This window comes from Rhea americana, unplaced genomic scaffold, assembly GCF_003343005.1.
Source record: "Rhea americana isolate MKP2758 unplaced genomic scaffold, rheAme1 scaffold_17, whole genome shotgun sequence".
NCBI lineage: Eukaryota > Metazoa > Chordata > Aves > Rheiformes > Rheidae > Rhea > Rhea americana.
The window spans coordinates 811,060-935,248 of NW_028185816.1; the positions used below are offsets into that span (position 1 = coordinate 811,060).

A 124,189-nucleotide genomic window follows, 5' to 3' on the forward strand; every position below is an offset into this window, starting at 1 on the left:
CCTGATTGTTAAGGTACTTACTTTTTGCTTTACTATATGATGTTGGCTTTTTGTATTTYTTCTAGGATGGCTTTACAAGTAGTCTAGTTTTTTGTTTGTTGTGTCTTTTCAGCCTTTAATAAGCTGCCAGGACCTTTTAGTGGTAATACAATCGTGAAATGTTTTGGGATGCAATGCAATGTGATTAAAAAATAAAAAACTACTTCCAATAGAGTTCATGTAATGGAATTGTATTTTAGTTTTTACAAAATCAAATTTGTCTTGATACTGTCTTTCAGGAAAATAAGTGATCTCTGCTGGAATATGAATGGGCTGGAAGACCTAGATACCTGTTTGCCTCTACCAGAGTTAACCTGGTCTCTATTGCTCAGGCTTGAGAGAACAGCAGATACATTKCTATGCTATATGAATATGTAGAATGGCAGTTCCTGTTCCATATGCTTTTACAATTTTTTTTTCTTTTCACATAATATACAAGATTGAAGAAAAATAAAGGGAAGGAATTTGGGGCTAAGAAGTCGGCATTAATGTGCGTTCACTCAGCTAATCTATATTCATAGCACGAGGCTTTGCAAATCTAATTTTTTTTGTGCATAATGTGCAAGGGTTTGAAGGCAAGTAAATACACCATACGGTATATTGCATTACTGTTGTTCACTGTGTAAGAAAGGCATTTGGCACATGCCACAAAGAATTATGGATGTGATTTATTTGAAGGGATGTTTGGGAAGTGTTCTTAGTGTAAAAGAAGTTATGTGAAAAAATTACTAGGGAAAACGTCTAAAAATAGGTGTATATAACTAAAACTTCTAGTACACAATGATTAGAACCTGATTCTCTTGTACACAAAGTCCACCTCACACCACTTACATAACACCAATACGTAATATTTCATTATGTACAAAAAAAAAACCAAAAAAACACTTGTTCTGACCTTTAGTTAACAAGCATCTGTGACCAAAAGTTTTCCTGCTTTGAAATGGTAGGCCTGCTCTGTATGTATGCATATGTGTGCATGCTGGGAGTCCAAACACATTGCCAGTGATACACATTCTAGATAGCATTTGCAGGTTTTGATATTAAGACATTTTTGTAACTTTTGTTGGAAAGGGGAGATCTTCATCACAGAAATACAGATTATGTGTTCATTGTTAAAGCGAGTCCGGAAATAGTACAGAAAAGCAAGTAATAGTTACTTGAAATTTGAATTCTGGCTATATAGCTTGACAAATGATATTAAAAACATGGCTGATCTTGGATATTAAGGCTTTATCTGTGTGAATTCACTTGTTTTATAATTCCTTATTTTGTCGTCATCTCCTTTTCCTGCCAAGACAGCAAAGCTACTTAGTGCATCATACATTTCCCGATTGCTTGTGCTGTTGTGACCTCTCCAATGAAGCCAGAGGAGCAATAGCAGAGCAGCATTGTGTCTTGTCTTAGGTGGACTCTCTCTGAAAGTATGTATGGCGTGTATTTCCTGGCCGTCTCTCCTCCCAGCGTGGGTCTGCATGAGAGGATCGGATCGTTGGGGTATTCAGAAGGTTCACATGTGGTCTTCCCAATTTTCTTCTTTTTTCCTCTAGCCTTTTTTCCCTCTGTACCTTGTGAGAACAAGTAGCACAAGGGCAATTATTTTTTCAGATTCAGGAATCAATTTCCTATCATGTATTGGATGCACAGCAAATCTTTTATTTCTTCAGATGAAGTGAATAGACTTGGTTCCTTGCACACTTTCAACAGAGTGAATATAGTAATAACACTAGAGGAACCATGGTCGTCATGTCTGTATGAACTAAGTTGTAAGAAAAAAGACTTGGGCTTGGTATTTTGAAGAAAAAATKAATTTTATGTAGACTAAAATCTTGCCTTTGACTCGAAGGAAAATAATAAGCAAAAGTTGAAGGCTAGTACTCTTCAGAGAAAGAATAATAAGAATAGTTAAAATGAAAAATGAAAAATACCTCTAAATGTTTTCCAGGCTCTGTACTTACTTACTTACACGTTACTTGCCTTTCTCTTGCTAAAGGACTGAGTTCTGTTCATGCGGGAAGGTTAATGCTTCTTATAGAAAGTGCCACTATTAATTGCCCAGCTGTGCAATTATTTGTCATAGTGCTAAGTACTTTAAAAGCTTGCTTTAAAATTAGTTTAAAACAGCCTTTAAAATTATAAAAATACTGTGGGCTTCAGGATGAATTCTGAGAAATGAGAATGTTTCTTGTTTCTATTGTTTCTGTGCTTACACTCCTTAGTTTTCAAAAAGGCCCTGTGGCTTTTTGCCACATGAATGTATGGTAGCATCACTGAGGAAAGCTGCTGCCAGCTGTACCTTATTATAAGAAAATACAAGGTATTCTCCCACCTCTGTGGGAGAATCTAGTACCCATAATCATGGAAAATGGGTTRTTCAGGCCTGGAGTTTCTAGGCTCAGTTTTGATATTCTGAGGATAGCGGCCACCTGTGATGCTGACTTAGGGAGTTCATTTACTTCAACAAATGTTGATATACACATCAAGATATAACATACCCCTCTGACCCTCTCTATTTTCGGCAGCCTGCATAATAAAGAATTGAATTGTATTTTGGTATTGATTTCCTTGCTTTTGAAGTCAGGTGAGAAAAAAACAGTAGTAACAAAAGAAGGATTAAAAAAGAATGGTGTTAGTAAATCTTCTGGCCTTCCATAATCATTAACACAAGAGATTGAATATACATTTTTCTTTCAATTCCTTTTAGAAGTGACAATGCAATCATTCAAAAAATTAATACATCAAATATTTTATTTCCTTCTTGTATCACTSTCTACAACTTGGCACACTGTGAAGTTATTTCTGGCATTCTTTCCCCATAGGTTCGATTTTTTTTTTTTTTATCCTTATTATAAAGATGTCTGTGTGCTATGGGCATGCTTTTATTTTAGATAAACTAATCTGAACCTAGTGGCATGGACTTGGACTTCAGAGACTTTTATTTTTTTCTTAATTGACTTTTATGTGTCACCAGCTCTGTGCTCCTGTTCTGCACTCTGTAGATGGAATAATGATACTTAGCCTCATGTTTTGTGGGGGAAACAATCTAAAGTCCACAGATACCAAATACTACGTTAGTACTGCTTGTCAATATGTAAAATTTTTGCCCATTGGATGGAGAAGAAAATAGGAAAGAATTTCCCCCCACCACAGGAGCTGAAGTTGAGCATTCCTGCCCCCTTTCCCTAGCTGCTTTCCCTGTTAGTTGATTGATTGTCAGGATCTGGCAACACGGACTGTGGACTGTAGTGCATCTCACAACCTGCAGAGAGCACAGCAAATGCAAAGCCGGGCAATGAGCGCCGCCTCTCCCCGGGTCCCCAGGCACTGTAAAGCACTCCTTACTGTTAATCTTGTTGCAGGCGTAGTGGTTTTTCGTTGGGATTTGCAGTTTTGAGGGAGGATGTTTGTGCATGAAAACAAGTTTTATCTGAATGTGCTTGTGGCATGAATGAAAGATACCCTCTTCACTTGTGACTTTGTTTTTACAGGACAGACTGTGGTAAACTGGGACCGGACCAGAACTCCTGCATCAGTTGTTTTCTGCTGCTTGGACGTGAAGGCAATGGAAATTGAGGGTAGGGGACTGCAGGGAGGAAAAAGGACTGTAGCCATGACTGTGTCTACATTGCAGAACTGGATTTTGTGGCTTTTTCTGTCCCCGGTTTTTTGCCCAGTTGGGCTGGCTGCTTGCAGTGCTCGGCTGTGAAAGCAGCAGCAGTCGCGGCCGCCCTGCCCCGGCGCCCAGGGGCGGGCCGGGCTGGGCGCGGCGGGAGCGCTGCTCGCCCGGGGCCGCTGCGGGCAGCCGCCATGGAGGTGCTGGGGGTGAGGGCCGGCGGCGCGGGGGACCGGTGGCGAGGCCCCTGTCGGGCTGCTCCTGACCGCCGCGCCTGCTCTTCTTTTGCAGGATGCCCCTGTGGCCATCGCCGTGGCCGTGATAGCGGCGTCCGCCGTGCTGCTCCTGGCCAGACGCGCAGGGCGGAGGAGGAAGGGCCGCGTCACTTTGCGGGACCCGCACGCGAAACGCGCTGGCGCTGCTGGACAAAGAGATGCCGAGCGCCCCGTGCTGCCCCGGGATCGTGGGGGCCAGCCGTCGGCCCGACACACAGGGCGGTTGGTTGGACCGTTGGCCCGGGGTGGGGGCGGACCGTTGCCCTGGGGCGGGGGGCGGTTGGTCGGACCGTTGGCTCCAGGGGGAGGGGGAGGCGCGCGCGGACCGTTGCCGGGGGGCGGTTGGTCGGACCGTTGGCGCCGGGGGAAGGGGGAGACGCGTGGGGGGCGGTTGGGCGGACGGTTGGCGCAGGGAGGGTCTGCTGGCCGCGGTGAGTCGCAGGCTCCTCTGGACTTGGGGGACAGAGAAACCTGCCTTGCCCTCAGAGGGCAGCGGTGGCTGCCCACAGCCGGGGTGAGATGTTACTCCAGGGTAGAGTGGGATTCCTGAAAAAATTTACGCTTGCACTGTAGGYTGCGAGAACTGGGCCTCTTCAGCGTGGGGAAGAGAAGACTGAGGGGGGATCTTATCAATGTGTACAAGTACCTGAAGGGAGGGTGCCAAGGGGACGGGGACAAACTCTTTTCAGTTGTCCGGTGTGACACGACAAGAGGTAGTGGGCAGAAACTGAAGCACAGGAAGTTCTGCCTGAGCGTGAGGGGGAATTTCTTCACTGTGAGAGTGACGGAGCCCTGGCACAGGTTGCCCAGGAAGGTTGTGGAATCTCCTTCTCTGGAGATGAGTTCAAGGCCTGCCTGGATGCAACCCTGTCTAATGTGTTCTAGGTGATGCTGCTTGAGCAGGGGGTTGGACTAGATGATCTTCAGAGGTCCCTTCCAACCTTACTGATTCTGTGATTCTATGATAGTTCTGTAGTTACTTCAAAGAAAGGTTGGGCTGATTTCTCTGTGCATTTAAACTCTAATTTGGAGCCATGTTTCTCCCTTGATTGCTGTCGATGGGAAATGAGCCTAGCAGCCTGTGCTTCTGCGTGTTGTGTCTTGCCTTGGCTGAAAAGTGTGAAATGTGCTTAATGGCCTTGGGTAACAGAGGATTTACATACTTTGGTTACATAAAGATGCTATAGGGATTGCAGAATCAGGCAAGAGTCACTCTTAAGAGGAAAAGACTTGGACTCTAAAACTTATCTTTAAACTTTATTTTGAAAGTCATTTCTGTGTCCTTTCATTGCATACTAACAAAGAAGAGGTTCACCAAAGTATGTCCTGTTGATTTTGAGGGTGACCTCATTCTGTATGTCCTTGTTTTTTTCATTAGGAAATTAGTCACAATACTAAGAAATTCCGGTTTAGGCTACCTTCACTAGATAATGTATTAGGATTGCCTGTAGGTAAATACTGAAACATGTCTCTATTTTTATTTATGATTTTAGGATTTATTMCTTTTCATAGTTCTAGGTCTTCTAACTATCTCTAAAGAAGATGRGAATTTAGGGCTCAGCAAAGCGAGGAGTTAAAAACTGTATCTGAAAGCTGCTGTGTCAGAGAGAAATGTTAGATTTTACATGGGTCATACTTCTTATCTTCCGTGTGCATTTTATTATTGTGTTCAGTTGCCTGGTATAGCTTTAGAATGAGAATAGTGAAACTGAACTGGGGCCTGAGTTACCCACTAGTCAGGACATAAACAAGATGGTGTCTGTCCAGGTTCTTAGTGCTTGTTATTTGCGTTCTGGTTTTGGTCTCTGGTGCCCTCAGTTGGGTTTGTACCTTAGCTGTAGTAATGATAACAGCTAGAAGGTGCTTACAGTAGTATGGCAGTAATATAATAGAGGCCTGAGAAGGTTGCCTAAAGTGTAYTTTTGAGATTGTGCTTGCTGCTCCTATGGTGCTGGCAGTGCTCAGAGTAGCTTGTTGGAAGCTGGTCACGGACATGTTACTGTCAGCTGTACTCATGCTTTTAACTAAAACAGTTGCACTGTTTTAGCAACTCTGCTGACTTGGAAGCTTGTAAATATGCTGTACACAGGCAATGGGGAAAGTGTGATTACTCTATGTAAAAGATACTGCAATATTTGGAGCATTTTCTGTTCATGTATTTACATGTGTTTATATATATGCCTCCAACTTTGGCTTGCTTTCTGTAGCATAAAGTTCATTTCAGTCTAGGATTGGCACAGTTTCTTTACTGTGCCCTGCAAAACTGGTGGCACTAAACCTTGGACCTTAAACTAGCAGTAATTGTCTCTCTTTTTGATCTGCAAAGGTGGCAGATAATACTGGCTTGTTCGTCTGTACTGTGCTTGACAGCTTTGCTTGCTGCATCCAGGTTTGCRCCCTGTGAGCACATCCTTCTTGCATGCTGCCTGTCAAGGGCAGCAGTCTCTTAAGGCTTCCTTCTGGCTTATGTGGAAAAGTGTAATTGGACTGTCTGTGCAACTAGACAAATGGTAAATGAATATGAGAAGTGCTTCACAGTGTGTGTTTGCACTTGTCCCAAGTTTATTCTTAACAACGCAGGAATAAGGTCCTGAAACTTTACACAGGCCAGATGGCTCTCTGGGGATTTTAGCTTTCTGCTTTTTACTAGGATCATTGTGCTAAAAAATAAAGTATTTTCTGATGGTATTGTTCCTGCTTTTTGTTCCTATGTACAACCCTATAGATTAATGCTGTTTGGTTGGGGAGATTACTTTTAGCAAGGTGTTTTAGGACCCTTACTCATCTGAAATAAACAGGTACCTTTAGAGACTGTGTGCTGGAGCATTAGGCTGGTGAATTTGGCACTTTGGGGACACAGTGAGCAGGGGTACAAGTTCAGTGCAGCTGTGGAAGCAGCAGCTGTTAGTTAGGTCATGTTCTTGCAGTTAGGGAGATAGGAGYTGTAGTGGAAGAGTGTGGGTCAAAGGCTTTGTTCATGACATTTTGATGCAAAATCTTTGGGAAAGTTTGCTTTGAGAGGCTGCTGCTATTAGACCACTATACTTACTTTTAATATATATAAACTTAAGCATCCTTACTTTCACTATGTTAATGTACACATGAACAGCAGAATTCAAAGTGTAGACAGTGCTTGTGAATGAGCAACAAACTTTCTGTATCACTATTTTATCATAAATTTCCTACTTTCTAGTATCTTATCCTTGAATCTGTAACRTACTGGTTCTCCTCTGTTTTCCCATGTTCCAGAAATCAAACTGTTCCTGAAGAAAATAGGAGCTGTACTGATGTTTACCAGGCTCAGTAGCAGCACTAACCAAATCCTACTTTTTTATTAGTTAAATATCAAATCTATTTATAGAATAGAAAATCCCACAAAGTATGTGCTATAAAAATGTTACATGGTTGAGTTTCAAGAAAACTTTTACTACAAAAACCCAAATGTTTACACCAGAGGAAGTATAATATGAGGAAGTTAACAAGTAAAATATTGTCCCCTCTGCTAACTGGCTGTTTAAACTGGAAAAAAGATATAGGAGTTACAGTTATTAAATAGATTACTTTTTCAGCAGTACATTATCTGGTGTTAATACATAATACAAAGTAATGTAATGCAAAACAGCATCACAATATAAGTTGAGGATAGCAAAACTTACCATGCCAGACAAAAAATTTTTTGATCATCTATAACAGCCATTGATAACAACTAATAACTCTTAGGGACAAAAATAAGGGAGATTGTAGTTTATTGTGACTGGAGAAAAGAAGAGCTCTTTGGCTCTTACCTGGAGGAGGAGCGTGCACACATGCATGTTTGGTGCATTCTATGATGATAATGTGCTGTGAAAATCATGGATTGTTAAACTATTTACAGAAACTTATTTTCTGTCTAGATTCAGAGGCTAGGTAAAAATAACAGAGAAAAGATGTTTGATACGGCTTTTTTATTGTAAAGATTTTTTCCATCATTGCTTATGTTTAAGGTGTTAAAATACCCGTTTTTCTCTCTTATCCTCTAGGTCTAAAAAAARTTTGAAAATCAGGGATGAAAAATAGATAATCAGATTTTAATTCTTTTTTCTTAGGCCAGCTTGTTTACCTTTCTGCAAAAATCAATGGTAATCTGGTGATCCGAGCCTATACCCCAGTGATGAGACAAAAGGTTGTGTTGATTTAATTATAAAGGTAATTTTTTGTTCCCTTTATATAGATAAATTGCTAACTGGATATGATGACTGCCCAAAGGTACAAAATTCTTTCTGCCTAGAAAGGGAAGTATTATATTTCAGTGAAATGTAGAGCCTTTTTTGGTTGATCTTCTTTCGCGTATAATGGCTTCATGGCAAACCAGTATGTTGCATGTTATCCTTGAAAAGTAAGTTGTGTCTTTTAAATCTCCTGCATGTCACTAAGAGGTAGCTGAGGTAGGGAAAGAGGGAAAGGAATTATTCCTTTGGCAATAATGAAGGAACTTTCCTAGTATTTTTCTGGCAACAAAATAGATAGTGATCACTCTCCCTTAATCATAGAATCAGTAAGGTTGGAAGGGACCTCTGGAGATCATCCAGTCCAACCTCTCTGCTCAGCAGGGTCACCTAGAGCATGTTAGACAGGGTTACATTCAGGCGGGCCTTGAAGATCTCCAGAGAAGGAGACTCCACATCCTCTCTGGGCAACCTGTGCCACTCGCCATGAAGAAATTCCCCCTCAGGTTCAGGCRGAACTTCCTGTGCTTCAGTTTGTACCCATTTTGCCTCTTGTCGTGTCGCATGGGACAACTGAAAATAGTTTCTCCCTGTCCCCTTGACACCCTCCCTTCAGGTACTTRWACACGTTGATGAGATCCCYCCTCAGTCTTCTCTTCCCCAGGCTGAAGAGGCCYAGCTCTCRCAGCYGTTCCTCSTAGGGCAGGTGCTCCAGTCCTCTGATCATCTCTGTAGCCCTATGCTGGACTCTCTCCAGTAGCTCCGTGTCTCTCTTGTACCGGGGAGCCCAGAACTGGACACAGTACTCCAGATGAGGCCTTACCAAGGCTGAGTAGAGGGGCAGAAKCACCTCCCTTGACCTGCTGGCAACACTGTTCCTAATGCACCCCAGGATACCATTGACCTTCCTGGCCACAAGGGCACATTGCTGGCTCAGGGTCAATCTGTCATCCACCAGCACTCCCAGGTCCTTCTCTGCAGAGCTGCTCTCCAGAAGGTCAGCCCCCAGCTCGTACTAGTGCCCAGGGTTATTTCTCCCTAGGTGTGTATTCTCTGCTCCTCGTGTTGGAGGTATTGTGAATTGCTGTTAACTACTTAATATTTCTAATATGCTTTGAAATGTGAAAAAGGTATCACATGGCTGGAGCCTCTGGGAAATTCATGAAAAGAAAAAGATGCAGCAGTGCCATTTTCAGAATAAGAGATTACAGAAATGGGGTAACACAAGGTTATTACTCAAAAACAGTGAAATGAAGACACAGTATGTAATCTGCCTCCCACCTACTCCTATTAGCCAGGCTATTAGCAGAGGGCATAGAAACACAKGCATGAGAAAGCTTTTTACTTATTTAGGCTCCCTTCCGTTGCAAGGGACACACAGATGACAGTAAAGAATGATCTCAATCCCAAATTTCATACCTGCAATGTATTATTTATTCTTCAGTTTGTAATATTGCCTGCAGGAAAGGTAATGGATGACATAATAGAAATTATTTTTACAGGTCTACTACAAAAATGTGAACCCAAATTTCCAGAAGGTGGGAAGGTRTCCCAGTACTTAGATAACATGAAGATTGGGGATGTTATTGACTTCAGAGGGCCAAATGGACTCCTTGTCTATAAAGGGGCAGGTACTGTGACATAATGTGGAAAATGGGAGAGCAAAGGGGAGAAACTTGTACTGGTTATTTTCAGAGATATTTTTTAAGCTTTGACAACTTTGTAGAAAAGAGAAAATCCACATCTCCTGATCTTGACCAGCTGGTTATGATGGGAAAGAGGACTTGTGTACTAAGAATACAGGTACTCTTAGTTCTTTTACTCCTGTGAAAATAATTCACAGGAAGTATAATTGGATCTGAATAATCTGCTGTTGCATATCACTGAGAAGACTGCATTGGAAATAACTCATATATTATATATATATATATACACACACACACACACATATATATATACATATATATATATACACACACACACACACACACAYATATATATATATATATATACACACATATGCACCTTCCAGATGCACCTTAAGCTAGGGAGACTGTGGCCTAAAATGCTCTCTGGGAATCACAGCCTTGCTACTGAATAACCTGCTGACTGATTATTAGATCAGGTTTGAGTTGGTTGGGAGGACATAGTAAGTTTGGAAAAGTAATTATCTTTAAAGATATATGTAAAAGACCAAAAGATTTTGCATTGATCTTAAGAAGGATTTTGCATTCAAAGTTCCTACTTTGGGGGTTAAGTACTCAGTACTCTTTTGAATTAAGAACTTTTACGATGAATAATACACTGAATCCATTATATTTCAGAGGAAACCCATGATACATGTTTTACAGGTGTTTGGTTTTGCTCTGCTTTGTTGCTATAAAGTAGCTAGGAAAGCTTGTTATTAGTTAGAGGTCTCTTACAGATGATTGGATGTGTCAAATGCTTTTCATGTAGGATACTTTTCAGGGGGCTGCTACTTGGTTTGTCTGATTTTCTAAGAATCTTGAAGCAGTGGCACACCTAAGTGTAGAGCAGAAATCAGCAAGGTCTTCTCAATACAGAATACTAGAAGGTAGTCTCCCAGCTGACTGCCAGTGTCAACAGGGTCTCATTAACTGGAAATGAATTACAGTAATAAAGAGTTCAATGAATGCTGCAGTATATCTGATTCTAATCTTTTTAGGTGTTCTTGCCTGATGCTGATTTAGTACAAATCTGTTGAACATGGACACACATAAATGGCTAGATACGTGGTGCTAGTGTTCACATTTACTGAGTGGCTTTCTAGACAGTGATGCGCAAATCCTTGAGTCCCTGTTACACAGCGTAATTTRTAACAGTAATTGTTCAAAGCTAGGATTGGATATACAGAGACATAAAGTAGTTTCTACCCTTTGCACTTAATGTTGTACTGAGCACGTTTGGTATTTCCAGAAGATCTGTCCTAATTAGTTAATTGGTAGGCAGTAGTGTTTTAATCGTGTGGAAGCTTTCCAATTTTTCCAATTTTTAGGGGGGAAGTTACTTTACTTACAGGTTTTAAATATTTCTTCTAGGTACGTTTTTTTTTAATCAAGCCTGATAAGAAGTCTGAAGCACAAAAGACGTTTGTAAAACRTCTTGGGATGATAGCTGGAGGAACAGGTAAAACTATTCTCATCAAATGGAGGGTGGCTTTAGGGAATGAAATGGTCTTCATAAATGCTTGTGAGGAGCATCAAACACTCTGTAATTTGGTAGCAGATGGTAGCAGATCACTTTCCTGGTCACAGTCTAAGCTGTTCTCTAACACTACTTGTACTGCTGAATGGATTTGATGCTTGAGTCAAAGTCATGTTGCTTAGCAGCTGATTGCCCAGTGGATTTCCTCTCTCTTTAATCCTGAGAGATTCAGAATCCAGCTTGTATTTCTTTTCACAAGTGTTTGATATTGGGGCATTCTGATGGTTTGAACTCTGCTAGGAGGTAGCACAGGGTTTTCAGTCTTGATTTACTCTGTGATCTCTGGAAGTCACTTCACCCACCTCTCCAAGCTTTGGTCTCAATGAGAAAAAATATTTTATGAGTATGTTTTGAGGTTACTGTATGTGATAAAGAATGCTGAAGAGGGAAGCCCTAAGTACAAGCATTGATTTTTGTTGTTGTTTTTGAAACTGTTTGTAATAACAAAACCTCCAAACCTCTATATCTGGCATGGACTAGATGTTCAGAAGTATGTAATCTTGTAAAGAATAAGCTCCCAGTGAAGGAAGGAAACAGTAAGACTTGAAACTGTAGCCTTACATGAGCCAAAGGAAATGCTTATTTTTAAACTCCTTTATTTTGGATAGGAATAACTCCTATGTTGCAGTTGATCCATCAGATCACAAAGGATCCTAAGGACTCCACCTTCTTTTTGCTAATCAGGTGAATATACTGAATCTTTTGTTTGTCCTTCTTTAGTGCCCCCCTTTTTTTGCTGTCCCCCCCTTTTTTGCTGCCCTTTGTGCTTTTGAAACTGATATGACATTGAACCCTGGAAGAAATACTACTCAGCATGCAGTGTACTCTTCAAGAGTTCTTCTGGACCTATGTTCAGTCATCCATTTGTGACAAAATATGACCTGAGATGGTGTATTTAAAATGACTGGTACAGGGGGGGAGAGGCAAGAACTCGTTATTATGTAAGTAAGTTCTTATTATATTGTCTTGGGTTAAAATGACTGAAGAAGGAGAAACTGAATCAGAAAATTATCCACAAAGCCCTCTATAAATACTGCATAGTGCTGTCGTAGTTTCCACAATCACCTTTCATTTATTTTTTCATATTGTTCCTTATAGTTTCATTTATACTCGCTAATTCCTGTATTGGAAGAGACAGTGTGAACAGATCCTTATCCATCAATTCATCTTACTCCTTTCATATGGAGTAATGCTCATAATCTGAATTTACAAACAAGTTTTATASTGTATTGTGTAAGGGGGGAAAAAACCACTTTGTTTGGATGAGCTATTGTTGGCATTTTTCTTGCCAAATGCTAGCTGAGCTCRTATTACAGAGCATCTTGAGATAGTTTGGAACTAAATAGTTGTCTTTTTTTGCAGACAGAAAAAGACATATTACTGAGAGGCAAGCTAGAAGACATCACGAAGATGCATCCTGATCAGTTCACACTGTAATATACACTGGACAGACCTCCACAGGGTAGGCTACTGGTACACACTGAGGATGCCTCTGCTCCTCACTGTATGAAAGCCACAGTTTGACTTTTGTTCAAGTGGTTATTACTATAATATCTTCTAGTCTTACACTATCTTTAAAAACAACAGGCTCCTCACCACCACCACCAAAAGACCCTCAGAAACAAACTCCAACACCACATCTGGCTACCTAAACCAGGTAGGCCGGGTAGATCTAATGATTAACCTTCTTTGGATGAGACCTATGTTACTCAGTGGATTTTTGGATGCATTTTGTAAGTGTCAAGTTTTTTGGACTTTGCAACAAAAGTTACAGTTTTGCTTTGGACTCCCCTTTCCAGAGCTGAATCAGGTTATGTTAACATTTTGTTTAATTAAATTGCTTAATACTTGAAAAACATCACATGTACATCTTTGTGTTTTGCCACAGCCTAGGTTAGATTCTGAAGCGATACAGTTGTCATGCTTATAGGTTAAAAGCACTATGGGCTGGTGTTGCACTGTATTGGAAGTGGAAGGAGAAGCAGAAATCTACTGAATCACTTTTGGAATGTGGACATTCAAAGTCACATGTTGTAAGTAAGTGAGCTGAGTTTTTATATAACTGTTTGACATAAGAACAGCCAGAGTCAAACCAAAGATCTGTACCTTTGTCAGTAATGGCCGCATGTAAATGCATGAGGAAGAGCAATCAACAGGATCTGATCCTCTTGAAGTCCTCGGCTGTTCTCAGTTCTGAGCCAAATATATATCTACATATATGGACAGTGGACAATGTCAGTGAACTTCTTTTCTATGGATTTACTGTATCTTCCTCAGAGCCAACATGAACTTTAGGCAGTCTGTTAGGGATTTACTTCTGTGTGAAGAATGACTTATTGTTTGCTTTTGCCTCCTCTTGTGTTGGAAGAGCATGTGAACAGATCCCTCCCAGCCCTCTGTATGCCACTCATTTTACATATGTCTATCATATCGCATCCTACAGTCTCTTCTGTACTGAAAAATGATGGCATTCCCCACATAGTAGTGATTCCATACCTTTACTCAACCTTGCTGTTAGTCTRTGAACCTTTTCCAGCTCTGCTATGTCCTTTCTTGAGATGATAAGATCAGAATTGCATGCAGTAGTGAAGACATGGGCAAAGTGTGTTTTTACTTTGACATGTTTATGTTCTCTTGTCCTATCATAATACTACTTAACGTTTGATTTGTATTTTGCCTGCTGCTGTTTTCATAACCCCCAACAAACTGCTCCTGATAAATTGGCCTAGAATGCACAGTTTTATATAAGAAGATAGGATTATTTTTCCTACCTACTTGGCTTGCTTAAAATGGCAGATAGAAGGTATTACAGCTTGAAGTAATTTTATATACATATATATTTTTCATCAGTTCTTTGAACTGAAAACTTCTATCAAAATATGTCAGCTCACCACTGGATCTCTTTTCCAGGTTTTTACAAATGCGTTGAATGGCAGAGGCTTCAATATCTGTCCCTCTACACCTTCCCCTGGATGACCTCTTTCCACTGTGAAAGCTAATTTGTTCTTCATGTTTATTCCTCCCTGCAGACTAATTTCTGTTAAGTCTGATTCTTTTTTCACAGAAGGAGCATCGTGTGTTCTGAAAGCCTGCATATAGACCGTTATCAACCAGATCATTGTTACCTCATTCTTGTTATTTTCAAATGGGACCACCAGGTTTGAGCTTGGTGAGCAATATAATTTTTATCTTTGTTTATATTGATGCGGTGTAACTAACTGTACTGATTCTTCAGCTATTTGTGAATACAATACACAAACTTAAGAATAAGATTCTGACTGTACAAAGAAAGATTCAGATTAATAGTGTAATTTCTTTGTTTCAGACTGGAAGTACAGTTCAGGCTTCATCACTGCAGACATGATTAGAACCCACCTCCCTTCCCCTGGCAAGGAGACACTCATTCTGATGTGTGGGCCACCACCTATGATTCACTTCACATGTCAGCCCAACCTGGACAAACTAGGCTATCCCAACAGCAGCGCATTTGCTTGTTAACAAACACTGATGTCAAGTGCTACCCTTTTCRTAAGTAAGTACTGCATATTTTCAACTTGAACAATGGGTATGTAACAGTGCATTTTTTTCCCATTTCAATTTCTGTTTTAGCTGCATAATTACTTTCAACTGTTTTAGTACTAAGAAATTCAGAAATAATCTTAAATTCTGTGCGAGAATTTAGACTAACTTTGTAAGTTAGTATGAAATGTTACRTCTCTAATTAACTCTGACCTACCTATCCAATTATACTTAAAAGTTCTCACAAAGATGAAACCATTGGTTGTTAATTGGGTATGGAATTTTGGACAGTGGGGTTGTCCCTGGCCTAGGATTACAGGACTGTGCTCTACAGATAATTCTTTACTGCATCCCTGCGAAAGTGAGATCAAAGAGGAATCTTTTTTAAAAATGTTATTTTGTAGTCTTTTACCTGGGACTAGGCAAGAAGTTTTAGTATATCACTGAGAAGTGCCTGAACAGAATTTATGTAATGGGCAAATTGCTTTAGTAGTATAATGGAAATGTTCTTTAGTGTGAAATTTATTTAGGAGGACTATATAATTTCATGCTGTCTTTAACAGCATGTTAGAACAACAGACTGTTGTCTTAGCTAAACAGTCATTGCTGACTACCTGTGGAAGGTCTGGGCTGCATTTACAGACATAAATATACAGTGATGTTGCATCATTTGAATGTTTTTCTTTCTTTACAAAGGTAGTGGTTGCTCTTTTGGCAGTTTCAGAAATTTCCTTTGCTTTAGAGAACACAGTGCTTCTTCCTTCCTATTGTCAGTTATGGCAAGTAAGTCAAACTCGTTTTTCATCTCAGTGTTTTCACCATATAGCATTTGATTTTTTTTTCACCTTCAGTACCTGCAGTACAGCACATCCATACTCAGGGATTATTTTATACTACATTTGCTTTAAGGTCTGAAAAAAATCCCTGTGACAGGAAGCTTATTTCTTCAGATGCTAAGGCACACATTTACTAAATATTTTTATTCATCTGAAGCAAAGCCAACAGACTTTACTAGCTAAAGTTTGGCATATAGTTTGGTACTTCATCAATTACATTTGTAGTAAAAATACAAAGAATACAAAGAAAAGGGATTCACTTCTGTTTAGGTTCAGATCCATTCTGTCCCCAATAAGATACCGGTCATTCATACTTGTGTTAGCATCATTACACAGTCAGCCAAGAGAGGGAGGAACATCCAGAATTTATTCTTAACAGTTAAAAAATTAAACTTTTTTATCTTACAATATGCTAATTAAGATTTCTTACTATATATAAGGAGGAGCAAATCAAAAATTGTGTAGATTGAATATTCACAGCCAAGTTAATACAATGATACAGTGAGTTACAAATACTAGATCAAAACTGCTGGAGTATCCCAGTGATATGAAGGCTGTCCCAGTCAGAGCAGCTTATTCTATTTATTATACTTCAAATAAGTAAGTCAGTCTGCTGATAAATTAACCTGATTGATAGATTATTTTAAATGCCTACAGTATGTGATCTAGTAACTAGTGTTGATTGCATTAATGAACTAGAAATGTAAATTGACTGGTATGTTTAATACCATTTAGTAGATGTTTTTAGTCAGCTGATGCATGTAGACTGATTTCTGATTCCTTTGGATTTTCAATTATTACTTCATCTTAGTGACTGAAAAATAAGCGTTAATTCTAACTCTTTGGACAACAAAAATGACAAAAAAGATCATGTGTTTAACTTTTAAAATCTGATTTTATAGTGCAAGATCTGTCGTGAAAGGTTTATACAGTGAGGGATAGGTATCTTTAAGAAGACCTGTTGATAGCTCTCAAAGAGCCCTTGCTGCATACTCTGAACAGTACCTGAGATTTCCCATTTATTGGAAAGGGTTGTGGTTAGTAGTCTACATGTCCTCAGGCTATTTTAATATGTAAATTGACTACCTGCAGCCAGAAAGGAAAGTGTAATGCAAAGCAGCTATATACATACTTGCTCTTTGCTTTACCGTCAGATTTCTTTTCTGGCTTTTCGCTACTTACTAAGATACGTTGTTGGTACCTTATTAATACACTTGACAGGCGCATGTCAAACAAGGCCATGAGTGATTGATGCCATAAAGGAATTACTTTCACCCTTGAAAATTATTAAGTTGCAGGCTATATTTTCTTCTGTTACAAAACTGCAGTGCGGCCTACCTCAGTAGAAAAGCAGCAGATCTATTTTGCAGGTGTTTTTAAAAGAAATCACCTTTTGTTTCCCTAAGGTAGTAGCCTGATGTTCCCTAGTCACATTTTACACATCACAGCACAACAGTATTTGTCTCCTATTGCTAAATAAAGCATGTACTCTATGAAAACCTACCTGTAGCTGGAGTGAAAAAGAGAACTGAAAGTTTAACTAATATTGCTTACAAAAACATCCCCAATTCTCATGCAAAAGTTGCAGAATGTTTCTACTGCTATCTCCAGTCTTGAAGGCTGTTTATAGTCATGTTTAATTAGTAATAACTACAGAAAAACAGCAGGTTAATTATCATCCCTGTCTTTCTGTGAACTAGTGCCATGTTTCCTACTAGCCAGATGGTAGGCTCASAGTACTTTCTCAACTGCTCAGAAGGCTCATACGAGCATCCTGATACTGGTACGTGTGCCTTAGTACAAGCCATCTTAGACAAAATGTTAAAGAACAGGAAGAACCTATTCAGTTGTTCTGGTTAAAGAAGGAACTGTTATCAGTTAAATAACTGATCATACTACACATTCTGTTGCGCTTACTCCACAGGAGAGCAGTTACCACCATTCCGATGTTTTTAAATGCAGACTATGTTAGCTGAGTGTTGCAGTTGCTCCTTGATCACAAACATGTTGGTACACATTTAAAAATCGCACAATTAAAAAAATTCAAAGAGGAGATAGTTCTGAGGTCCATCAGTTTTCCAGGTAGTCCTAAAGTTAACATTACATTTCCTGTTGCATTTGTTCAGTACCTTTTACCTTTTGAGTTKGGTAATAATCCATGAACACGATTGCCATCCTCTTCCTGATAAAATCAAGGGCTTGATGAATATTCTGTATGCTATACTCAGACAACAAGAGGGCAGGGCATGTGCCAGTAATGATAGGGATGCAAAATTAAAATCCTTCTACAGGAAAGAGTCTCCGTCCAGACTGCAGTAACAGTTTGGTAAACCATTACAGCTGCACTCCCTAGCACCTGTCTGAATTTCTAAAGGTAGCTGTGATGATAGCCTGCAGGATACAATAGAGTATTAATGATTCCTGCATTGAAAGTTTATTATAAAAATACCAAATTATAAAAGACCTTTCATGTAACAGTACATAAACATACCATGTAAAAGACGATGGAATAAAAAGGTAGAATGTTTTGCCAGTCTTGGCTTTCCAGACTCTGCATAGGAAACAATTTTGCACCACTTTTCTTTCCTAACACCTATTTCATATTACATAGTAGGGAAAACTGTGTGGAGGAGAGTTACCTGTAAAGAGTTGCTACATTAGCCATATTAGATGTCTCATTGGCAGAAAAGAGCTAAACTTTTCTGCAMCACAGCATCAAGCTTCTCCGGGCCACTCTTCTGGACAGGCATGAGGTATTAGTGGTGTTGGTCATGTTGAAATATCATCTCCAGTCTTCAAAGGTAGGTGTTAAAAATCTGTTGTCATTCAGCATTTCATCTTGGCTTAACATATTCTGAGAAAACACAAAAGGATGTGAACCAGTAAGAATAGTCAGCTAAGAGGCCTATGGTTTGCTAAAGAAATCCAACTGTAATGAGAGCTGATTCACAACAGAGGGGGTTAGAGCCACATAAAATTAAAAGGAATCTCTTGAATGCAGCCTAAAATCACGAAACTATTAACTTCAGCAAATCTCAGTGTGTGTGACATGTGACTCAACTATGTTATATAATTGTTCATTATACCTTTCAGTGAATTATTATTATTATTCTTTTAAATCAGCTGCTATTGAGTTAGGAATCAATGTAGTGATTTCTTTTTCATGGTATTTTAACTCATACAAATCATCATCAAGTCTATACCTCTTTGCAAGACTCTGCTTTGACTGAGGCATGGATCAGTTGTTACTTACAGAAATGTTTGAAAAATTATGTACCAGTAATAGCCATGTTTGCATTTAATTATAAGCATTTAAGGTGGATAAATATCTGTTGCTGGGTCTAAGAAACAAGCAGAGTTCACAAAGACTTAAAATAAGGCTACATTAATCATACTTTTCTGCAATTTAGAAGTGAAAACTTTTTTGGACTGTGACAGTGCAGCTATAATGAGGTATGCAACAAGAGTGCTGACCCATTTACTCTTTCTTAAGCACCACCAATAACAATCAAATCTCACTGAAACATTCTAGCAGAATGCATTTGTGACATTAAAACAAGAGTGGATTGGTACATACCGTAAGATTGTTTATGCCTTGAGAAAGAGCCCCTATTTGCATTACTGTTCCTTCTGAATGTTCCATCTGTAAAAGTATTCAGCAACTAGATCAAATCAGACATGTGCAATTTTATTCACTCTACATGCGTGTTCAAGGAGGTATCTCTGACTTTGAAATGCACAGAAATCAGAGATTTTTCAAGTACTACAATTTCATTTGTAAAGTTACACATTAACAAAAATACCTTCATGCTGTGAAGTAGGTGAAAATGCATTTATGATGGGCAGAGTGAATCCTGATTTGGACAGACCTATTTTGTGAAACTAGAGATGTAATTCACACAAGAAAATAAATAGCTTAACTGATATTATCATTGAAGAGTAATATTTTCCAGAAGATGAAAAACTTACTTACTTCAGATACTTTTGATAGTCTTCCCCTACATAGACAGACAATTTTAAATCCTTCGTGACACAGTCCTACCAATCCTTACATTAAAGAAAGAGCATCAGTTCTAGGGCATCRTGGTTTCACTACATCATCACATGCTTAGAAATCTTGCCTAATTGAAAGACTATTGTCATAATGAAAAATACAATATTTYTCTAAAACTTGTGCAACTGCATGTAACAAGCAATAGGCTCAAAGTTAACACACTCACATACGCTGCTAAGCTGTGTAACTGGACATCCATACTAAAGTATAGTATGTCTGTTCAAAACCATCAGGATTTGGTACTCTACTTAAAAACAGCACTTTATTTTACTAACATGATGTACATTGAAAAAGACAGTGGTTAGATAATGAAAATGCAATGTTAGATGCAGTATACCATGCAAATGAAAAGATGACCTTCACAGTTAGTCTTTTCAATTTTGTGACCATTCTTCATTAGATTTAAAATGTCATATCTCACTTACGGTCGCCGGAGATATGAGAGTTTACCCAAGCTGCCTCCAATTCTTGTGTGTTAACAAAGTTCACACAAGCCTCTAGGGGTTCCATTTTTCAGGGTTTACATCCCTTTACACAAAATTCTGCAGCAAACTTGAATGAAGCTTCATAGGTTTTAGTCTTCATTATTTATCTGTATGATGTCTAGACACGCTTTCACTACTGGATAACAAAACTGAATTATTCAGTTATTGGTTTATTCATATTTTTCATTACTGATGCATTGTTTTTATATATACTGTTTAAGCATAATTTCCCACTGTACTTAATGAAAGAATTCAGTTGGACACATTAATATCTGTTGAAAATATACAGTCCAGATCTACTTTAATATATAACTTGATACTTCTGTACAAATCAGTCTGAATAAATTTATTACATTAAAACCACCCATAAAGATATATATATATATATATATATATATATATATATATATATATATATATATAAAAAAGTTGTCATACTCATAGATTAGGAAAACAGGAAGCACAAAAGTCTTGTGTTTACTGCAGCCTCCACTTTAAGTATCAAAATACATTGATCTTCATAGTGTAAAGGTGTTATAGACCTGAAAAAGGGCTTGAAGATAGATGAGTTTATGCTTATGTTGATTTAAAAAAAATTACCCTGACCTCCTCAGTATAGAACTCTTTTCAAGTGTCCATACCCAGTACTTTCTCAATGAGTTCATGCGGATGTAGCAGATATGCTAGGTGCTAGCGCTAGGTTATTTGCAAGCTTTGGAATGCATGGAGAGGATGAGATGAGAATGGCATCAGTCTGTTTGTCCCACCTGATCCAGTTTATCCAGTTCCCTATCAGTGAATGGACTAAGTCCTTTGTATCCACCATAGTTCTTTTGAGTACCATTGGTAGCACCTGAATTTGTATCCATAGGACAAATGTAATCTGTTGATTCATCAAATTTCTTTTTTCTTAAGTTTCCAAAATGTGAAAATCCAAGTTTCTTTGGCTAAAATGGAAGACAACAAGTTTAAAACAGGARGAGTTAGGCTGTTCTTTACACATTCAATTTCATCTCCTTTTTGATTTACTGCTATACTTTAACTAAAGTAAGTAGATTCTGTACTAAACATTTAATTGTTTTCAAATTGGAAGTTGCAGTTAATTTTAAATTCATTTATATGAAGTTTCTGTCTAAGAAAAGACAGAAGAGATTGTATGCTTATTTCAAAAGCAGATTTAAACAGATACAAATTGAATGTTTTGATATTTAGAACTAAGGGAAGTTTAAAATCTCTCTCAGAACTGATCTTTCCCCTCCCATGTTTGTCCCTTATTTTCTTTATGAGAGAGGGAAAAGTAGAGAAAAAAAAATCCATTTTAGAAAGCAGAATATACCCGAACTTTGGCAGTGGTGGTTAGAGGTGTGTATGCTGTTGACTCCACTATTTCTCTCTTTTCTTGTTGTGCCTCTGGTCCAATTAATACATTAAAATTGGTGGTTAGATGGCGTCGTAGTAGGGTCTTTTGAGGTGGAATGTTCAGCAGCATTGCCAGCGTGTCTCCATTGAACCGAGGTTCAAGAATCTATTAAAAAAGGTCAAAAGATTTATTTTTTATATGCTTAAATAGTCACAATGGTAAACCATTACAGTGCTTATGAGAGAAATTTCTCTTATAACTCCCTAGTGATAGCAAGGATTGGAAAGAGAAATGCATGAAAATAAACACCACCTTTCCAACTATTTGAACAAAATTGTTTTCAGAATTTTCTGCTCTACTTTTACTGTTGTATTACTCTGAGAATATAAACTTAATCTCAGAACAATTTTTTCTATTTAATTTTTGCAAAAAATCCAAGGCACTAGAATCACAGTATTTCAGAACTCTGACTTAACATGCAGTATGTGTAGTTTAGTATTGAATCCAAACAAATTCTCATTCCTGATTGCTGGCGAGACTGCTGCAGATTGAAGACTATTATTTACTGTGGCAGGCTGTTGGCTCAGAATTCTGTTCAAACCATTTAAACAAACTCTTATTGATAAAGTATCACTAAGTAATTTTCCCATTGTACAACTTTTTAAAAGCATATTCCTGTTATTATTAAACACTTGTACACTGCTCAGCTTTGACTATAAAAAAAAAACGTTCCATCAGTTTCTTTTTTATATGCATGGATCAGATCCAGAGACTCTTAAGTCCTGATCATGCTGTCAGATTGCAAATGTCTGTATTTGTTTCTTCCTGCTTGACACACACAAGATAAATTTTGTAGTACAGTCTGTCAGGTTTAAATACACATGCAGTAAAACGTTTAAAAGAATTCTCACAATGAGGCCACCATGCACTCCGCTTCCTCGAAGATTTGGTGCATATTCTGCCAGATCTACTGATCTGAGCCATTCCATCACTCTGTGATTCGACCACTGAACTACTTCAGAAGGTGAAACGTTATTCTGTTAAGGTAACCAGAAAAAATGATGACAGTATAGCCTGCTCTGTCAGTGCACATTCTCATTATCTGTCCTCAGTTCAGATATAAATGCACTGTTATTTTTCTTCCCTAATTAGCAATATTTCTCCAATTCTCAAGTATTGATTTTGTTCAAAGCCACTCTCAAACATCCTCTGATGAGACAGTAGGCATATTCTAGTATGGATGAAACCCGTCATTCTGCATCAAATAGTAGAACATGGTCACTATAGATGCAGGTGGAGAAAAAGCATTTTGAAATCAGCATCATTATCAAGTTATTTAATAGGAAGACTAAGAATAAGCTATGCTGACCAAGTAAGACAAAAATCTTTCATTCTGACAATTTAATTAGACAAGCCAAAGAAAAAGCATTCCAAATTATTCTCTTAATATTTGAACAAACTAGAAATTATTTGTTCAACTTCAAGAAGAGGGGAATGCATGAGGTTCAAACAATAAGAGGCTCAAGCACTTACTTATAACTGGAATAGATTTGTTATCAGTGAGTGTGCTGTATATGTCAGAGATGGAAAGTGATGTACCTATTGCTTTTGAGGCTATATATAATAATACTCTAATCACTGGGATATTATATATGCTATTAATTTTCTGTCCCCTTTGGCTGGAATGGAATAATTGGTGCTTGTTTAAATTAAATTACTTAAATATTCTTTTACCTCATCAGCTGGTCTCCTGCGTAGACAGTGGGGGTTAAAACTGTTGACATGCAGCACATGAATGGCACATTTAATACTCAGATGATGCAACTGACTGGTTACTTTCAGAAAGAGAAGGTCATTCTGTAAAAGAAGAGGCACAGAATTTACACTAAAGCCAGTATTCTTGCCCCAAGAAATAAGATTTTTAGCTTGCTATGTAGTTTTATATAAACCACACTAACTACAGTTTGAGCTGTTTTTTTTAAAAAAAAAATCACACCATAGTAAGTCTTGGATAAAACCTGAAGCAGACTTAGAGCTTTCTCAGTAAGAATAAAAAAAAAAAAAAAAAAAAAAAAAAAAAAAAAGGAGAGGAGGAGAAGAGAGGAGTGTCATAGGTACAAAACAGTCCAGATATTTTGTAACTATCTGGCTAAGAACCTGATGCAGGTAGGCCCACTGCAGCTGCAATGTGTATCTAAAACAGTACAGTGAGGATCATGCTTCATAGCAAAGGCTCCTCAAGTAGTATAGAAAAGGCTGTACTTTTGATACCAGCTAAACAATTCATTGTTTTCATAGCAGAGGAGCAGAATTAAATATTTAATTATCCAAACCTGGGCAGAGAAACTGTGTAATAATGCACAATAGCTGTACGTATGGTTTGCTGCCAATTTGGTCAGAGCTTTACAGGTTAATGATTTTGCTCCTCATCTTTGGCTTCCTGTATTATCTTGCTAACTGATTGAGAAGAACAAAATTCTCCAGAAGCTGAATGTAAACAAGGTCATTTTATCTTTAATTTTAGTGCATTGTATGATAGTGGAAGAAAGTATTTTGKTTTTTTGTTTGTTTTTCAGAAGCCAGCTATGATACTGTCTTATTAGTTATTTTTTCTTTGTAATAGTAATCATGCATTAAACAACATGAATGAACTACTAATGCCACCATTTTTGGATTGCAAAAAATTCCTTAACCGCTCACATTCAAAGGAAAATTCTCCAATTCATGCACATTGTAAAGTTCAGAGTCTGGCTAAACTGAGGTAAAAGCATTTTAGCCTACCACAGTTAAGTACTGCAACATTCTCCCATCAACTCTGGACTCGTGGAACTGGTCTTTGTACTGAGGTAAACCAATATCATCAAGCCATCCTGTGGATAGAAGAACAGGGTGAAAAACAACCCAGACCAGTGAGAATGTAGCCCTTCACATGTGGACAGGCATCCTCTGAGGCATTCAGGAAGCTCACTCCACCTCTTCTTTCTAAAGGACAGACTCTTAGTGGAAGCCTAAAAGCAATTCCCACCAAACCAGCTTTGCCCRTAATAGCCCCAGGGTATTTTAAAGTGTGTATGACTGGATGCGTGGATTCTACAGCATAATTTAGCTCCTGTTATTCCTCCACACCCCTGTTTACACTCATTCTCCTTCAAGTTGGGCTGCATAAGCTCTGTGTTCAAGGGGTTACCAGTCCTCTTTTTAAGAGCATTAAATTTCAACAATGGTAAAATTTTCCACAGAGTGAGGACTTGCATTATATTTTATTTCAAGTAACCCCACAGTTAGTTACACTGTGCAACTTCCAGGGGAACTACTAAGGGCAACTCTACCATTCAGTTTTCAGGAAAGTATTCAAGAAACATGCGTACCACAGAAGGCATCAAAATATTAATGCTATGTGCTAAAGTATTCTACCCAATACTGTGTTTCAGTTGATATTCTATAGTGTATGTAGGTAAAAAAGGTAAACCCTGTATTCACCTACTCTGAGAACTACTTGTCTGATCTGAAAATACTTAAAAGTAGAAAAACCCTTCCTAAACAATTCCAAAATTCTTCAAACACTTACGTGTCACCCAGATATGATCCAGTTGTGCGGACTTCTCATCTTGTTTTGCGTTTATTGATTTAATTGCCAAAACTAATTTCTTCCTGTGCAGTGGATGCTTTATTCCCATTTCCTATAACAGTAACAAATAGTTAGCCTTGCCTATAGCTCTTTTCACCTTATCAGACATCTACAAAAACTGATGCTACAGATTTCAAAAAAGGTAGAATTGCTATTTGTTTGAAGGGGTTTGGTTGTACAGAATCAACATCTATGGTTACTTGCGAGAAACAATTGCCAATTATTACCTTTTCCATGTCCTGAGGTGTTGCGGTTAGCAGTGTATGGCCTGAACTCACCCACTGCCGTGCAAAAATGACATACTGACCAAGACCAAAGTCCTCAAGCCAGTTACAAACTCTTTCAGTGCTCCACTGAGCAAAYGGGGCATTGTAGTCACTGAAAAGCACAAAAAGTGTTTGAAACTCAGAAGGAGAAAATTGTGGTTATTCTCAGAAACATAATCATGTCCAGGGACAGTACTACATTGTGCCTTGCAGTGTGCTTTTGCTCTGTGCAGTAATAAAGGTCCACAACCATTCTCCACAACCACAGTATACGCTGTGGTAATAATGCCCTGTTAGTTTGACTATTCAGATTTTCTTCTCATGAACAGATATTCCCACAGGAGAGAACAATGAGATAAATTTTTTTGCTACAAGTGTTCTTAACAAGGTGAAATTGTGACATGCTAACAAACAGCTAGTAATACTGCCTGCAGTTGAAGGAGTGGAGATAGGGGATCTATTTAGAAAATGTTTCTGCCAGAGAAATTCTTTCCAGTTATAGTGAAATTCCATGTGCAATGAACTAGGTGGGACAAAATGTATTTCACAACAGGAGGGTATTGCTGTTCAGCATATTTAACAATACTATGTAATACACAGTGCAAGGAAAAGAATGAATCATTACCTTTTCTGTCCTTTTGTTTCCTTTGATCTGGACAAGCGAGGTCCAGCTGTTGCACGGAGACCTCCTCTTCGAAACTCTGCCAAACCCAGATCGTCTGCAGGAAAGTTACCTGACTGAGTTCTTCTAATTCTTTAAAGACAAGAGTGCCAAAACATAAATATTAGCTTTCAACAGGGAACACTTTTTGTTTCATAGGGAAATTATAATAACAACTAAAAGCTTTAGTAATCTTCCTGTAAGCCCCACCCAACTAACTCAAGTAGTAGCCCAAGAAGTTGCAGGAAAACACTGTCTAGACCTAACTCTAGGGAAAAGATGAGCTCTGTAAAGCAGCTGTGACCCTTCAACCCAAGTAATCCACATTGAAGGGCACGATTGCGTGGTGTCCTGAAGGAGATAAACTGAACACAGTAAAAAAAAACAAACAAAAAAAAACCAAAAAAACAAACTCAGTCCACATACTTCTTGTTTCTTCTTTTTCCCTCACTTTTTAAATCAATGACTTCTATAATGAACCACTTGCTATGATTTATTTTTTCATAACTAACAAAACTGTTGGCATTAGATTAAGTAAGTAAAGAATTTCAATTTTTCCAACAGCATGCCTCTGCTGGCACTACTGTTCATTTCTCTACTTTTCCTGAATTTTCTTGCTTCAGACTGCAGAGAACTGGATTCATTTATTCAAAGCATTAAAATGCTTTGATGAGGAACTAAGTATATACACACACACACATATATCTTACTTTCCCCAGATTTTCTTGATTCCTTTTGGATTCTTCCTGTTTTCTGGAGACAACGGAGACTGGGGACCTGAATCCGTGCCCGAAGAAAGAGGTGAAAGGTCGTCCGAGACTACTGTACTATCCACAGTCTCTGTTTCTCCTGGGTTAAAAGCAGTAATATAGTCATGCTTTATACTAATTGACAAAGTACAAAGTCATTAAGTTATCTGGGAAGCTAATATTTTAATACAAAACGTAGCAAAAAAGTAAAGATGGTAGCTTTTAAAGTGTCCTTGTATAAAAACATAACAGCCTGCCCAGAGGGTGAAAAAATAATAGCTGTACAGCTGATATAAAGAAGACAATAAAATGTTGGGTAAAATAGTATTGTTTTTTTCCAAACATTTATATTTAAATGCATTATTTTAACTAATTGAAGGTACCTTTGTACCTAAAGAGAAAAGAGCAAAATCTGCTGTGACACAATTGCATTCCCATCAGCTTTTATTGAGCGGAACTATGCTTTGTCTCCAAAAAGAACCAAGTGCCATGTCAATACCACCACTTTGCACACATTCTTATTAAAAATTTAGTTCTACTGTCATCAGGTATCAGCGAGCACGTGGTCCAGCCAAGTCGCCCACACGTCAGGCCTGGGAGAAATGGCCTGTGCGAAAGTCTGTCACAGAGGCCTGGAATCAGCATCACTTCAGCCAGGTTTATACTAGCTCTGTGTTCACTCTGCTTCCTCCTATCAGGAGGACTTCGGGCCTGGCCACGTATTCATTATAAAAGGTTCTCTCATTTCCTCTGCTTCTAGCTGCTACTGTTACAACAGTGGATAAGTAAATTTGCATAAAAACATTTACTTTAAAATCTTTACATTGCAGGTGATCCATTGATAGCATTTAATATTTTACAGTAATTTATAGTGACAATTTATTTCCATTGGAGGTTTAAAATAACCCCGTTCTTACCACTAGCAGAAATGCTGTTGTAGCTACTGTAGTCTAAGGACATTGACAAAAATAGTTGTGTAAGAAAAGGTTTAAAATAATAATAATCTTTTATTGGAACAACTACAGTACTTGGAAAAAATAAACAAGCTTTAGGTTATGTAAGTCTTTAGACTGGAGTAGCTCTTGCTTTGCTTACTCTTAATACTGAAACTACACCATCAAAATGACTGGGAATTTATTGTTGACCAGTGAAAACAGAGCGAGACCAAAAAAAAAAAAAAAAAAAAAAAAACCCTACTGTAATGCTATATAGCAAATCAGGTAATTCATTTAGGGTACTGCACATAAGAAATTCAACCTAGATGGCCCACTCACAATTAGTATTTTATAGGAAATGGAAAGGGAGGAAAAAGGAAAAAGTAAGTAGCAGAATTTACGCTGAAGTAGCATCTTGTTTGGATACAATACCTAGCACTGGTGCACTGACACTCCTGATGCGATCTTCAGTCATCCCAAGAAGCATTAAGCCAGATGAAGCAAAGAAGATAAAACACCAGCAAAATAAAGTTACAGAAGAGGAAAGAAGTGAGCTAAGCATTAAAAGCAGAAACAAAAAGAAAAGAAGCAGTTATGGTTTACATGAAAGTGAATGCGCAGGTGTGCATGAGACCTTAAATATATAGAGATGGTCATTTATCTCAGATTTTTTTCAACTATTCCTAGACAATTTTAACATACTAARCATGTACTACCTATCTCCATAAAACCACAGAACATCTTGATTCAATGTCTAAAACTACATCAAATTTCATCGAATGAAAGTGTAACAAGTGTACTCCACACAAACAAACCAACTTCCCACATTAAAAAAATCTGTTAGTTCAGTTTACTTAAGAATTAACTGCTTGCTTGTAGAAAAAGAACACTTGCCTTTACAAGACCAACCATCCTTGAATAATCTTGCAGTTAAAGCCATAATAGCATGGCTTATGCATTACCTACACTTGTATTTTGCGAAGTAAAGTGTGGCCCATTAATGAAACTCCAATGTTGTGATCACAGAAGAACTTTTCAAAAATACCTAAACAAGACATAGCCTACTGAAATCTTGAACATACAGCACCTAGCAGCTGTTACAAATCAGGACCATAGGACCTAAAGCAAGAATTAAATGAGAAACATGTCAAAATCATAAGGGATCCTTGTGACTAAACTTCCATCCTCACTAGTCCTTGGCAAATCCTGGTTCTGTGCCTGACTGTAGTGTTACCTGTCAATAAATCTGGCTGAAGGCAGCACTGAAAAGAAATTAATACAGGCTTCCACACATATATATACAGATGTGGAATATATTTCCAATTTCTAAGTCCACTCAGGTTTTCTGGATCTAGCAAGTTAATTTTTCACCCATGGTCCCCACAACCTACAATACACAGTGCCAGCACTCAGATTTTTACCTGAAACACTTACATTAGTGCTGGCTATATTGTAAAACTGTCAAAGAATAAAATGTGGTGGGATAGAATGAGATGCTTTTTTCCCCCCTTCTGCTTTTTTGTTAACATATAAGCTAGTATCTTGGGGAAGGCACTTTTTAAAAAGACATTTTGTCATGAAGTTGGCCATCTTGATGTAGTTGGCTGTGTATTTTTGTTTGCTTTTATTTTTAAGAAAGAGGTCAGATAGTTCAGGTGATCGACTGATTGAAAGTACTGCTTATTATTCATAGTGCTATTATGTTTTCATCTCCCAAAGTTTCAATTTTTAGCTATAGATTTGTTGACTCTTCCAATGCTCTCCCCATTTCTGACAATCTCTTAAAAACTCTTTTCACTTAAGCTATCAGTGAAGCTAAGCAAATTACATGATCCAGTGCAGCAGAGATGCTAACTTAAGCCCATCCTTTATTTTCCAGTGAAGTAAACTGGAATATTTCTGGTACCTCCTTAAAAAAAGGAGAACAACTTTCTGGCATAGTATTATATACCATGTTATGTCCCAGTCCTTCAAAACAGTTTAATTTTTTTTTCCCCTCCGTCCTTAATGCTCCCCCTGCCTCTCAGAGGTGCATGAATACATACGCAGGCTCAGGGTGCTGTTGTCCTCGCTGTCATTCATTCCACAGGCATCTGGCGAGTTTGACGTGTCGTACGCTCCCTGCTCTCCGTTGTGTGCGGGTCGAGGCAGCTTTCCTGGCAAGGTTTGGTATTTGCTGCCTTTCACAAGTGGCTTATTCTGTTTTGTTGTTATTGTTGTTTTTAGAGGTGAGGGAAGAAATCAAATCATTTACAGCATTTGCAATCTAGTACAAAATATTCATTTAAAAGTTGAGAGAAGTTGAAAAATTCTATTTGGAGTTTACAGTTGAAAATGACACCACCCTCTCCATGTTCCTTCTTACAGATAATTCAATTTAAGCAAAGTGGGCAGCTGCCACCATCTTCTAGCTAAGATAGAGCCTTCTCTCATATTTCTTTCAGCCACACTACATATTATGTTAAAATATATGTATTGAATAATATTTTACTTGATTTTGTCCTATGAATTTTTGTAGCTCTCTCCTTTGCATCTAGGATCCTGGCACCACATAACAATTTGCCTCTCATAAGGTCAACTTTGATAGTGCCATAAATGCATTTAGCTGTTTCTTAGCCCATTCTTTGTCCTGTCATTTCTTCCTCCTTAAGTATCTGTATAATCCAAATTAGGCAAAACATACTTGCCTTCCACTATTACTAAAAAAAAAAAAAAAAAAAAAAAAAAAAAAAAAAAAAAAAAAAAAAAANAAAAAAAACACCAGTGAAGTTAAGTTGCAGGAATTTTGCTTCTGTAAGAATTAGGATCTCTTTGTAACATTACAAATGCTATTTAAAAAAAAATATAGTTGAATAACCACAAGCTATATAGTAACTGTTAATTATATAATAATACCTAAGCACATTGTATTGAAATATCACTGATATATGTTGGGAAAAAAACATGGACTACACTGTATTTTAGGGCTAGTCTGACCAGCTGCTGACTTTTATATAATTCTAGCAACTAAAATTGTCTGCAATTACGGCACCCAGTCAGTGCACACATACAGAGTGTCACTGGCATCAGTGATATTACTTACAGTGGGAGGTTCCTCCGCCAGCAGCAGAGCTCACAAGAGGTAGTACTTAAAGTCTCAGTATTCACTATACTGTATTGAAAGGGAACTGTGCTGTAGGCTATACTAAAAATAGGAAGTCTCTTATTTTTCCTTGCATTCAATTTTTCCATGATGGAGATCTTACTCTGTACATGGGTGGATTAAAATTTACATGTAAATCTGATAGTTCTGAGCCTAACAATAATTTTCCAGCCGAAGTATACATTTCACAGATGTATTTGTCTATAGTTTTGGAAACTTATCGTGGTAGAAACTGCCATCTAAAGAACTCACACTGTGATACCATTAACACTGAATCCAGATGAAAAGATGAAGCAGCTATCACACTAGATAAAACATACCCCACAACTGGCAAAATTACAGAAATAGGCTTTTCTGGAGAAGCAATGAACCTGCAACTCCACTTGACGTCAATGGGAGTAGTATACATTCAGTTTGTTTTTTCAAATAAGCAAAACATATTTAGTGCCCAGAAACTTACAGCATACTCCTATTTAGTAACTTCATTTTAACAAAGCTATTTTGAATTATTTAGATCAAAGTCTTCTGTGACAGGATGAAACATAAAGCATTTAATGAAATCGTCACTGGTTTATCTTGTTCATATTTCAGGGCCAAAAGAAATCTTTGTGATTATATAATCTGCAAATCATAGTCCAGATTCCTCAGTTTTGGGGACTGTGCCCCCACCCCCAGCCTGTCTTTTACAAAAAGAATTAAATACCTAGAGAACCATGATTTCACTGCTCATTGCAATCATACAAGATTACTACTTTCTTTTCTGAAATGGACCAGCTTTGGCTTCCAACCTTACATGCTCAAAAAGCTCTTAGATAAAAAGAAATCTCCTTATCAAATCTTTATCTCCTTTCTTGAAGTTTTTCAGTACTTGAACTATGTAAACATTTTGAAGAGAAAAATCAATATGAAGTTAAAAAGCCATACCATCAGAGCATATCACATTAGATAAATGTTAAAAGAGTTTACAGTTAATATACCTCTTGTTCTACAACAGGCCGTACTGGATTTCCGTCTACATACTATGGAGTTGCAGGGAGGGTAATTTCAAAGTTATATGGAAAAAAGTAACAGACGAATGTTAGTATTAACATACATACACAGAACATCAAATTTAGTCTAATTTCTATGACTGATGTTACTTAATGCACTGACAGCATATTACAAGGTCTGTTATCTCCTCTTTTTATTTTAATAAAATATTCAACAAATGGGCCTGTGTTCAAATAACTTCATAAAATTCAGATCCTATTTAGGTTTTGTTGAGAGCTAACGGACTTTGCTATTTTTAGGCTTACAGATAGTCCCATTAAATTTGCCTTGAGTTGGGAATATGACAGTTTTTTAACAATTAAAACAAAATACTAGTGAGTAGCATTAGAAGAGAACATATGTAACACTGTAGCCATCTGAAATCACACAAAAAAGTTATGATAGAAATTAAATAATGAAAATGTCAACATGGCTAGGTCAGACCCTCCAAATTATTTTATTTTACTTTCTATTATTGCTGGACACGATCAAAATTTGAGCTTTGTGCAAAAAATAGCTCCAGTGAAACAGTGTCCCTAGCACAGGTTCCACTGGATTTGATAGAAGCAGCAAAGACTTATTGTGCTGAGTCAGCAAAACAATTTATCTTGGGCTTAGTTTTTATTAAGTTATGGCTAGTTCATGTTTAGCCAATCACTCATAAGTAAGTCCTATTTATTTCACTAAGAAGCCTCATGCCTAATTTAGGGCATACGTTTAAATGTTTTGCTGAACACGGGGTTGCTTGCTATAGTGATATTTCTGTTTCTTGTCCCTCTGATTTGGTCTCTGATTTACAGCCAAAACGTGCAAGTGTAGTCTCATCACAGCATACGAGACAAATAAAGTTTTTGAACAGAGGACAAGAAAATTGAGTATTTTAAAAGTTAATAAGAAGAAAACAGACCTTCATAAATTCCACATAAAGGATATATGTTAGTTCTTAATTCGTCATATGTATTACCACAATAAAATGAGTGCAACATAAATTTCAAACATTCTATTTGGATGCTGTCATCTTCAGAAGTTTAAGAACAATTTTTTTTAAAAAAAAATTAAAGAACTAGAATAACCATATTACTATTGAATATGGTTACGCTAATATCCTTTCCAAATGGCATTAATGTAAATGGATAATTTAGTATTAAGTCTCTTAATTCTGGCATATAAAATGTCAATAATAGTCTCTCCAAGTTTAAGTACAGTTACAGAAAAAAAATTCACTGTACATAATGACAAAGCAAGCTGCTGGATCATAACATAATGAGACTTTTGTAAATTGAAAAGTTTATTTTGGAATATAGTGAAGCCTTGGAATTAACAACAGTGTTCTGGTTTTTAAATAATGCAACATAAATACCAGTAATGCCATTTACATCAGAAGTCTAGGTTAGAGAGTGACACACATATTTTCATGCAAACACTCAAAAAGGAGTTCTGTGTGGAAATACCTAGTCCCAATATTTACTCTTTAATTATCTTCAAAATTTGCTGTCTTCACATTTTGATCAATTTAGAAGACAAAATTATTTAAAACCACATAACCATAAACAAAATACTGCAGTTCAACAAGATGACTGCTTATTATATGTTGTATTTCTCCTAAATCGTTTTTCATTCTCTTTTAGTTGAAAAGCTGAATTTGAAGGTGTATACGTGTGAATGTGTCAAACTGTTTGTTCTAAGCTTGGATATTGGAAGAAGAATGACCTATTGTATCGTTAGGGTTTTTTTTCATATGCGTTGGTGAAGTTTATTATATATAAAACAGAAAAAGTATTTATACTTGATGTTTATCTCATCTTGAAATTAAACCTCAGAAATTCTAAATATACATAAACTAACCTTTTCCAGGGAATCGCTCTGCAACTCTTCTAGACTACTTGACTTTTTTTTCTGTGAAACCCTTAAAATAAACAACAGCAAGCCAAAACAGCAACAATTAATACAAGACAATATCTTTGCATATACCACAACGGTATCATATGATAGTTGCATATAATCCCATAATGTTGGCACGTAGCAGATAAATTATAATTGGGAAATAAACTTGTTTTGTCATATTAGTCTAAAATTCATAGTACTGGGAACTGCAATAGACTGAGTGAGAAAGAACAACAAAGCATGTTTTGATCAACAATGAAAAGCAACAAGGTCCAATGTTTAGTTTTAAACATTACAGAATATCTATTAATGATTTTTAAGATGCTCTTAACCAAGCAGAAGTAGACATCAATAATTCTTCGAAAACAGTACGCAACAGTTAAAGGCTTTTAAAAATYATGCTTTTTCCTTCCATTTTTCATGTTATCAAAAAAAATTCTGACTGTATGTTTTTTCTTTCAAGTAAAATTATTCATTCTTACCTACTTCTGTTTTCCAAAGAATCTTCTTGTGGAGAGGTTAGATTAGTTGAAGTTACTGGAAGGCTTCCACTTTAAATCAGAATAAAATATACTGTTGTAAGTATTTCAATTCCTATTTCTTCTGATTATAAAATTGCCCATTCATTCTTTTAATTCGCAGCTTAAAATTAAGTGTTGCAAAATTCAGATGGCAAATACTGCTTTTGCAACTACCCAAAAGTTCATGCCAAGCTAAGAACAGCACCTAGATATCAACATGTAAACAGATTAAATAACATAGACTTAGAACAATCCACACGAGAAACGTGAAATAGAAGTCTTGCCTGATTTCCATAGCTTTGTGTGGCACTGGGGATAGCATAGCCGGTGACAATTCTCCTGAAGAGGCCTGTGTAAAATAAGAGTTTCAAACCTGTAGCTATAGCGTCTGAATCTGAAATACAATCTACCAAACCCATATTAACAGGCATGAAAATTAATTTAGGGTCAAACTCTTCTCCTCGTTACTTTTGCTACTACAGAAAAACCAATACAGACAAATCAATTTTTACAGTGGAGCTTGAGTCTAAAACATCTTTAATATGTACCTCTGTTTTAAATAATTCTCCTTGAGGATTAGTCAAAAGATTCCACTTCCTTAAAGTTGTCTCAAGTTCCTCTTCACTGCCACCAGAGACGATTCTGTCGGAAGAGCCTGGGAGCATTAAAGATTAGAAGACGCAAGGGACATAAACAGGCCAAAAAATAACATTTAGAATCATAGAATCAGACAATCTAAATACTTTGCTTTCTAAATTCCGCTTCTGTCTTCCTCTAAGGCTTCTGGTTCGGCAGCCTTTGTGTACCCCTCTGCTCAGTATCTCCCCACCTTAGGGCTCTGACTCATAAGCAGACTGATCTACATTCGAGCAAGCGAATTGCCACTTCTAGTTGCCTATTATGCTCTGTTACATGAGCTGCTCAAGAGACAGCTTCTGAACCACTGTAATTTATAGTTTGATGTTTTGAGGCAAGTTCAAGTTGGTACCATTGTCCTTCTCACAGTATTTCCCGTTCTAAGCAGTGTGCACGTTTGGCATCATCTGTATCATAATCCAGTATTCCAAGCTTAGTTTAAAGATAAACATGGTAAACATGTTCCAGGTTTTTCTGGATATCTAATATAAACAAATATTGCAGAATACTCCAAATTCACTGCTTAATAAGAATTTTAATCTTTAATTTTCAAATCTGCAATGATACAAAATCACATTTTAAATATCTAAGAGTTAAGCAAACTTCCAAAGTATTCTGGATGAGAAATTTTTTGGAAAGCTGCTGTGTACAAGGTTGCAGACAGGATGCACAGGAGCAGCTATGCTATGATGGAGAAATTTAGACTGAACTCTAAACACATTAATAGTCTGTAATTTATGTGATGAAGGTGCAATAGTTCTAGTCAGTTACAGAAAAGCACCAAAAATTATGCTTTAGCCTTGTCCCTACTGAGAAAGAACATCACTTGAAAACTCATTTGAGATGGACTTGGTTATCATGCTGTTCACTACAAAGGCTGCCAGCAAACCCAATACTGATCACTAACTTTTCAGGATCTGAAGTGAAGCTTAAACTGGTAATGCCATAAGCTGTGGTTCCTAGTAGGCAGCCCCTCAATTACCACAAATAACTAAAATCCAAAGAGCTATCTATAGTAGTTCCTGATTGTTCCTTTACATTTTACTCTATCAGTGACTGTTTCAAGCAGATACCTGAATTTAATCCAAAACGGTTTTTTTTTTTTTTTTTCTAAAACATACGTGACATGCATGATAAAGACACGGTCATCTTTTTGCAACATGATTTATGACTTGCCTTAAGCAGAAATAAGCAATGCTTAGAACTTGTTATGTTTCAATTAAGTAATTACTCGAAACAGTTACTTGAGACAGAAGATTTCAACCCTTTCATTCTACCAAAAATAGTTTTAAAGCAGAGACTACACTTCAAAGAGAACAGCAGAAATCCATCTTTATAAACACATAGGAGATACTTCTTGTCAGGGAGACTGCAACCTAAACACGAGACTCTCACAGCGACACAAACAAGGTAACTAGCTCACACCTGGATTGTGATAACGTAGCCACCACAGCACGCACTGTAATACGGACTGAACACGCCAGTTCCTGCACAAGTGCAGTTTCTGTTTTTTGTTTTTGAAGTTGAACATCACTATAGTTAACACTGCACTGTATTGCTCAAGTGACTACACCAGTATACGTGGACTCCCATCATACTCCTACAGTCCCAGCTCCTCAGTGCTGCACAGCATCAAGGCTTGCTCTTGCTCACACATGCAGGTCCCCTCCAAAAACCAGAGCACACAGAGAGATGCTGCAAATCTGTATAACCAGGATATGGCCAGGGAGACTGGACCTGTAGGTGTTACTGCAGAGAGCATCTACCCTCAGGGTAACTATGCTGAAGGCTGTCTTGGAAGTTATCGTGGGTATGTCTCCATTAGCTGCAATTGTCCCTTAGAATTTATTTCAGAGCACTTTCAAATGAGAGATTTTCTTTAAAAATGAGCAAATTTACCTGATTGTTGTTCCCTTTCCTTTTGTGCTAAACAGAAGTTTCCATTCTTCAATACAAGACCTGAAAATACTAGTAAAGTATTTTTGYGTAAGCGGTTGCTGATTTCAGATTGCCTTAGCCCATAATGAGGTAAAACTGTAGCATTTCAGAACCGCTGATGAGCAACTCACACAGCTACACAACCAGAGAAGTAGTCTCATCAGCCATCCTTCCTTCTCAGTCAGAATTCTTACCACCACCATCTAGAACAACATATAGCCCCCAAATTATGCTCCAAGGAGGGATTTACTATTAACTCATGAAGAACATTTTTAGATTAAGGCTTATGGAAGTGAGCAGAAAATTCAGTCACAGAAATTTCTCARAACAGGAATGGTGTAGCTAAATCTCTGGATGAATTTTACCTTCTTTTTGTTTCTGCTGATTACAGCGTAAGAACCAAAAATGAAATATCTGCAAGTTGTAGACAGTAATGCATAACCTGCTCAAGGCATACTGTGGCTTTCTCTTTATATATGAAAAAAATGTATACTTACCACAACACACTAATACATATTTATGCATAATGTAATATATATTATTATACACATACATTTAAAGGACAACAAATAGTAATTGCAGTACACAGAGTTTTTAGACGACTTCATACCAGGAAATTATTCACAAACACATTTTACCATGAGCTGCAATCATTATCTCCTTGACCTTCCTGTATTGGCTTAGCAGTAGCGTTAACTCCTCTATCCGACGGTCCTGTGAAGAGCATTAAATGAAATCGTATTTAAAGTCTTACATTTTTAACTTGCAGAAACACAGTATTATACATCAATTTTTGTGATTTTGGCCTACTCTTCCAGAAAGCAGGATCAGGACTCTCACATGCCTCATAAAAAAAACCTTTTTTTTTGGCTTTTATCTATCTTTAAATTCTAGTCCTCTTCTCCTAAGAGACTGAAGTCTGATTTAAAGGCCATTTTGGCTTTCCTTTTGTATCACAATCTGGACTAGAGATAATAATGCACTCCAGAATAAATTAATAAGTTTGGAAGATGAAAAGCTCCTTGATCAAGCCTTAGTGACCTTTTCAATAGCAGAAAACAAGAGATTCTGCCCATTACAGCCTTGCCTTTCTGCTCCCCTCTGGAATTATCTCTATTTACTAAGTTCTGCAGCTAGGTTCGTGGGGTCAATCACCACTTTCCATTTAAAAACCAACCTTCTGTCACAATCTCATGGATAATCCCCAAATCAGAGCAACAGCACCCTTAAGGAAAGCATGTTCTCCTCATTACAGAGGTTCACAACCACTGTTTTCTTCTTACCATGTAGAGAGATTTTCTCACCTTTTCTTCGTTTGCAGCCAATAAGGTTTCCATTCCTATCTTCAAGCGCTGAACTTCTTGATCTAAAAACATTTTTTACAATGTTATATGAAACATACACTTGTTATATTTAGTCTAAATGATATCGGTTTTGTGATTATCTGTTTTCCCTATGTTCTTATAAATAACCAAAACCATGTCAGTGGCATAGCAGATAAAATGCAGTCTCTCTTAACTGAAAGCTTTTCAAAAGCAGAACTATTAGAAGTGTCACAGGACACAAACATGACAGTTTTGTTTAGAAAACGCTGCATAATCTTATTTTCCAAAAGGAAAGTATATTAAAAGAAAAAAAGTGAATCTTATTTTGCAAAAGATGAGAGTGTGTCTTCTGTTTATGCATTTAAGAAAATAATTTTTAGCACCGTTGAAATTAATTACATTCCATCTGAGAAACTTATTCTCCAGTTTCTGTGAAGTAGTTCAAGGATATTTACAAAACTTGGAAATTAAAAATAACAAAAAMTTATCTGACATCCTCTACTGCAGAAAATTTATAACCTATTTTTCATAAAATTTTGAGGATGAATAAATTAGTTAAAAATCTACATGAAGAGCYGATAAAAAATTGCATCATGCACAACTTAGTATTACTAGATAGACTCAGAGATTATTCAAAAATGCTGTAGTCAAAAACACTTAAAAAATACTTTCCAAAAATGTAAAGGGTTGTTTATTATGTCATCCTAACCTTGCTAAACTGGATCTTTCATTTGTTTTCTACATACTATTCCTACCAAGTCCTCCAGTATCAACCTATACTAAATCAAGTCTAGATGATGGAGAAGACAGAACTTAAAATAGTGTATCAGTAGTAGCTGGAATTCATATTTTGACATTAGAACAGATGCGTTTGTTTCACAAAAAACTACGAAAAACAGATGTAACAGGCATGAAGTGAGAGAGGAGGAAAAGAATTAATAGTGTAAAAATTTTTTTAAAATGATTTTCCACTAAAAGCTGAACATAGAATAGCATATCTAAATAGTCTGCAGAAACTGTAATTATTTTATTCTGGTTAGTATTTTGAAAAAAAAAAAAACTTGTAATGATTACATTTAAAGACAAGCAAATGAACTTTGCAAACATTTCTCTTGCAAAGTGGAACAATTAGAAACACAAGACATGCACAGACACAGCCAAATCAAAAACTAAAGCCAGCAGACAGTCAGCAAGCAACTGGAAGATTTTTAAAAAGCTACTAAAATCACAGTCCTACCAATTCCTATTAGTCAGTTTTAGACTTCAAAAAGAACTGGTGTTGAGGTATTTTAAAACATATTTAGCAAAATTTGCTTGCAATATTTACAAGAACATCAAATATAGAAACAGGTTTTTAGTCAGCTCCCCCCCCCCCTTTTTTTAATTAATTTTACTGCACTGATTAAAAACAAAAGAAAAAAAAAATAGCCCAAACCTTTCCCTCCAAGGAAAGAKGCTTTCAGTTAAAGTAATCTTTCCAGCTACTATATGGGTTTTACACACAAACAAATAAAAAAGGTAAAGGTTAAGTTTTGATTCCATTAACCTTGACCATGTATTTTTGAAGTCCAACTATCTGATTTGTAAACCTCTGATTTTTTTTTTCCTGAAGTGAAACCTTACTAAGCAGGGCAAGTAGCTGTCTGCTTGCTGCAAGCCAGGAAAGCAGTGTCTTATGTATATTACAAATAGACAGCCAAATGTAAACAGACATTGAATTACTGCTGCAGAATGCATTTTAGTTATAGTGTATGTGAAAGGAACAGTGAAGTAAAGCCAAAAGTGAATTGTAAGGCTTACGTTTTTCTTTTAGCCTTCTCCTATAAACTTCCTCTACGATGGTAAATGGTGAGAGTCAAATCAAGTATGTAGAAAAAGCACAAATTAGATAAAGTTTGCAACTTAATTAGAATATGCATTTAAGCATACTAGAAATATCTTAACATTTTCTACTTTAACTCAGAAGACCACCTAAAATCTGATAAGTCAGTCATTTTTGCAGAGGCACTGTTACTACTGCATACTGTTGCCATTCAAATATAGTCTAAGCAGTTTCCTTAAAAGGTACTCTAAAGAATCTCTGAGGTTTGATTTTTGCCCACTGTAATCAAGGAGAGTTTTATCCCTGTCTTCAGCTTGAACAGGAATAGACACACTCCTAGGAAGCTGAAAGTTGCTGAGCTCTTCATTTATTGTCATACAACTATTCTTCTCTTGAAATCCTATAAATTATGTGAGAATCTGACAGAAAACATACAAGTCTATTAGTGGCAGAGTCCAAAACACTGTTAGAGAAACTAATTTTCTGGTAAGACATGCAGCACTCTACATGCAGAAGCTCTTCTGCTGAGTGAAATTAGCACTAAGTATATGTTAGTGATTCACTTGAAAGGACTCTCACTTCTTCAGAACAAGCAACAGTCAAAATAGACCGTCCTGTTCTAGAAATGACACATTTGCATTTATTCTCCTAGGAGACATTTAGTGAGCACTAAGAAATGGGTAGCACACTGCACCTGACAAGTCACCTCCCACGAAAGCACACTTTGTGCACGTTAACTAACACATGGAGTTAGTGCAGATAAGCTGATACACCCCCATAACACTACACACTGATACTCTTGTGTCAGTAAGAGTCAGTATTAAAGAACAAAAAGAGCACTAATACCATATTGCTCACAACTCAACAACTGACAATCTAAGGCATCAATGCTGGACAGAACTACAATAATATTGGCTGAGATCAAAGGGTATGGATGTATCTGCCATAACCTTTAATTGTGCAGATTAAAACAGCAATCTGGGATATAGCCCTGAACAAAGGCAAGACGTCCATCAACAAGTAAGTTTTAGAATGTTGGAATACTCAAACATTATGCAGAGGTACTATTACAACAATTTTAAGAATTGTCATTCTTAAAAATGGTAATTATTAAGACTTTTCAAGGAAGTTTTGAAGGTATACACAAAAATATGTTTCCAGGAAACATTAAAATGAGTCTTTCAAATTATAAGAAATTCRTATAGAAAAAGTTTCATTGCCCTTTGGATAGCTCTATCAGAAGGCCAAATAAATCTGCACCATTCTTCCTTCCAAAATGGATTCTGTAATATTCTATAACATATATGCTTTTATCTTCTTATATTGCTTTGAAATCTTGAGCCAAGCTGCTACCGAAGTGAGGTAAAATAAGTGAGGTTTTTAATTCCTCTCCTCCTACCTTTTTCTGCAACTTCACTATGTGATGACATTCTAGATAGGTGACTCTGTAAGCGTTCAATTTCTGCATCTTTGAGAGCTAACTGTTCCTGAAGCTGGGCTATCTCGGCCTGAAAGAGAATACAACAAATTCAGAATACAATCGTCACTGATTCTCTGTCCTTCCCCATGAATGGCGGAAGGACAGATGGCTTCTAAGCAAAACACTTTTCTTTAAATGATGTCCTGTTCCCAATTCAGGACATTTTATAAACATTGTAACAACCTTAATACATTTCTTGGTGTCACTATCCTTTTCCTTTTACAGAAGCTCATTTTTTTTCCATACAGTTAGCTCTCAGAAAAGAGGCTTATGGGAAAGGTTAAATTTTTAAGGATTCATGTAGATAAACTGATGGAAAGCCATTAACACTGCAGTGATGCCATATATAATGGCTATTACAGGGCAACTCCTGAATCCTGCTTAAAGGCCACTAAAAGATAACAAAGCAATTTTAAAAAGATATTTTGTTTTTTAATTCTAGTTACAATTTATTAATGTAATTGAGAACCTATTAATGCTGAGTTGTCTTCCCAGCAGCATGACAAAACTGTTCACATCAGGTGTGTTAGGTAGCAAATACAATAGAAGCAAAGCATGGCTGGGAAAACAATACTCCATAATAAAACAGAATTCAGTGGTTAATATGCACTTACTGAAATTTGTGCTGCCTCCAGATCAGGATGAAATCTCATATATTAAAGGCCTCAAGAATATAGAAGGAAAAAAAATCTGTGATTGTCCACAGTGTGAAATACAGTGACTCTCATCTTTTTTTCTCTCTGAGAAAACCTGGTAACAGCACGCTTTCCTGAGGTAATAAYTTCGTTAAGATTTTCTTCAGAGCATTAAAGCCATTATCTTACCATTTTACATTTCCCCTAGCAAAAACAAAGCAGCAGAATTCCTTGCAGTTAAACAAAAGCAAAAGCACCAGCTTCTCAAAATATTAAAATCAAAGGGTGGAAAAAACCAGCACACCAAACATTATCTGGACAGGGAAAAAAATGACCTATTTAGTTCTATTTATTCTACACAAACACATGTTTTTCACCAGGAAGCAAGCAGCTGGATGGCAGCAAAGGACCACTACTCTGCCTGCAACTCCTCGTGGAATAGAAGAATGCGCTTTGTTGCACCCCCAGAAGGGCTCCTACACTTCTAGTGACTAATGTGCTTTTTATATCCAGTCATGGAAGTATTCCAAACTCTTATTTAAGAAGCTGGAGCAACAAGATGACAAAGCTGCAGACTTCTTAATACAAGATTTGAGGTTGTCTCCTCTGGTCTTATTGATCTTGCAGCTCTCATAAATACTGTTTTCTTTCAGTTCTCATTCCTGACATCTTTACAATTATTTTTCTTTTCCTCTTTTCCACTGCACTTTTATTCTTTTCTGCTCCCACATCTTCTCTCATTAAATGGTTTTACTATTTTCTAACTTTCCTCACTCTTCTGTACTTTTCATATCTTTCTTGGCAGCTGACAACACAATGTTTAGCAAAATACTTTCCCAAAGTCTGTTCAATGTTACCACTTCAGAGAGAACATTTTGATGAACATAACATATTATCTTAATACAAAAAAGGTAAGATAGCAAATTCTGAATTCTCAAAGAAATGCTAATACAAATAAGTTGCATCTGTCATTTCTGGATCAGGCTATCAAATATTATGAAAAACCTCAGTTTAGTAACTTGAAAAGTTTTTCCAAGATCCAGATATAGCTCAAAAAAAAAAAAAAAATCAGTCATTCATGCAAACAGTAGTACATATATGATGCAGGAAGGGAATGTGATTACAGCACAAAAGTATACCTCCAACTGGGAAAAATAAGGTGCTTCTTAATCTAATGGAAGAAGTGCTAAAAATTCAATCTAGAATAAAGTGCAACTGTTTAATAATGGGAATGTTCAATGCATGAAATAAATTGGTAGGGGAAATGGTGCAGTATTTCAAATGTTGAGTATCTCCAGATTAAGATACGACTTCTAGGAATTATTAAGGTCAGTCTAGGGTACGGCAGGTGTGGTCTTTAATATATATGTAGTAGTGATCTAATGCTGCATTTTGGGCTTACTGTCTATTAAAATAAAATCCAGAGTAAGCAAACACCCAACCAGCTTCGCATTTTGCATCCTTAAAATGATTTTCAGCCTAGAAAGCTTATTCCATAGATACGTGTCACCATTATGGAAATGAAAGACAGAAAACCTTCAAAGGAGGTTTCTCCTCAAAACAAAATTTTTCCAAGTTCAAATGCTTCTCTTTAAGAAAAAGGTAAAAGTCTGGAAACTGCAGGAAAAGGAGCAAAACACACAAAAAATAATTACAAAAACTTTAAGCCAAAATACTTATTCCACAGACAGTTCAAGAAAATCTGACTTCATAGTTACCAATGATACAAGGCAATTGTAAGAAAAGTAAATACTGATAAGAAATAGCTCATATCTATTTCCAACTAAAATAAGTCTGCCATTAGTGAAAAGCAAATATTCTGCTTACTTTAGTTGCTTTCAATTTCCACTCATACTGATTTCTTTCATTTTCCAGTTCTTCTACCTTAATTTTGAGGTGTCTAAGCTCCTGTAGCAAACTCTGCAAAGGAAGAAGAAGAGCTAAATTTAAGATTACTCAGGTAAATAATAATTTTCTGTAGTCTCAAATTAAAGATCATGCACAGACCATGCAGTAATAAACACTGAACCATCCACATAAAAAATTGTGGCCTAGACTAAGTAGACAAACACTATTTTTAATTCAGAGATTATTATAAAGAATATTTTCTCAAACTCTCGACTGAGAAATTTGCTCATAGTTTCAGGTAAAGTATGATGGATGATCCTGATGAAGTCATGTGAGCCTCTATGGAAATGAGCTAAGAAGTCTACAACTGTCAGTCGCATATACTATTAACTGTTCTTCCCAAAGAGGTATTTAAATTGCTTATTTAAGAAAAATAACACTCAGACTAAATAATATTATCATGTTATAGACATTCAATACCATACATTGATGTTTGCCACTTCACAAATTAAGTTGATGCAGTGCAGAGCTGCAGCTCCCAGGGTTTTTAATATTCTCTGYCTATTCCTCTGAGAAAGTTGTCTCTTGAATTTCCCTTCTCCCTTCCCTTGACAGAATCATATCTTAATGCTCATTCTTGAGGCCAACAGTGTTAAATCCTTGATGTATTTCTAACAAGACTAAATGTCTTGAACTCTATATTGCAGTAGTTTGGAAGTGTAACCTAATTCTAGGTTCCTGTATAGTATCATATGCATTAAGCAACTATACGAGTATCCTGGATTAAATTAATGTTTATTGTAAATGACTCCCAAATTTGGCTTTCGTATTATTTCTCCAATATGTAGTTGCATGCTAGTCTAATAATTCACTAATCAGTTCCAGACAGAGGTAAGCTCAGAAACAATAGCACTACATGCACAACAGGCATCATCATCATATCCAAATGAGTTTTTTTTTTAATAAATCTATGAGAAAAAATAGTGAAAAAATCCTCACAATATAAGCAGATTAGTTGTAGGATCATCTTTAATTAGAGATGTAGCAACTAAAGCAAACAGAATTAAAAGCAAATCTTAAATTGGACTTTTTCAGGCATACAATATCATTCCACTTTGAATGTTGATTTAAAAAGTTTATGCACAGCTTTTGCTTTGACATGTGGCATAGTTTTGATCAGATAAAAATGAAGATTTGGAATGTAAATTCAAAAATGCTTCTCTCATAACTGCTTATATCAGGCAACAGAAAATGTTTTAGATTTCTTACTTTTAATGGTACAAATAGGTTATTCTTATTATGGCTCCTTTCATTTACTTTATCAAAATGAAAAGAAAGGATACTTTCCATATTATTTTTAGACACTTTCCAGATAATCTTACCTGAAACTATATTCTATACCTGGGTTAAGTTTTTAAGATATTCAAGAATTAATTATCCTCTGCATTGAGAATATTGGTTAGGATGCACTATAATGCACAGTTAGGGTAGCATTACACTGAGGAAAATTACCAAACTATGCTGCAGATCAAGCAGAAAAAAGCAAAACAAAAAGAATGGCTAAAAGAAAAAGCACTTGTGACCTAAAAATAAAATCAAAATCATGTAAAAGCTGAAGGATGCAATGGTTCTTACAGACAGCTGTGCTTTAGTAGTCAACGGTGACCAAATTTGTCGCAGTGTTGGGATTATTTATTTATTTATATATAACCACAGCACTATTACTAACAAAAGCCACGAAGATTAATGCAAACAATTCACAACCCAGTTCTGGTTAGTAGAATTTAGTTTCTGTAAAAGAAGGCAATACACAGGCTTCTGCTAAGGTGTACTTCTCGTACATCACACTGAGAACAGTTCTTCTGGCTGAGGGTCTCTACCACTGATCTTGGACTAGCTTGAGGACCATTAGGTGTCAAGTCAGGTTTCCTATCTTGAGACTTTCTTTCTTGGATTCTACTATTAATTTCCAGCTGCATTCTACACATCTGCTCCTGTAGCTCACTGATCAGATTCACTACTGACTGAAAACATGGGGATAAGAAAGGAAAAGAAAAAAAGGTGAGAAGGAAAATGAAGACAAGATGCAAAGATATTTCTACAGTTGCAGCACAAAGTAGTACATGAAGCATATCACAGGTAAACTTCAGAAGTCAGATAATGTCTTTCCCTTCTGATAAAATATGTGTGAATGGGTGTAAACCTGGAACATGCATAGAGCTACAGTTTAAACACAACAGAATATGTGCCAGAATAATTTGTGATTTTGATACCAACGTGAAGATCAGAATTTGCCCCACATTTTTGATAACTTATTCAGCCAAAGTCAGGTATCAGAAAAACGTGGAATATATTTTGTTACACTGTCTGAATGGCAGACTTCCCTGAAATGGACTTGGTTACATTAATTTACACAGCCAAATCATCTACTAGGAAAAAACTGCCAAGTGCTCTGCTAAGGCCATATCTATTTTGTCTTTTTATAAACATTAATTTTGAGAATTAATTAGTAAATTACAGAATTACAAAATTAAAGTAATTCAGTCTCAGGTCAGAAAAATACTACATAACCTACCCTGCTATTTTGCTTTATCCTTTGGGCAGTATCATGACATAAAGAAACAGTTAGGCAACATATGTAAGAGAAGTCAAAAAAGTATCATAGAAGAAAAAAATAATGACTTCTAAGTGCACTGATATGCTGGCCAGCTTCCCTGAAAGAGTCAGTGATATACAAAAAAAAAATGCAGTTTTGGAAAGCAAACCACCACAAACAAATATTTAAATCTATTTAACATTTCACTTTAATTCACTAGTTCAGCAGCAAATAGTCCTGGGTATTTTCTCAGAGATTATGAATCTGGAGGGTCTTTCTCTTGAAATGTGTTTTGCAACTCTACAGTTTTCCTAAGTGGAATAAATTTGATGAGATCAATGCATTTCCCAAAGAAGTTAAAAAGTTACTAATGGAGAAAACAACAGACAACAGGGCATGATTTTTTATTTTCTTCATTACAATGCCTAACAATGTCCTGTAATCTCTATTCTCCTGTGATTCAGTAGTCTCAAAGCTGGCTACATCTGTGCTAGGGAACGGCTACTGCTTACTGCAAGGACAGGATTTACATTATTCCAAATATATGTTCCAGATAAATACTTAACAGAGTTAATCTTGAACTGCACCAGCTTCCACACACAAATTTAAATATTCACAGATTTCCCTTCAAAAGCATCCACAGCAGTGAGCTAAAAACGTTTCACATCAGTCAGCTATTTTTCTTGGGCACTGTGTTTAAGATGAAATTCAGAATAGCAKTTGTGTATGTTGCACTCTGCACATTTTACTGAATCAGCCTCACATTATGCCTKATGCTCACCCTCTGTCATTCAATGAAGCTTTGTGAACATAAATGAGGATTAGCTCCTCAAACAATCAAAAAAAATTTTTTTTTAAAGCAGTGCCTGCAGTATACCAACCCTGCTATATCCAGTCTTTTATAGGCTGACATGTTTTGCCAGGGCTGCACTGGAAAGACAAGACAGCTTCTTTCAGCATCAGCTCGTCTGGGTGAAACTATATCCTTCTTATGTTCACTGGCTACCTTAGCTGCTTAACAGCAATGCAGTAGGACACTGGTGAGGAGAATGTCCCTCCAGCTAACTCATCCTCTTAYCAGAGCATTGTAAAGMAGGACAATCATAGTATCAGGTTTATTAACAATTTAGACCATAGCCAMAACCCTGCTTCTTTCACACTTAGATTTTGTTYCATTTTTACCATGACTTGCACCAACAGATGCCTCACTGAGCAGTATGAACTGCAGGCCACCCGCTCATTTACCTTGTTTTCTTTCAAACATCAGAGTCTCAGTCTACACTTGTCTCTGACACAACACACTTAACCCTTATAAGCTGCGCAATAAAAAGGATCACAAGTGATATTTGGCTCATCGACTCAAGTTTCAYTAAAGTTACAAATAACTGTTCTAGATATTTAATTCAGAAATGTCCACACAACAGCCACAAAATCGAACAACTTACAACAAACTTTTCTGTATTTTTTAATACAGAAAAATAAAACCCACAGAACTTATCACCTGCCAGAAGAGGCAAGCAGGAGAGCACAGGGCCTGTTAAGGAAAGTGAAGTGGACAATTGTTCCTGCAGTCTCCTATAAAAGGCCTCTTTTGTCTGTGCATGGGTGGAGCAGACATCTGAGACATCTGAGCTGCAGCAAATCACTTGATAATGCTGCTCTTACATACCTTGCTACATTAAGCAAACACATTTCCTAAATTCYAAGACTTCTCAGGTGAGGGAAAAGCAACAAACTCTCTTTGGTTGGGGTTTCAGAAACCTTCACAGTGGCACCACTGAAAAAGTAAGGGAACATTATTCTGCAGTAAGATAACTAAAATGACAGAACTCAGAGGGAGGCTGTCCATTTACAAACAGCTATTCTTTGGCCCCTGTATTATATGTATATATAAAAAAGGCACTTTAAATTTAGCGTGCTTCTGAAAAGCCAGAGACAAGTGGCATCCAGTGTGGAGTTAATACCTTTGAGAGCTTAGAGATACTTGCTAATTAAAATCAGAACTAAAGCACAGCTGCACAAGACAAAGTGAAATGAATCTGACAGATTAAAACTCACTTATATTTAGAATAATATCYTAATTTGCTTTGTTTTTCCCCAACCCAACCAGAGAGGTAATTCTACAGATAAATTCTATCTGGCTGAAAACAGCTGCTGTGAAATAAGCCAATGCAAAATTGGAGTACAGACTGCAAATATCTTTTAGYTGAATTATTCTTCAATTACATATCTCATTTAAAACTTTTTTTAAGTTCGTTATTATATTTAGAAACGGCAGGGTCAGATGTGCACTATAGTTAAAAGGCTGTTTAGAATGACTTAGTTAATGGGTGCCTCTGGAAGAGGCATGTTAGAGTGAAAACTAAGGACTTACACTTCTGACAATGGCAAAATCATCCCATCAATGCTCTGCTGACCTTTGTTAATCCTAAATTCAGCCCTGAAAGCAGCAACTGGCAAACTGCTGTGTATGAGAAAGGATCTAGCTCTGTCACCTACAGCTTTGTTCCCACTTGTGTGAAAATATTTATTACAACTTCATTTGATACATTATACATTGTAACAGCATGCTGTGGTAGCCATGACATTCAGATACAATTACAGCAAGATTAATTTCATCCAGTCATTGTCAATTTGGAGAACTGTGTCACTGTAGCAATTACATTACCACAACACAATTCCGTAAGCATAAAAAAGAGAGTCAACTAAAAGGTAGGCTGTTTGCTTATTTAAGGACAGTTTATTCACTAAAAAGATATAGTCAGGCAGTGAGTATGGAAAGACCCTCAAAATTTTAACAAATTTAAGCAGTATTTGTTGACAAATTGTATAAAGAAAATACATTGAAAAATGTCATCCTGATGTTTGAAATTATGTTCATCTTGAAAACTAGTAAAATTTACAATAATAGGAGATGAAATGGGGTTAAAGCATTAGAATTTAAGCAAGCATCATATTTGACTGAAAACAACCTCTTTTCGTTTGGATTAATAATTATTCAGAAAAATCTGAAATCACTGAAAAAAAGTCTCAACAAGCAAACCAAATAAGCTCCCTTCATTTTCCACAGCTTTAGTTATAACGCCCATTTTTCTTGCTTTGTATAAATAGGTTTGCAACGTTCAGCAGGCCAGAAATTTAATCATACCTCAGAGTAGTTAATAATTCAGGGCATGTTTAACACAAAGATTCTTATCAGATCAGAATCCTTTTCCACCTCACTTGCTTAGCAATACAGCAAAGGTTTCCAGGTCTCTAAAACCCAGCTCTTCCCTCCCAGTGGGCCATACACCTTATTGTGGGGGCAGCAGAACGTCACGGGTCAGAAGCGTCACTCTCATCACGGGCCCAGACCCCTCAGGACGTCCGAGCACCAGCAGGGCAAGCGCGCGCAGCTTCGTTGCAAGCTGCCTCCCGGGGCTCGGGCTGATGGTGCCTGTCCTGCAGGAACTCAAGCAGCCTCCTCCTGGYGTTCAGCACGTCACAGGAAGTGCTGAAGGCCTCTCAGGCGGACGAGACGGTAGCTGGGAGCAGGCTGCCATCTCTAGAGCTGCCCCGTGCTGCACAGACCTGTTAAACTTTCAGGTAGTCTGAGACTGCTCAGGCCTTCTGCACACAGGGCACTGACAGCAGTGAGTGAAAGAGAGCACAAGGCCACAGATGGTAAAAACAGCAGCTGGTGCCTCTCTGACTTGCAAGCTCCGCCAGAAATTGCTCTCTATAAGCTATCTTTTCATCTCTAAAGAAAACTTCAGAGAATGAATAAATCAAAAATTAAATACACCTAAAACACTCTGTTACTGCAAGTAAATTATGTGTGCATAATTAGTAGCCATCAAATATTTCACTAGCAACATTATAGAGAGCAAACAGTTTTCTAACACTGCCTGCATTTCAAATTCTCCTAAGTCTACTTGAAACAAAGTCTTTTTTCAGTCAGCGAAGTATAAATCTTGGCCTCAGCCACAGTTCTACTAATCCTTCTCTGCCAGTTGTCCCCTTACAGGAGCACTGAGCAAAGCAACACATGAAAACTTGTCATAATAGTTGCGTCTTCCATAATCCCTTTTCTTCCCAGCTCCCACCTGCTTGCTCACTACCACGAAGAGGTTTCTAGGGAATTGGGCTCCATAAAGCAAATGGATTATGGACCTATTGTTAATACTGATTCCCTGTTTCATACTCTCTTCCTTAAACAGTATGGTAAAAAGCAAAGCTTCTCTGGTGTCTGGAACTCTTTGGGTCTGAAAAGGGGTATGGATTAGAATTTCCTCTAATGTGTATCATTTTTTGCACTATCTATTTATTAGTAACCACAAGGAAATACACCCATTTGAGGAAAATGCCTTTCCCCTTTTCTTTCCTCTCCTTCCCAACTGCCATGAATGCATTAAAATCAGTGAGGGCTCTGCATACAAGTGTTTGTAGCATTTCTAATACTACTGAGCTAGTAGTCTTCTCTCCCACGTAAGTGGGGAAATACAAGAGCTCTGTTAGTGTTCAGACTGCCATGCCACTTCAGCTCCTGTAGACAGGGAAGGGTTAAGTAAACAACAATTTTAACATATGCATCTGAAAGGGACTTTCTGYATCTTGACTAAAGCCAAACAGCACTTTTAGACCAGAATGAGAGAGGGGAAAAGAAACCACACCCTCGAAAAAGTATAATCATATTCACCACTGCATGAACAGGATCAGTGATACAGACTGTGCTGTAAGTGCAGGAGAGCCTACTGCAGGCTGATTAGAGCTCAAGAACTCAGGTGTATGACAGCATGTCACAGACATGACAGAATAAAAGAAGATCAGCTAATGAAAGAAACTCACCTCAGCTTTGTTCTGCTTCTCTTCATATTCGCTCTGTTCCTTTTCCATACCAACCAGCTTAATCTTCAGATCTGAAACTTCAGCCATCAAATCTAATTTCTGAGTCTCTAATGATGTTCGACTTAGCAACTCCTGAAAGAAAAGCAGAATATTTTCCCCAGTTATTTCTATTTATGTGATACTGAGACAACGTTACGTGGTTTGCTGACAAACTCACAGAAAAGCACTTACTCAGTGCTGCCTCTTTATAATACAAATGCAAAATGAGTCTCTTCTTCAAAAGTTACAATCACTAATGCTTTACAATTCAAAAAAAGATGGATTTGACTTAAGCATTTACTGCAGGTGGGAAAAGTAACTATTAGTTATGTTATTGAAAACTTGACAAAAATATAAAGTGAGTGAAAATATGCTCAAGTCCATAGTTAAAAAAAAAAAAGAACAGTTTACAAATTCACATAAAAGTGAATTTCTCTACCCTCCTTAACAGCACTTACCTTTTGAGCTACATGTTCTTAGTTCTGCAGCTATTCTCCTCTAAATGTTCTCCCATGTTTTTAATCACTAAACCACTGTCCACTTCTCCRCTTTAAGAAAATGTGTGGACCAGAGTTTATTCCTGGGCAACACATCAAACTAGAAAACAATACTAAGGCTGTACAAACCCAAAGCTACAAAATGCCAAAGACCTTCAGATGACACGTTACAAAGCACACCATTACTTCCTAAAATGCTCATCAGACAGAGCTACATTTTAGATTTAAAATGTAATGTTTTAGAATTGTATYGTTTGTATAATGTGCTATTCAACCAAAGATGTATTACAAAATGAGTACCCCAAGCAAAACAGACAGCACCAAAGATAAGCAACATTTCCCCAGTCATGCCAATAGTTCTTAAAAGTTTACACTGCATAGTACTTTTAAAAACTATGCATATTACAGAGGGAACAACACTAAACGGGAATATGACTTAACTGCAATCTAGAAGACAATGTCTCAACTGAGTAGCTGTGTAAACTAGAAACATTTGGCCATGACTTTTACCTGTGTGATCCGAGTTCATTTTTCAGGTTGCAGGGCATGTTTTGGACAAAGTGGTATCACTGTGTTTGAAAAGCTTTCAACATTCACCTCCTTGCATCTCTCAGTTTTCCAAAAGAGTCAAAGCCAAAAATCTTCCAAACTTAACAAAGTATAATTTCTAAAACTGTCTCTGCTAGTCTCCAGTTTCAAAGGGGAAAACCAATTCAAGAGTCTTAAGTCTTAATAAAAATCAATACCTGAGTTTCAAACTAATATATTTTTGCAATYGTACTTAGGTTTCTAAGTGGACATATTGTTTTTTAAAATATAATAGCATTTTTTAGCTCACATTAGTGTGCTGATCATATGAAATGGAGTACTGCAGAATTACAGAAGATTCTGCTTTGAATTACACATTAGTGACTTTAACTGAAGTTGGCATAGTTATTCTGGATCTACACTGATGTTATTGAGTGATTAGAAACTGTTTCTCCAGCAATACCTTTTTCTCATTTCCACCCCTTCCACAGACAGAATAGTACACTGTAGACCATGTTTTGGAGCCAAGGAAGCAGCAAACAAATGTTATTTTAAAAATTATACAGTTGCAGTTTATTTGGAACCCAAATCTTCTCTACATGTAGATTGTTTTAATCCAGTGGGAATGTTGCTCAAATTAAAAATAGTAGTAGACTTGCATCTGCATTGCAACACTGATTATCTAAGCCGCACACTGTTCCCAGAGCTGTGCCCATTCCTGCTGACATTGCCAGTGATCTCTGYGTGGATGGGAAAACAAACAGAAGTTCAGCCTCATACCTTGCTTTTCCCYGAATGAAATAGATGGATCACCAACCAGAAAAAGCTAGTTCACCCCCCTTTTTGTTGAGAAGCCTAACAAAAGCCTAAYAAAAAAGTCACCTAACAAAATTACAGTAGTGACTGCTTTCCAAAATCATCACATTAGAAGGGGTGATGCAATAAAAAGCAACAATTACAAATAATTCTTCAATGCTTCAGAAAAACAATGAAACAACAAAACACTAATCTGCACAAGTCCCAGAGCCACATTCCAACCCAGACTGGAGCAGGCTTTGTACAGCTGTTAACACAGCAGAATTTTACAGATTAAGCTATAGTTTAAGATGGGAATTTTGATATGAAATGAAGCCACTGAGCATTAAAAAGGCTAGTGGAATAAGGTGACTTTGGCTCCTATTCATTGACAGACTGTATTCACTGCTGAATACAAACATTAAGAATTTTTTTAATTTGACATTGACGTGGTGCTCCATGATAAAACAAGATTTCTTAATAAGGCAAGCAGACTCCACACCCATCTAGAGATTTTTAACAAAAGATCTATCCGGAGTGCAATGGCTGGTATCACTCCTTACACTTCTTGCAGACTCCCAAGCTACGCTTATTTGCCCAGTGGAGAGTAACACCTTATTCCTTTCATTCTGAGTTCAGTAGCTCCATGTGAACAGTATGGTGCTACCTGCTATTAGTGAGCTAACTATTTTTTTTTAAATCAATTCAAACAAAATTTTACATTTTGCTTTGAAGGTGGAGAACCAGAACCTCAGACAGTATAAACTGGCATAGAGCTTTTGCCTTAAAATAGACAAAATAGCTAACTATCCCTAGTTTGTTTTCAATGGTGCTACACTGATTTAAACCAGATGACAATTTATCTTGCATGTAGAAAGTCTAACTTTTGCTTTTGAAAGAAAGTGCCGTTCAAAGTAAATGTCCCTTCTTGAAAATGGATAACATCTGGAAGCAATTATTTTCATCTTCAAGCAGATGCTCACAGTGAACAGTTCATTAGAGAATGTGACCCATTTTGCTGCAGAGAAATTATAGTGTATTTCAGTGGTATGATGCAACTTAAAGCCAGCCAGAATAAATATGCAATTGTAAGAAAAGAAAATACAAATTTATGTTACTGGTTTTAAAGCAAAAAAGATAATATAGGAGATGCAAAATGGTGATTTGGGCTGCAGTGGCTTTAGGAGGATCTTAAAGTACCCAAGTGCAGTATAAAAATAGAACATATTCTATAGAATCTTATTTATAAATAAGATTTTGTTTTTAATTTAAAAAATGCAATGGAAGTATAATTTAATTTCTCAGAGTTTCTTCTTTGAAAAGCACCCTTTAACTTTAAAAATTAAACTGTTTTAGGAGTAGAGTGATTACAAAGACAAGTCATATAGAAGCTACTATATTTGTATGCCAGACAGATCAATGCATAGTGAACTACTTCCAAACACAACTGCGTTTTTAAAATTCTGATTGTATACTTGTTAAATATTAAGTCATGCTTTTTAATATCCCCAGTTAAACTGAAGCATGTGTTAAATCTCACTTTCACGTTGTCTTGGATATACATAACTCTTATAAAGCTGTTTATAAAAGTTACATGATATTACATAGCTTAGAAAGAGGACATGACATTATTTTAAGTTGTTAAGCGTAGCAAATTTCATGATATTTAGTAGTCCATAGAACAGAAGTGGTAATCATGCTATATACTGATAGAGAAACCATAAATAAGATTTTAGTCCAGTAAAAAAGTAAATTACCCAAGAATCATATTTTATACTTACACATTGTGTAAAATACACGGTATAAAATACAATGCTGCAGAAAGTTCATACTTTTCATCCTTATTCAAACAGTTTAGGGAAAGACAAAGAGAGACCTACCTGATAAGCAAGATTCAGCAAGAACCACTACTAATGAGGCCTGCATTTCAAGTGCTGTGTGTCAGCTGTGGCAGAAATAAGATACTTGCTTAACTGAAAACACAGCTGAGAGCAATGTACATGTATAATCTCCATGAAATGGTGCAAGTCAGTAGCAGAGAGGGAATTACAGCCCTCCAATTCATCCTTTGCACACTGTATAGTTAAGTCCTGGAGAGGACAGAACTTCCCATTACACTGACGATTTGAATAGCCTTTGCATGTGTCTGATGAGCAGATCTGTACTAACAATAACTGTGAAATAATAGAGCAGTGTTACGCTCACCTATATAGAAAGGCTGCTTGACTTTAGCACATACTCTAAAAACCTCAGCCTTACAACCAGAACAGCACAGAGCACAGTTCAAAATCTGAAACTCAAAAACTAGCTGCTGGCAAGTAGTTACTTGCTGCAAACTACAAGCAAGTACTGAAATTCGTCCAAGATCAGATGTCTCGGGTAATTCAAAATTGAAGGAGTGATCCTTGCAGGCCAGCAAGTTCCTATGAAGCAAACAGGTACACACCAATTCACAACATACAACCAAGACAGGATACTGGCTCATTTGTATACAAGACAACTGCAAATTAGGACAAGTACACAGCAAGCTGCATTGCATTCAAGTTCCCACCCTCATACACCTCTTCCTTGCATTCTTCTGATCTGCTTATGGGGCACTATGGAGAACCTTGCAAAAAAAAAAATAATAAAATAAAATAAAATGTGAGCACTGCCTGGTACACGCTTCCCTGTGCCTTCCACCCAGGCAGCAGTGGGCTAAAAGCTGACATCAAAAAGAGAGAAAGCACAGAAATTCACTCCGGTTTACATCTGAACATTTCGGTTTCTRTTTGTATTTTTAAGACAGAACAAGCCCTGAAGCCAAGTACTCTGTACTTTGCAACATAATTTACTCGATGGAAAACAATCACACTGATGCTATGAAACCATCTGAAGAGTGCCCTGGATTGCTTATTGCAATTATGTGTCAGAAGGAAGATGGAAGGCAGAAACAAACTATCAAACTATCGCTAGAATTTGGCATAGGTCAAGCACAAGAAAAACACCACCACAAAAAACAGAGTTTTGCCACAACCTTGGTTGGCAAAGCAAACTGTTCAGTGCAATACTCCATGTCACAGAGCTTCAATGGGAACTAATATTTGTTAAATTAATCAAAAGCAGCACAGGAATAGCTAAGAGGTAACTGTTATTATTTGTAATTATTACCACAATAAATGCACTTAAACAACTGTGAAGGTTAAATCTGTATGTGCACAAAATTCTCTTTTCAAATTGACCTAACACAGTTGTTAAGATTCACAACCTCAACTCCATACYATCAGTGTTGTTACATTGTGTGTGGTGGGTACTTTCTGTCATGGGACAATTTGGGCTATATATAAATCAAAAATTGCTTTYGCTGTATAGTTCTGTCCTGCACTTGTGTATCGTACAAATGAAAGACCAGTTAATAGAAAGCACCATTCAGCTGTGGCTGTAGTTTCATAAAAAGCTATGCCAAATGCACAGCTCATTTTTGCTTTTATACTAGCTCTACCACTCCTTGGACTTCTCTGTGAGCTGGTTCAAATCACTAACCAAGTGGAAAAGCATCCTCTACTTTTTTAAATCCTGAATTATTTTTCTGCTAGGTCATTGAGGAAAACACCAGGTGAGCATGAGAGCCAGTACAAGTGGCAGAAACATAGGGCAAGGAATAGGGAGAAAAATGGAATAACAGAGTAAAGCCTTCCCCTTTTAACAGGGAACTGCTAAAAGAGCTCAACTCATTTCATGTAAGTTCACATCTGGACTAAAGAAAACTACACCCTCCTCTCAGAGTAATGAAGAATCATATTTTCCTGAAAAGAGACAGCAATCTGTTGCTACTGTCCAACACTYCAGATGCCATCCTAAATGCTGAAGAGCAATTTTACATAATTTATAGGAAAAAATATGTCTGCTGTTTAACAAAACAGAAAAAGTTTATTTGCCAAAAAAAGCTGCATGAAAAAGTTGCTGTTTCCAAAGTATTTACACGATGGCTTTGTAGTAGGGTTCAAAACAACTGTACGTAGATCAGAAGCCGAAAGGATTTTAGCCAGTAACCCCACCCTTACAGAGTGGACAAGTCTCTGCTAGAGCAGATTCAACAAAAACTATTTTGCAGGGTAGCCACTACATGCACTGCTCTACTGCTACTACTAGCTATCTCACTAAAGACCTTTGCGAAACTGTCTTAAAGCTTAGATTTTTTTGTTTTTATTGTAGCATTTTACACACAAAATTAACCAAGTCAGATTTTCTTGCAGTTCCAGAAATTAAAAAGACAGAGTTTATCCTGGACCCATGCATATGGTTTCCCACAGAAGTGAAGTACTATGCTTAACTGTACTGTAATTAGCTTATTTATACTAATATCCATGAAAGATTTTTTTTAAGCTATCTTGCATCATCTTTCATTTTTCCATTTAGAAGAAGCAGTCAATAAAGTTCACAAATGTAAAAATCAACAGAGTTCAATATATTGTAAATAAGAAAGCAGAGCCATGAAATAAAATTAGACTTACAATGCACCTCAGGAAGATAATAAGTGCCTCTGAAAAGCAAGAATATTTATATAGGAATCTAGAGTTGGATGATTTTTTTTAATTACAAATAATTTTACTGCAAAAATAAACAAACACTGTTTCGCTTGCCCTGAAGAGCTCACTAATAGTTTTGATGGAAAATCTCAATGCCAGCACCTACACTCTATCGCCTGTTTGCTAAGTCCCAGGGGCAGTTCACCAGGTCACTGGAAACTGTCAGCAGAGGAGATCTGGACCCAGCTCACCCAAAACCGACCCATCAGGCGTGTTAAGCCCCTGCGGTCAGACACTGGCTCACTCTTTTTGACACATTAACTGCGAGGAGGACTGCTAGCCACAGATCTTAGATGAGTGTGCTCATCACCACATCAGCAGGTCATTTTCAGCTCTCCAAATCTTAAATTATTCCCTGCAGAGGGAAATCTATTCCAACAAGATGAACTGAGAAAAGAACCTTCATAACAGATAAAAGACAAATAGGGCTCTTTCTGAGACATAAGAAGTGTAAAATTTATCTGTGGAGATTTTGAGGGATTGAACTGGGTTTCCCATATCCCAGGTCAGTACATTGACTCCTGGGATCCGAGAAGGATGACACCACAGCTGCCATCTCTTCATCCTCCAGTATTTCACTGCATTTGCTGCTCTTACTGTTCCCAAACCTAAACTGCTAATTCAATACTACTTTTCATTCCAGTGAGAAAATAAAGCTTAAATATCTTAGTTCCCCACTAAATTTTTTTTTCCAAGTACATCATTCAAATTGCCTTCCTGTTAACTACCTTCAGTTAAAATATGGAAGTGTACATGTCTCTGCATGCATGTTTACGTGTAAAGTTCAAATGGAGAAACTCAAAGGATTAAAATGAAACACACACAAATCTTTGCTAGGTTGTGGCCTAGATATTTTTTTTCTTTAAAAAAGATAAGCTCAAGCTATCCTACAAGCTGTGAGCATTTGAGAGATCAGCCACTTAGAAATTTAGCAGTGAACACGCAAGGTTGTCAGTATTTATGTAACGTTGTATGATAAGGTTGTATGATATTTTAGTTTGCCCAAGAATTAGAAAGGCATARCAGAGGTATTGGATATAAAGAAAGAAAGAAAGTCTTCCCATTTTGCAACAATTACAGTCAGAGTGATTTCAATATTTAGGTTTAGTGTTCTTCTTATTTAAATACATTTGTGGATTTTCTGACTTCTTTAGCTACAGCACACACCTTTGTAGCTGCTAATCAGCTTGAGTTCAGCTGTGTAAGCAACTAGTGCATATGCTTAATGCTAGACAGGGCTAAATTCAAACCTTTTCACTGAAATACCAATGTAAATGCATTATAATAATCTCTTTTCAGATGCTGCAGTGTCCTGTTGAATCAGGCTTTAAATTCACAGTTTCCTCGGAAGACTATCAGAACAGAAAATTTTCTGCCAGAGAAATGATAAACTGTTTTTAGATTTTAGCAGCAGTCATAGAACAACTATCTAGTTCTAGATTGAAATAGAAAACTTCTATTCTCTTTTATGAATGTCTTCCTGAAGTTWCAAAATCGCTTTTCATATTTTAAATAGTCACTGTTCTTTGAACTTCACTTCAGATCTCTCACTGAAAAAAATGGCTATTTGCATTTTTAACAATGCTCCCTATTTTAGGTATGACAATAAATTTTTTTCCTAGCTTGAAGTATTTTGGTCCACAACAGTTGTGTGAGATCAGCAATTTTTTAGAGAAATAATAGGAAATTCTAACTTATAAAGGTTTAGGATACAAGTTTACCATATGGAAACTGCCACTGTTTAAAATACTTACGTACAAGGATCCTTATCACAATAAAAAAAGCTTATATACATTTACACAACTGTAATTTAAAACTATGAATATTTCATAGAAAGATTTGCGTATTTCACATCTAAAATATTAAATATATAACAACATTTGGCGGGGGGCAAGCAAGTTCGTGAAGAACAATATATTTCCTGCAAATTTATGGCTTTGATTTTGGAATGGAGTATTTACAGCTTCAGACCTATTTTCAATATCTACATGCTGCATTATCAGCAGAAGAACTGCGTATCTGAACATTTTCCTTGGTAAAAACAGGAAATTGCTCAGGGCAAGTTCTTTCGGGTCCACAGAACTGTTAGCTCTACAGTTACAAGTGAAATGTTAAGGTAATTCACTTATTCATTCTACTCCCTCAAAATATGTCATGAAACAGCACAAATAGGATACGTCACAGAGTCTGAAAATAACCTGATTGAAATAAGGCAAAATATACCTACATACTATTTTTTTTCAAAAATAAGGGAGAAGGTCCTAAATTAAGCAAAAACAGATGTAGAACCAAACTTGAAACAGTAACTTTTTCCAACTTACTACTTGTTCAGCTTCAAAGCCATGTGAAATCAGAACATATATTTAACTAAAACTTATTAATTCTGTAACTCCTACATGTATTAGATACATTTACTCTGTCTAACCAGTTACTAAACGCTGTCCAAATTTAATTTGTTAGCACAATATGAATAATACACAATAGTTTCAGTTTACATGCTGCCACGTACAGTGTTATGCAAACAGCTTACAAAATGTCTCTRAACCAGGAAAACAAAGAAACACTTATTGCAAAAAACAGTGTGTAGAGCAGCAAGAGAAGAATAAAGAGTTTTTTYTTCTGTTACCTCCTGCTGTCAAAGGCATCCACACATGCAGAGAAGCTGCTCATCTCTCTATTGGAGAAGATTTTGTAAAAATCCCTCCAAACCAGATTTTTACCTGCTGAAGCATTTCTTCTGTAGCATTCAGTTTCAACTGATGGCCYTCAAGACAGATTTCTAAGTCCCGGATTTTCTCTCCTTGAGCTTCCACCTGGTCTGTGAGGACACTCACCTGTAATTTGAGAACAGAAGCACTAAGAACCCTACAGAATTGACTGTAAATAAGTTTCAATTACCTTATATGATTAACATCCAAATGCACATTTTAACAGGAAGTTCTTTTTTTAAAGTCTTCAAAGGTTCATATTCTTGTGCACTGAAACAAGATGTTCTATATTAAGACAGACAATTTTTCAGTCTTACCTATAAATATTTTGCTTTAGCTCTCCCAACCAACTTTCTCTGTTTTAAAATAAAAAGAACATTTCTAGAAGGGCTGGAAGACTAAATGTAGGCAGCCTGTGTCAATTCCTGCACAAGTCTGAACAGTTGGAAAGCAACAAACACGAACATAGGATATTGAAAATATTTCAGGTGGTACTGGAGCACACATTGCTGTTTCAGGTTCTGTTGGCATTTTGCTCCCTAAGACAGATGAACAATAAAACTGTTCATTCCGAAACCAACCAATTACCTTAGTTCTTACAAGAACATAAAAACAGCTTACCTATCAATAAAGCGTTTTGAAGTTATAAAGAATGCAATGAGTAAAAGGCAGGTTTTAGCAGAGGTAGCGTTCTATTCCAAAAAAAATCCCAGCCTTTACATGCCAAAACATGAAAGCAAAAGTAGTAAGATACAGACAGACAATGAATCCCAGGAAAGGCTACAATAAGCAATACTAGTAAAGAACTGTGAGAACAGTGGTACGGACTAGCAAGCGTGTCAACTCATGGAAAAAAACCTTAATTATATAAGAAAGTATTACCTCAAACAAAAAAGCAACTTCAGGTGTTCAAACTCCAGTTTCAGCAAAATGTGTTAACAAAAGCCTAGCTATGCTATGACACCCAACTCTGGAACACTTTTTTTTTTTTTTTTTTTTTTTAATAAAGTATTTGGAAGTGACACTTTCAAGATGTACCCATTAAGCAGCACTGCTAAAACCCAAAGAAAGCAATGAAAAATTGAGATCACCTCAGACAAGCTGCACAGGGCACAGCTGGATGATCTATATTTGTTTTACCTACAAACATACACTGACAAGGATGCCTGGGAGAGGAACAAAATAAAAGAAAATAGGGGTATTTAATTTTTATGCCTTTAAAGTAGCTGGCTCTGGGGTGAATACAGCTGACTACAGGATGAGAGACGATAGGAAAGACTGGGTGGTGGTAGATGGCAGGGCAGAAAGTTACCACTCTTGGGCTGAAGTACACTGCGATACACCCAGGCTGGGGGGCAGGGGGAAAGGACCCCTGGAAGAGAATTTGTTGCTTATCAGTCCCTCTGTTTTCCTTCTGTGAAGTAAAGGCACAAAAAATTGAACAGTTGGTTCTGAGAGGTCAGAAAGCAAGAAGAAGCAAACTGAATCTCCTTCTTCAGTCTGATGCAGCTTCCAGAGAAAGAAAAAAATGTTGGTTTAAAGAGTAAAGTTCTAACCAGTATTATGATCTACCAATAAAACTGTCAGTGTTAAGTGTGACCTGCAAAGGTATTAAAAAACAAAAACAAAAAAACAAACAATTCTTAGCGGCGTGCTGAATGTTTCAACAGCTAGGCCGAAAGACACATTAATCACTCTGAGCTCATACTTCCCCTCTTAGGGATCACATCTGCCAGACCCTTCAGGGAATCAGTAAGTTGCACGCAGAACATAACCTCAGTGTATGCTGTACTGGCATGTCCATGTTGCCTTGGCAGTGTAACATCCTGTAGATATGTATAAAGTAAGTTTCGAAACACCTTAAAAAAAAGCATCCTGGAGAAAAACCTGAAGTACTAAGTACAAACCCTGAGCTATAAGACGACATCCTGGATGCTGTAGTATTTCCAGTCTCTACCACATGCTGAACAGTGGAAGCAGTGTTCAACAGCAGGTTTCAAGATGTTCTGTTCGAACCTGTCTTGGATGGCAAAGGTAGTGGGCACTATCTATGAAGGTGCCTCGTAATGCTTCTACAGCAAGTCTGATGCAAGACTGGAATGCTCCCAGTGCCCTGTTCCCTGGAGACGATTACAGCTATAGGCCACAGTCACTGGTACAAGGCCCATAGGTAAGCCAGAGAACAGAGGTGCTCTATGCTCCCAACCACCTTCTCACCCGTCATGCCAGTGTTCACACCCACGGGCCACATCTGGTGCCTCAGGCACGTGTAACTTCAACATGGAGCTTACATGTGTTTCTCCTCTTCTTTGACTAGCTACATAGAATATGCAGGACTACCATAAACCAGGCAATCTAACCTCCTGCTTTAGCTTGGCACCTTTATATCTTTTTTATTGATCTTCATTGATTGAAAAGGTTTTTGTCTATGTCATTGGACTGTTTTTTGGGGGAGTTCTACTGCAGTAATGTGGAAGAGGATAGTAAAATGTGTTAGAGTAATACTGCTGACTAAACGTCTTGATTTGGTGGCAGTGTGATGGGGATAAGAGGAGAGAGGAATTTCTACATCTGATTTTACTACATTCAGTTCCAGGCAGGTCTCTGAGACATGTCATACAACACCCTTCCTTGTGAGTTTGCATGACTGTGTTTTGTAGGTACCTATCTGTGCAAACGGAGAATAGTTGTTGGAAAACAGCAGATTGAAGACAGGAAATGTACATACTGAGAGGTAGCATGCAACAGTCTGTGAGGACCTGGTAAGTGCTGGAGACTAGTGGTCCTGTTAAATCCACAAGAACTGACAAAACCAAAGCACCAAGAATTCTCCTGAATCCATGTAAGGGCACTAGCCCACATGACCATCTACAACAGGCTGTACAGCTTGAGCTACATCCAAGAAGACAGTGGCTGCCACATGCAAAGATAACAGGCTTATATAGATACCTGATGAAACAAAAGACCCTGAGGGGACCAAAGCCACAGCTACATCAGCACAACCCTCTGCTTCTGAGTAAACAGCTGGGGTTGGCCTCCCAGTTGTCACTCCAGCTATGAGTGAGTGAACATGTGTGCAAGTGAACTTGGTGCAAGAGTAAATGAATTCACTGTGAAGAGCTATCTGCTATTAATTTTAACATCTTGATTCTGCTAATAACAGCTTGATTAATTAAAAGTGTTCTAATAAGAATTGGATCTGATCCTGTCTCTCCTGACCTGATCTCATACCCGGAAAAATGGAATCTGCAACATGCACTTAAACATTTGAATTCCAAACAGAAAAGTTTGCTCTTCACTCTTTTTTTGTTTGTTTGTTTGATAATGGCATTTTTAGCAGAACAATAATGAAAAAATCCAGCCAAGTCTAAGAGTATGTATTACAAACAGTTCATTGCTTGTTTAGCAACACCAGTGAGAATTCTCCTCAGTAAATTAATGCAAGTATGAACAGAACATACAGGAGAAAACATGTTTACAGAAACTAGTTACTGAAATTGAGGAGAACACCTACCCAGTTTTGTTTTGCTTTATAAAAGCATATATAACTGTAAAGAGAAAGGAGAGGCAAAGACTGTTTACAGAATGTCCAGTTTCAGTGTTAAAAAGCATGTAATGCTCAATTTAGTAACAGTGAAAATATTCAGAAAAAAAATCTTCAGGTTTAATTTTAAGCTGTATTAAATGTTATTTCCTCAGGAATAAAACTCACTTACATGTAACAGATGCCCTACGTGAAAAAGGTTTGATAAACTGAGAAACAGGAAACCTGGAAAAGCCTAGACCTGCATTTTACTGCCAAGTTTTCTTTTTCCCCCGTTACCTTCTCTTTAGCTTTTTGATGAAGTAAAGTAACTTAGGTACAATATACAAGCGAGAAAAACACCAGTTCTATCACCTGTAAATCTTCCCCAGTTTTCTAGATTTTTCATTTCTACTCTGAATTTTGCAAGTCCTCCACATGATAATAATGATCAAATGACCCACACAAAACTATACTGGCTCCACCATCTTGCTTTGCATTCAGTATCTCAAGAAGCTGTAGGATTTCCCGTATTACATTCTGTATGTCCTCAAAAATGGAAGCACAAAGAAAATACAAAGAGACAGACTCCTCTGAGCACTGATAAGCTCAAAGTGACAGGCATTTGTCAATGTAAATTTAATGGCATTAATGGAGAAGTAAGTAATAAGGTATGCATGGTGTCTGGGAACATAATACCATAGAAAGGTTTTGACTATTTTGACCTTGTTCTTCAGTCTTCTAGTTCATTACAGATATGGGCATGCAGAACGTAGAGAATCGACTGGCACAACCTGATAAATCTAGAATGAGAACCACTGCCATAGCATTCTTGTCTTGGGACTTCATAGCATTATTTAATTTGGGGTTTTCTTCAGTCATTCTCCTTCCTTTTCTCTCATTTACTCCCCAGCCCACCTCTCCTCCCCACAAACACCCCACCATAAATCAGGCAGATAGTTTATACAAATTATTATCCTGATTAAACATTGAAGTTACATTTGCTGACCAGCTAGCATTTGTTTCATGGAAAATAACTATCATTTCAGCTTGTTCCATTGTATAGCAAGTGTATAGAAGTATTGTATTCAACACATACCTGCAGTATGAGTGACTCTTTATCACCTTCTAGTCGTGCCAATCTCTCTTGATAGGTTTCATTATTCATAGAAGAATGAAGATTCACCTGTGACTGTGGGAAAACATGCTATAAGAACTTTGACAGTTAATACTAAAATTTCAAACAATAGTTAATAAAAATGAATATATATTAAGTAGCTGCTATAATACAAACTAAAAGTAAAAAAGTATATATAAATCAAAGCTGTGTGTGTCATGTATTAATGGCTCTGAAGAGCAAGACCTACTAAAAGAGTGCCTGCTTCTGTTTCTATCTACCAGATCTATACTCACATTGATTTTAATATCGCAGAGTAAAACCCCACTTTTTTTTTTTTTTTTTTTAACTGTAGATTTACAGAAAAGTAAGTTCGAAAGAGTCTCAAAGACATCTGATTATAACACAACATTAATCAGATGAACCCTTAGTGGTTCATTTCCCAGCTCTATTGCAAGTGATAATTTTCTGACCATGAATAAAACACTTGGACGGTCTTTTTAGCTGTCATAAAAATCCAACTTCAAATTCTCTATAATTATAGCATCAATGTAGATTATAATCCTTTTCTTCTCCACCAATTACTGCCTATTTATTTCAAACGAACATGTGAACAGGATTCTTATTATATACTTTTTTTTAGTATATACGTGGCTTCTTGATCTCCACTACCCCAAATGTAAAACAAATGATGAAAATAAACATGGCACTAATTAATGCTACTCAAGTAATTTTCAATCAAAAGCCAAAAGACACCTTTCAAGCCATGAAGTGCTAAATTGTATTTAAATATGGCATCTTTGGGAGTCAAGCTGTGAGGTACTGAGCATCCTTAGCTTTGAGATTTTTGGAAATACTCACAGAATCACAAAAGCACTAAGAAACAGGATTGAAAGGTATCTGGTTCATTATTTTATCCCAGGACATGTGATTATTTGCAACATTCTTGTCTTGTCTACCCCTAAAGATCTCAAAAATGGATCACAGTCTCCCCATTTAATCTGTTTCTTAGCTACCCATCGTTAGAATATTTTTCTTAATGTCTAGCCTGAATCATCAGCTCTGCAATTTCAACCTACTACTTCTTATCCTACTACCACAGATATGGAAAACAGGTCCTTACTTTCTCTTCAGAAATCTTTYACACATTTGAACTACCCTTAGTTCTCTAATCTAGCAGGTCCCTCCTTAGGCTAAATGCCCACATGTCTTTCCACCTTTCCTCAAAGGCTAAGTATTCAAGATCCGTTATCTTTTGGCCCCTCTTCACCAATTGTTCCTGGACATTTTTGAAATTCGGTGTTCCAAAGACACTGGACTCCAGCTGAAGCTGCCCAGAGTAGAAAAATCACTTCACACATCCTTTGGGCCATATTTCTGTTCATGTATCAGCATGACATTGATTTGTTTTCTGTCCATGACTTCCCAATGCCTTTCTAAATGCTGTTCAGCTAGCTGCTCTCCATCTTAGGTTTATTATTTATATCTGCTTAAATGTGTAACCTTGCATTAGTCTATATTGAATTGCATTCTAATATTTAAACCGCTCTTCCTACCTATCAGGCTCTTTTTATGTTTGAATCATGTCCTTTAGCATGGCTGCAAGTCCGTGCTCAACTAGAATCACTTTAAAATTCACTAAGCTTAGTTTTTGTTCTCTTCTTTGGAGGACTAGCAAGAATAATGAAAAGTCCAGAACGCCACTCCACACCTCATTTAACACATTCATCATTTTGACAATGAATGATGCTAATCCTACTCAGAACGTATTTTTCCTAACTAGTTTTTGACCAGTTTATAGCAATTCCAGATAAGATGCAAGATCTCACAGAAATGACTCTAAATACATGCATTGAAATTGCGCGTGCATTGCTCTTATTTATCTATAGACCTAACTTATGCCTGACTTAGACAAATTAGTAAGTTTTATCATGGGACCTTAGAGAGCTGTGCAAGTACCTAACACYCTTAAAGGAATAGTGACTTCATTCTCTCTCAATTATTTTAATTGAATTTCTATATCTGAGCATCTCTTTCCCTGCATATTTCTATTAATGGACCATTTTCAATCTTTCTCCTTTTATCAAAAAAGAAAAAAGAAAAAAAATCCAGTGATTATAATAGATGTATTACTTCAGTTTAACTTACAACGATTTGCATCAAGTTGGTCAGTCAGTCTGGAAGTCTTAAAAAACCTTTTTCCTTCTTAACTTTTGTAGTACTACAATGAAAATAAGGAATCCCCATAATTAAACAAGATTCATTTCTGTATGTCTGCCTACACATTCCTTTGAGCTCAGCTATGTAACCTCAGCGATGCTGCCAGGGTTTCTGCCTGGGCTGTTGCTCTACTTGCAGAGCAAACTCTTACAGAGTCCTTTAGAATCTGAAATCTTTAGTCTTGGCAGCTAGGCTGTCATTAGAGTTAAAACTCCATTCCTCACCATCAAATAAATTTGTCCAATGGACAACCCACAGGCCTCCTCCAGTATGTCTCTGACTCACACACCTAAGGTAGGGGAAGACTTTGCGCCACTCAGAACATGCATCAGGTATTCAGAGAACAGCAGCACTCTTCTAGACAAGAGAAGACTTTCCTATGAACAAAAGCTAGTGATGAAGACAGCTTAGTCAGACARATTTTGTGCCCTTTCTGCTGCTGTCATTTGCTATTTACTATTCTGGATTTAAGAAATAAGCTTGTGACCCCTTGTGTGTCAAATCACCTTATTATTAAGCAGACAGAATGAGTTAAATTAATGCCAACATTTTTTACAAGACCAGAGTTCAACATTTTATATGACTAGTAATTAAGAAAAAGTAGTTCAACATCAAATCACAAGTAAAACATTTTACTATACTCGTGTTTACAAAAAGTATAGCCCCTCGATGATGTCAGTCACTGAACGACTCGGTAGCATCCTCAGTTGGAAGTGCAATACTCAATACCCATGTAAAACCTAGTGAATCACATCCATGTGAACAGAAAGGAAAATAGCAGCCCTTCCAACAGGTCAGTCAGAGAGTACTTGGATAAGTACAGGAAAGCACAGTACACAGAAAATAAACTGCTAAATGAAAGAGGTTGATTGACATGCAGCAGTTGTTTAGGATTTGAGAAAACTTCATGGCATGCATAAAGACAAGATAAGACAATGTAATATGATCCGAGGCCATCTGTGGATGGTTGGAGTTCATTCTGCAGTTGTAAAAGATAGTACTGAGAGGAAACTTAGCAAGTATGCTTAGATATCACATGTATCAGCAGGCACTGAACGCAGGAGCTATGACACTAAAGTCATAAGATCACAGACCACTTGAATGAGTGTAAGAGCTCATTTAAACAGTAAGCACTAGACTCATTTAACCATGTAACCAAAAGGCAAAAATCACGAAGATTTATTACAGAGACAAAACCATTATTTCAGAAAATGTAGCTTTAAATGTCAAACATCACTATCTGAGCTCTACAACATATAAGCCAAAATGTGTTAACTACAATTCTTGTACTAAAAGAATTAGAGAAATGGCATAAAACATATCGAAAAACTTATGACAAGACATGGTAGTGAAGTAGAAGGAAATATATGCTTGAGAAAGGTGGTTGGAACAGTTACAATAGAAGTAGTGCTGCAGATGAAAAATCGATAGTGTACACCAAACATACTTTGCCTAAAGCAGCTGCAAAGTGATCTTTTGAAGCACCTGTCTTATGCTCTCCATGGAGATTCCGGCAATAGTTTAATGTCCATCTAAGATTGCACCAGATATGAACATAAATGTTTTCTCAAACAACAATTCCAAATTAACTGTTCTCCCAGTTTTAGAAAAAAAAAAAAAAAAAAAAAAGGCCTTTGCATTCTATGACCTGCCTCAGCTTCTTATTCATATTTAGTTTCCAAATATCTCTGGAATATTCTCTCTCTCTCTCTCCTCTAACTTGAACATAGTATTGGTATGTACTGGAAACTCTTGAGTGTCTAAGTATCACTTATGCGATCCAATCATTAGATCGCTCTATTCCAAGAAAAAGGCTTAAATGTTCCTCTGGAACATATGATGCAAAAATCAGACTTCAGAGTACGATTCAACAGCTTTTTACATTAGAACGGGAGAATCAGCAAAAATCAAAAGGGAAGGGCAAGAAAGGAAGTATTTGGTCAACATAAAGAGCTAGCTTAATTTTCAACAGCTTCTCAGATAGAAGCTCACTTACTGGAATAAGCATGGAATTTTTACGTTTTCTTGCTTGCTATTTTAATAGGAAGCAATTCAGAATGCAGCAATTCAGAATGTCAAAGCAGAGCAACCACCATTATTCAGAGCTTCTGTACAGATGTTCTGTTTAGAAGCTTCTGTAACAGAGCTTCTAGCTGAATCTTGATAAGCTGTAAAAGTAAGCTCTTTAAAGGAAGAGTATATGCAAAATAATAAAATTTAATATAGGCCCATTTATGTTCTCCTAATGTGTATTAAGTTTCAGCTCTAGGAAGCTCCTCAACACAGCTGATTCTAAAATAAAAAAGATCCACTTCAGAAATTGATCAGCAAATTGTAATACAGTAATTTGTCACTAATGCCATGGATCTCATGTTGGGCTAGCGACAAGGGAGGAGTGGAGAAAAGAAATCTGGTAGTCATTTAGACTGATGACTTGTAAGCTTTTTCAACAAGTCACAAGGCTCTTAGAAAATAGATTACATCATAACTCTGCTCCCTTCCTGTTCAGAGTCACATGAATCACCTTCAGTTCCACTGATAATTGAATAAGATGTCTGTGGCAACTACAGTACTTGCATGAATGGAAAAATATTAGTGGCATGCTCGATGTACTGTTTTGTATTGCAGTTTAGAGGCTGAAAACAAGGAGTATAGATAGCAGAGTTCAACCAGCCAGTTCTTCACAGACTATTAGTAGTCCACAAATCGTAGTATTATATTTCAATACAAGAGAGTGTATACAATAGCCTTTTCCTGCCTATTTAGAGTTGATAATATTTAGAAAAATATTCATTTTCTATTTCTTTATTACTATTCTGTGTCAGCAGAATTGTAGTTCTGATTCATAATAGTTATTATTGTAGTGATGAGTACATAGCCTACATACTAAAAATTTTTATTTTTGCATCTGTCTATGGTTATATTACAAATTTAATCTCACAACCATTTAGTGTTACCTCAATACATACCCATCTAAACATATGCTCAGTATACCTGAGGAGGAGGAGAAGGTTGAAATGTGGTTTCTCGATGTGTAGTTCTTGTCTTTCATCTGGGCAATGAAAAAAGTAATAACAGAAGTTTCTATTTGCTGTCACCTTTTGCTGGTTAAGGGAAAGCGGCAGTCGATCTGAACACACTAACAGAATATAGYCTGAAGTTAAGCAAAAGCAGAGCTAAGGGAATTTATGCAGTTATTAAAGGTATAAGTATTTGGTTAAAATTCTTTGATTTTATCTGGCTGTTTTTTCTTAACACCCACTTTCTGCTCTAAGCAGTTATATTACCTGAATGTATCTTTACAGAAATCATGAGATTTACCCTAAACATTATGAGTTTAATGACTATAGCATGACCTCGACTACTGCACCTCTTCCTAGTATAGATTATAAATAATAGTGAGAAAAATGAAAACCAAAGTGTAACACTAATGTATACCTATTTCAGGTCAATCATAGCAGTTCAATGTTGCATGTACTTCAAAAAGAAAGGCCAAAGCAAGCTGAAGAGTCATCAGCAGACGCTTTCACTTCACATTAAGGCATCTCTCTTTCAAAATGAGAAGAGTCTTACCACTGTACCAAATTTTCCAGAGATGTGGGGCTTTCCATTTTAATACACTCCATCCGCAACAGTTCAATTAGCTCAGTTAATTTACAATGGCCTTATATAGCTTGTAACACTGTTTGTTGTAAATACGAGCATTTATTTTAGTAATGACATTTAATCATTTGTGGTTGTATCTACATGCTTATGTACTGAAATGGTGGTTGTGCTGTTTTTATTCAGAATGCTGTGTTCCAATAAAGGCCAGATGGAAGCATAGTAATAAGGCAACAGGACAACAGAGGAGACTATGTGAACCCTCTAACCCAAATCCTTTGAGAGAACTGAAGAAAGTTCATGCTAAATATGAGAAACTTTGTCTTGAAATAAAAAAGGCTTTYTTTTTCTTAGCTTGCACAGAAACTCTTATCAAGCATGACAAAGATGCATGCTTAGACCCTGTAAAAAAACCCCAGCATCAACTATCTGCAAAATGCATCCCACAAACTGCCCACCAACCACTTCATGAGAAGCTGCTGCTTTAGCTGTAATGTTACAAGTTCACTGTATTCACACAAGAAATTTTCCATATCCATCCAAAAACAGACTGCTCAAAGACACTCCTCACTTAGCCATTCCTGTGACCTCTTTAGCTGTAAATCTCTGTGGGCTTTGCTATGCGCACGTCTTACTATCAAGGTCTCTCTGAACACCTCCATTGTTACAAACTCTGTTGCGACACTGCATGAAGGCAGGGCAGTACTAAGTGCCTATATCAGATATGATTCCTCTTCTTGGCCGGAATAAGCTGACCTAAACAGTTCTGAAATTGCCATCATGGTATCACATGCCATAAAGTACAGTACAGCTGTACCCACTGCAGAGTTCTGTCTTTCTGATATTAGGTGAGATATTACAGGCAGTGAAAATATATTCTCCTGCAAGAAATAATGCTACTACAGCCAGCAGTAGTATGTTTTTTCCCTACAGCTAAAAGGTAGAAAAATGAAAAATATAAAACAGCAAAGTAAAGGAAAATACATTAGATGTGCTTAATATAGAACTGAGACAAAGCTGAAGTGTTTTTTGGCTCTGCCATCCACTCATCTTTTGCTGCCCACACAAGTCCATAACTACAGTCATGCTTGACACACTTTTCATTTTACCACGAAGTGTGGTGATGTGCGGTGATGCTTTATTTATATTTGACCTAAACAAAGCTTTGTTCCTGTGGCTGTCACATGACACTCTGTACACACTGTATGTTACAAGACCACTGCTTACAGCTGGATTCTCTGTTCAAAGATTCTGAAAATATCAACTGTATCCCTCATTTAGCCTGTCTGAATCTTGTGATTTTTGTATTTGACTGTCTGCTGACCTCATCCAGTCCAAGTCACAGATATCATGCTAGTCTGGCTTCACCAACCAACTGCAACTTCAGAACTGATTCTAATCTCGAAAACGATTTCTACTGATCATGAAATTGGAGCCAGCACTGACATACTTCACCAAGGGCTYACAAAAGTGCAACGCAGTTATTCTCTGTTAAGTGCTAGAGGATACTACTTTCACTATCAGCCAAAGACCAACAGTTTATGATTGCAGGGCCCGAAATCTTTCTATGTCAAAGTCAGTGCCAGGACATGTGACACTACATTAGGATTCTTGAACATGAGAATTAAATAAGCAGCTTAGATTGTTCTTTTTTTTTTTTTAATCACTTATCAAAGGAATTTGGGAGCAGACTGCTCAAGTTCTCCTGGGAACAATACAAGATTATTTTCAGTTCTCTTAGATCCCTTCCTCCAAATATGCTCATCCTTTAAAAGAGCTTGCTAGAAAAAGGAGCAGTATTGATATTCTCCATATATACTGTACATAAAAGGAATTACATGCAACTACTGTAACATCATTATACTCCAATTCCTGCAAAAGAGTATGTGCTAATTTGAACACAGTATCCTTTCTGAACATAGTATTTGATAACCATTCCAAAGATACCCTATGTGGTTAAAATAAACAAACCAAAAACTCCCAAAATATCCCTTTCCAAATGCAAACACTTCAGCCTGAGACAGTTCTCACAAAAGCCATTTCTTTAGCCCTTGCTCACTGTGTTACTGTCCCCTGCATACACTGACTGCCACACATCCTGAAGACAGCACACCTTAACCCTTTGTCAGCAAACCTATGCTTTTAGTAGCAAAATTCAAACCAGGAAAGCGGGGTGGGGTGAGCAGACATACTATATTCCAAAATGCATTTAAATAACAAYATAATATGGGATCTCAAAAACAGTAGAGAGTTATTCAGCTTTAACTGCACAGAGCACAGGTTAAACTAATAGTATTGTGTTACCAACTGCTAGTTTCTCTTGCCTCTTCTCCTTCACTTACCACTCACTCTCCATTTAATACTTTCCCCATCCTCACTCCAGAAATTTAAGGGCCTCCAGAACCTGATGCAAATATTTGGGGAATTAACTGAACTTCAAGTTTCCCAAACTCAAGCTTTTATCAAAGACATTAATACATTATGAATATTTTCTGTTCATTCAACAAGTTACCAAAATTAAAGCTCCTGTTCACATTTTGTGTTTATATGTCTAATACAATATAGTGCATGTGCATATGTATACAYGTGTGTTTTTAATATAGTGTGATACAGAAGCACTAATATAAATTGCATGCAGAAAAAGGAAAGTATACATTGGCTAAAAAATAGATTTAAAAAGTATAAAGAGAGCATGCCTTGCTTACATACCACATACAATTAAATTAATTAAAACAACAACAACACCCCCCCCCAAGTATACTGTGAAGGATTTACTCTCATTCTATTCATGGATTTTTCAAAAACTAAAACATCCTTCTAAGCTAAAAAATTAAGACGTTAACAAAAACTCAGTGATCTTTCCAAGGTGAAAAAACAACTGAAAAAACTTTCTTTTATCTACAGGAAGACAAAAAGAATCTCATTATATTATGCAATTAATTCCCATTCAGATAGTTCATCACAAAACTAGGATTCAACAGCGCTTTTTAAAAAACATAATTTAATCAGATAAACATGCACAAGAGAAAACTACCACCATTTTTATTCTAAAAGGTCCCATGCAGTATTCCTACAAAGAATTAGGTGAAGAACCAATGCAAATACTTTCAAGTTTTTGGAAAACACCTACTCTGTTTTTTGTTTTTTAAAAAATGCATTCACATGTAAGTTTAGTATTGTTGTATTACAATCTCAGGAAAGCATGAGCACTTACTAGAAGCTATTACTATTTTTTTTGAAGTTTGATTCCAGACTTTCATTTTTAAAGACAAAAGATAGCTGCTTCTCTCCCCTCACCCCCGTGCCTCCCTCTCCTGCACAGAGAAGAGTCTATAATTCCTCATGAAGAAACTTACAGCATTTTAAATACGAGGCACTTTGGTTTCCTTTCGTAAAACTGAAAATTCTGATTACCAGTTACTAACATATATTTACAGAGAGAAAACAAAGCACAGCAAATCACTTACCCTCTTTAGCCACGTGAAGTGCTTGTAAATATCAATCTCACCATCCATGCTTTGGGCCCATCTCAGCAATCACAGTGCCAGGGTTAAGAGGAACTTTTGGAAGCAAGCATACTGCTTTGTTCTACGGGCTAGAGCTGTGACTTCTTCCCCCTTCAACCCTCCACTTCTAAAATCTTGAACGTGTGTTCACATTTCTTCTGTCTCCTTCCCACAGTCCCAAATGCATCTCACAGATGTATATATAACACGCAACTGTATAAACTTAAGACTCTCCCCCAAACATCTGTTTTATTAAAAAACAGCACATCAGTTAGCAAGAAGGAATAATGCAATTCTAAAAGCTTAAAAAATAGAACTTGCCAAATGATTTTTTAAAAAGCAGAACTTTCAAGAATAGTATAAATCTGCAGAAACTGTTCCTTTTAATGTTACATTAACAAGCTAAAAATTGTTAAGCTGTCACTGAGAAACTATTTTCAAGTAATGCTTTCTCCGGCTTTCTGTTTCAAGAGTGGCTGGAACTCATTACCAAAGACCCCCTATTTCCTGTCTCTGTTTTACTCTCTGTTTATCGTAACACTACTCAGACTTCTCAGTTTATTTCAGGCTCAGACTAAACCTAAAAATAAGTTCTGCTCTTTGAATTACTTGCCTGTTCTCTCCAAAGACATTATAAAAGAGAAGAGATCCAAGGATGAGCTTGCAGATAAGTTAATAATGCTATAAATATAAAAACTGCTATTGCCAGAGGCAGTTTTTCATTGTTACAAAAGACAATGATACTCTTCTAAGCTTTTTTTTTTGTCTGCTTCTGCTGAAGCTCAAGTTTATATGCTTGAAAAGCATAGCAGCTTTTCAAACATGCAACACCAAGATAAATGCGTATGCAAAGCAATGGCTCTGGCAAGAAAGGGAGTTTAAAACATTTTTGCCTGTTACTGTGGTGTCCTCTAGTGCCTCCAGACAGTAGTTATGATTAAGTTCTAACTTTCCCCAATAAACTCCAGTTTTCCAACTTTCTATCTCCCACTGCCTAAAAGTGGCTTTGACTTTAAACTGGGCAATTCATTGTTTCATATATAAAGACAACTGCTTGTGCAAAGCCTATTAAGACCAAAATGCAACTGTCCCCATGGAATTTTCATGATAATCTCAGAACATTTACAAAACTCCCCCTTTTCTCCAGTTTCTGCAGCCAAACTCACTCCTGCATTTCAAGACAGATTGCAACAACAATTAGGAAGAGTCAGTGTCAAACTGCTATATGCTAAGAACTTAGAAGTCTGAAGCAACCTGATGCCCTGCGAAGCAGTTCTTACAAGGACCTGCCTCACTTAGCTGTCTACCCCCTTTCAGAATGTGGAAGGTGGATACACAAAGGAGTTTCTGTGAGAGAAGTGCAAATTTATTATTTCAATCATTCTTGAAACTTTTGACTCAAAAGACCTCTTCCTAGAATTTTCCAACTTGCAAAGCAAAGCAAAGGATATAGACCAAGAATGCCAGCTTTATTCATCTATTTATTGCTATTTATTCATGTATTTATTGCTAGTTCTTACTTAAAGTCACTTGACAAGAAAAATACAAAACGTTTTTAAAAGTTAGTGCTTCAGGTCTTCTAGTGGCGCCAGTATATCTAAAATAATGAGTAAATGCAACAAAAAGAAGTCAGCTGGCAAAATCAATTGTGCCACAAGACACAGCAAGTGTGTCCTCTCTGTTTCAAGAGTCCTCTGGAGAGGACTTGGTTGGTTCTGCGCATAGAATGCACTTATTCTACACTAGTTGTGGAAGTTTTTATCCTGTCTTGATGACAGCAGGTCTCTTGAATTGTTCTTGTCATGTGGCAAAAGCCTTAGTACGTTATTTATARACCATTAAAAAGAATCTTAAAAATACATTTCAAATGCACTCTATACACTACACTTCCCCATGTATGATAGCCTCTGTCAGGGGCTGACACACTGGAGACTGAACGGAGGTTCTCCTGAGAGATAAACATGAATTTCCTACATCTTAAGGCAATTTTTTGCCAAAAACTAGTTATCCAAATACGGAGAATAGCAAATAAACCACCACTATGGAGCCTCAAGTTCCAAGTTTCATCCATTTCAAGAGAGAGACTTTCATTTCAGATTTCATTAGGGAAGCAGGAAAACTTGCCTCCATTACGTGCCGCCATACATAACCTCTTAATGATTTCTTTAACCATTATTTATTAAAAACACACACACAMAAAAACCTCTTCACATTCCAAATTTTATTGCTTGGCAAGCATAGTTAATAAARTTTGAGGAAATTCGTATTACTCCATCTATTACTGCCTCAGTATAGCATCTACAGTTACCTGAATATTGATTTCACCTCATGAAAGCATTTTAAATGACAAACATACCTTATTTCTGCCTTGTGATTTGTCCTGGATTTCATGTAACAGCCTCTTGATTCTGTTACAGACATTCTTCCTGACCAAAAGGTAAATGTGTCTGAATTTTCTGCAACTTATCAGCTACAAATGTTGACAACGTACATTCCAGAAAGTCACATGTTCACTTTTAGCCTGTCACCTGCACGCTGAACTTTATGTCCTGCTTGAGCTTTGGCCTGAACAAATTTCAGGCACCAACTGAATACAGATCAGTTGCGCCAGACTTGATCAGAATACTTCTCTATTTCACCAGATTAGTTTCTGTGGGCAATGTGAAGATAAGCACGGAAAATATTTTGCAATCTGGGGATTACTTCACTAGATTAGCACTACATTTTGTTTTCTTTTTAGGAAATCTGCGTGCATTCCTTCACTGAGCCCTAAATTTTAGTTCAATGGAGAACGCATACCCCCACATCACTGAAACCCTGCCGCACTTGAGTGTTACCCAAGGACAGAGATAATGAGCTAGATATTTACACACACACACACACACACACACACACAGAGTTATCTATCTTCTCCAATGCTGTCTCAAAAGAAAGAACATATATATTATTGCTATACAAATGCAATGTAAAAAGCTTTAAACTAGCAGCGGTGATTCCACAGGTTGCATTGTAAATTGTTGATCACCGCATTGTTGATACAACCAGTAGCTCCTTTTCCAGAACTGCAAAGGTTTTTGCCTCATGAACATCTCCCAAAACATCAATCTACAAAAGACTCTCAACTAGTAACCTGTTATTTTATTAGTCAGAATGTCAGATATTTCTAACAAACATTTAAACGTTTCAAACAGACATGCTGTAACAGCTTCAAATCTGTAAGTAACAGAATGCTTTAAACAATCAGTTACTGTTCTCATGTCCCTCAACTCAAGCAGTGCAAAAGTTAACAAAAGTCCAGAGAGCCCCCTAAAACTGGTGAAAAAAGGGCACCCTCTCTGGTGTATCCCCTCTTTCCCTGCTAAAACACTGGAGCTGAGGAGGCAATGAAGTTGTATGCTTTCCCACTGCTCTTCCTCCTTTTCCCACTCAACTGAGGCCTTCTAAATACTATAAAATTATATATTTTTAAAAGCAACTTTACTTTTTATTCAGTTATGTTTGTTCAGAAAAACAATTCTTGTTGATAGCACAAATGCACAGTTTTAGGATAGCACAGATGAAATCTATCAGTAGTGTTCYTGTACTGGAGCTGCACTGCCTGGGAGGTTAGAGGGCAGGGGAATATGAAGCAGTGCACAAGGTCTTCAGCCTCCATCAAGTTTCAGGAATGAGATTAAACAGCTTGGAGGATAGATCCCTACAACATAGCACTTCAGCACCATTTCCAAGTGATGAAAAGTGGAATAGACTATTTAGTCATTTATCCTCTCTTCCTTCTGAGCAGAAACTTTTAGATCATTTGAGTTTCAAAACCCATCAGCAGCTGAAGAGATTGAAAGAACATATATTGGGCCTTTCAGGCCAAAAACGGAGATGAGCAACTATGTATCTTCCTAGCCTAACCCAGAGAGCAAACCTGAGTATGGCTGGCAAACAAACAAGCTTCCTCCCTCCCAAGAATTCATATCAACTTATCCTTCAGTCATTACCTTCTGCTCTTGCCAATCACAATGTTTGGGCTACCTTGAAAACAAAAAGATGAGAACTAGATTTCATAAGGAAAAAGTGTCTTCAGCATGCCAATTCACACTCCTATCAGCAGCACAAGAATAATAAATGGGAGAGCTTCAGCGTGAAGAAAGAATATAAGAATGCATGTGAATATTGCTTTGTATATAAAGAGAAATTCAGGCCATTTGTACAAAAGACTATATATAGAGGCAGAAATCCTTCTATATGGTAAGAATTACTTCAGCATTAAGCATTTCCAGCAAGATGCTTGTTCTTCTTAGCCTCTTAACCATAACCAAGTGATAACAACTAAATGATAGAGAAAAACTCTTGACTTGGACAAAATTCTTTTTTATTGTGCTCTGGGAATGAACACATTCGTGCATAGCTTTACTAGCACTAATTTAACAAAAGAGAGTATTCTAGGACAACAGACTATAATGTTATGTAGATATGTGAAACAAATACTCCTCTCCCAGGAAAAAATACACTCAATCCAATGGCTTAATTCTTTGATTCAAACCTGTAGTTTAAAAGTGATCAGACTTAGATGTCCATTATATCCATGCTAGCATGATTAACCTCCATTTTTATCATTTATTTTGGAGGGGGACATTCCCCCCCCCCCAGTACTTCAAACAGTTTGAGACATATTTGGATTCCTTCTCGTGTGCAGGCTCTATGATACCACATATCTCTAGCACTATTAGATCCTTTCTGCATATTGCTCAAGCAACAATTAGCTCTTTTTCCTTGGCTTGCATAAAAAAAAGTATTATCAATACTTAGATGTTGTTAATATTTATTAAGTCATTCACAGACATTTGCATATTCTTGGTAGTTTCAAACATTCTTTGCCAAATGCTGAAATAGTTTTTCAGCCCAAGCTCTACAGGAGCTACAATTTTCTGCATCAAACTTGTTTAAGAAAATATGTAAGTTGTAATAAACTTGAATATCATGTTTTTTGCATATAAACTACAACATATTTTATATTTAATTGAAAAATAAAAATCACTGACCCTCTCCTAGCCTTAAAAAAAATTGCTGTAGGCAAGGAAAGGGTACTCTTTTACATGAAGAGCCAGTTGGAAAATATTTAAACAAATGTATTTAAATTCTACCATACAATGCATTACAATAATTCAGGTTTAAGTCTGCAGTCTGAAAGGTTTCAGTGCACAGCTAAAATTATTAAATATACAGCAAGTCAGTGTCTGAAATGTTTGAAAGAGGATATTTATCAATAACTGCACAAACACCAACATTACCAGATAACATTTCATATCTCCCTAGTATGACACAGATCAAGTTTTATTTTTTAAATTTCAAAAACAGAAAAAAGAGTGAATTGCAGATAAACATTTACCAGTTCTTGTTCCTCTTAAACAAAGTAGAAATAGCTTCATTATGTTCTTAAGCGTTTCATTATTTCAGTGAAATTAAACACACTCATCTACTTAGACAGTAACATGTCAGCATGTTATATGCTATTTTCTAAATTAAGTATAATTTGTTTTTATTTTTAAAAGATTAAAAAACATGAAAATGTATTTTAACTAAATATAGCTAACTACATTTACCACTGTTATCAGTATACTATCCAAAGCACCATGAAATAATTTTGTGCATTACATTCTTGCTATCTTTGTCATTATTGATTATATTTTGCAAATGACATAGGTCAACCAACACAAATCATGTGAAACCTAAGTAAAGATTATACACAAAAATACTTCAAGCTTATACCCTTCCTTTAACATTCAAATAATACCTCCAAATTAATACAACATGAATATTTGCTTCCTGCCTCTTTACAGGACCATTACCTTTTTATTTTATTTGTTAGTACCACAGTTTACTGAAATAAATTCTTCCTTACCAATCCCCTGTTAATTATTTATGGAAAGCATTTTCAGACATCTGTTGGTGCAATTAAAAAAAACCCAAACATATATACATAAAAGAGATACTTCACAGTAATTACATTTATATACACTAATATTTGTTAAGTTAATGCAGTGTATCATATTAAATCAGTGGAAAGCAGTAGAGCTGGAAGCTGTAATGACTGAATATAATGTGAAATAAAAGATAGCCACCTCACATAGCATTAAGCACAAAAGTAAAGAGGAACTTTTAGGTTACTCAGTCAGTTAGTGCAAAGAAAGGAAGAAACTGAAGTCAACAGCTGAAAGAGTCTTTCATAAGTGAAGCTGGACAAACGGTATTCATCCTTTTCAATGCTAACATGCACTTTCTGTTTACAAGCATGGCTTCCTGAAACCATACAAAGCAATTCCCTAGCACCTCTGAGAATATCAAAGTGCAGACAGCCCATGTAGGACTTACAGCATTGTACTGCGGCTTGCCCCAAAAGCTAAAACTTCACAGTATGTCACTAGACTATCTTGAAATCTTAGAAAACTTAACACATAAATGTAAAGGCCCTGATACCATAACAGCAATGCCATACTTCTGCCATGAACACCCAAAGCCTATTATAGTCATAACATACAACCCTCTTTAATCACTTCTGTAGTAATTACATCACTGTAGCTGAAAGGTGGCTCTGGTAAGCACTACAGGCCACTACACAGGTGCAAGAAAATGCAGAAAACCAATCTATGTTATTTTAAGAGATCTAAACTAGGCCTACTCACTGCAAAACTATTCTAAGCTTGCCTTAGTTCTTTGCACAGAGATTTTTCTACCTCTGCTAAACAGTTACTACAGTGAGCAGTCACAGTCAGAGCTGATGAGGCTAACTCCCAGAAAAATCAATCGCAGAATGTTAGGGAAAAAAAAAAAAAAAAAAAAAAAAGTACCTGGTTTAGATAACAAATTCCTAACTAGAGCTCCTCCATGCAAGTCCTGTGCACCTCCTCTCCACCAGTTCCAAGGCACTCTCTAGTATTCATAAATAGCTGCACATATAAAGGACACTTCCTCTGCTGCTTCTTGTGTGCTGGGAATTGCTCTAACATGCCTGGGAAACTCTGAAAGGAGCAGATCTTCCAGTTTAGGGCTTCCTTGCATCATCAGATTATTGCAAAGGAACTGCAGCACAGCAGAGGACTGGATCATAAACTTATGACTCAGACAACAGCTCAGAAAGCATATCTATCTAATGTTTCAAGTTGGCAAAAATAAACATGAATGCAAACAGAATGGAAGCCTTCCCACACTGTCCCAAAGATACTCACAGGTCAGTTTTCAATTTAACATGTGTTAATACTACTTGGTAATGGGAAGATTCAGCTAAATATAGTTTCATTATGACTTTCAACAGTTGAGTTCCACAGTTATATCTACCAGGAGACAAATACAATGACTTTAATTGGTGTTACTTAGAATATATTCTCTCCCCATTCAGCTGTTGCTGAAAAATTCTACTGATATGTACATTTAATTCTTTTGATTTTATCAGCAATATCTTACATTAAAATTAAATATTTATAGAGCACTTGTAAATACATTTTAAACAGTTATTTGTATGGAAGCAAGTTCAATTTTATTTTACTAGCAGAAGATATTATTACATTACACCTTCATAAAAGTATTTGTTCAATTATTAAAGTGCTCTGTAAAGCAGTCATTTTCTGCCTATTTCCTGGACAGATAAGTCTGTAAAATGAATCTTAGGCAAAAGTAAAGTAGAGAGACTAGTGATTAAGTTTCAGCAGAGCACTTAAACATGTGTTTAAATTGAAGTTTTGAGGTCACTTCAAAATTCCACAAACTGTACCAAGTCAAAATTCTGCTGATCTGAGGCTTAATGCTTTAATTCAAGTCCCAGTGAAGACAATAGGAAAAAGAATTCCTCTATTTTAAYACACAGTGTAAACACTCTCTTCTGAATATTAATCATGGATAAATTAAGACCAATAAATGTATTCTATGATTTCTTATAAGTCTGTTTTTAACACAATAGAAAAATACTGAGTATGGAATGAGACAAGTACAGCATATAGCATAAGGCAAATTACACTATTCTAGGAAAATACCACATATTTATGTACTACTACTACTTCTCCTCTCCCCACTCTGCTTCTTCAAATTTAGAAAATTTAGAAAGATTTTCAGAATTAAGTTTCCCAGGAAAAAAAAAAAAAATTCAGGAAAATTCTAATGAGTTTAGGAATCAACATTTTAAGGGTCATTATGTAAAGCAACATGAGGAAGTGGCTTAAGCTAAATACAAATGTTCCCCTGGAAGGAAGATCATGCTCCCTAATCCTGGAAATTAGACTTTCACTCATGTTTAAAACTATTTAAGACCACTGTTTTTATCATCATCAAGGTCCTCTTTACTTAGGAAAAGGTTCCATAGAGATGTATAGAATTAAAAAATAAAATAAAATAAAATAAAAASAATACAGAATTTCAGAGTTATGAAATGAAACTGTAACTAACTATAATCTTCTCTTATCTCACCCAATCAAACATAGTCATAGGGCACAGCAGTGGTTAATTTTTAATGCTAGAATTGCTGCCTCCTTTGTGATATACCATGTAGTCAGTAGCAGTACTAAAATATTTAATGAGAAGCTGTGAAAGTATACCCAAAATTGCTTTATGTGAAGTCTCCATGAAAATCCGCAGGTCTTTTTGTTCACTTTGCAAGGCCAAAGAATTTCCAAGCAAAAAACATGCAAAACATTTCAAGGCACAAATTGTTAATCCAGTTCTTAATAGCTTTATTGCATTTCAGCTTTATCAAAAAAGATTTGTGCTTTTCTAAGTTAGAGAATCTGCTAAGCCCTCCTTCTGTTATGCACAGTAAAAGTCTTTCTAAATTCAATGCTAACTATCTTTATGTCAGATCTACTGCATCTATCTCACAGATATAACATCTTACACTTACAGACAGTGGCAGCCAGCTTGTTGTGCCCAGTTATACTGTAAACTCAAGAACCTGATGTTCAGAGATCCCAGATCATAGAAACTCTGAAAGGACCCTTGTGGCATGAGTCTCTCAAACTTTCAAGTCAGGCCTTTATTTCCACAAACGGTGTGCCTTTCCTTCAGGAGATCTAAGATAGGAAGCGCAAAACCCAACTGCACCAAACCAAACCACAACCAATGCTGCCATAACAAAAGAATAAAGCAGACACTCACAACAGGGGAAGTAAGCAAGGCAGTAGCAGGTATAAAAGAACGTCTTAAGTTTTCACACTCTAGGTACATCCCATTTTTCCAAATTTCCAAAGGTGTAAACCTTTGGTATTCGTGCCTATAGTAGATAGACCAAAAACTTAACAGTTAGAATTGTTAAAAACAACCACACTTGCAGCTTGGTGGCATTTCACGTTTGACAAAGGTATCAAAGCTATAGAAGCGAGAGAAGGTAAGACTCTTGTCAGAGCACCTATAGAATCTATAACCATCACAGAAGCATCTCAGCTGATCAGCAAGTAAGCCAAAGTGTCTCAAAGCTGACAGGATAAACTCCATGGCCTTATTTATTTAAGCCTTAGTTGTAGTTCAGCACACTTAGTGGCAATTATCAACACTGCAAAGCTACTTGAACTGAGGGGCTATTTTTTGCAGTATGCATTTGTCCCATTCCAGTACAATTGAGCCCTGTTTCCTACATGACAGTCCAATAAAAACAAACTATATAAAGAAGATGGAATCACTTTCCATTTTCTAACCTACAACATGCACTACTGCTAAGTTTCACAAATAGAACTGGTGGAGATTGCTGTAATCTGCCTCAAAGAGCTTTCGGGGCTGAATCAGGTTATGATGATTGTTAATACAGAAGGAGCTCACAAAAAAGTGACTGAGACTTCTTTTATTCCATAATTCTGCTTAAACCAAAGTACTAGCTGAGAAATGCTGTTGTTTAATAACCATCTGGCAGGAACTAGTCTAGAATCACCCTTTTGAGTCCCTGCTCAGCAGGTTTTCAGAAAAGCCAACCTACAACAGTGGTTTCAGTAACTGTCAACACAGGGCGCACTTGAACTTGTGACCTGGAGGTGGGACCTCTGTGTCCATTTTTTTTTTTTTTTTTAAAAAAAAAAACCTTCTGATGCAGTTCCTTCATTTCTTTTTTTTCCCCTTATAGACAGAAAAAAGTATTATTTGGTATGTTACTAATAGATTCACCAAAAGCAAAATAAAAATGAACAGTTTTGTCCACACAAACAGTTCTAAATTTTGTTAAAGCTTACATCAGTAAGCCCTTCACAAAAAAACTAAAGCTCTTGCACTCAGAGATACATAACAACAAGACTATAGAGCTATTCATGAAAGCACTCTGCAAAAAAAAAAAAAAAAAAGATGCAAGATACATGCAAGCAACTAGAAATGTTATCTTTTTGTTAATATACTCATGTTTTTTGTACAAACCCAAGATTCTGCTGTATATAGTGTTCCTTTTAAGAGAGTTTAGTGACCATTTTAGTTATCCCCATCTCCAAAACCTGAAGTCATACATATATGTCAGGAGAGAGTTTTACAGACACAAACTCAATCTGTTTTTCTTACAAGAAGTCAGGTAACTCAAATTCATGAAATTTCAATAAGGAAGCATGCTGTTGTATTTTTGATCACATAGGGAAGTTGCAATGATATTTAATATAACTTTTAAGTATGCATTTAAGTGAAATAGGATCATAAAAGTAACACTCTTCCCTTTTTTGAAAGAGTATGCTTATCTGCTTTTAAAATAAATGMCAGATAGTCCTTTGTACCTCCAGCTTGTAAGGTACTCCTCATCAGGAAAAGCTGGGGATGTTTTTAACCTCACCTGTTTCTATGTTAGAAACAAAGGAATAGCTGTACTCTAAGATCAGTGGCTTGTTCGGCATATGCTTCAGCACCTCCAGTACCACCTTCAAAGGAAGATACGCAGACCCCAAAAGCAAGCAGATGTGTAATAAACCACCCACAAAATACTCTCAATTTAGCCACAATAGCTTCACAAAAGCTTAAACATATTAGTTTACCATCCACTCTAAAGTTTGTTACAATTCAACTGCATTCTGTTGTAGGTAACAATTAAGTTGGATAAAACAACAAACAATATATTCCAAATCTATGTACTGCCTCCATATTAGCCTCCACCTTAAAGAGAATGCTTAAAAGAGACACTTAGCGGAAAACTCCACCTTTGTTTGTTTGTTTAAATCTAATGCATATTCTTCCAATATGGGGGTGCCCAGTACTGCCCACCCTGGGTAAAAAGGCCTGGATAACAACAGCTGTTAAGATAGTAAAGTGTGCGTAAACAGCATGGGTGAGTAAAACATCCAAAACTGTGGGTGTTTGCCTATCAGTTTAGCAGGCAAACACCCATATCAAACTGATCATTTTAAAGAGGAAATGGCCATCAGCTGGATTAAACAGTAATCAAGGAATTACAGAGAGTTTTAGAAGCAAACAAGAAGTCAGCTTGAGAAGAAGTATAAAAGAAGCATGAAAGATATAAGGATGACAGGGAAGAGATGAAAGTAATGGAGTAACAGGCAAAACCTGTTTTGACACTGCCAGAAGCTGCTCCATTAGCACTGCAACCTATGTTTGTATCTGACAGAGCATCGCCCCTGTTGGGCAGTGTGAGTAGCCCGACAGTTACCAGAGGCACCGAGCAGGGACTCACACTTCAGATGCGTGCATGCGAACTCGCGGGGTGCTTGCTTACCAGCGTGTGGGTTAGTGCATTGTAGGGAGCTTTGTGGATATGCACAAAAGCCAGAGCACCCTCATGTCCAAAAGGAGCTGGGGGTGTTAATAAGGGAGCCCACATCCCGTGGAGGAGGCTATGCATGCTTGTAAACCACAAYGCCTGTGAGAGACAGGCTCTGTACATGTAACTGAATGTGTATGCATGCCTGTGACTACAACCTTTTGGAGTGAGTTACAGAACTGTATTTAGAATTTTGTAGGTGTTCCTAAAATCTCGTAAGCATCTAGTATTCTATTTTATCTGTTGCATTATCATTGACCCTAAATATGTAATTCAGTGTGTTGATTTTGTCTTTAATAAATCAACAGACTGCTTTAATTCTGATTCATTTAAACTGTGCGCATTCAGCAATTTTTCCTTATGACATTTCAATATTACATAGACTGTACTGATCAAACTTGTTTGAGGCTTCCAAAGTGAATGTATTCATTGAGCTATAGAATTCTCATTCTCTACAGCTTGCTATCTTCACTATACTTTTTCACATATGATGGCAACTAAAATGATCGAAGTCATTTGCAACAAATGTCTTAGGTTTCACAGCTCTGTCTTGGAAGCAATGAGTTCTCAGTCAGGGACATAACTATGAAATTCATGTTCTATTTCATYGAACTGAGCCGAGATGAGGTTTCTTCTCAGCATCCGAATTAAACTGCTGCTTGTCAGTGGAAAAAAAGCTGTTACAAATATGCAGTCTACATAAGTTGTGCGTATGCTTACAAATAGTCTCTCTTCYCCCCCCCCCCTTTTTAGAAAAAGGATTGATCTATACACCAAGTTGGAGACGCAAATGTATAGATTACCAGCCATTTGGCAGTAAAACTTGTATTTACTATGTGTAACTGCCCTGTGTACGTAAGTCTTTTTTTCAAAAAGAAGTACAGAATTTATCAGAGTGAATTTATCAGTGAAAAATATTGAAAACAGTTATTTTCTGTAACCTCAACATCCTGCAAAGAGATACAGTACACCACCAGCCTCCCCATTCTGTTCATTCTGAATGGAGATTGCCCAACTGCTTTATCAGATGACTACTACTCATGATGCACTAGATAAAGCTTTTAGGGCCTCAGTAAACTGCAATTCTAAAAGGGAATTGTGGTTTCTGCTTTGGCTAGTGTCCTATGAAAAAGAAGCAGGCATATATAGATTTATATAAAAGAAAGAGTTGAAGTCAAAAATCAAGTGTTACCTACCTTGCAGAACTGAAAAGGTAGCTTAATTAACATTTCTGCAATGAAAGAGTCAAAAGCCAGACCACCAGATTCAAACTCTTCAACTTGGAAGTTCAGGGCCAACTTTGTTATGAACACCACTGCGACAAGTTACATCTTTCATGTATTTGAAAAACACTTTTTACCTACTGGAGACCTTGGAAAGGGTATCAAATTTACTAATTCAGGAATTCCTCCACCTCTCACTTTCGAAACTGTCATCAAGTTCCCATTCCTTTCTCTCATACAGCCCTAAACAGGACTTTCCAGCTACAGGCTTGCACTCTGTAGAGAATGTCAAGAAGGCAGCAGTTGAGAAATTCAAACAAAAGCAGCTACCTTTCCAACAATATTAGTATAATAAGCACAAGGCAGCTACAGCAGATGATAAACACTAACCAGAAGCTAACGATTTTATAATAGGCACTGTTACATAAGAGTAAAATTCATTGACAATGCCAGGAAAAAATGCTTTCACCTAGAAACCTTTTCTAAACTTGAAAAAGTGGTGAGTAACGTCGCTTTAGCAAGCCATCAGTCATCTGTGATGGCAAGCTTGGTGGGGAGAAGTGTTCTGGCAGGCCCCGCTATGTTCTGTTTCAGGTCCCTTCTAAGATTCACCTGAAGATCTGACCTGTTCCTCACCCTGATAAGCCTCAGTCTTTACAAATGGATGATCAAGTGTTATTCCTTTAGCTATCCATTAGAAATGCCTCACACTAAGAAGCTAAAGCTTTGCTGCATTTACCGCCTTTCTCTGATACACAGGATACTTTGGAGATTCAAAGTACTGGCAGCTAAGATAAAGGAAATGTAGCGAGAAAAAGGATATGAGAACCATCCATCTTTTTCCTACTTCTCCCTTCAATAGACAGTGTCATCATATTCCAAATCAGTTAGTTATAAATCTGTTTATGTCTAGGAAAAGAAAACCCACTCTCCACCCCCCCCATTTTTTTTAAACTTCTTTTACCACCTTCTCCCTCACCCACCAAAAATAAGACCGTCTACTGCCTTCTTATACCTCTACCTCTGCACTACTTTAGTTATCAGCACGTAAAATAGGAATGTGTTCAGCTTTTTAAAAATGCTCAGCATCCCCAGTAGTTCTCTAAGGATGTAATTTCAGTCATCATAAAAATAACTGAAACATCAGATATCTGAACTAATGTTTGCAAACGAAAAGCAAATGCTGTATGTAACTCCTTACCAGATTCTCTTCAAACCATTCCTGTATACACATTATTGTGGCCCCTGGAATTTGACTTCGCAATGCTTCTTTCTCTTGAGGATCCTCTAACATTTCCAATGCCATCTTTAGATCTTCCAAGAGATGCAAAATTTGAAGTGTGCCCAAGTATACTGATGGAGCAGGCGACACAATATCATAGCCACCATTGGCATACTCTGTAGCCGACTTCGTACCTAAAGGAAGTAAAAACAGGAGAGAGAATAATTTTAAATGGCTGTTTGGAAGTGACAAACATAGGTAACTACATACTACCATATGCAGACTTCAGATGCTAGCTGACGAATATCAGTATTTCCTTTAACGCTTAGAAATACTTGAGTTAGTCACTAAATAAATAATGAACACTTAAGAATTAAGTGTGAAGGGTGTGTTATATGTAAGTTGTATTTTAAAAAGAAGTTTGACTAACAATCCTTGCAACGGATTAAATTACCAACACCAAAACCTTACCACAAATCACCTGCAATTTTCCATGGTTACCATGAGATGTCACTACTTTCTCAAATACACAACTGGAAGTCCCTGAACAGAGCAGTATTTCTCAAGCAATACAAGGAAGATTTCTGCAGTCTTTTGACAGAAAACTTTGATGAAAATAGATTGTGTTACTAAGGCTGAAAAAATATGTAACCTTTATCAGAGTAAAAAGAAAACTCACACAAAACAAAAACCAAAGTTAGCAATAAAGATGGCTGACCAAACTTTACTGGCTCTGTAAAATACAAACAAAAAAACCCCACTCCCAAACAACACCCTTCCCCCTCCGCCCAAAATGCTTCAGCAACAATATTCTTTCCTCAAGAACAATAAGCATAGCAACAGAAATATGTCTCACTAGGCTACAGATTTTTAGTTACAAATAATATAAATTCTAATATCTGTTTGAAACAGTTTATTAAGAAAATAGTCAATGAGATGCACAGTAAACATATGCTATCTTTCTCAGTTCTGAATTTGAGACCTTTGATTTTATTAATATCCATTTGTTTCTTTAAGAACTAGTCAAGTGGAAAACTATTTGTCCTATCTGTTACATTTTTAATTAAAATTGATCACTTCATGTACATAATACGTTGTACCCATGTAACCATGAGAACTTACTCCTGTTCTCTTTGGCATAAGCAATCCCATTTCCCCCCTTATTTAACTTTGCAAGATTTTCTAGTCTTTTTCATCATTCTCCCTGTCCTCGTCTGAATCCTTTAATTTTGTAACATGCTTTACAGATGCATGATGGACCCACACTGTATACAGTGTTCCTTAGAAGGCTTAATCACTGATCCATAAAAAGATATTATTTTAATCTCCACATTATTTTTCATTTTACTTCTCTGGCTGTTTAACACGGTTTACATCTTAGATTGTAGTTATATGAAAGGAACAGAAATCTTCACTGAGCTACAGAAATTTTTCTGCTAAGTCTTTTTCCTGAGCTGAAGTATTTAATTAGAAACCCAGATGTAGGAGTAATTTCAGGTTTCCTCTTCAGTGCATGCTGCCTTGCATTAATCAATGTTAGTTTCTCTGCTATGCTTATTTACTTACCATGCTTCAGAYGCTACAAATTATGTTTGAACCCAACCAACTTAACTGTATTTTACATACAGCCTGATATCTTRCCTACTAAACACAACTCACGAAAACACTAATGCTGCAATACACGTGAATACTTTCTGCACTTACACTAACTTTTAGTCAAAATGAAAACTGATCATTTATTCCTAATGCTGTTCCTTCTCTCAATTAGACTTTGATCTAAGAAAATATTTTGTCTCTCATTTTGTCAATGCTTAACTTTCTACAAAGCTTTTGGGAAAAATCTAAATAACACTAATCAGGTCTTTTCTAACCGCTGTTGTAATGAACAAATTCTATCAYACTAATTATCTCTGCAAAAAATTTTGTACAAAAATCATCCCTAGAAATTTTGCAAGGCTCAGCAACTGTTTGTTTATATATTTTGAAGGAAACAAATGTGCTTATTTTCACTACCAGACTGTTTTATATACTCTTAAGATCTTTTCAGACTGGCAATAACTCAGTTTCAGCCTGTCTACTGATTTCTATTGGTCATGAACACATGAGATGAGCTCTTACCCTGATTCTAAGATAATACTTCTTCAATATTCAGTGCTACGAACACTGCTACACTGAACAATTTCACCTCCTAAAACAATCCTGTCTTCCTGAATATTTTCATTTTATGGAGAGAATCAATCAACTGCTTTGTTGAATTGGAGTATCCTAACTACAAGAGATTTTTTTCTTGTGTATTGCTACACCCTCAGCTACTCTAGCAACTAAAAACARCAGAATTCCAAATTATGCAAGTGCCACTTGGATCACATAATCTGTTACACTTTCTCATATTGCCAGGGTGGCTCGCTCTTGCTTCTTTAAGATGCACGTATGCAAACTGAAATCTAGAATTGTCTCCTTAAGTAGCTTTGACGTGACTTTTAGGGATGTTGCTTCTTTAACTGTTGACGTTAGGACTTTCGGACGTTTCCTCGCTCTTTCCTTTCAGAAACTTCATGATAAATTTTTCTGACCTCCCCTGAAGTATTTTTTACATCAGAAAGACAAGCAGGATGTGAAGTTATTTTAATATCAGCTTCAAAGAACTGAATCTAAAATAGTTATGAAATGCATAAAGTTTAACAAGGAAGAGGCAAATTGGGCTCTACTGATACATTAAGAACTAAATATAGAATTCATAGACATTTATAGATTTAAATGTAGAGCATTCTGCTATTGAATTCTTCATGCGACTTATGTGAGAGCATTTTCAGGACTAAAGAATACTTTTTGTTCAGCCAAACACATGCCGACAAGTGAGAAACAAATAAAAAAAACCCACATATGCTTTCAGGCACACAACCACTACTTCAGGTCTGAAATAGAAATGACAATCTTCAAGGTACAGGTTTAAACAAATTGTTCTAAGTTTAACTTAATTTTATTAATTAGTTTACACAACCAGATATTCAGTCAGATTGCACATACTACTACAATTATTCTTTCTGTTCTCACAGTACCGGTGACATCTTCCTTCACCAGTCTGAATTTCTCACTGCATATCACATCTTGTTTCTATCCTTACACTAACATGGCTACAGCTTTACAGCTAATATTCGCCTTCAATAGAATATAATTCTCTTGGGAAATTCAGTGACAGTGCAAGTCGCACATTTTGGCAGGCCTAGATTGGACTTTTCTCTACAGAAACATTTGAAAAAAAAAACATACGTACTTATGCCCATACATATATATGTACAGAGACACACTTTAAATTGTCAGCTTCAGAAACTCAGTTCTATAAACTTAAAAATTCTCAAGTGTTTCAACGGAAGTCAGCCAGAAATTCTACATTATCCAATTTCCTGAAGCTGGAATACTCCGTATGCATGCTTCAGCTATTCCAAACATTTCAGCTGACTGTTCAAACTGGCAGAGCTCTAAGTGTCCTCAAAGTCCCACTGCTTTCCATAGTGGTGGAAGGCCAGCATTTCACAGGACCTGCCCTTGGCATAAGGCACACATGCTGAGTCTCCATAGCTGCAATCTAAGGTGGGCCTCGGAGGATAATGCTGTCCTATGAGGGACATTTGGAAGGTGTGTGGTTTTTTTTTTTTTTGTTTGTTTGTTTTTTTGTTTTTTTTGGGGTGCTGGGAAAGAACATCAGCTCAAATCTAGTGACTGAGACAAAGCCAAATTAAGAATTTTCAACTTTTTCCTTCCTGTTCCCTTTCCCTGCCTTGACTTCTCTTCCACATAATTTTACATTAAATAAGAAGCAAAAAGAAACCAGAAGCAGAATATGTTTTCCCGCTGATATTAACTTCAAGAGATGCAGCAAATGAAACTCTTCAAAAACATCTTTCTGCCAAGCTCATGTATCCTGTGCTTTGGAAAACCACCTAAAAAAGCTGGTATCTCTTGTGGCTTATCCCACACTTATGACAGGGCATTTTGAGCATAAATAGTATGGAATTTTATGAACTCCTATAGGGAACAATAAAGATAATTCAAGGTATTTTCTTGGTAAATAACAGTTAAGAGACAGACAACAGTTTATTCTGTTAGCTTACATGTATACAAGTATAATGCTTTTAACAAGCGATCTGCCTGAAATTCTTTCTTGTATGCACTAGTTCTGCTAAACTTGGAAAGGAAAAACATCTCTTTGATTAATACCAATTAAAATTAAATGAAGGAAGCAGATATTGAAAGGTTTAATATCATTCRTAATTTAAAATCTTTCAAAGCAAATAGGACACACATTGTTCACCACAAGGGCAAGAACCACCACACCCTGAAAAAATGAACTAAAAGCACACCGAAGTAAATATTCAGGTGAATACTCTTTATGTCAAATTCTTTGTATCTTTGCACAATCGTTCTGCAAAGCACACTAAGTTTTAGCACCAGACAGTAAGAATTCAGCTATCCTTCCAAAACGAAATGTAAAAAGAAACTGTAGTGCAAACAATAGCTACACGTTATCATTATATTGCACCCTTAACAGCAATTCTTTTATGTAAGCCTTATTATAAATAGCTGAAGTGGAGAAGAATGCAGCTCAGGCACTAGAATTTCATAAAAACTCAGGAGAATTAAGTGCAATTTTGAACTACGGTAAAAAGATTCAGTGTATGACCTTGAGCAAGTTATAATATATTTTATTACATTAAATATAACACCATGTTTTCCCAATGTTCTACTGGAATGCTGATCATCATAAACATCCACCTTAGAACAAAAACAAACAAACAAACAAACAAGTATTGGACAAAGAAAATTCAAGGAACTCAATTTTGGCTTCCAAAAGCAGAAAGTGGATAAAGGAGGTTAAAAGTTGCTGCATAGTATACGTATGTCAGAAAGAATAACAAGGTAATAAAAAGAGGAAAACAACTTTTAAGTTACACATTTCCTACATCCCGACCACGCAAGCACATTTTGAGTTCAAAGTTCCTTACAATTAGCCAAATGTCTTCAAAGAAACATTCCTTTGGGGCAAATACATAACCTATTCAGAAAAAAGCATTATTTGTAGCTTGTGAAAGTAAGTTACCAAACAGCACTAAAGATTTAGTGAGTCTGACCGCTTTGAAAATTCACTCTCCTCAGCTTTTACTGTATACATTAATCTTTCACATGTATTTCACCACTTCTAGGAATAGATACTGTTTCTGATTTCATGGTTTTCCTCGCCATCAAATTTCTACTCACTGCATTCATCTTTATTATCTTGGTCTTTTCTCTCTAAAATTAGCTGAGACGTGAGAATATGATTTCTGGTAACAGACAACTCAACTCTCAATGTTTACAAAGAGATATTCCTAGTATAGATGAGTCTTCTAATCCAGTAAACAAGAAAGAAAGAAAGGAGAAAAAAAAGCATTCTAATCCTACCCTAGTGTAAGGATGGCTCTTTATAAAACCAAAATATTCARAGAGAACAGTTTTGATATCTCACCAACACCGTTAAAATAAAGTTATAATCACATATTTTTTTCTAGCCTTTCAGTCAGTAACCACACTTCTACAGAACACCTCATCTATTTACCTGGGTTTTTTTACTCATTGAGGATATATGTTATCCAAGTTCTTCCTCTCTCCTCTGAGATTACAAAAGATAATTTTCTTTTGAAGTACAAGCCCCCTTTCCTCATGAAGATAGCTTTAAAAACTTGAATTTATATAAAGTAGTAGTAAGGCCTGAATAGGACATAATTCAGCCTCCTCCTTCCCAAGCTTTTTGTCAAAGGAATAAAGAGGTAGCTCACAGCACCCTTTCATCTAACATCACAATGCAAAATACATCACCAACACTGTATTTTGAATCATGCTCATATTAGCTTCTCCTCAAATCTCTGTTTAGATCCTGAACTGCAGAGAACAGAAATTGTTACACTGGAGTAGCAGGAAGCCCTGCATTTAGATGCATTATACACAGCTTTAAGTTTCAAGTAGTTCAGAAGATTTTCAAAATGCTTTACTTACCCCACACACAAACTCCTTGAGACAATTTAAGGACTGTCTATAATTCCATATGCAAATTATATACGTAATTACTCAACCTTTTCCCTCTAACAGGCTCATAAGCCCTAAGCAGTGATCCACAACATATTAAGTACTATATACATACACGTGCAACAAAAAGATCTCTCTCATCCAGATGTACTTGCAAGTTAAGCAGCCTTATAATTTATGGAAAAAGAAGAACAGATTATGCAGCTATAGTAAAGATTTGCCAGGGGTAGAACAACACAGATCTCAGTACCATATTTGTGGGAGAACCTCCATCATATATGAAGAAAAAAACCAACACATTTTATTAAAGATGGCAACTTGCATCAATTTTATTTCTGCTAGACCATTTTTCCATAGGTATTTTCACATGTGAAACTATCCAATTAAAACAATGTTGTGAGCTAACAAACACATCCTTTCAATATAAAACCCAGAATGGTTTGTAGCAACCAGTAGTAAACTACCAGTAGCATGACTGCTGTTTCATGAATATATGGATTCCTGGAAGCACAAAAAGAACAAGAGTATTCAGTTTCTGAGGAAAGGAATGTCTTCAGAACAACTATGCTAGTTTCATTTTTTTAAGATTTTCTTTTAGTCTTAAGTTTCATTGCTTTACAGACCAAAGGAAGGAGAGAAGGTATATTTTTGAATTTAATATATAGAATTTCTGTGTTTGATAAAAATTGCTTTAATCTAAACCTGAGAAATCTGTTTTACTAGCCTGACAAACAACTGAGTGACTCATGCATGGGAGAACAGATCACATCTTATAGACCACAAAAGAACCTGGGTGTCTTACATTCTTGATGCTATGGGATTATGGCCATCGCAGTTGTGTGAGTGCCTCTCTTTGCTCTATATTCTATTTACAGCTATTTGCATTTCTGTTTCTTTTCCATCCTTTGCCAGTGCAATACCAATGGAATTTGAAATTATCTTATTCTAAAATCAGATCTCAATCTCTCCTATTCAGCCTCTTACACAAGCCAAACTTTCTATAACTTTGTATGCCAAGTTGCAACACATCATCTTTACCAGTTTGAATAGTAATTAGAAAGGAGGTTTAATATCAGAGACAAATATTAAAATATTTCTAGGCAATTTCTGTCACTTCAGCAATGGCACAGCTATTCCAACATCCCTTCTAAGAAAGTATGCTTGAAGAACAATACTTTTAGATGCATTATAATAATCGGAATTTAATTGCACAGACACTGCTCCTCTATAAATGTAATTTTAAGCTGCAGTACTGAATGTCATGCTTCAAGTACAGAGTTGCAATAAAATATGGAGAAATAGCAGATATAATTGTAAAGCAGACATTATCTCACACTGTCAGCACATATTATTTCTGCCTCAGATTCAGTTATGCCAAAGTTAGTACAAATACCTGTGATGTAGAGATTTTGTTTTGGATAAACAACAAGCAGTACTGTATTTTTGGTAGATTAACTTAAGCATCTAATTCATGACTATATTTTTGTCGATATATACTGACAGGCTTGGGTATCTCCAGCCAGAGATGCGGAATTTAAAATGGCATGTTTTGCTTGCATAGATTTCTCCATTCTGAATTAGTCTTAACCCTTATTTTCAAGCAAACATCTAATTTTCTTGTTTTACTGGAAAGGCAGTAATACATGCAAGGGAAGTCAAAGAYGAATTTGATCACAGAATTACAGAATGGTTGAGGTTGGAAATGACCTCTGGAGTTCATCTAGTCCAGCCCCCGTGCTCAAGCAGGGTCACTTAGAGCATGTTGCACAGGATCGTGTCCAAGCAGATCTTGAATATCTCCAGAAATATTCAAGACTGCACAGCCTCTCTGGGCTACCTATTCCAGTGCTCTGTCACCCTCACAGTAAAGAAGTTTTTCCTTACATTCAGGTGGAACTTCCTGTGTTTCAGTCTGTGCCTGTTGCCTCTTGTCCTGTCACTTGGCACCAGTGAAAAGAGTCTGAACAAAAAGAGTCCAATTAGTAAATCACTGTTTGACCTTCAAATGAGAGTTCAGTCCTGCATAAAAATTTTAAACATATACTCCTCCAAAAGATTATGAAGTGTTTATAGGAAACAATTTATTAATGCTTGTCAGCCCAGTAAGATTTTGTAGCATTGCCCTGTTTAGAGAGGTAATCCATCACTACTACAAACGGGATTCAGGAGTTCTTGGTTCCCTATCCTGTGATCAGACCACACTTTTGTGAGAAAATATGCATATGATAGTGAGAGTATGGGAAGCACATTTTTGGGACAGTAGCCCAAATAGCTATAATGACCTTTTGCAAAGTTAAGTACTCAAAATTGAGGAAATTCCAAAGATCAGGTTGCTTTGGCAACCCTGAGTAAGAAATAAGTTGACAATGCAGCATCCATGCAATCACCATGCACGTTGCCATAAGCTCAATATCCTTTTAAAATAAAAAAGCAAAACTTCATCTGAGCAGCTATGCAAGGTATTTACTTTAAGGCAATAGTATGTGTATATCCTCTGCAAAACACAGCATCAAATGAATGTAATGGTTATTCACATCTACACGCAGGTAAACACCAGCCAGGGCTTGAATGTTTTTAAGCGGGAGGAGGGAGGGGGGCGGAATGAAGGCTGCAGATAGCTGATAAGATAGCTTATGGTGTGAATAAGAGAAAAGACAGTGAACTGCTGMATCTTTTTAAAGGTTTAAAATACATTAAAATGTTCTAAAACTACTATTGCTGACAATAGTTAAGGAATTAACTATTTTACAAAGCTGAGTAACTTGAAGACGGATATCAGCACATAAGCTATAAGAAGTGTTATAAAATGAAGATAATCATAATATTTATTGATTAGAATTTATGGTTAAAAAATTAATTTTTTTACTTTTTTCCTCTTTACTTCTTTTTCACTTTACTCTTTACTTCATATTTTCTGGTCAACATTTTTGTCTTATTTTCTCACAAGATCTTGATATATATATATATATATATATATATGTATATTTCTGGTAGTTATATTGACATGTTATATATTTCTCCATTGAAAATCTGATTTCAAGTAATTTATTTTTCATTTTCTTTTTCATATCTCTATTGCTATTTAAATATACTCTAGTTAATGGCTTCAAAAAGCCACTATCATATCTCATAGTACAATTTCACAAATGCTCACCTTAATTAAGCCTAGTAGCAGTAAGATAATCAACCAGTGCTAYAGATATATTTTTTCTTTTCTTCACGAAAGAGTCCACTAAATTATTTATAGGCTATGAATAGAAAAAGGAAATAGACTAATCATAAACTGAAACAGTCTACTAACATAATTACAATTTATTTGTAAAATACAAGGATAATACAAAACTACAAAATTTACCACTGAGCCACTGCAGCTGTTGGTATTCAATTACTCTGATCTATATGGAAAAAATTGCTCATTATTTCAACTATTCTATTTCTGCCATCATTACTTCAACTGCAGTTTTTGTCAATTCAGTGCTTGAAATAAAATTCTATAAAAAACTGTAAAAAAACAAGTTATTAAAAAATTATATATGTTTACCATATAAAATAAATTTTGAAATTGAAAATACTATGAGCTCTGAATAGGACAGAAGTGATAAAAAATATAAAACCATCTAGGAATACACAGATTCAAAAGAAAAAGTAAGGACTGTTCTCTATTCATTCTACACAATCACGAGATGCTTGTACTGCCCATCAGCTGCATGGCAGCCACTGTTTATTTTAAAAAAGACTCCCACATGCACGTGCACACACACACCACAAAAATGGCGTTAAGTGCTATCTGTCTAGTCTGGACAATTTCAATCTGTTATGAAGCAGAACAGAAAATTCTATTTTCTTTAATAAAAAAAAAAAAAAAAAAAAAAAAAAAAAAAGCTGTGAAACTAGCCCTTATGTCCTGAAAAAAATTAGCAATGATGCATATGATTGCTCACTGGTAAAGCATGCGGTCACTAGGAAATCTTCTCATTTCATACTATTTATGTGGGAATTCTGTGAAACCCTTATTCCACAAAAAATAAAATCAATAGGGGCTCAAATAAGGATATTCACAGTTTTTTAACCATTCCTGATTTTTTAATCCAAAATCTACTCACAGAACTAGAGCTGGTTTAGTAACCTAACTCACACAATAACATAGGACAGATCTAGACCTTGAACTCAATTACATTGGCATGGAGCAGAAGAGTAACAGAAAAAGAAATCAGGTCCTCCCATATAGTCTGGCAAATAGATCCTCTGAGGGTAATATATTAAACTTGAATAAAATTAGAGGAAATTATCCTTAAGAGAGCCCCAAAAGACCTTTTGTTTTCTTGGCAGATGTGTGGGGAGTAGTTGCATTTGTGGTACACAGCTAAGGCAATGAACTGGAAGTGAATATTCTACCCCTCAAGAGAAAGGAATTTAAACAAGCATGCTTCTTGGGCAACTTTTTGACAAACTTTTGAATCTTTCAGGACTAACAGTAAAGTGTTTGTAAACACCCATATGGGCCAAGTAAGTAATAACAACACCCAGTAGGTAATAATTGCAGGAACTTTGGTTAAAAAGAAACTTGGTAATTCCACTGATCATCTGATGAAGTTAGAGACCGTGGAACTGTAGCAAATTATAATAATGTAATAGGAGTTTTTAGATCTAAAATTCATTGTCATTATTCACAAAACAAAATAATGGATTTTCAGGCTGCTGTCAGAGAGAAAGTTTGCTATAATCAGAAAGTTAAAAAAATTAATTATTAGGATTTATTATCATAGAATCAGGAAGGTTGGAAGGGACCTCTGGAGAGCATCTAGTCCAACCTCCCTGCTCAGCAGGGTCACCTAGAGCATGTTAGACAGGGTTACATCCAGGCGGGCCTTGGAGATCTCCAGAGAAGGAGACTCCACAACCTCTCTGGGCAACCTGTGCCAGGGCTCCGTCACTCTCACAGGGAAGAAATTCCCCCTCACGTTCAGGCAGAACTTCCTGTGCTTCAATTTCTGCCCACTGCCTCTTGTCCTGTCACATGGCACCACTGAAAAGAGTTTGTCCCCATCCCCTTGACACCCTCCCTTCAGATACTTATACACATTGATAAGATCCCCCTCAGTCTTCCCCAGGCTGAAGAGGCCCAGCTCTCACAGCCGTTCCTCATAGGGCAGATGCTCCAGCCCTCTGATCATCTTTGTAGCCCTATGCTGGACTCTCTGCAGTAGCTCCATGTCTCTCTCGTACTGGGGAGCCCAGAACTGAACAGTACTCGAGATGAGGCCTCACCAGGGCTGAGTAGAGGGGCTGGATCACCTTCCTTGACCTGCTGGCAACACTCTTCCCAATGCACCCCAGGAGACCATTGGCCTTCTTGGCCACAAGGGCACATTGCTGGCTCATGGTCAACTTGTCATCCACCAGCACTCCCAGGTCCTTCTCTGCAGAGCTGCTCTCCAGCAGGTCAGACCCCAGCTTGGACTGGTGCCTAGGGTTATTTTGCCCTAGGTGCAGGACTCTCCACTTGCCCTTGTTGAACCTCATGAGGTTCCTCTCCGCTCAGCTCTCCAGCCTGTCCAGGTCTCTCTGAATGGCAGCACAGCCCTCAGGTGTGTCAGCCACTCCTCCCAGCATCCCAGCATGGTATCATCAGCAAACTTGCTGAGGAGGCACTCTGTCCCCTCCTCCAGCTCATTGAAGGAGAACTTGAACAGGATGGGACCCAGTACTGACCCCTGGGGGACGCCACTAGCCACAGGCCTCCAACTCGACTTCACGCCACTGATGAGGACCCTCTGAGCTCTGCCTTTCAGCCAGTTCTCAATCCACCTCACTGTCCACTCGTCTAACCCACACTTTCTGAGCTTACCTAGGAGSATGTTACAGGAGACAACATCAAAAGCCTTGCTGAAGTCAAGGTATACAACGTTCACTGCTCTAAAAAGATTTATTCAAAATCTATAGTCCTATAGAAACACACATTTTAATAAAGGTGTAGAAGCTGAAGAAAGTAGAATGTAATGACTTCGTCAAACCACAGAAGAAGGCAATGTTGAAATTATGCACCTCACGTAAAGAAAATGTAAACAGATCTGACATATAGGAGCTTTCTCTAGAGAAAGCCTCTGTTTAGAGTGCAAGTCATGCTGGCTAATGGATAAGTCATGTTCATTGACAATCACATTAGGCTTTTTTTTGCAATTTTATTCAAATAAGGCTAATCATTCAGCATGGCTAATTTATATAGCTATTAGGGTGGGTTATCAGTACAGATGTACCAAAGCATAGAAGACTTAGAAACACTGACCTAGCTGTCAAATTTGATCAAGTCCAATGAAATTCAATTTGTTAATCTTGCTTGACAATCCTACCCTCATGCACTCTAAATACTAATACATTTTGTATTGCACTGAGATGCATCATCTACAGTGAGACTTTTGATTTGGACTAACCAGAAACATGCACTAGCTCTGTTAAAATCTGGAGTCAGGGACAAGACTTAAACCAAGAAGGCTAGAATTAGGACTGCAAGTCCGAAAATATTTGTAATATGTATTTTCTTGCCTAGTTCTTACCTTAAAGCAAACAAGCATGTGACTACGCTCTAAAAATTTTAATAATAATCACAGCTAATATAAGAAACTATGATTGTTTCCTAATTCAAGAGAGAGAATTCTAGCCCTTTAACAAAAGTTGCTTTTGCTTGTGTGTGTGTACATATATATATATATATATATACACACACATATATGTATCTACTCAAATTTCAAAAACTGACCAATGCAGATATTATACACCTCTGGACATTTCAGTTCTCCATAGCAGTGATTAGATTAATGCTCATTTTACACCCGAGAACAAAGGTTTCCAAGTCCAAGAGAAGGGCATAGCTCTTCCTAGTACCCACTCAGGCCTCATTCAAAAGGAAACCTCTTTTCCATCAGCTACCTAAATTTCTAACAGCTGCAAAGCTTTGGCTTAGAGCTATAGAGATGTGTGTGGAAGCTAGATAGAGTAAACTGAAACACCACAAGCTCTGAAAAGCTGATTTATCCTGTTTCTAATCTACTCTAAGAGCAGTAAATACAGCTTTCCCCAATATTTGCACATTTTGGTTTACATAAATCTGCAGTTAGTAAACTTTCAGTCCTGGTTTATTTCAGGACAGTCCTTCTGATCAAGTTTCCTACCTCATTTCTTCTCTCACCATATGGGACAACAAAACATTCCTGTTTTCCAGTCCTTCCTCAAACTGTGTAAAGAAGACTAGTAAATTAGAGAGACTCAAACTTGGATAATTACCCTGTTGCTCAATTTGAGGCAGTTTGGGATAACAACCAGTATTCAAATATAGGCTCCAGCAGACACATTTTATCTCTCAATCATATCATAATAGACAAGACAGAGTTCAGGAACACATGATGCATTAGTTAGAAGAGAATGACCAGAACAGACTTAGTCATCCTACCTTAAAATGTCTTTTGTGTTCCTCAAAACAGAAAATAAATGATCAAACACAGAGTGAACAATTTTTCCCATCCAATTGAACGTTTCCTTTATGTTGCAACTAAAAACAAGTATAACGTAATACAATTTTTATTGACACAAGTATATGTAATTCTGATCATATAGAAACTATTTAGTTAACATTGATGAAGCTTGACAGATTGCCAAATTCAAGATATTCTGGGAAATATCTTGGTTCTTTTCCCTTTAGATATCTTTATATAAGCATGTTTTCTAGATTATACTGAATATTAGTGGACATTATCTAAAGATGTAAGCAGTATGAAGTCTAAGTCAGCTCCCTTCAAGAGGCTGCCAATTTGTTTATGACCTATTCATGCACTGTGGAAACACTCTACATATCCACTAGCATGTTTGAACCTTTCTGTTTGCTCTAGAGCTTGGAAAACACAACAGTAACAAAACAACCATGAATGAGATGTGCAATCTGCTGACTGATGCAGAAGACTTCTTGCAGGGTCTGTTTTGTAACACTCTATAACACTGTCTCCACGACTGTGACAATTAAATGAGGAGGGGAAAGGCCATGTGTTTGGCAGCCTGAAACAAGTTAATTCTATTTCTTATTGACCAAGACAAAAACTTAAAAAGTTACGAGCACAGACAATCTGAAAAAGAGGTGAGGAAGGGAGGGAGGAAAAAAAAAAAAAAGAGAAAAGTAAAGTCTAGTTGCCTATCTCAATTATTTTTCTAGCATCATCAAACTAGAAGAACTGCGTTTTTTCTCAGTCAGTCATACATTTGTTTAGCAATTGTATCACATATTACAAGGCTATTTTTCAATATTCTGCAAAAGATAACCAGCACAAAAACCTATTACTATACCTAGAACTAGCTTCACAACAACCATTTTCAGAGCTTCTGGAAGATCGTGGTTGCCACTGAGTAGTAATATTATCTTCTCAGCGGCAAAAATGCCAGGGCTTATACTCTACTTTTTGGAAGAGAGTGTGAAATGATATCTTCATGTAAAACTGAAACGTTTTCTGAACAAAACATAGCACTGCTCAGATAAACAAGGAGACAGATCTATTTGTTTTTTACATGCATGTTGTTTACAGCTCATAAGAGGAGATACTGGATAATTTGAGGTATGTTGGAGACATGTTCTACTAACACAAAAGAATGAAGGAGAAGAAAATCTATGGAAAAACAAACCTAAAATCACCCCTCAAAAAGGAAAGGCAAGTTTTCTAATCCCTTCTCTAGATAGAAAGCATACCAAAAAGCTCTGATAACCCCTTAAAAACAAAAAAAAAAAAAAGAAAAAAGAAAAAAAAAGGCATTTCTATTCTGATATGTCTATTTTTCTTCCTTGCTTTTCTTTTTCTTAAATAATGGAAGACGTATGTATGTGCTGATGGTATCAGTGCTGTGTGCTGGGCTGTGTACAAATCAAACAAGGGAGATATAGAGTAAAAGTTTCCAGACATACACAGGCAATTTAAGAGCACAGGGTCAATATCCTAATAAAAGGGTTATGGGCTTCTATGTCACTTTCCCCAGGATTACCTAGGACGTTTACCCTAGATTTGAGTGGCTGGGAAATTATTCCAATTCCCTAATTTCTGAATTAYGGTTTGGAACTTACTTTTCTCTATTTACAGATCTGAGAGAAGAAAATTGCTTTTTGTGAGTATCTGTTTTTATGTTTTCTAAGTCAACAGATAAAAAAATAAAATTCCAAACAACTTTTACTGGCTAAAACCTTGTTTGTAAAATGGTGCGTTCAGAAAAAGAAAGAAGAAAATATATTCCTAAACTTTTCTACTTGCCTAGAACTTGTTTTGCTTCTGTGAAAATTCATTTGTGGAGTCATACCTATCACATTCACATTGGTTACATATTTTTATGCTTTTATCTTAGTAGTATGTTAAGGCTTGCATATCTGAAATAAAGTGAACATTCATACATCGATCTGAGTAAATAATTCGAAGATTCTTTAAACTAAAAATTCTAGATACAGACATCCTGAATAGTTGTGGCTGGTCAGATGCTAATAGTTGAAGCTACTTATTAGTCTCTGGAGAGTAAGCTTTATTAGAAAAGAAGTCACAACCGCAGAAACAATAGGATGATATTATCTTCAGCACTAGGGGAAAAAATGAAGGCACAATAATTATATCACTATATAATGTCACTATTCAAATTTAAAACGCTCTACTGAACGCTTTCCCACTATGCATAAATGAGATCATGGCCCAACCCAGATAGTTCTTTTAGGACAATAGCTCATGCCAAATGGTGTGTTGGCACAAATGCCAAGGCTATTGAGTCCTGACCACAGAGATTAACTCCTTGTCTTGGACACTAGAATATTGAGAGAAGGGCTTTTAACTGCCACATCATGAGAGCATCAAAATATAGTAAATTGTGTCTTTCATCATATCCCTTTCTAGCATACAACACTTGTGCAGAAAGAAACTCACAGTTCCACTGCTGGAGAAGAATGTCCTCAGTGAGAATTATACATCCTAGTTATACATCACTAGGACACAAAGATAACTAATAGCATAGCTTTTAATTATTTGTGTGTGTGTGTGTGTGTGTGTGTGCATGAGTGAGTGTATGTGTGTGTGTGTACATGAATATATATACACAGGTATAAATTTGGATAAATGCTAGCCAGCTAAGGGGATGCTGCAGTCTTAGTGAAAATCAAAGAAATTTGTCTGCCATACAGAAAGTGACAATACAAGAAAAACAACAACAAAAAAAAAAAACAAAACAGGAAAACTGTAGGAGGGACAAAAGACTAACATGGTTAGATCCCAAAGTAAATGGATGTAAAGTAAAGCATTACTATACCTGCAATGATGTCATCCATCTGCTCCAAAGCTGCTTCAAGCATATGACTAGCATCAGAGGCCATGATCTATGATTTATTCAGACCTTTACTCTTCCTACTGAAAAGACAGATGAAAGCGTATATATCATAATAAAATCAGACTTGATATAAAATCTATTTCACTGCTACACAGTAAATCAAGCCATGCAAGCAATAGTCCACTTAGCAATAATACAGCCTAATTAATATTAATTTTGACTTTTTGAGTAAAGAGATTTTAATAAAGCCAGCAAACGGAGACAGAAACAATCTCAAACACACTGAAAGACTCATTCTTATGCAGAATTTTCTAAATTGAAAGTTGATTTCATTTCAACCTTCTCTACTGTTGGAAAACCAAGAGAAATGCTGAAACTTAGTTATAAGCCCAATGCAATAGATTTTTTTTAATATCTACACTAACAAATCAAAATTATTTGCTTCTTTCACAAATAAAGGATCCTAATACACAGGCTCTTCTCTGTGGTGCTGCTGAAATATTCACAAAGATGTACTGAAAATTCATTTGTTAATAACCTTGATGTTATCAGTGAGTGTACATATCCTCTGGCATTCTGGTCAACCTATATAGCAAAAGTGTCTAGAGGGACAGATGCAGGAATGAGAGTCAGGAACAACTTTCTAATTTCATCTCTGCTATGACAAACCATAGTTAGTTATAATGAGTAAACCATTACATAACTTCAGATCAAATGGATGTGAAAAGCAACATGAGAATGTCATATTAGAAAATGGAAGAAAAGTCTTTAGTGTCACCTAGGGCAAAGATTAATGTAATTGAATGCTTGGTTTTGTCTCTCCTTTTTTTGTCAAGATAGTAATTTAAGTGTAGACAACGCTAAATGTAATTAAATTTTCCCCAAATGCATCTAATCTTTATAGCAGCTGCCTCAAGTGTGTTATTTAACAGTACTAGAAATACTATAGCTTAGGTTCAGACTGAGTATGCTTGAAAGTTTTAAGTCAGCTGACAAAGTTAAAATTTCAGAACACTTACACATGTGATCCATACTTTCAAGATACTCCCTTTGACTCTCTTGCTTTAATTTGTTGATTTTGGTAGGTTCCATCTTCTGCTGCAACATTTACATGCCAGTAGCTCAGCAGATTGACTAAATACATCAGAGATACCTGATACTCCTTAGCAAAATTTTTCCTAGTTCAAAGCAACCATAACTGGCAACAATCACAGCAGCAAAGAGAATCCACCCACAGTAAGTACCTGCTAAAGATGCACCTAAGCTACCTTAGTTTATGTAGCAGAAAAGACCCACTCCTCCACAAACCTATGGCCATTCTCTCTGTTGTTTATTCAGGACAGTAGACCAGCTCAAGATCAGAAGGAAGAAAAAAAGTGAAAAAATATTTGAAATAGCATAGAGTTTATATTGCTAGGTGGCACTTCATGATCTTATTTGCATTGTAAGATTTTGCTCTGTGTGCCGAAAGCAGTTACACCAATTCACATTTATTATTAACAAGAAATGCAGGACTACCATTCTACTTAAAATATAGCATTTGACAATCTGCAGTGGAAAAGCTGCAGGAAATACTGAATTATTACATTACAAATTTGGCATTTTGGTAACAGCAAAACTTTCAGTCAAGACCTTAACAGGAAACAGAAGAATTATTTTGTTAAAAAATACCACCAGATCTAAGTTTCTTATCTGCTCCCAACTACTACACCCCTCCTTGCCTTCTCATCCATATGCATGGTATATTTGCTGCTTAACTGAATCAAGCTAGAGTAAAACCAGCTGGTCAAACAACACATGATTTATTAATAAAAGTAAAGTGCTTTGCTCCAGAGTAATAATGTGATATTACTTGCTTAACATCTTTTTCTAGACAGACCTGCTGCATGAGCTTCAGGCAAGTCTTATTTTCCCAGACACGCCCTTCTTCCAGTTTGACTGTTCTTAATAACATGAAAATGGCTTCTTAGATCCCATAAGGCTTCAGTTACCATTTTTGATCTAGTTCCATAGAGGTATCTGTAGTTGTGATTTTTTTTTTGTTTTGTTTTTTTTTGTTGTTTTTTTTGTTTTAACAGCAAAATACTTGTATCAATCCCAAAGCACGGTAAATGACACAAAAAGAATATGTATATTTTCTGTCTTTTTAATTGCAATTCTTTTTGGTTTTGTTTCTCCAGTGACATCAACAGATGCAAATAATCATGACTTATCTCCATGTATTAAAAAAGTACATATTTTGAAGAGCAGTTTCTGTTTAGTCTTTAGCAAACTTGAAAAAGCTTCTTCATCTCTAATATTAAAGTAATGGGTTTAATATTAGCATTAATATTTAATCTTCTATCTTTCATAGCTATACATAGATTAATTTATAGCAGAATTATAACTCACCTTTTCAGGACTCTAAGGAGAGAAGAATATACTTTTCCTCAATGAGTAAAAAGCATTCATTGTTAACAGCAAAAGTTTTACTGTTCAGCAGGAGTAAGTCTAAATTATCATCCCTCCTAAGCCACATGCTCATAATAATTTAGAGCCCAACCCACGGATAAAGATATCACAACCCTGTTTGTTGTAATTACCTAAGTAATAAGATCTTCCAGGAAGTGCACAGCAAACTGGTCTGAATGCTCTAAATTTATTTGTCCTCAGCTAGCTTTACGCTATAAACCAGTCTAAGGTTTGCATTTCAAATAAGATGAAGAACAATATCTGCTAGACCTGTTGTGCTTGCCGTCAATATCCCTTGAAAATTCCTTAACCTATTTTCCTTATGTAAAACTATACCTTACTATGCCAACAGAACATAATATTTAATAGGCATATTCACTAGGCAAGTTAGTTTTCACAGTCATGAAAAGCCTTATTTAAATTCGAATCTTTCATGGGTGCCCTGAATCAGCAGCTGTCCAGAGACAAGAACATGAGCATTTAGGCAAATTCTGAGTCAGATGTTTTTCAAGGTTGCTCCTAATAATGATGTTGCCAATGTTATCAGTTGTGGAGAGGGGTGTGGTTTGTGCTAGCAACTCTTGAAATCCAGATCTTGCCTTAACATTCAACACTTTGTGTGGCCTTCAGTCTCCTCTCACATTTAGAAGACATAGCTAATAGTTAAATACCACCACCTACCTTTCTGGGATGAATAAATACGTATTTATAAAACATTTTAAAGCTTTTAAGTATCATAYTGCTTTGTACTTAATGGTATAAGGAAACATTAAGTGCCTTGGCAAACCTTCAGAAGTCCTCCATGGTTTTCTCAACTGCAAGATCACTCCTAAGGTGTAATGATGAAGTGTGCTTGATTCCCACTCCCAACGTTTCTCACCTTACTTCTCCCTCAGCCATATGCTGCACTCTATGCAGTCACTGCACAGGTCAAAAATTGCTAATTCATCTCTCTAACCTGGCTCAGGAATTTGCAAGACACCATCAAATATAAGAGTTATAAATACATATTTGGACTCTGGTCTTTTAAAAACTGGCATACCTCTCTAATTAGGGTAATCCTCAGCCCTAAATAACTATCTGCAGCTGCTAGGAACAGACAGATTTCAGATGATGACTAGAATGACAGCCTAAGGAACACTACTTACTATAGCATCATTCAGGACTATCCAGCCAGAAATCCTGTTGATATGAGGGCTTAAATTTTCATTTCTTTGTTAATATAGACACTACTTACTTTATCTCATTTTCATATGCTTCATTAAAACAGGTGTAAGGGTAAATACTCTACTTATTACCAGTTACATAACAAATAAAAGGAAACAATAACACTATAGAATTTAAGTTTAATCAAAACAGGAATAAATAAAAGATATTTTTCTTTCAAATAGGGAGTTTATTTAGAAACTATAAAGGGTCCATGGCAGAGAGGGGAACAAAACAAACAACCTACCCACACCTGCTAGAAAGAAATGCAGACTTCCCAAAACTGCACAGACACCTGAAGCTGAACCATCTGGAAGTGGCAGAAGAACTGGGCAAGTTTCTAGCCAACATATTGCTGCGAGCCCCCATACGTAGACATCCTTAGAAAGAACTAGTACAATGCCTCATCACGGAAATGACCTATAAAACTAAYGCATGCTGGTATCTTGGTATTACCCTGGCATTGCAGAACCACCAGGTTCTGCGCTGCCGATAAGTCAGAGTTGCAAGCAAAAAGGACTACATCACTTAAACATATATTACTAAATAATTTCAAAAAAAATATGACAGGAACTGAATGCATTTAAATTTACTGAAATCTGATAGTAAAAATCACAAAGTCAAATATCTGTTTTCAAAAATAGACCCATTAGAGTCTGAGTTCCAAATCTGAGCTGGAAATTAAACAACTTATTTAGAAAGAGAAAAAAGAAAAAAGGGCACCCTTAAAAATATGGTAAATGCTTTAGCTGATACTTTATACTTAAGAAGCACAAATCCACTCAGAGTAACWCCTCCACAGGACCCATGGATATCAAGTTATGGTACCATAACTGAATTTCCTGACTCATGTTTGTACCAAGTCTCATCCTTAAGTATAAAAGCTGACACTGACAGAATGGCATGTGTAAAGTGATTTCTTCAGCTCCTCTCTACAGCAGTTTTATCAGCCATAGAAAGTCCTTTCCTCCTTAAGCTTTTTTATATATAAAAAATAGTTCATAAAAACTTTAAAGAGCTCTTCATAAATCCAATTTACATTTGCTATCAGATACACAAGTCCTTCATTTAGATTCTCAGGCATTCAAGAATTGGTCAAGGCTATGTGTTTTATATATTTAAATACATATGTTTAAAATATATAAGCCTTTACCTCTGTTACACACATTAACAAAGGAAATTCTATAACTTCTGATCTTACAAATCTTAAAACCAAAATTGCATTACTATGTTCATTAACATGGATTACAATATTAAGTGGGAAAAAATTATTTTAATTCAGTTGCCATCGAGCCAGTCAAACGTCTAGCTAATTAAAATTTCAAAATACTACAATGAATCAATGCTTTGGATTTAAAGTTCAAATGAGTAAAGCATGATGATTTCATGATTTGTGAGGAAAGTTTCTGAACCAAAATGTGAGCAAGGTCTTAAGATAAATGCAAGGATGAATAGTATACAGAAGTCAGAGTTGGCACCACAGTTCATATTTAGTCATAAAAATTGCAACAACAACAACAACAAGTTAGGCCTCACAAAATCATGACATTTAAAATAAACAGTAGCGGTTTTTTTCTTTCCTTTCTGATTTGAGCTATTCACTAATCTCAAGGTCACAACTTCAAGCTTTCTCTTATGACGGCCAAAACTTCATCTAAGTGTCATGCTGGTCACTTAATTCCAGTATCTATGCCTGTAAAAAAAAGTAGTAAATCTAAAGACTGAGAGAGTCAGTAAATTTAAGATGAGAAATTATACAATGAATGACTGTGAAAGTAAATTGTTRCTCTTATAAATTCAAAAGGGAGAAATAGTAATAAAAATAAACACAGAATTTACACATGAATGAACTCTGCCATAGGGTGTAACAGAAGACAAGACCTTGAAACAAATTGAGAGATTAGGTATATGGGATTAACAAAAAGATTCAAAACTATACTCTGTAAAAATCCTTAGGATTTCAGACTATACTGAAGAAAAAAACAACAACATAAAAAGACCCAGTTTTTAATCCCTGAGAATCAAGAGAAAATTGCTCATGGGTCACAAGAAAAGGCTTGTTAAAACCTCTTCAAAGCAGAGGCTTCTCAGCCTGGCTGAGAACCTAGTGAATCAGGCCAATCCCTAATGTGAAAACCTAATGTTCAGTATCTGTTTGACTTCCTACATTTCAGTAAGTTTTATAGCTAGAGATTGTTCTCCTAACCTACTAAGCTGTTATGAAACTAATCTAGCAGAATAAGCATTTACTAATGAATTTATTTTATTAAGCAAATAAGTGCATGTGCATAAATCCCATTATGCTATAGAAGTGTATATGAGCACTGTGAAATGGAGATTTTTGCTTTAACTGTGGTGTGACTTATGCAGGTGCTGTTTTGAATATTAATCTGAAAACATAGCTGTTTCATTAAAGGCTGCCAATGCTAAGATAGGATTACAAGATCTGATGCCTCAGAAAAGTGTATGAGAGCCTGATCTTGAAATCTGCCCACAGACTCTATTTCCTTCCCTTCCTCTTTGTGCACAGAGGACTATTTTAAAAATCAGCTGCTTTGTCAACATCAAAGAGCAGATACTAATCCACTGGCTTAGTCTTTAGAACCCATAGAGCCCTTCATCCTAGTGCCTCCACTTTTATGTATCATTGTAGTGTAATCTAGACAGGTGTCCATCAAAATTCATATGACTCAGAAAGGCAGAGAACGGCTACGTCTTTTTGGAACTCTCACCATAAGAACTGTCATGTTGGCTCAGAATAAAAGTCTGCCTGGTCCAGTGCTCTGTCTCCAGTCACGTTGATTGTAACGCATCTGTAGGGTGATCAGTCTCCTAATCTACCTTTCTTTCCCATCACTGAAAAATTTTGTACAGCAATTCATCAATAATTGGAAGCAACACTAGGCTGTTTAACATCACCCACCCTGTATCTGCAAACACAAACATACTTAATTCACACTAATAGGAAATGATAAATTTATGCAGAAGTACTTGATATTAAGCCTCAGTAGCTATTTTGAGGAAAGTATCTGTGGGAAACAGAAAGAAAAGACACACTTCTGCCAGAAACAGCAAACTCAACGTAAGTGAATCTGCCTGGATTAAAATATTCAAACTAGAAACAACAAACAGGTCACTAATAAAAGCACTATATCCTATATTATTCATCTCATCACTGAAAAAAATATACATTTTATAGCTGTCAGTTTAATGTTTATGCTTATGAACACTGCCCCCTTTTTTATATCAATATTTTCCTGAATATTAATGAAAAAATCTTTGCAAAAAGTCATCTTCAGGCTTTTTCTTTTCTTTGAGCAAAAAAAATTTTATAACCAAAAGGCAAAAATTCTCCATGGTAAGTTAAATCCTGACCTAAAATGACATGTTATTTGATTTTGCTCCTCCTTTATTCAGAATGTGGAATACCTACCTCCCTGTAGAATCTAGCCAAGAAGTAAGGAAGCAGCTGAATCGGACATTTTGCCACAGCTTATTTCTAAAATCAAAGAATGGTATATTCTGCTATATTGACTACCTATACTTAAAGGATAAACAGAATTTAGTAATTACAAGAAAAAGCATTATACAGGATGGCAACGTTGCAAGAAAAACACAAAATGGTAACTTGACATCCAAAAGAAACATTCTATTTTTTTAAAAAAATTGCATAGGTGAGAGAAACTTGTAGTATCTCCCAGCTGAAGAAATGTTATTACAGCTGGCAAGAAAAAATGTGACATCCTTTATTCCTGTTTTTCCATCGGGCTTTGGCAGAAATATGAATACCAACAAGACTAGAGACAGATTAGGAGCTCTATTACGCACCCACTGAAACCAGCAGCTGACTTGAGAGGGAACAAGAGGAAGCCCATAAATGAATGTGTGACCAGATACATAGGTCTGTTGGATGACTTGTTCTATGAAAAAGCTGTATTTGCTCATGGAAAAACCTGTTTAACTAGAAATGCATCTTAACAGCGTGAGTCACACTGAAGACCCAGTCAAGTGCCTAGCTTTCCTATTTCACTCTCATCTATGCAAGTTATTACTGTTTCCGGCTTTATGGTTACCCTGAAATAAGCAAGCTTCAGGTAACTATATACCCAGTTTTGAGTACTTTTTGCCCTCTTCTTATATTTTTTACAAAAAAGAGTTCAGCATGCCACATGAATAAAGTCTGCTAGATCCAATGGCAAAAGATAAAAGAGGGAACTTGGAAGTCTATTGTTATATATAGCACCCTTCATGATCAAGCATGCTAGGCATTCTCAAGTTCTAACCAACCACAAAATCTATCAAGCTGCATCTGCCAACCAATAATTCCAAGGAAATTATTCTCAGTTCCATGCAAATGTAAATTGTAGTAAAATCTAACAGATAAGTACACCTATAAAATAAAACGTAAGTTATTTCATTGAAAATTCAAATGACTACAGTGATTGAAGATACAATTACATGCAACATTTTGAAATAAAAGCTTGCAAAACTCCATGCAAAATAGTTCAAAAGTAACAGTGATCTGTTGATTAAATTTTACTCCATATCCTTTCTCTTTTCCTAAATAAAACATTTAAGAAAGCCACATCAGTCAATATAGAATCATGTTAGGCTTAGCTACTGCATTCAGTCTTGTAACATTTATCCTCTCCAGAAGAGTGCTGAATATGCAGTTGAGTTTCTAGACAAGTGATCTTACCAAATAAGAAAAACTCTTAACTACTATGTGACGCTTTTTGTCAGACCCAAATACTACCTCACAGAAAAGCATAAATTACACATACATTTTATAAATGTAGACACTAATGGCAGAGAGATAAGTGGGACTTGAAGAGGAACACACATCAGGTTAATGGAAGAACTTTCTGAACTACTCAATTTCCAAAAAAACAAAATATCAAGTGCAAATTAAATGAACAAGTTTCAGTGTTAAATCATGTCATGAAGCGCAAATCAAACCAAGTTTATTTTTTCCTTGTAAAATATGCAAAATACACAGGACTACACAACAAAAGGCATAGCCATAGTTTCATACACAGGGATGCCTGTCTATTTGAACTTGCAAAACTTAAAAAGTACACACATTGGTTGGTAAAAAAGAATAATTGCTCAGTAAAACCAGTTTCTTATATGAATCTGCATACCTATCAAATTCCAGTTTAGTCATTTTGGCTTAGAGGTTTGTTAACACATTTCATTCAGAAAGCTTTCGGAATTTTTGCGAATCAAAAACATGCCATTCTCACTATAAACAGAATGCAAGAATTGGACCTCAAAACAGACCCACTCATGAATTAGATATTCTCCCCTTTTTTATATACCTATTTACACCCTAATTTCAGGATGCTATCTGCATATTGGTTTATCAACAGGGTTATGTATAAAGAATCACTTTCGTTCTCTTTTTACTGTGAATTCCCATTACTTTCAGAGCATACAAAATAGGAAATTAACCATTCTAATGAACACACATAGATCAGAAAAGTCTTACTGTTCATGTTTTAAGTAGTTAATTAAAATACTTATCTAAAAACAAATCTAGAGAAATCCTTTCTGATACACAAAACAGTGCAAACAAACATTTTCTTCACTAGCACAACAGGTAATGGGGCAGACTCAATTTTAAGCTAGAGAAATGTCTGTGGTTACTAGTAATGTATTAAGTGGAAAAAAAATAGATTGCTTCTTGCAGATACAATGGCAATGAAAGGAAGCTTCTCTTCCCCATACAGCACAACCCCCAAACCAAACACATTCAAAAGTCTTTTTAAAGACACCTAAACATGTTTTTGTCTTCAGAGTTTCTGAGAATGATTTAATGGCTAAAAGCCCTTCAATAAATGCATCCCATTTAAGACCGGTACATGTGAAAATTAATGGAAACAGCCTCCAGGCTTTCAGTGTTTATACAGCTACCTCCCTGCTCTACAATTTCATTGCCTCAGTGGAGGTAGCACAGAAGATCTATTTTGGAAGGCTAGATCTACTTCAGTTAAGAAGCATATATGAGTAAGATCAATTATTTTCTCACTGAGTCGTTCTACTATTCCCTTTCTCCATCCTTGGAAGCATCGTTCAACACTTCCCAAGTAGGTCAGTTGTTCAAAAAGGTAACGTTAAACAACACGCAAATCTACTTTTGGCAACAAAAGTCATGACATCTTGTAGGTTCTTTAATTTCTGAATCCAATTCTACTTGTAAAGCTCCATATTACCTACTTAAAAAACAACCATTTTAGGCAAGTTTTTCAGGATAGCGCTACAAATAGCACAGCTCCTCCACAAATCTGCATGTCAGTCATTATGGGTCAGGTAGCACAGCAGCAAAAGATCAGCTAACTATTTTGCTCCAAGCATTTACAGAATGTTTAACATCATCAGAGCAGAAAATTCTCTTCCATTTTAGTACAGATTCAAAATCAAAACACTGTGCAATAGCTGACATTCTTTGCAAAGAGAGATGCCACATGATCTGACATTAAAGTGTTCTTCGGTTTTACTAAGACAAGTGTTTTGAAAATCAAATTTACAACGGCAAATAGCAATGACTAAAAAGTATTTGACAAAGCCCACACTAAAATCTGTACTACTGTGTTACTTCCAGTCCTATCAAAAATTCTTAAGATTGAAACAATTTGAAAAATTGCAGTTGTTAATGCAAATGCTACAGTATAACTGTACATGAAGCAATACATTGTTACAAAGTTAGTCAAATTTTACTGGCTCTGAAGTAAATGGATTAAAAAACTTTGTATTGACAAAGATAAATGAAACAAAATTCTTATATTACTTTAAAGGGCCTGAATGTCATTAGAGCATGGCCAGAAGTCTTCAAGTATAGAGCTACAGTCCCAAACAGTAATGATACCTGAGGGAATACTTAGCGTCAGGCTCTCATGCAGCCTGTCTGACTTTAGAGTGCTTAATGTCAAAACTCAGAGCAGCTTTTCAGAACTGTATGAAAGGTTTACTACTCATTCTTAGTCCTATTGCAAATAAATGCATGGATTTTCTTGAGGTGATAACTTAATCACATATTTTATTGCTTAATTACAATGCCTCTATAGGGACCTATTCAGTAAAAAGACCACAAAATTAAATGATTTTATGTTAACGGGCTTGCAACACTCTTAACAGCTATCAACTGTTTATGACAAACTTTTCACAAGCTTCTCATGTCTGTGGCCAAGGGACAGTGCACAAAAATCAAAAACAGCATAAAAAAAGATTGAACAACTATTCAAATGGATGGAATTAACTAAGTGTTCCTTCTATTACGGAACACAAAAGGAAATCAAAGTTCACTGTCAGTTTCTTCAGATTCAGTTTATTTCATTTTGGAGAAACTGGTTCAAAGTCTGCTCTTATATCAGTGATCATGACAACTTTAGTTTGAGAACTACCTTTAGACTAAATTTGTATGTAAAATTTGTTTTGCAACTATATTTAAGAAAAATTTAGTTGACTGCATTCTGCGCGTTCTTGTGCCTTCAAAAAGGCTAAGTAGAGATATTGATGAGAGTTTTAATTCTGAAAAAAAAATATCCATTTTTTTGCCACGTGAAGAAAACGAGGCTATGTTAACAAACACTAAACTGCTCTGTCATGATGAAGTTTTCTCTAGTAGTCCTTACTGATAACTGACAATTTAATTCCCTGACAGAAACAGTACAGTCTACCTGTTAGTTAACAAAAGCAAATGAAAACTATTTGCTATGGAAATTATATTGACACGCAGCCTACCTAGCATCACAGTTTTATCAGTCTTAACTCATGTGGAATCTCTGCATCTGAGAGCTCAAATCAAAGTTTTCAAAGGAAGTGAGCCGGTGTTGTTCCGTTATTTTCTACTAGCCCTCAGATACTGCAAACCTCTGATTAAATCAAAGGTTAACAATGAGTGGTGAATCCAAACCAGGTTCTAGAGCATGAATTCCCTCTTGTGTCAAAAAAAATGTTCATTTTTTTTGTGAATTTTGTGAAGCTCTTCTCCCCCTATGTTAAATAAATTCAATCTTACTTTTACAATATTTCCTTTTGCAAGTAGCTTGTTCTTATGTGAAGTGAGCACAAGCTGGGCTTCACAACCCACAAAGCAAACTGAAGGTGCTACCCAATTTCTTAATTAGAGAGTACAAACAAAGCAAAACAGATTATTACCACAATTTCTGCAACAGTTTCCTAATCTTTAGCCAAGCTTACAACTATTAGGAAATGTAACATGCTCTGGACAAAGTACAGGTGAGTAACTGCTGTAGACTATTAAATACTTTTCAAAACACACTACCAAATGTTCTGCAATGCAGGCCAGAACAGATTTCTCCCTTGCACAATAGCTTGTTACAACAACTGTCCTTTCTTCTAGTAACAAAAGGTTCTGTTACCATTTTCCCTTTGTACATCTGAAGTCTGGCAGATCAGACTATAAATTGTTCTTTACTGTTTCATGTAAGATTACTACTTTGGAGACATTCAGCTTCCTATATTGAAGAAAATTTTAATTCCTCATTCATCATCAATTGTCAAATTTAATGTCAAATTATTATGTCTTACAAAAAATATTTATAAACACCCCACTACCCACTTCGTCCCTCCTCCTCCCCCTCCAAAAAGCATAATCAGATTGCATAGCACTTTGCAAACATAACATTTGCATGTTATAACATTTATGTTACACTCATGTCTGAGTACCTGGGTTAAAGCTCTTCCTACATTACCTACAGTTTCACTGTTTCTGCAGTTGTCAATTCATGTTTGGACAGATTTCAGGATCCAATGATTTACTTTAACATCTTTTCTGATAGCCTATGGGGTAATCATAAATCTGCTCTTGGAATTGTTTAGGGAGTGATGGTAAGATCAGCCATCTTACCATCATAAAAGATGAGCCATTTTTATGCAATTTTTCATTTACACCCTCACCACAAAGCACCTACAAAGGTTACAATCATAACTAAACCAAAGCCCAAATTTTAATTTTGCATCTGAGGTCAGGTATAAAAGCCTGATAAAGAGGATTTCCTGCAAGAACAAAAGGAATAGAATTAACATTAAATTTCAGTTAAGATCTCATATTAACTGTACTGTAAAAACATCCCTTTATACCTAATGAGAATTACCACCTGAAACACATGAAAGTTGTTAAAGCTGGTTACTGATAGTATAGCTTATCACGGATTGAAATGTCACCAAGGCCCTGAATATATACTACAAAAATGATTTAAAGCAAATTTCATTATGAACTCTGGAGTGATATTGCATTTGAAATAAAAGGATGGAAAAGTCTGATGAAACAAATCTTAATACGTTTCCCATCTAGTGAAAAGCAGAAATCTTATCTTCCCAGAATGCTTAGTGCTGGTTCCTTTTCTGTTTAAGGTATCAGATTTACCTCGCCAAGGTCTTTGCTAGAGAAAGTTTTAAAATACTTYAGTTTGGAAACTGATTGGATTACCTACATTAGTTTATGATCATCACAGAATCTAAACTATAAATCTTACTGAAAAATCATTAAAACAAGATGCTCTGATTATGTATTATTAAAGAAGATACTACTATCTACACTGTAGTGGAATAAAGCTATGATTCACTGTTTTTCAAGGATGCTTGGGCAAAGATCTTCCCCTGTCAGTCTAAGACTTCTGAGATAGAAATCTGTGCAAATGGGAAACAAAACTGTATTTTCATATGAACTGTACAGACATAAGAAGGCATCTGCAACTAAATTATCTTTCAATTTGGAGACCAACTAGATTTGTTTTCAGAAGGGGATAAAGTAAAACACCAGTGCCAATACTGTCAGTGCTTGAAATCCAGACTGAAATTCAGCAGTTTAGATTTATCTGTAGTAATTACTCTAAATGGCATACAACCTGCTGATCTTAAGAGTATGAAGACAGAGTTAGCAAGTGAATCATTCTCTATGAATATTCAAATACCCTACATCACTGCTTTGATGAAAACAAGACTCACATTCAGCATTTAAGGTTACAGATAAGCAGCTACTTGAAACAGACAGGCTTTGGACCTGTCTTCCTCTTGCCATACAGTATGTCTTGACTTTAAGCCCTCAAACTTATTTTCCCCTCCAGCCTAAATCTAGATTTTGCAGGAAAAAWGTCTGGCCTGCTAGTTTGTTTTCTCCAAGTTCACATCTGATTATGACAACCATCATCAACTTAGTGTTATATTCCTGGGTGATCTGCAAAAGACCTCTCATACAATCAACAATTCGTGCTCTGTCATTGCAACTTTCTCAAAGTCAGATTCATTGTTACCATTCCAGGCATGTTATCAGTCACATTCGATATGGTGACCATCAGGCTTTCACATTTTTTTCCCCTCTATAAACTAGGAAGTGCTCTATCTTCCCCTGTATTCAATCCTCTACCTCGATCTTCAGTTACTTTAAGTTTTTCCTGGCTGATTTATCTAAATAGATAAATCTTATATATCACTTTATATAGATGACTACATATAATCATGTTCATATACATCTATGCACACATATATAAAACATATCATACATACAGAACTGAGAAAAACAGTTGTTTCTTATTAATAGGCTTTCCATTTGTCTTCTTTCAGAAAAATTTAATAATGATGCAAGGGTGTTTGCATAGCTCCTTTTCACTTTTATAGGGAAACTAAAATGATCCTAGAGTAATTATTTCTCAAAAGAAGTCATAGGGCACCCCATTAGGTTGTTGATCATCTGGCTGATAACTGATTTTCTCTGATTCTGATAGATTATCACGTGGACAAAAGGCATGATAAGACTAATTTTTGATAGAATCTTCATTATGTTTTGTACAATTTGAAATACTAGTATTTAAAGCTTTAGAAAAATATGTATTCATACACTATACATCTGTGCCACTTCCATTTTTCCACACAAACATCAAGGAGTATGTCAGAGTGGTTTTTTAGAGGATGCACTGATTTTCACTTTGCTGGCAGTAAGGAAAAAAAGTAATCAAGAAAAGTAATCAAGAAAAAAAACAACAGAAAAATATCTAGAATATCAGCAACTATTTTCAAAATTTAACCTGCTACTGCTGTAAACTTTCATTGTGATTCCTTCTATGAACAGAAACTTTTCTCCATGCCTTTCATTTAAGATATCTTATTACTTTACAACTATCATGGCAGGAAACAGATCTAAATTCAGTACATTTAGGGTCCTGTTTAGAAAATAATTAAACTGACTCACACTCCCAGCAAGAAATCTATGACAAATTTCAGAGTAGGAGACCACTGGGTTCTTCAAAATGATTTTTTTGTCAATGGTAAGAATGGCAAGCTCTTCAAGATTATGCTGAAAGATGTATCTTAAATAACTGAAACTGTTATATTTTGATGAATTCTGGAAGCCAAATAGAAAAACTGTATGCTAGTATTGTTTGCGCATTTGAAGATCATATGAGAGCATTTTCCCCTTCTAACTAGCATGAAAATATACAGCTCTTTACTCTCAGCAGCTTTGAGTCACAGATCTTCCACAAATAATAGTAAGCTACACAAAATCCATAACAACCTTGCCTTATAGAGGATCAAATTAAGAGTTTAAAATCCAGGTCATACAGTCCTTTAAACCACCGCATTGTAAGTTGGCAGATGCTTAGTATAAAACATAAAATCCACAAATTGACCTAGAATGGCAACAATGACATTAGTATTTACTCTTTATGTTGCTTCTAGAAAGGAATTATCTTTGCAATTGAAGTCCTTGGTTATCATAATTCTGTACATTAATGAATTGCCAAGTGAGAAGAAAGCACTATCAACAAATGGTTTTTATATCAAATAAATAAATCACACAGAGATGCGGGAAACAAAAGAAAAATAACTAACTTTTACAAGGTCACAAGAGATTTTAAATAAAAACATCAAGGTAAAACACATATACAAAGGCATCTAGTTAAAAAAGTGCCTTTATTTTGTTGCTTAATGTGTATCTATTTAAAATAGAAAGAACTAGAAAATATTATACGTCTAAAARGGAAATAAAGAAATCAAGCTGTCACAGTTTATCAAAGACATCACCTCAAAGCTGATGCTGAGACAATGTTAAAGAATAGACTGTCCAAGGTGGAGGTAGAAGGAAAGTCTCAGTTTCTTCAGCTATTTAAAGTAACAGGTGAGTTGACAGAATGGAAAAAGACAAGGGCTAACTGCAGAACGTTTACAGAACAAACAAACAAAAAGGGCCTAAACTTGGAGATTTTCAATGATTAAGTTACTGTACCTAAATGATTTCATGCCCATCTACTAAGCCATGGCAACTGATCAACTATAAACCCTCTATTATCAGCAGTTGCTAACTAAGCATTAAATTACGATAATTTCAAGATTGTATTTTAAGACGTTGAATCCAATCAACTCTGAGCAGTAAGTGCCAAAGGAAGATTTTAACCATCTCCAAAGATGTGAATGGTACAACTTCACTACCAGAATGCCTCCCAAAGTGATTTTGAAGGTTATTTGTGTAAATAACTTTGTTCTGGGGAAGTCTTTGCTATCTAGCAAAGCCCAACTGGCAGTCTGCATTAACTGTGTGAACATAATCCTTTGTTAAGCTTACAAGATAGAAGTCCTCATTTGTTTGAGTTGAAAGATAATTTAAAAATGTATTTTCCTTCCTTAACCATAGGGAAAGTAAACTAAGTTTCTGAACTGTCTCTCTGAACTGTCTCTCTGACTAGTATAACAGGAGTGAGAGGAGTGTTTAGGGATGAGTGCTCTACAGTCAGCTTTTTGGGGGAAGGGAAAGAAAGGGAAGGAGGCAAATTGGGAACAGTTTAGGTAAGTGAGGGCTAGATGCAGAACTGCACAAGGGAAGAAAAGGACACTATTCTTTCTTCTTTTACATTTTCCCATCTTTTGCACTCATAGCACATTCTCCCTCTTCCTTGTCCTTTGTTTGCTGACCTTTGAGTGCTCAGGAAATGTGATTCTTAAAGACTTTGCTCATTGTTTTCCATCTCTTCCCTTTCCACTCTCCATGGTGTGGAATCCACCGATTCTACCACATTAAACCTCACTATTACTGTCTCAGAGCTTGCACAGAGGGCCCTGAATGAGACAGAGACTCAATGTAGCAGAAGCATGACAGAGGAAAGGATGTAAAGAGAGCAGGAACTGCTATCTCTTGCCCGGATTCAGTTTCTCCTTGAACATACACATGGGATATGGAAGAGAACACACCCCTCTCCTCCTCTCCATAAGGAGGAAGAGAATTGAGTCAAGAAGCCAGAAAGCATTTCTCTAGCTTACCTCTACCCCATGTACTCTCTACCACTTCACTTTGTTTATAAAGTTACACACAATCTGATCACTTTTCCACCCAGTTGGTCCCATATTAACAAAGATGAAGCAAGGTCGGATACAGTAGCAGTGAGAGGAGGCTAGCACTCATTATCCTGTCTCAGCATAGTCCTTCCCTGCCTCTTTCCCATCCTCTCCCCTTCTCCATAGTCCTAACATGGATGTGGTACCTGAAATGAAATAAAGGTGGTAGCAGCAGCACTTTCTGCCAGCATTCTTCAACCTACTGGGTTTCTCGCCAGGGACAGGAGCTAAAAGCAGCAAGGGAATATGGAATCAGGAAACAAGGCTCCCAGACCAATTCCTACCATTCTTCAGCTGTACAGGAGATTAATCAGTTTCTGCCCCCTCCCTTTAATTTGGTGCTTCCTATAGGGCAGAGTCCCAGATGTAGGACAGATAATTTGCTAGAACTTTTGCCCTGATACTTGCATATTACCTAGGGTAGGTAAACAAAGCATTTAAGTTTTGGAAAGTGATGCTAACATTAACCCAAAGCAGTTAGAGACACACCATATGAATCTACAACAGATATAAACATGAGCTGTTACAGTGGAAAGATTTGGGCTGAGGCTATACCTCAGCTTAAGTCTTGATACTAGGGACTTGAAATCAATTCTATTTCTCTCACGTTCTGGTGCCAAACTACACTCGCTCATGAAATAAGTCCACAGATCCTTTGAGCTCTTCCTCTGCCCACATTGTATTGCTTTTAGTTTCAAGTGGCCCTTACAATTGCTGTAATTGCTTGGGACAATAGGCAAGCAAAGGGTAAATTCYTATCACTTTCAAACAAGTCATGTTTGTTCAGGTTTGTCCCAATTTGTCCTTTCCCTCTCCTAGTAGGGTGAGCTCTACTCCAAGCAATTGTCTATTAAGAAGGTACAAGGAAGTGTAATGATTTATTGGTTTTGGCCAAGTTCATATGGCAGATCAAAAACGTATGGAAACATGCAAAGAGTAGGTAGGAGAGCGAAGCAAGCTGAATCTCAGCTTTCCAGGTTTATTGGTTTACTTTACTTATGTTCCTGCGTATGATTTTGAAGTTTTAGAGCTAAGCTCTTCATGTAGCCACACACCTATTTGCATCCTGCTGCTTCCTAGTAAAAAACAAAGAAACAAAAACTGAACCATTGATTACACTCAGATCCACAGTCACTGACCCAACAAACTAATACTTCAACATCTTATACTGCACCATGTAAAACTGAACAAGCTACTCACACCCAAGTATATGACCACTTATCCCTCTTGCAATTTTAAGGAGGCAGTGTTTTCATCATAATACTGTGATAACATGAGTGCTGAACTACAAAACTAGAGATGACATCTCCTCACACTACCTCATCTAATTCCGTACTACTAAAATAACTCATAATAAGCGGTTAGCATTCCAGAYATTATTTTCTGAATATTATTTTCTGAATATTCCTTTAAACTATCTCATTTTCCTCACATACTTCTTTTCCAAATTATTTTTTTTATTTTATTTTTTTCACTTCCAAGTACTTCAAGCTTAATAGTGATGTAACATGCAGAACGGGGGGAAAAACCCAACCTCCTCACTTCTACTTAACAGAACCTGGCTGTAAGAGGATGTCATTGCTGAGAGCATACTCTCTGAATCAACTGGATTATGTCAATAAAATAGCTTATTTGTTGAACTGCTAGCTGAACTCAAGTTTCAGCTCTTTGCTCTCYCTGCGAGAATAAATACTTAGCCTGCAGGAGCCGCGTCTATTTAAAATCCTTCTCAGCAGGACGGAGCCCTTAACTCTCAGCAGCAATAGAAAACAGCAGAGAAGCAACAGGCGCTGCTTTCAGTCACACCTCCGGCAGGATTCCGTCGCCGTTCAGGAAGCGGCCGAGCGCCCCGCGCTGATCGGCCGCCTGCCCGACGGTGCCCGCGCCCAAACCGCCGCAGCGCCCAAACCGCCGCAGCGCCCTCGCGGCGCCGCAGCCCCCCGCCGCCTCACCGCGCAGCCCGCGCCCCCGCAGAGCCGCAAACGCTCCCCGCTAAGGCGC

The 124,189-nt window shown here is 36.6% G+C and overlaps 2 protein-coding genes across 5 annotated transcripts; one reads left to right on the top strand and one right to left on the bottom strand.

Annotated features, from left to right (window-relative positions):
* The first annotated feature begins 3,843 nt into the window (after positions 1 to 3,843).
* CYB5R2 (cytochrome b5 reductase 2) lies at positions 3,844 to 14,892 on the top strand. Its single transcript, XM_085300976.1, is given in 11 exon segments — positions 3,844 to 4,146; positions 5,303 to 5,375; positions 8,010 to 8,069; positions 8,072 to 8,109; positions 9,632 to 9,647; positions 9,650 to 9,732; positions 9,734 to 9,760; positions 11,189 to 11,276; positions 11,963 to 12,038; positions 12,701 to 12,816; positions 14,680 to 14,892. Coding segments are annotated over 11 exon segments (1,053 nt in total). The 3' UTR covers positions 14,853 to 14,892.
* Positions 14,893 to 15,856: 964 nt separating this feature from the next.
* Positions 15,857 to 105,254, bottom strand: PPFIBP2 (PPFIB scaffold protein 2). Of its 4 annotated transcripts, XM_085300839.1 has the most exons (30): positions 105,164 to 105,254; positions 88,769 to 88,983; positions 65,288 to 65,380; positions 60,678 to 60,791; positions 51,531 to 51,662; positions 45,949 to 46,131; positions 44,087 to 44,179; positions 41,544 to 41,652; positions 40,123 to 40,155; positions 38,302 to 38,363; positions 37,636 to 37,711; positions 36,959 to 37,027; positions 34,972 to 35,078; positions 34,708 to 34,772; positions 34,385 to 34,453; positions 33,864 to 33,924; positions 31,967 to 32,008; positions 29,893 to 30,046; positions 28,280 to 28,312; positions 26,874 to 27,012; positions 26,128 to 26,256; positions 25,464 to 25,614; positions 25,177 to 25,288; positions 24,390 to 24,478; positions 23,343 to 23,465; positions 22,520 to 22,645; positions 21,585 to 21,773; positions 21,016 to 21,195; positions 19,287 to 19,352; positions 15,857 to 18,563 (listed from the first exon to the last, which is right to left on the bottom strand). In XM_085300839.1, the coding sequence occupies exons 1-30, from the start codon at positions 105,225 to 105,227 to the stop codon at positions 18,492 to 18,494; spliced, it is 3,150 nt and encodes a 1,049-aa protein (XP_085156965.1). In that variant the 5' UTR covers positions 105,228 to 105,254; the 3' UTR covers positions 15,857 to 18,491. The 4 variants fall into 4 exon arrangements, with proteins under 4 accessions (XP_085156965.1, XP_085156964.1, XP_085156962.1 ...); XM_085300838.1 differs by lacking the exon at positions 36,959 to 37,027 and having other exon boundaries at positions 15,858 to 18,563; XM_085300836.1 differs by lacking the exons at positions 36,959 to 37,027; positions 45,949 to 46,131 and having other exon boundaries at positions 15,860 to 18,563; positions 105,164 to 105,244.
* Positions 105,255 to 124,189: the final 18,935 nt, after the last annotated feature.